Source organism: Salvelinus alpinus, chromosome 12 (genome assembly GCF_045679555.1).
Source record: "Salvelinus alpinus chromosome 12, SLU_Salpinus.1, whole genome shotgun sequence".
Lineage (NCBI taxonomy): Eukaryota > Metazoa > Chordata > Actinopteri > Salmoniformes > Salmonidae > Salvelinus > Salvelinus alpinus.
The window spans coordinates 8242371-8386549 of NC_092097.1; the positions used below are offsets into that span (position 1 = coordinate 8242371).

Below are 144179 nucleotides of genomic sequence, written 5' to 3' on the forward strand. Positions count from 1 at the left end.
TGTAATGCTTTTTAAAATAATAGAATGAATACATTATAAAAAAAATTGATATGTTCATTATGGCATTATATTATAGTAGAGCAGGTAAATAGTTTTATATCCAGAGCTGTACGTCTATTATGATAACATAACTAATTGTCACGCCCTGACCTTAGAGATCCCTATTATTCTCTATGTTTGGTTAGGTCAGGGTGAGTCGGGTGGGAAAGTCTATGTTTTCTATTTCTTTGTTTTGGCCGAGTCTGGTTCCCAATCAGAGGCAGCTGTCTATCGTTGTCTCTGATTGGGGATCATATATAAGTTGTCATTTTCCGTTTGGGTTTTGTGGGATCTTGTTTTCTGTTTAGTGTTTCTGCCTGACAGAGCTGTGCACTTTTGTTTTCACGTTTATCATTTTGTTTGAGTGTTTTTTGAAATAAAAGAATCATGAACACTTTCCACGCTGCGCTTTGGTCCACTCTTCCTACCACAAACGAGAGCCGTAACACTAATGCTGAAGAAGGTTTAGGATTGCAACACAATTCCCTCAATAATGTTTAACTATTAAATGGTCCTTATATTTGAGCTCGAGCACACTTCAATTAATAATTAAACCCAATTGCCCCTCTCCTGGACTGTCACCTTGACACGGTTTAGAGGCTTGCATACTACCATGACCCTGAGCGCTGAGCCGGAGGGGTTTAAACTCCTGGCAGGTGCAACCAAGCTGGCCAGGTCGAAGGGTCCATGGTCCTCCATGTTGGTGGTTGGGCGTGGGGCTAGCTACCCCACCCTGGAAAAACAGAAATATTGACGAATGGAAACCAAATAAATTACCCCAAAGCAGGACATTTTCTTGGACACATGTTACTGTTGAAGGGAGAAGCTAACAGTGAAAGACATTTTTTACTGATGATGATACTGAACATCTGGATGAGCGTCTAATTTTGAATATGGATGCTTCACGTTTAACCGCATTTATTGATGCCTCTTTTCAAAGAGACGCCAGTAATGGAACTTTTATGGATCTTGAGCATTTCCTCACCGTACGGCCTTCTGAACCTCGCCAAAAGTCAGATGCTATCAGCTCTACACTTGGTGGGTATGAATGGAGTGTGATTGGACGCATGAGGATGAAAAGACCCCAGTGTTCCGTTTTTTCTCAGAGCGTCTTGATACCAAACTCCCAAATCGTACAGGTTTGCCCAGCTTGGAGCATCATACCCCAAGAATCGAGGCTGTAATTGCTGCCAAAGATGCTTCTTTAGCGGCGGCAGGTAGCCTAGTGGTTAGAGCATTGGGCCAGTAACCGAAAGGTTGCTGGATGGAATCCCCGAGCTGACAAGGTAAAAATCTGCCATTCTGCCCCTGAACAAGGCAGTTAACCCACTGTTCCCCGGTAGGCCATCATTGTAAATAAGAATTTGTTCTTAACTGACTTGCCTAGTTAATAAAGGTTGCATTTAAATAAAATAATTCAACAAAGTACTGAGTAAAGGGTCTGAATACTTATTTAAATGTGATATTTCTGTTTTTCATTTTTATAAATTAGCAAAAAATTCTAAAAACCTGTTTTTGCTTTGTCATTATGGGGTATTGTGTGTAGATTGATGAGGGGAAATGTTTTTTTAATTCATTTTAGAATTAGGCTGCAACCTAACAAAATGTGAAAAAAGTCAAGGGGTCTGAATACTTTCCGATGGCACTGTGTATATGATGTTTGGCGATTAGTCTTGGCTCGGAGTCCGCGTTCCAATTCACCCCAATGGTGTTCAATGGAGTTGGCCAGTTAAGTTCTTCCCCACCAATCTCAAAAAGAAATGTGTACGGACCTCACTTTGTACACAGTGGCATTGTCATTCTGAAACAGGAAAGGGCCTTCCCCAAACTGTTGCCACAAAGTTGGAAGCACAGAATCGTCTAGAATGTCATTGTATGCTGTAACGTTAAGATTTCCCTTCACTGGAACTAAGGGGCCTAGCTCGAACCATGAAAAACAGCCCCAGACCATTATTCCTCCTGCACCAAACTTTACAGTTGGCACTATGCATTTGGGCAGGTAGCGTTCTCCTGGCATCCGCCAATCCCGGATTAGTCCGTCAGACTGCCAGATGGTGAAGCGTGATTCATCACTCCAGAGACCGCGTTTCCACTGCTCTAGTCCAATGGGGGCGAGCTTTACACCACTCCAGCCGACACTTGGCATTGCGAATGTGATCATAGGCTTGTGTGGCTGCTCGGCAATGAAAACCCATTTCATGAAGCTCCCGACGAACAATTATTGCGATGACGTTGCTTCCAGAGGCAGTTTAGAACTCGATAGTGAGTGCTGCAATTGAGGATTGACGTGCTACTTGCTTTAGCACTCGACAGTCCAGTTCTGTGAGCTTGTGTGGCCTACTACTTCGTGGCTGAGCCATTGTTGCGCCTAAACATTTCCACTTCACAATTCAGCACTTACAGTTGACCAGGGCAGCTCTAGCAGGGTAGAAATTTGATGAACTGTTGGAAAGGTGGCATCCTGTGACAGTGCCACATTGAAAGTCACTGAGCTCTTCGGGAAGGACATTCTTCTTCCAATGTTTGTCTATGGAGATTGCATGGCGGTGTGCTCGATTTTATACAACTGTCAACAACGGTGTTGCTGTAATAGCCGAATCCACTCATTTGAAGCGATGTTCACATATTTTTGTATTATACAGTGTATGTACATAGCTACCTCGATTACATAGCTACCTCGATTACCTCGTACCCCTTGAGTCAATACTGGTACTCCCTGTACATAGCCCTGTTATTTTTACTCATTATTGTTATCCACTGTGTAATTATTCTGCGTGTCACTATTTATATTTATATTTTATATTTTTTAAATCTTTATCTGTAACTCTGCATTGTTGGAAAAGGACCCATAAATAGTTATTACACTGTTAGTCTACAAGTGTTGTTTTACGAAGCATGAACAATTAGCATTTGATTTGCGATGTGTGTGGAGTGTGACAGCATGCTGTGTTCCTACACAGGATGTGATGAATTCAGATGAGTTACAACTATTTACAGACTTCAGCTTTAATAACGTCCCGTTCATGATATTGGTTCACCGTAAACAAAATAGCTCAGTGAGTCAATGGACAGGAAAGACATGAGGCAGACAGAAATACCAGGATCAGCCTCCATTGCAAGCAAAGTGGCAAACAAAAAGGCATATTCACATACCAAACACAACAGCAACAATACATGTCACAATGAATAGGATACACTACCCTGTAGCTCACTGTATCCACCACAAACACATGAATACAACAATGCTGTTCTGTTATCATAATGATTAGGCTACTGACCATAAACTTGAGTTGAACTGACCATTCTCCTTGCCTTATTGGTCATTATGGTCATTACAGCCAAACTATCCAGGGAAGGGAGAGCGTTATCAGTTGGGGGGGATGTAGTTGTTCAGGCCAGGGTATGGGTAGATTTGTCTGAGTGGCTTGGAACACCTGGCGCCGTCTCCACTGCTGGCCTTGTGGGCACACTCATCACTGTCTGTGTTGCAGGTGCCACAGTGGCAGCTGAGGGCCACGGGATAGGTGAAGAGAGGGTTGGCATGGAGCGGGCAGCCAGGTAGTATGACTGTTCGGTACTCCACCTGGTCATAGGTACAGCCTCTCTGGATAAGGAAACGCGGTCCGGCCAGCTCCTTCATGTTACTGTCCTGGTAATCACACGCACACAAACACACATGCTTAACATACACTAAGTGTACCAAACATTAGGAACACCTTCCTAATATTGAGTTGCACCCAATTTTTGCCTCAGAACAGCCATAATTCATTGGGGCATGGACTCTACAAAGTGTTGAAACTGTTCCACAGGAATGCTGGCCCATGTTAACTCCAATGCTTCCCACAGTTGTGTCAAGTTGGCTGGATGTCCTTTGGGTGGTGGACCATTCTTTATACACACTGTTGAGCGTGGAAAACACAGCAGCGTTGCAGTTCTTGACACACTCAAACCGGTGCGCCTGTTACCTACTAACATACCCCGTTCTAAGGCACTTAAATCTTTTGTCTTGCCCATTCACCCTCTGAATGGCACACTTACACAATCTCAATTGTCTCAAGGCTTAAAAGTCCTTCTTTAACCTGTCTCCTCCCGATCATCTACACTGATTGAAGTGTATTTAACAAGTGACATCAATAAGGGATCATAACTTTCACCTGGATTCGTGGAAAGAGCAGGTGTTCTTAATGTTTTGTGCACTCAGTGTACTGGAAATACAGTACATTACATACTGTACATGCGATGTAGGTCAAAGATGCCTCACGGTTGGCCTGCGATTGGAATTTGTTATAGTTGAAGTTTCAAGTTATACTTATATTTTAGCGTCTCTTCTGCAATGCAAAACGTGTGACAGGATATATAATGTATACATTGTATTTTGTATATTGACCTTGTCTCTATCTACTAGTCTGCTGCTATCATGGCCAGGTCGGTCTTATAAAATATTATGCAAAATCTCGATGAGATTACTCTGATAAAATAAAGGTAAAACATTAAATGTTTTATGGGGGGATAAAAGTTTATAAGTGAGTGAATTTTACAGATGCATTAAAGAACTAAGAATGTCTGGTTGAGGCTATAGGCTACTTACCCTTGAGTAGCAGAAGCCCATGCAAATGGTCGTATTGATGGCCACGCAGAAGTCACATTCACGTCTCTCCTCATACAGAGTGTAGTCCGTTGGCACACACATGGGCACAGCTTGGCTGAAGAGCAGGCAAAGGAGACCACACATGGCCACGGACAATTCCATTTGGCAAACAGCGAAGATGTCCCGTCACACAATCAAGAACCTGCATAGAAGTAGAGCAAATGGCAAGAATAAAATATGAACAAATCTAAAGTTTTTTAGTTGGAAATATGAACAAATTGAGGTTGATGCATTTGAGAAGCCATTTTAATAAAACACAACTCAGTCATGCACCAATAGCATGACAAAGAAGCTGTACCAGTGTTCCTGTCAGGTCAGCTCTGCTCACTCACCTGGTAGAGCTGGGCACCTGCAGGTCTGATGATGCTGTCTGATGGAGCCTGATGGTTTTTATACAGTCATCCTAATCCACCTTGATCCTACTGGACCATTATCTCCCATCTCTGACAGTGTGGACGTAGGAATCTCCTGGCCCATTATGAGGATGACATGCATTAATAAAAGGCATCCTCTGTAACTACAAACTTCCATTACCAGTACAGCAATGTATGGGGTTAACCTGTAATAACCTCATAATAACCCTGCTCTTTGGCAGTATGTAATGCAGTATGTGGCAATTCCACTTGGTGGCACAATAGAAAACTAAGTGGTAAATTCAGAGATTGGTCCGGTCCAGTAACAACCCTGTGTCCAACTCCTAGATGAGCAACTCCTAGAAGTGTCTGCTAAATAACAAAAATGTAAATGTTCTTCAAATCTAGGAACAGGATCTGCTAAGCATATAGGGCCTACAACAGCGTTCGCCAACTGGCGGCCCGCGGGCCTAATTTGGCTCGTGGGTGGTTTTATTTGGCCCCCCAAGTTTACTGAGCCCAAAAAAGATATAATAATATATATATATATAAAAATGTGTTTAATTTTCATTGTTGAATGTAAAAACACCAGGAAATCAGTGTTTTTAATTTGGGAAATCTGTTCACAAGTATTTCCACGCATAATAGAGAGAAACGTCCATCGCTGAAGAAAAAATCTGCCCGCGGCTGAATCTACTTGCTGATCCCTGGCCTACAATATGGTTAAAATCACAGGGCAAAGTGGAGATGCAACCATAAGCTTACATATCCAATTCTTTCAGATCTACATGTTCCTATAGATCATTTGCCTAGGGGTCAGGGGTTAGAGGTCATTTCTGGACATAGGCCTACTTTTGTTGTTTTGTTACACTCTCAATTGGTTGGAAAAATTTGTGAAAGTGTGTTTAAAAATATCAAGCTTTGCAAGCCATCATGGGTTCTGAAATATGGTCAAAGTTCATACAATGCCATAAAGATGTGTAACATCCTGAAATACCTTGTCTATTAAACTCTGATGAGCTCTATAACAAAGTCATATAGTATTCCATGTAGGCCTATAACTGCAACCTACCCCCATTTAACTATTTGCTGTTACATAAGACGTTTTTTTGTTTTTACATCACCTATAAGTTTGGGTTTTGTAAGGAATTTGATACTTCCTCTTTAGGTCGCTGTGGTGAAGTGAGCGTGAGGCTCCTCTCACCACGCATGTGCTTATCAAGGCCTTCAGCCACCAGAGCCATGGCCTTTTCACCCCACTACCATCTAGAAGGCGGAGACAGTACAGGTGCATCAAAGCTGGGACCGAGAGACTGGTAAACAGTTTCTATCTCCAGGCCATCAGACTGTTAAATAGTCACCAGTAGCCGGCCTTCGCCCAGTACCCACCCCTGAACCTTAGCCACTGGTCTAGCCGGCTACCACCAGGACTCTAGTCAGCACCTTAGATACTGCTGCCCTATGTACACTGCCTTCAGAAAGCATTCACACCCCTTGATTTTGTTCCACATTTGGTTGTGTTAGAACCTGAATTTAAAATGGATTAAAATTAGATTTTTTTGTCACTGGCCTACACACAATACCACATAATGTCAAAGTGGACTTGTGTTCTTAGAATATTTTACAGGCCAAAATAAGTTCAGGAGTAAAAATGTGCTTAACAAGTCACAGAATAACTTATGTGAACTCACTATGTGTGAGATAATTTAGCATGATTTTTTGAATCATCGCTGTATCCCACACATATAATTGTCTCTAAGGTCCCTATTGGTAGATGGGTAAAAAATATATCTTTGAACATGGTGAAGTTATTAATGACACTTTGACTGGCGTATCAATACACCTAGTCACTACAAAGATATAGGAGTCCTTCCTAACTCAGTTGCCGGAGAGGAAGGAAACCGCTTAGGGATTTCACCGTGAGGCCAATGGTGACTTTAAAACAATTACTGAGTTTAATGGCTGCGATTAGGATAAAACTGAGGATGGATCAACAACATTGTAATTGCACAATACTAACATAAATTACAGAGTGAAAAGAAGGAAGCTTGTACAGAAAATTTTAATATTCCAAAACATACATCCTGTTTGCAACAAAGCACTAAAGTAATACTGCAAAAAATGTGGCAAAGCAATTAACTTTTTGTCCTGAATACAAAGTGTTATGTTTGGGGCAAATCCAATACAATGTCACTCCCTGATCTGTTTCACCTGTCTTTGTGATTGTCTCCACCCACCTCCAGGCGTCTCCTGTTTTCTCCATTAGTCCCCGGAATATTTATACCTCTGTTTTCTGTCTTTCTGTGCCAGTTTGTCTTGTTTTGCCAAGTCAACCGGCGTTTCTCCTAGCTCCTATTTTTCACCAGTCTCTGTTTTTTCTTAGCCCTCCTCGTTTTAACCCTTGCCTGCCCTGATGCCGAATCTGCCTGCCTGACCACTCTGCCTGTTCTGACCTCGAGCCTGCCTATCCCCTGGTACTGTTTGGACTCTGACCTGGTTTATGAACTCTCGCCTGTCCCTGGCCTGCCTTTTGCCTAGCCCTTTGGGTATAATAAATATCGGAGCTCAACCATCTGCTTCCTACATTTGGGTCTTGCCTTTTGCCCTTATATTCAACACATCACTGAGTACCACTCTCCATATTTTCAAGCATATTGATGGCAGCGTCATGTAATGGGTATGCTTTTAGTCAGGAATGGGGAGTTTTTCAGGATAAAAAGGATATAAAATGGAGCTAAGCACAGGCAAAATCCTAGAGGAAAACCTGTTTCAGTCTGCTTTCCACCTGACACTGGGAGATTAATTCACCTTTCAGCAGGACAATAACCTAAAACACAAGTACAAATCTACACTGGAGTTTCTTACCAAGAAGACAGTGCTAAATTACAGTTTAGATTGAAATCTACTTGGAAATCTATGGCAAGACCTGAAAATGGTTCTCTAGCAATGATCAACTACCCAATCTGACAGAGCTTGAAGACTTTTTTAAACAATAATGGGCAAATGTTGCACAATCTAGGTGTGGAAAGCTCTTAGAGACTTACCCAGAAAGACTCAAAGCTGTAATCGCTTCCAAAGGTGCTTCTATAAAGTATTGACTCAGGGGTGTGAATACTTATGTAAATAGAATATTTCTATATTTCATTTTCAAACTATTTGCAAAAATCACTCAAAACATGTTTTCACTTTGTCAATGTGGGTTATTTTGTGTAGACTATATTTTTGATCCATTTTGAATTCAGGCTGTAACACAACAAAATGTGGACTAAGTCAAGGGGTATGAATACTTTATGAAGGCACTGTACATAGAGTCCTTGAACACTGGTCAATTTAATAATGTTTACATACTGTTTTAGTCCCACTTTATATGTGTATAGTGTATTGTAGTCATGGCTCATCCAATATAACTACTGCTGTAAACATGTTTTCTATTCATATGCTGTCCATACTATCTATACACACCATTATTTGAATATACACTATATATACAAAAGTATGTGGACACCCCTTCAAATGAGTGGATTCTGCTATTTTAGCCACACCCATTGCTGACAGAAGTATACAATTGAGCACACAGCCATGCAATCTCCATTGACAAACATTGGCAGTAGAATGGTCTTACTGAAGAATTAAGTAACTTTCAACATGGCGCCGTCATGGGATGCCACCTTTCCAACAAGTCAGTCTGTCAAATTTCTGCCCTGCTAGAGCTGCCCTGGATAACTGTAATTTCTGTTATTGTGAAGTGGAAAGTCTAGGAGCAACAACGTCTCAACCGCAAAGTGGTAGGCCATACAAGCACACAGAAAGGGACTGCCAAGTGCTGAAACACGTAACGTGTAAAAATCGTCTGTCCTCGTTTGCAATATTCACTACCGAGTTCCAAACTGCCTCTGGAAGCAATGTCAGCACAAGAACTGTTAATCGGGAGCGTCGTTAAATGGGTTTTAATGCCCGAGCAGCCGCACAAAAGCCTAAGATCACCATGCTCAATGCCAAGCGTTGGCTGGAGTGATGAATCACGCTTCACGATCTAACAGTCCGACGGACAAATCTGGGTTTGGCGGATGCCAGGGGAAAGCTACCTGCCCGAATACATAGTGCCAACTGTAAAGTTTGGTGGATGAATAATGGTCTGGGGCTGTTTTTCATGGTTTGGGCTAGGCCCCTTAGTTCCAGTGAAGGGAAATCTTAACGCTTCAGCATACAATGATATTCTAGACGATTCTGTGCTTCCAAGTTTGTGGCAACAGTTTGGGGAAGGCCCTTTCCTGTTTCAGCATGACAATGCTCATGCACAAAGCAAGGTCCATACAGAAATGTTTTGTCAAGATCGGTGTGGAAGAACTTGACTGTCCTGCACAGAGCCCTGATCGCAACCCCATCAAAAACCATTGGGATAAATTGGAACACCCACTGCGAGGCAGGCCTAATCGCGCAACATCAGTGCACGACCTCACTAATGCTCTTGTGGCTGAATGGAAGCAAGTCCCCACAGCAATGTTGCAACATCTTTTGGAAAGCCTTCCTAGGCTGTTATAGCAGCAAAGGGGGAACCAACTCCATATTAAGGCCCATGATTTTGGAATGAGATTTTTGACGAGCAGGTGTCCACATACTTTTGGTCATGTATATATATTTATATTCCGAACTCTGACGTTGCTCTTTCTGATACATCTTAATTTATTAGTTATTTGCATGGACTCTAAATACTTTTTTTTCTCTGCCCTCGATAGATTTAGTAACGCTAATTCTGTCTATAATAGAAGGGGGAAAACTCCAATAACTTTTGAATGGACTGTGAAAGAGACATGAGGTCTTCTTTGAGGAGTGTCTACACAATTAAAATATATATTATTTTACCCATTGGTCAAAATAAGATGTTTTGAGTGGACACCGTACATGGAGTAATGGAAACATTTTGCAGCTAATGCCCATTTCCCTCAATTTTACACATGTTCATTTCTTATGAAACCAGGATACGAATCCTGACCGAATAAAAAATGTCATAATAATACTTAAAAAAATATTAAGACAGGACCCACGGTCCATCTGGGTCCGGATTCGGCCACGGTCTGCCTATTGAGTGTGTCTGGTGTAGAGCTTGTTCTGTGACACAGGCTATCACAGCCTGACCGGATGACATTCAACTAATTGAAACACTAGTGGCAATGAAAACATAACAGAACAAATTATTCAGTGTTCCTCAGCAGTGGGCTCAAAGCCAATGAATGTTCAGTTCCTGGTTACAGTACATATTCTTGTCAACAAGTACTGAGAACAGGGACTTGAAATCTGAAAGCTATCAGGCTATGGCAGGTTTATTTTCATCTGAAATCTCATATTATACCCCACAATCTTAAACAAACTTAACGCAATTGTAAAATCAACGTGCTTGATTGGCATATAGTAAGCCCTCGATACAACTTGTTTATGAGGTACTGCCTTCCAGGAAATGTAATAATCTACTGCATTGATGGGAACAGATAACCAACGGAAGGCACACAATGCAGAAATTGCTCAGCCATTTCCTGGATTCTAAAATTATAATTTGCCTAATTTCAGTGTATGTGACAAAATAAGCAAGAGAATCATTGTACCATCTAAACTGCTGTGAAATATATTTTCCCTATCCCAATTTTTTTTATTTTCAGTTGTTTGAAGATGGTTAACACCACTAAAAATTGCAAAAACTAAACTTAACCCTCCTGTTGTGTTCCGGTCGAATTGGACCAATTTACAAGTTTTCTCTGTGAAAAATGTAGTTAATTTAATCTGATTGTCATAAGTTTCCATAACTTAGTCCACCAAGGGCATCTGAACACACAAATTACATTTTGATGATTTTCATTCAATTTTGGGTGTTTTATTTAACTTTTGTACACCTCTGGTGTTTCTGTTAAAAAATGATCCGTCTTTAGAAATTAATGGGTGAGACTACAATTAGTCTATAAAATTGAGTTCAGGTCGGTAGCCCAAAAAGTTACATATTGCAGTTTAAGTGTTTTAATTTGATGTTCATGATTGTATAGAGAATTATCCCTGTATCTCATGGTCATGTAAGGTTGTAACTGAGTCCTTGAGTGATTCAGTATCCTTATTTTCCCCAAAACCTGGACATTCTTCTATTTCAAAAAGTAGACACACATCAGCTGGACACACTTCTTTTCCCAGACCCCCACACGCACGCACGCACGCACACACACACACACACACACACACACACACACACACACACACACACACACACACACACACACACACACACACACACACACACACACACACACACACACACACACACACACACACACACTCTTGTGTCTGCCCGAAGAAAAAGAAGAATGTGCTCCTGATGACAACTCTGCACAGGGATGCCGCTGTGAGTATCAGGGAGGACAAGAAGCCCAACGCTGTCCTGGATTACAACAGAGGGGGAGTTAACAACCTTGATAAGGTATGTTCTTTTTTATCTTTCAAGTTTCATGCACTTTTTTTTTCTATGACCAGATTGTTTTACCTGCACCATAAAAATAAGATGTTGTTATTTGTGGAAATGCTCATTGAATTTGTGAACAAAATGGAGTCAACTCTATTTCAATGTTTTTGTTATTGTTAGTAATACTGTTATTGTTACTGTTGTTCTTTAATGTGTTCAGACATAAATTTTGTAATATGGTAAAGTTTTCATGTGTAGTTTTGGGCCTATGTCCTTTCTTTACTAATAAAATCATACCGGTCTGTTTTGACCAGGAACACAACAGATGTTATTTTGGGCCTACTATTTAAAAATTTGAAATGGTTTCAAAACAAATGTCCTTGTTAAACTTTGACACAAGATAGTCTGTGATAAATAGCACAATATGTTTCATCTGAGTATTTGTTATAGTCAAAATAATCGATACATTATGCTTTTTTTACTCAAAAACAAGTTGTTTGCGCTCAGGTCAATGAGGCCTACAGGCCATAAATAGCAAATAGAAGCTCAAAACTTGTAATGTTCACAATAACTTAAGTTGATAAAAAGATCTAACATGACATTAGGTGATAATATGTGTATTATTATGGATTTATAATCAGCTATAATGGGGGGGTAATTTTGGACCGAGAACACAGAATTAATTAACATGAAACGAACACAACAGGAGGGTTAAGAAGGGGAAGCATAGAAAAAATGCACATAGAACAGATATACCGCTTCTTAGACTTGCTTTCATTGAGAATGACAGATCTATAACTCACATTTCTATGTGAATTTGGTCGGTAGCCCAAAAAGTTACATATTGCAGTTTAAGTGTTTTAATTTGATGTTCATGATTGTATAGAGGATTATCCCTGTATCTCATGGTCATGTAAGGTTGTAACTGAGTCCTTGAGTGATTCAGTATCCTTATTTTCCCCCCAAACTGGACATTGTCTTCTATTTCAAAAAGTGCTCGCATCTAAAATAATTTTTCCAATATAGTGACTCATGCAATGGGATGGAATGACTCATCAATGGCTGATCAAGGACTGCATGTGTTGTTCTATCTCACAGCTGACTTTGCTTGTCTGGAAAGTCTAATCAGTGAAGTTTTAATGTCATGTTCACTAGTACAGGGTTGTACTGCATTGTAACTGACTTCCTTGCAAGCTCTAAACCCAACACTGCAGTAATCAATATAATTGTAGTACTAAAAATAACATAAGGTAGAACAAAAACACACGAAAATGATACAACATATAATAAAAAAGTTTGGTCTTAGAGTCCATAAATACTGCAGGAGTTCTTGCTGCGGATCCCATGCTTCGACAGTTACAACAGTGTCAGGCTGACAATGCATGGTGTTTTACCTCAATAATAAAACCAACAGTATATTTCTATTGAATGGTAGAGCAGCCGGCAGGCCAAACACACTTTATGAAATCAGATATAAAGATCATTCCATTTTACAATCTTAGAAGGCTGTATCTGAATTCTGTATCTGTTGTCCTTGGGTGATGATTAATTAAAGTTGTATTTATGGTTAACCAGCACCAATAGTGTGTTCTTCCATGCTTTTGTCAGGACAAGGGGAGCACACATGGAAGTCTTGCTAAACTGGAGGATGCTTTGCTAGTAGTTTTCAGCGTTGTTCAACCTCAACAAGTAAGGAAGACTTATCACATAGGAATATTGGACATTAGTTCTTGGGATTCTAGGATGTTTGTCGAAGGACATTTCTTTCCATTGTGGATGTCTATTGTAAGTGTCAAATAACTGCAATAATTTCACCACTTAAATCTGTATTGATACTGAGGTGCATATCTAGTTGACTGAGAATTTATGTGCTATTGGTTCGTTCTCTTGGAAGACTGAAGAATGGTTGGCCTCAATTTTAGTAAAAGTGTTTTATTTTGACATTCTTGATAAAAAATAAAATAAGAATTCTACTTTGTGAAAGTTAAATAATTCTGTAATTCATATAACATTCATTTGATCGAATTTTAAATAGGAAAAATTGTGTGCATTGGAAAGAAAGGAAATTAAATATTAGCAACATTGCCTTACAATCAACCTGTAAGATCTAAGTTACGAGCAGTGGGTGAAGGTGTTTAGATAGTAAAGGTGAGATAAGTGTTGGTCCCTGCCTGAGAGATCTCTTCTGGGCTCATTAACCATGACGATGGGCACAGGGGGCCCCGTGGCCTCGTTCTCGGTGTGGGACTATGTGGTGTTTGTGGGCACAGTCCTGGGGGCGGCTGGCATTGGCCTGTTCCAAGCCATCCGGGGCCGCAAGAACAACAACAGCGGCGAGTTCCTGCTGGGGGGCCGTCAGATGACAGCGGTGCCCGTTGCCATGTCCCTCACTGCCAGCTTCATGTCTGGCATCACCGTGATCGGCACGCCAGTCGAAGCCTATCGGTTTGGGACGGACTACTGGATCTTTGCCATCTCCTATGCCATCATGTCCATCATCACCGCCGAGATTTTTGTCCCTCTCTTCTACCGCCTGGGCATCACCAGCACCTATGAGGTAAGGAGATATACCAGACAGTGTCAGACCCACCTGGGTCAAATACATTGTACTTTTGTGACTATTCCACTGGGTCTATTGTACCAGTCAAACAGCAAGTGCAATCAACGTGGATGGAGATACAGTGAAGAGGAATAGGGGAGCTTGGGTAAGAGGTTGGGTGTAGGAATTAAGATGAATCAGCAGGGAGAGGTGTAGATGAGAGGGTGTGCTCTAACATGTCTATCCGTTGTAATTTATCTAATGCTTCATCACTGATCCATGAAAGCAATCTAATCCAGGAGGGGTGTCTTCCTGTTACATCTGTTACATTTAGCATCTATGAGGACTAAATATGTGACTAATTGCATTAAAAGTCCATACAATTATTTCCTTTGTTTTGACAAAGAAACCATTGGTGTCTTAATCAAAATAATGTTGAGGCTTTAGACTTGCAGATAATAATGATGATTCTAATTTGCGAAGCGCTTTTCTCAGACCCAAGGTGCAAACATTTTATAATAAATAATAATAAAAACAATCCAGAACATAGAACACAGACAACAATCAAAGCTATATACATGTGTCGCCATATCCAGAGGACACAATAACAGAATTAGCTGAGGTCCTTGACAGCATTTCTGAACAGCACAGTCTTGAGCTATGCCTTAAAGTAGGAACGAGACTCTGCAGCCCTAACAGTGTCTGAAAGCCCTGTCCCCCATAGTTTGTACTCTGCTGCGGGGGTGCTGAAGGTAGATGGACCTGGAGGAGCGAGAGGTGCATGTGGGGCAGGAGGGTAGAATGAGGTACAAGAGATACTTGGGTCCAGAGTTGTGGATAGCTTGGTAGGTGTGAACCAGGATATACTTATGAAAAGTCTATGCATCTTTCATTATCATCACTTCTTGATTACCCAGATAACAATTCTAGGGAGAAAGAACATTTTTGTAATGTTACCCGTAATGTTTGAGTGTCCAGTTTTCCATTAGTTAGGGGAACAATCTATGTTAACAAAGACCTTCTGAGAACCCTTTTAGCAGATTTTTATGTCAGAGTTAGGAGAAACATTCCCTTAATTTGAAACAGAACATACTCAGAACATGGTTACCATGTTCCCAGAATATACAATATTAATGTTCTAGAAACATTTCATGGGGCGTTGCAATAAAATTAATGTGTTCAGTTTTCTGAGGGTTAGTGACCTAGTGAGACACTTACGGGAACGTTCTCAAACAATTTGGGAACATGTTGTTGTTAGCTGGGTAGGAACAAATATTTACAAGTGTAAAAAGCCAATGAAATCAGGTCAGGTTTGACTAAAATTGTTATTTTCTCTGCAGTATCTGGAGATGCGCTTTAATAAGTTGATTCGGGTGATCGGGACATCCATGTACATCACACAAACGGTAAATATTCAGTTAACATCATGAAGATGGGATGAAAGGACAGGCAATACTTCCCTAAGGATTTGGTGGAAACAATAATATCTGTAATATTTTAACGACAAAAAATGGCCCTTCTTTTTTCCATTGCCTGTTTTTCTGAAGCCATCTGGCCATCTCAGGTAAACATTCCACCTTTATGAATGTGCATCAAGTATATGTTTACATCAATCAACTAATTGCTGTGTTTCTTTCAGGCCCTGTACACTGGTATGGTCATCTATGCGCCTGCTCTCGCACTCAATCAAAGTAAGTCATATGCAAAGTACCTCTGTAATGTCCCTTATCCTAACCACAATAATATTATATGTGCGTTGATCGAGGGTCTGACTGATTATACATCTTTAGCTAATTAAATTGGTCTATGATCTGATGATTGTGTTGTCTAATTGTTAATGAATTGATGCTATCAGCAGCTCAAAAGAGAACATGCAGATATTGTTAGGTTAAGTGATATCATACACGATTCATATGTATATAGTTTAATCTCAAGGAAACAGTTGAAGAGTATTATTTAGACAAGTCATGTAAACGGGTCTGTACCTCTGGGTGTTTCAGTCACAGGGCGGAACTTCTGTGTGTTTCAGTCACAGGGATGAACCTCTGGGGAGTGCTGGTGGCCACTGGGGTGGTGTGCATCCTCTACTGTACCCTGGTCAGTGGCTCATCTCACACACTCCCAATCAGCAATCAACACCTTCCTGCTGTGACAATACACATGACCAAGGCCAGGAGTTTTTCCTGACACCCATGACATGACCATGCAGGGAAAACTCTGTGCCCCAGTTATGGGCAATTACTAGGGTCCAGGAAACACAACAGAACCTACGCATGAACATACCTCTTTTGTGTACATGAGGTTACGGCATACTGTACATTCCTTCCCCTGACTCCATGTTGTATTATGGTTCTCAGGGAGGTCTGAAAGCGGTGATATGGACAGACGTGTTTCAGATGGTGATCATGTTAGCAGGTTTCGTGGCTGTCATCGCCAGGGGGGCTGTCATCCAGGGGGGCCTGGGGAAGATCTGGGACGACTGCTACCAGGGAGGCAGGCTCAGCGCGTTTGAGTAAGTATAATGTCCACAAATGTCAGGCAGGGATTGAATAGCTACAATGATACAAATGAATTACCAGCACCATACTGTGCTACTCCTCATAGTTTCCTGAGCGTTTTCAATTTTATACCTTCTAATGCAGTTTTGATCCAGACCCTTTGAAGCGTCACACGTTCTGGACGATCGTGGTTGGTGGCAGTGTAATGTGGGTGTCCATTTACTCCATCAACCAGTCACAGGTGCAGCGTTACATCTCTTGCAAAACCCTAACCCAAGCCAAACTGTAAGGTGCACTCCTACTTTCCACAATTTAGAACAATCATACAGGAAAAGCTGTGAAAGAAGAATAGCAATATGAGTGTTTGTTCCATGTTTGCTTTCTTTATAACCCTCAGGTCACTGTATGGGAATATAATTGGTCTCTGGTTGACTGTGAGCTTAGCAGTGTTCTCCGGCCTCACCATGTACTCCATTTACAAAGACTGTGATCCATTCACTAACGGTGATGTAGGGGCTGTTGATCAGGTAAGTAAGTGTAAGACAGCTATGGTTAATATAGGCATGGACGGTATATAAATTGCTGCACTAATATTAAGTAAGTCTCAAGGTTCTGCCCGCCTGAGTTAGAATATCTCATGATAAATTGTAGACCATACTTTTTACCAATTTTTTGTGGCTGTCTATTTACCACCACAAACCGATGCTGGCACTAAGACCGTCCTCAACAAGCTGTAAGTCCATAAGCCAACAAGAAAATGCTCTTCCAGAGGTGGAGCTCCTAGTGGCTGGTGATTTCAATGCAGAAAAACTGCAAAAATGTTCTACCAGCATGTCAACTGTGCGACTATAGGGGGAAAAACCCTCTAGATGATCTTTATTCACACAGACATGCATACAAAGCTCTCCTTTGTATGCATGTCCCGTCCCCCCCCCCCCCCCCATTTAGTAAATCTGACGATAACTCTGTCCTCCAGATTCCTGCTTACAAGCAAAGACTCAAACAGGAAGTACCAGTGACACGCTTAATTCGGAAGTGGTCAGATTAAGCAGATGTTAAATTACACGACTCTTTTGCTAGCACAGACTGGAATATGTTCCGCGATTCATCCGATGGCATTGAGGAGTTTACCACATTAGTCACTGGCTTCATTACTAAGTGCATCGACAACGTCTTCCCCACAGTGACCGTACATACATATCCCAACCAGAAGCCATGGACTACAGGCAATATCCGCACTGAGATAAAGGCTAGAGCTGCCGCTTGAAAGGAGCGGGACACTAACTCGGACGCTTATAAGAAATCCTGCTACGCCCTCCAAGGAACCATCAAACAGGCAAAGCGTCAATACAGGACTAAGAACAAATCCTACTACACCGGCTCTGATGCTCGTCGGATATGGCAGGGCTTGCAAACTATCACAGATTATAAAGGGAAACATAGCCACGAGCTGCAAAGTGACATGGGCCTACCAAATGAGGGAAATGCCTTCTATGCTCGCTTCGAGGCAAACAACACTGAACCATGCGTGAGAGCACCAGCTGTTCCGGAAGACTGTGTGATCACTCTCTCCGTAGCCGATGTGAGTAAGACTTTTAAACAGATTAACATTCAAAATACGGCAGGGCCAGACGGATAACCAGGACACGTAATCAGAGCATGCGCTGACCAGTTGCGTGATGTCTTCACTGACATTTTCAACCTCTCTCTGACCCAGTTTGTAATACCTACATGTTTCTAGCAGACCACCATAGTCCCTGTGCTTAAGAACGCCAAGGTAACACATCTAAATGACTATCGCCCCTTAGCACACACATCTGTAGCCATGAAATGCTTTGAAAGGCTGGCTTTGAAATGACTCACATCAACACCATCACCCAGACACCTTGGACCCTCCAATTCGCATACTTACCCAACAGATCCAAAGATGACTCAATCTCTATTGCACTCCACACTGCCGTTTCACACTTGGGCAAAATAACACCTATGGGAGAATGCTGTTCATTGACTACAGCTCAGCGTTCAACACCCTAGTACCCTCAAAGCTCATCACTAAGCTAAGGTCCCTGGGACTGAACACCTCCCTCAGCAACTGGATCCTGAACTTCCTGATGGGCTGTCCCCAGGTGGTGAGAGTAGGCAACAACATATCCACCACGCTGACCCTCAACACGGGGGCCCCTCAGGGGTGCGTGCTTAGTCCCCTTCTGTACTCCCTGTTCAACCACGACTGCGTGGCTTTGCATGACTGTAACACCAACATTAAGTTTGTCGATGACACAACGGTGGTGGGCCTGATAGCCAACGATGAGGAGACAGCCTATAGAGATGAGGTTAGATATGTGGCAGTGTGGTGCCAGGACAACAACCTCTCCCTCAACGTCAGCAAGACAAAAAAGCTGATTGTGGACGACAGAGAAAGGAGGGCCCAAGCACGCCCCCATTCACATCTACGGGGCTGTTGTGGAGCATGTCAGAGCTTTAAGTTCCTCAGTCTATCATGGTCCAAACACACCAACGCAGTCTTGAAGAGGGCATGGCAATGCCTCTTCCCCGTCGGGAGGCTGAAAAGATTTGGCATGGGCCCTCAGATCCTCAAAAAGTTAAAAGGCTGCACCATCGAGAGCATCTTGACTGGCTGCATTTATAAAGGCACAAGGCGAGACCCAGATGCAGACACAGGAGGCAGCCCTTCCAAAAGGCCATGTACCAACTCCTCATGTCTCCTAATGGTGGCCCCCTGCGGGGAGACAGCGTGGCAGAGCTGGTCCAAGTTTGCTGGGTCTGTCATGGCCAGTTCGTACTGTCAAGGCACAAGGCAAGACCCAGATGCAGACACAGGAGGCAGATGGTTGGAGTCTTACAATGTTTAATAATCCAAAGGGGTAGGCAAGAGAATGGTCGTGGACAGGCAAAAAGGTCAAAACCAGATCAGAGTCCAGGAGGTACCGAGTGACAGATAGGCTCGTGGTCAAGGCAGGCAGAATGGTCAGGCAGGCGGGTACAGAGTCCAGAAACAGGCAAGGGTCAAAACCGGGAGGACTAGAAAAAGGAGAATAGCAAAAAGGAGTTGGAAAAAACACGCTGGTTACCTTGACTAAACATACAAGACGACCTGGCACAGAGAGACAGGAAACACAGGGATAAATACACTGAGTAAAATAAGCGACACCTGGAGGAGGTGGAGACAATCACAGGAACAGGTGAAACAGATCAGGGCGTGACAGCATCACCACTTCGTATGGCACTACATAGGGTAGTGCCTATGGCCCAGTATATCACTGGGGCCGAGCTCCCTGTCATCTAGGACCTTTATACCAGACGGTTTCAGAGGATGGCCCAAAAAATTGTCCAAGACTCCAGCCACCCAAGCCCCAGACTGCTCTCTCTGACACTGAGCAAATCTACCCCAAGCCATAAGACTAAACAAGACTGCTAAATAGATAATCAAATGGCTACCCTTTTGACCCTCTCTTTCACTGACTCTATGCATGCACACTGGACTCTACCCACACTCACACATATTTCCACTGACACCCCAACACACACACACACACATTCACACTCACCCCATACGCAGCTGCTAGTCACTTTACCCCTACCTATATGTACAGTACACAACTACCTCAAACCCCTGCACATCGACTCAGTACTGGTACTCCCTGTATATATGCATGTTATTTTCTACTCCCTATATAAAGCCATGTTATTTTCTACTCCCTATATAAAGCAGTTATTTTCTACTCCCTATATAAAGCACTGTTATTTTCTACTCCCTATATATAGCAATGTTATTTTCTACTCCCTATATATAGCCATGTTATTCACTGTGTCACACATTTTTTTTCTTCTTATCTTTAACTTGTTGGAAAAGGACCCATAAGTAAACCTTTCATTGTTAGTCTACACCTGTTGTCCACAAAGCATGTGACAAATAAAATGTGGTTTGATTTGAATTTGATTTGACTACGGCAGTGTTATCAAATGTTGAAACTGACCGGTGTGTGTGTGTGTGTGTGTGTGTGTAAACAAGCTGCTTCCTTACCTGGTGATGGACACTCTGGCAGCCTATCCTGGAGTCCCTGGATTGTTTGTGTCTGCAGCATACAGTGGTACCCTAAGGTGAGAATACTCCAAGGGGAACTCAAATAGAGAAGGTTTGGTCACACAAATGTTCTAGGTGGAAAAGGTCTAGATGGATATTTAAATTAATTGGCATAGTAGCAAAACCCCACCTCACGACCCCCTACCCCGTCCTGGGTCCAAACACAAGCGGTACTCCACTACAAACCTATCAATGAATGTGTTTAACTATGAATTCCCTGCAGACAAAGGACATTCTTTCTCTTCTCCTCATCTATTGTCATTGTGTCTGTTTCAGTACTGTGTCCTCCAGCATCAATGCGCTGGTGGCTGTCACTGTGGAGGACTTCGTCAGGCCAGTGTGCAAAAACCTGACAGAGAAACAGGTGTCCTGGATCAACATGGGCCTCAGTGAGTTTCACACAAAACAATAACCATCTGACAAAATGTCATGACCGCCACAGCCCTATGTAAGACGAACAAAATGATATGTGGGTTCATTCAAATAATACTGTGATACAAATATAGAAGGTCAGTTAGAATTTTTCTTTAGTATGTACATTATATGCTGTTACTTTACATGTAAATATATTCTTAATCATCATATGTTCATGGGATATTTAATTATCTTTGGACATATTCCAGGTGTTTTCTTCGGGTTTTTGTGCATTGGGATGGCTGCAATAGCTTCCCTGATGGGAAGCATTTTGCAGGTAGGAAAACAATCAGATGTGGCTCTGTAGCACCACCTGCTGTCTGGTAGTCATCCCCTCCACTTTATGTTTATAACAGTTATCTCTTTTCAGGCAGCACTGTCCATATTTGGAATGATAAGTGGACCTCTTCTTGGACTTTACGTACTAGGCATGTTCTGGCGCACAGCCAACTCAACAGTAGGCATCCCCAATCTTATTCATATCAATGTCATCATTCATACGCAAAGACTGATTAACTCATTACTCAAAGAGAAATGAACATCTGTAAACACTATAAAAGTCCTGACATACAAATCAATATTTTGTTATTAAATACAACAATGTTAAAGGTTAGGCAACATACAAATGTATATAAGGTATCTCTATAGGTAAGACAGTACTGAGACTGCTTCCTTATGCCTTGCAGGGGGGACTCACAGGACTGATTGTGGGCCTTGTTATTACCCTGTGGGTAGGGATTGGAGCGCAGATATACCCACCCTTAGCTGATAAGACCAACCCCCTGCCAATCAGTGTGGCAGGCTGTAACCGCACACAGGACCTGAACTACACCACCCTGACCCCATGGACCAGTGCAGTAACACTGACCCCTCTGCCTGAGTGAGTTACTCACAGTCACTTTAGAAGCACCGTCTCCAAAGTCACCCTATTCCCCATATAGTGTACAACCTTTGACCAGTCCTATGGTGCTTATAGCTATGGTTTAGCAGCCTTGTTAAACCAGCCTGATCTTGCCAGCTTACATTCTGTTTCACTGGAAGGAAACATAAAGTTGCTCAGGTATAACTCTTTCTCTTGTAGTTACAGTGACCGGCCAGCTCTGGCAGACTCATGGTACTCCCTGTCCTACTTGTACTTCTGTCTCCTGGGCTCTGTGGTGACTGTGATCGTGGGCCTGGTGGTAAGCGCTATCACAGGTGAGGACACCTCCTTTAGCGCTAACCCTAACAGCATAGTGCATGTATTGAGTTATGTTTGACATCATGACCTGACGAGGAGTTTGGTTTCGGTAAAACTCTGGGCCCTAAGTATAATGACTTAGGCTCGTTCAAATTGATATTGTATGCATTTACTTATTAAGCCAGACATCTCCCTGTGTTGTGTCTTTCCAGGTGGCTGCAAGCAGGAGAATCTACGCTTGGATCTCTTTGTAAGGAGAAGTGATCTATTCTGCGCTGGCTGTGGCAAGGACTCAGAGGTAAAGCCTCTTCCTCCAACCCTCTCTCTCTCATACTGTAGACCTACATCTGTATTGAATGTTCTGTGGCTGTGTCTATCTGTGTGTGTGTTAACTGGCTCCTGGTGTGGTCTTCGTGTGTCTTCCACAGGCATTAGACTCTGAGATTAATGAAAAGGCTGGATCAGAGCTGAAGAATGGACCAAACAACACTGGATTCAAAGACTCTCAGTTTAACATTGTGGAGAAGGATGTGGAGAAGGTCACTAAAATGTGATGCTGCCACCAAGCTAAATGCACCCTGTCAACTGGAGTGCTCCAAGAGAACGATTTGTCCGCTCACATTTCCATTCTAGTTTTATTGTAAGGAAATGCATTGCTAAGAAAAGGAAGCCCAAGTGTGTAATTACGCAGATGAAGTCTCTAATCAGCAAATGTGTGTGAAGAACAAGAACAAAGGACTAGCATTACTAACCTCATATTCAACAGGGTCAATATGAACCGTGGGTCCGACAAAACATACATGTTATTTTCAATTTATTGCTGTCGAGAGTTGTAATAGTAGAGAATGCACAAGGCACCAATTCAAAATGTGTTAGTGTACGGGCAGTTTTCCTCTTGCTATGTCACTCACTGACAGACTTTAAAGAGCTATTTATAACCTGTCAAAAATGTCCAGTTGATCAACTAGGTAGCCTATGGTAGCTAGGTAGGTATGTTAGGCTAACCAACTATCTAAATCTTGTAGTTATCATGGCCAGATTAATTGACCAGGGGCCTCCACCCCAAAGCGACCTCCTTTGTTTTTGTTGAGTCACTAAAGTATCATGTGAACACACATATGACATGGCAAAATGTCTATAATTGGAGGAAATTAGCTTTAAAACTGCAACAACAACTAAAATAAATCGCCAACAAGAGGGGGGTGAACAGTTTGGGGTCGATGGGTTGTGAGGTGGAGGTTTATGACTTTTCAACATTGTGTTAAGATTATAGATAAAATAGGTTTAATTAAAAATACATAAATTAAAATGTACATCTAACCTACTTGTCACTACAAACAATGGTCTTGTAATATGAGCACATGCAGTTGATATGTAATCATGTTTATTTTGTGTTTTACAGCCCTTTAGGCTGACACAATATATTTGACTGGATATTCATTTTGTGGCCATAAAGATTGTGCTGACATGTATACCGAGTTAGCTTGCTGTGATTGTCCTTTTTGGGATTTCTTTCATTGTCAAGTTGTTTTCACAAACATGCTTGGTTCAGGGCAATGAGCTAGACACAAATGCATGCTTCTTTCTAAACAGGTTAGGAGCGCAACAGTTATACTGTATCTTGTATGCATCACATGCATCTTTACCGAGGTGACCATATTCATTATCAACTGTACACTACTAACATACTACTTCAATTTTGTTTTCCTGGGGCAAATACCCAGGGTCACATACAGTTAACATGCAGTAGACAAAGCGATTTGTGCAGCCTACCATACACAAACATCCAAAAAAAGGTAGAGAAATCACATCCTTCCATTCTTGCCTCTCCGGAACACTGGTTTAAATAATAACTTAAAGATAACGTATCTGCAAAAAGTTCTGATTTGTTGACTGTAAGCCTACATGTAAAGAGTTTGTCTGACTAATGACCAGGTCTCCTTGCCAACCAGCAGACAATAAAGGAAGTGAACACAGAAGAGGACCGCCCACTTCACATTTCACTGGGCCATGAAAGCAAGCCTTCTGCTCTCTGCGGTCTGTAGGGAGTGGATAACAAAGCAATAAACCAAGTTCCTGGTTTCACTCTCATGGGTGCTGGCTGTGTAAGGTGAGCTAAAACTATTTTCTGAATGTTGACTGTGAAAATAAAATGGTATGGGTATAGGGAAGGCCAGAAACACAGTCGAAAGATAGCATGTTAATTAAACACCATATGTGCTTAATATTTCAGTTGCCCTCTACTTAGTTTCAGAAGGCAGGTGCATTGGTATTGTTCCGGTTCCAACCACATTTTGTCGTGTACACATACTGTATTTTGCAGATGTTCTCGCAGGTGCAGCGAAATGCTTATGTTTCTAGCTTCGACAGTGCAGTAATACATAACACTAATTTAAATGAAGAAATATCAGAATGAGCAATGTCAGAGACCGGAATATATATATATATACACTACTGTTTATAATATATATACACTACCGTTCAAAAGTTTGGGGTCACTAAGAAATGACCTTGTTTTATAAAGAAAAGCTCATTTTTTGTCCATTAAAATAACATAAAATTGATCAGAAATACAGTATAGACATTGTTAATGTTGTAAATGACTATTGTAGCAGGAAACAGCTGATTTCTAATGGAATATCTACATAGGCGTACAGAGGCCCATTATCAGCAACCATCCCTCCTGTGTTCCAATGACAGATGCCTCACAAGTCATCAACTGGCAGCTTCATTAAATAGTACCCGCAAAACACCAGTCTCAACGTCAACAGTGAAGAGACAATTCCAGGATGCTGGCCTTCTAGGCAGAGTTGCAAAGAAAAAGCCATATCTCTGTCCAGTGTCTGTGTTATTTTGCCCATTTTATTCTTTTCTTTTTATTGGCCAATCTGAGATATGTCTTTTTCTTTACATCTCTGCCTAGAAGGCCAGCATCCCGGAGTCGCCTCTTCACTGTTGATGTTGAGACTGGTATATATATATATATATATATACTGTATGTATATAATGGTGTGTATGGGCAGTATATGAATAGGAAAGGTGTGTGCATCAGTAGTTATATAGGATGAGCCTTGACTGGAATACAGTATATACATATGAAGTAGGTAAAACGGTATGTAGACATTATTAAAGTACCCAGTGTTCAATGACTATGTACGTAGGGCAACAGTCTCGAAGGAGAAGGGTTGGTGGTAGCCAGCTAGTAACAGTGACTAAGTTCAGGGCAGGGTACTGGGCAGAGGCCGGCTAGTGGTGATAGAAGCTGTTTTTTAGTCTCTATGTCCCAGCTTTGATGCACCTGTACTGTCTCCGTCTTCTAGATGGTAGGGTTTTTTGATACTGTAGGCTCTCGTTTAGTTATTATGATGTTAATTCTTTAGTGAGCTGAAAGAGGTGCGATTCTGCCTACCTCGGTCAAATACACATGTGCTGTAACATTTTGCTAATACAAAGGCTACTATACACAGCAGGCCTACCCGAATACAATGACAAAACATGCGTCGTGATCAACGTTTCCTCTAAACGACGTGCGTGCAGTTACCCGTGACTGCTACGCAGCTCCCCTGTGACTACTGCGCAGAAGAAATACTCTCATCAGTCCACCGAGAGAAGAACGAGATTGAACTTCGCTCAACTTTCTAGAGTTTTCCATGTTAGTTAACACTATCAGCGTTTGCGTTACTGTGGAAATTGTGATCGAATCAACGCAATATTAGCCACTTTCAATGCAACATACCGAAACAAAACGAACAATGCAAGAGATTACATTGTAGGCAGAACGCATCAGAGTAGGATTCTATTGCATTGACAGGCATGGTCTCATCCCGTAAACTATACAGACCGGTGCGGCATAACCAATCAGAGCTGTACTAAGCCTATATGCAAATAGACCATTGTCATAAATGGATCCATGCTATTTGTTTTGATCTGGACTTTACAGCTGTGGTCGTGAGTAGATGTGCTTCTTTTGCGATTAAAGCAAGAGCTGCATGTGGCCACCTGTGCACATTTTGTTCATATCCTTTGCTAGTTTGTTATTAGCCCAGTTATAGATCATTTGTAGTCAGCAATAGGGGAGTGATTGCTTCCTACAAGATCCCAACATGTGTACCTTTTTAGACATTTTTGAAAAGCGAGTCAGGTAAAGAGCTTTTTTTATGTGTTAAAGGGGCAGTGTTGTATTTTGAGACAGGCTTGAATAAGCTAAGTAGCCAGTAGGCAGATGGTAGGATAATTTGTCTGATTCTCTGTAATAATGGTATGGGAATAATAATGCATTTTATTTTGTAAAGTGGTTTCTTGCATCAAACAACCCCATTGTCAGTCACCTCCTTATCTGAAGGACAAGTGGATAAACAGGTTAATGTCAAGCCCTGCTTGTTTTGTTTTTTCAAAAGTCTCATGTAGACCTACATTGAAAACCACACATTGGCTGCTACTGTAGGCTGAATGATAGAACAGCTATTTACATGTTAAAATGTTATGGGATGCATTTTGTCCATTGTTTTTGATGGTAGGTCACTCTGGTAGGCCTACATTATGATCAAATAGCCACAGTAGCCTATTTGGCCACTGTTTAAACTGTAACTTAAAGCGGGTACAGCCTCAGTGGTCACAGTAATCTCGCTCTGGAAGTTGCACAGAATTTTCACAACATTCAAGTTTGCGCTCAGCAGACCAGAAATTTGCTCAGTGCCAAAAACATTTTTAAGAGAACATTGGTTGTGACTCATATGTATGTTATCCTTTGGGACTGTGAAAAAAATAGGACAAGTACAGGCTTGTGTTGTTTCTATATAAGAACACACAGCCTGAGGGACTTTAAGATATGGTTGGTCAACACTGTATACACAGCTGGTTAAAAAAAAAATGGGATCCTTATAATACATGTTTTTATTATGTTGTTCACTATAGGACCAAAGAGAACATGATGGCCATTGATCACAGACTTTCTCTACCCCTGGCAAGTTTTATTTTGGCCATTTCCTTGACTACAACTACAACTCTGACAAGCTCTTCTGAGAGAGGAAATAATGCCACTGCCACCACAGAGACAATGGCTCCAAACCAGACCTACACCACTGCCATGCCAACTCCTTCAAATGTCACCGTTGACGGTGCTCTCTCTACTACAAGTTACCATAACTCAAGTCAGAACAGCACTGGAACAACAACTCACAGTGCCGTGCAGGACAACTCAACAACCACAACAGCACCGGCTGAGAGCTCAAACCCAACCACTGAGTCAACACCATCAGCTTTGGCCCCTACAGCTAATGCTACATCTGCAGCCGTTACAGTCCCGGGTATAGTCCCCTCCACTCCACCAACCACGCAAGCAGCCAAGAGCACTGAAAACCAAAGCAGTACATCAAATATCCCGCCACAACAATCGACTAAGAATCTTCCTCAAACCACCAATGCCGCCACGTCGATGACAACAGCAACACATAATGTGACACAAGGTAACTGCCGCTGGTTGATATGTCTGTCTTTAAAGATGATGATTTATTATGCAACACAAATGTAAGTGAATTTCAATTATTCACATCTTTCCTGGTTTATTCAACAGGTTTTGGACTAGACAATTCAGAAAAAGGCATGACGGTCTTCTTCAGTGTTGTGCTCGGGGTGTTTGTTCTGGGAATATTCATGTACACGTTGAATAGATGGAACCAGATGAGGCAATACTCACATCGGCCTCTCTATAACAACTCTGAGGGCGAAGGTAAGAGAATTCATATATCATGTTCTCATAAAACCTTTTGTCAATATCTCAAATGTATTTTGTCACTGTCACTAAGATGTAGACACATTGACAGTGCACGCAGGCTCCAATTGAATATTATATTAATTTCATTCTCGCGTAAAACATAAATATATATTGTATTATAGCTGACACATTTGTGCTACTGTGGTGAATGGTACATTAGTTCTCACGACTCTACTCAATGCATTTTCAGTGGGTGGATCCCTGGCAGCAGACGACACACTCGTAATTTCAGGAGGACTCTACGATGGTTCACAAATCTACAATCCAACTATGACAACTACTGATATGACGGAGGATGAGTTCAATTTGGATAACCGTCTACATGTGTCCCAGCCATCACAGTTCCGCCTGGAGTTCTTAACTGAAGAACGAGAGAGCTCCCCAGGCTATGAGGCCTCGACCTTTCATACTTTTCAGCCAATTGATGATGATTATTAATGTCAAATCTAGCTTCTTTTTTTTTAAACATCACTTTAACAGTTGCATTGTTTATACAGTTGAAGTCGGAGGTTTACATACACTTAGGTTGGAGTCATTAAAACTCGTTTTTCAACCACTCCACAAATTTCTTGTTAACTATAGTTTTGGCAAGTCGGTTAGGACATCTACTTTGTGCATGACGCAAGTCATTTTTCCAACAATTGTTTACAGACAGATTATTTCACTATTCACTGTATCACAATTCCAGTGGGTCAAAAGTTTACATACAGTAAGTTGACTGTGCCTTTAAACAGCTTGGAAAATTCCAGAAAATTATGTCATGGCTTTAGAAGCTTCTGATAGGCTAATTGACATCATTTGAGTCAATTGGAGGTGTACCTGCGGATGTATTTCAAGGCCTACCTTCAAAATCGTTGCCTCTTTGCTTGACATAATGGGAAATTTAAAAGAAATCAGCCAAGACCTCAATTGTAGATCTCCACAAGTCTGGTTCATCCTTGGGAGCAATTTCCAAACGCCTGAAGGTACCACGTTCATCTGTTCAAACAATAGTACGCAAGTATAAACACCATGGGACCACACAGCCGTCATACCGCTCAAGAAGGAGACGTGTTCTGTCTCCTAGAGATGAACGTACTTTGGTGCGAAAAGTGCAAATCAATTCCAGAACAACAGCAAAGGACCTTGAGAAGATGCTGTAGGAAACAGGCACAAAAGTATCTATATCCACAGTAAAAAGAGTCCTATATCAACATAACCTGAAAGGCCACTCAGCAAGGAAGAAGCCACTGCTCCGAAACCAAACGCAATAAACAAACAAAACAAAATAACAAAAATAGAAATGTTTGGCCATAAAGACCATCATTATGTTTGGAGGAAAAAGGGGGACGCTTGCAAGCCGACGAACACCATCCCAACCGTGAAGCACGGGGGTGGCAGCATCATGTTGTAGGGGTGCTTTGCTGCAGGAGGGACTGGTACACTTCACAAAATAGATGGCATCATGAGGGAGGAAATTTATGTGGATATATTGAAGCAACATCTCAAGACATCAGTCAGGAAGTTAAAGCTTGGTCGCAAATGGGTCTTCCAAATGGACAATGACCCCAAGCATACTTCCAAAGTTGTGGAAACATGGCTTAAGGACAACAAAGTCAAGGTATTGGAGTGGCCATCACAAAGCCCTGACCTCAATCGTATAGAACATTTGTGGGCAGAACTGAAAAAGTGTGTGTGAGCAAGGAGGCCTACAAACCTGACTCGGTTACACTAGCTCTGTCAGGAGGAATGGGCCAAAATTCACCCAACTTATTGTGGGAAGCTTGTGGAAGGCTACCCGAAACGTTTGGCCGAAGTTAAACAATTTAAAGGCAATGCTACCAAATACTAATTGAGTGTATGTAAACTTCTGACCCACTGGGAATGTGATGAAATAAATAAATGCTGAAATAAATCCTTCTCTCTACTATTATTCTGACATTTCACATTCTTAAAATAAAGTGGTGGTCCTAAGTGACCTAAGACGGGGACTTTTTACTCGGATTAAATGTCAGGAATTGTGAAAAACTGAGTTTAAATGTATTTGGCTAAGGTGTACGTAAACGTCCGACTTCAACTGTATAATTTTTTTAAATGTATATTATTTAGATTTTTTCTTCTTAGTACTTTTTTCACCCTACCATTCCATCCCTAATTGGATTCAGCTAATGGACAACAATACTTATACCGCTACTTACAGTTATATCGCTCTATGATACCTGTAGTTAAATAATTATACATGTATTCTTAACTTCCTCTTTCTTCAAGTGTTGGATTTTCACCCACAGCGGCCAATCCATTATTCATTCTGATCTTAACTCCAACCCTCCGATGTCCACAGATTAACCCATCTTTCCCAGTGTAATGCCATTGTTCTATTTCCTTTTACAATACATCCCTTCATTTTACTATGATGTCTTACGAAGGTCCTGAACTTCCCTAATTGTAAGATTTCTACCGATATTGCCCTAAAAATGTATACTTTACCTAGGCGTATAATGATATTTCGCATTGACTGATTGTGGTTTTTCACATCCCCTAACAAGATCCCCTAATTAAGACTGAACAACCATTCCTGGACCTGACTCCAAAATCGAGCCACCAATGGACTGTACCATGAAATATGTTCTATTGATTCTGTTTCCTCATGACAGTCTGCACAAGGCTGACTGTTCAATGCCCAATATACTGAGCATTCATTTTGTAGCAAGTATTTTATATTATAGCTTAAATTTAAAAGAATTGATTGAAGTGTCAAGTCATAGACCCGATGCCAAGGTAATGAGACATCAAAAGCCTGTTGTCAACTGACTTGAATTTTATACGTATTTCTGTCAAACACTTTGACTGATAAATTTTTTGATTTAGACTACTCATTTTAAGCCATTTATGATTTTTAATGGGTGGCAGACAGATTCATTCTTTAATTTCTTCAAAAAGTAATGGTCTCTTCCAATTTTGTGGCAGTGCTGCAATGAGTTGGTTATAATTTTGGATTGAGCATATACCTCCATACACTGTTGTTAGTATGCTTGTTTGACATAAGTTTACAATCTTTTTCATGATTTTTTCTGTATAAGTAAATTGGAGTTTAGCCATATTATTTGCTGTAAAATTAGATCTTCCTTTTCTGGAGAATGAAATTGAAATTGTAGCCAACTCTGTAAAAAGGAGGATACTTGAAACGGATTGTACACTAAGTGTACAAAACATTAGGAACATTTGCTTTCTCCTTGACATAGACTGACCAGGTGAATCCAGGTTAAAGTTATGATCCCTTATTAATGTCACCTGTTAAATCCACTTCAATCAGTGTAGATAAACGTGAGGGCACTGGTTAAAGAAGGATTGTTCAGACTTGACACAATTGAGACATGGATTGTGTATGTGTGCCATTTAGAGGGTGAATGGGCAAGACAACAGATTTAAATGCCTTTGAACGGAGTATGGTAGTAGGTGCTAGGCCAACTAGTTCGAGTGTGTCAAGAACTGCAACGCTGCTGGGTTTTTCATGATCAACAGTTTCCCGTGTGTAACAAGAATGGTCCACAACCCAAAGGACATCTATCCAAGTTGACACAACTGTTGGAAGCATTGGAGTAAACATGGGCCAGCATCCCTATGGAATGCTTTTGACCACCTTGTAGAGTCCATGCCCCGACGAATTGAGACTGTTCTTAGGACAAAAGGGGTGAAACTCAATATTATGAAGGTGTTCCTTATGTTTTCTACACTCAGTGTATATACAGTGCATTTGGAAAGTATTCAGACTCCTTCACTTTTTACACATTTTGTTACGTTACAGCCTAAAATCGATTAAATATGTTTTTTTCCTCATCAATCTACACACCATACCCCATAATGACAAAGTGAAAAAAGGTTTTTAGAAATGTTTGCAAATGTTTTCAAAATAAAAAACAGAAATACCTTAAGTATTCAGCCTCTTTGCTACGAGCCTCAAAATTGAGCTCAGGTGCATCCTGTTTCCATTCATCATCCTTGAGATGTTTCTACAACTTGACTGGAGTCCACCTGTGGTATGTGAAATTGATTGGACATGATTTGGAAAGGCACAAACCTGTCTATTTTAGGTCCCACAGTTGACAGTGCATGCAAGAGCAAAAACCAAGCCATGATGTCGAAATGAATTGTCCGTCGAGCCCCTAGACAGGATTGTGTCCAGGCACAGATCTGCAGCATTGAAGGTGCCCAAGAACACAGTGGCCTCCATCATTTTTAAATGGAAGAAGTTTGGAACCACCAAGGCTCTTCCTAGAGCTGGCCGCCTGGCAAAACTAAGCAATCAGGGGAGAAGGGCCTAGAAGGACAACCATCTATGCAGCACTTCACCAATCAGGCCAATTATTGGCCAGACGGAAGCCACGCCTCACTAAAAGGCACATGACAGCACGCTTTGAGTTTGCCAAAAAGCACCTAAAGGACTCTCAGACTATGAGAAATAAGATTATCTGGTCAGATGAAACCAAGATTGAACTCTTAGGCCTGAATGCAAGCGTCATGTCTGGAGGAAACCAGCCACCGCTCATCACCTGACCAATACTATCCCTACGGTGAAGCATGGTGGTGGCAGCATCATGCTGTGGGGATATTTTTCAGCAGCAGGGAGACTAGTCAGGTTCGAGGGAAAGATGAACAAATGAATGATGGCCTCCACAATCACCCGACCTCAACCCAAATGAGATGGTTTGGGATGAGTTGGACCATAGAATGAAAGAAAAGCAGCAAACAAGTGCTCAGCATGTGTGGTAACTCCTTCAAGACTGTTGGAAAAGCTGTCATCAAGGCAAAGGGTGGCTACTTCGAAGAATCTCAAATATAAAATATATTTTGAATTGTTTAACACTTTTTTGGTTACTACATGATTCCATATGTGGTATTTCAGTGTTGATGTCTTCAATGTTATTCTACAACTTAGAAAATTGTAAAAAAAGAAAAACCCTTGAATGAGTAAGTATGTCCAAACTTTTGACTGGTACAGTATATAATAACAAAAATATATGTGGGGGATTAGAAATGATGTAGACAATTACATTGATGGAAGCCACAATCTATCTGCAATATTAAAGTTGATCTACCCCCTACATTTTTTAAATAAATTGGCACCTCAGGGGTTTGTGGTATATGGCCAAGGGCTGTTTCCAGGCACACCTCATTGTGTTGTGCATAAGAACAGCCCTTAGCCGTGGTATATTGGCAGTGGTGTAAAGTAAAGATACTTGAAAGTGCTACTTAAGTCGTTTTTGGGGGGTATCTGTACTTTACTTTTCATATTTTTGACTACATTACATTACCAAAAAAAGTATGTACTTTTTACTTTATATATTACCCTGACACCCAAAAGTACATTTTGAATGCTTAGCAGGACAGGAAAATGGTTTAAATCACACACTTATCAAGAGAACATCCATGGTCATCCCTACTGCCTCTGACACTGGTGAGTGTTGGAGTGGCGATCCAGAAAAAGTTAAATAAAAATGGTGCCATCTGGTTTGCTTAATTTATTTCATTTAACTAGGCAAGTTAGGGGCAGAACAACAGATTTTTACCTTGTCAGCTTGGGGATTTGATCTAGCAACCTTTCAGTTACTGGTCCAACACTCTAACCACTACCTGTCACCCCAGGAATCTGAAATGATTTATACTTTTACTTTTGATACTTATGTATATTTTAGCAATTACATTTACTTTTGATACTTAAGTATATATAAAAAAATATATATATATTTTTAAAGTGGGATTTTAGTGGGTGACTCACTTTTACTTGAGTCATTTTCTATTAAGATTTCTTTGATTTTGTTTAAGTATAACAATTGGGTACTTTTTCCACCACCATATATTTACCATATACCACACCCCCTCGGGCCGTATTGCTTAATTATTCTATACATACAGCAATACGTGTTCAATTCATACAGACCTTAAGTTGTGCTACAATAATAGTTGCCTCTGAGGATTCATTCTGCATCTACTCCAGAATAGTCTTCTCATGTTGCAGCTGATTGAAACTTGCTGATACCTCCTCATACTTCACCCTGGGGAAGAATTCACATTCAGCATTATTTAAATGGAGACATGGAGGAAAACTGTCCCTCAGGTTATTGTATAAGTGATATTTGAACATCAAAGGACTCACTCATGCTGTGCAATATCTGTCGTGAGATTCTTTTTCACATTCAGCATTTTTAAAAATATAATCTTTACATATGATCTTTACCAGTTCATCTTCAAGGATTCGTAGCAGGCTGTCTTCATTTTCTTTCTGTTCTTTGATCTCTCTTCGAAGAAAAAAAACAGATATGTTATCTCTGGCTGCATACAAGATAAAAACAAATGTCAATGTGTGAGAAGTAAAGCAATTGTACACAAGAGGGCGTGATTACTTTTTTTAGCACGGCTGTGCTGCGGTCGTAGGTACGAGGCGAAGGCGAGCAATAGTCTCTTTTGTCAAGGTCCTCTGTGACTGAAGTAAGCATCAGTTCAATGTGTTTTGCCATGGTAAGCAAGTCAAACTTAAAGGTAATATATGTGTATTACCAATCTGACTATTTGGGTTCACCAAACATGAAAATAGGCACTTTCTATATGTCCCACCTATGTATCTCAACTGTTAATGTTTGAAATTCCTGGGCTGTGGCCTGAATCTCTATATGCATGTTTGCTTGTTGATCTTTTATTTTGTTCGAGTTCTTCCAAGGCTGAGTATTTCTTGGCAATGACCTTTGCATTCTCCTATTTGTTGAGCTCTAATGCTGTCGCAATAGCTTTTCTGCTTTCCTAAAGAGATATTGAACGTAACAATGCATGTTTCCCATTGTCTCATTACGTAGCCACATAAAGCTAAATAACATTATAGAATGTAAAATGACCAACATATGCCCCATTGGAATAGGCATGATGAATTACATAACCTGTGTTTTGAATATTCTCTTCATCAGCATATTGAAGTAATAAACAACATACTAACCTTGCAGTCTTGATTGAGCTGTTCTGCACTTTGCAGACGTTCTAACAGGGATTCCTGTTCTTGTTTGAAACATCGCAGGGCTTCCTGATGTTGCTCTGTCCAAAGAAATACGATGCTCTTGTCATAAATCATGATTTTATACAGGAGTAAAGCAGTTACAGTATGATGCAGCTTCCGTGCTTAAAGTTTCACTTCCAGTAAAATGCATGAAATGGATATAAAAGTTCACTAAGACCTACGGGATGAGTTTTTACTGGGTAATGTAAGTATGTGCACGAGAACGAAACACCACATCCATCATTTTAGTCCCGTGTGAATCTGACATGTCAGTAATGTTTACGTGGCAGGAGAGCAACACTTCCAGCCTGATTAACCTACTGTTTTTCTGCATACTCCAAGGGCTGCTGACACTTCTAGTCCCAATTGACATCCCTGTGTTTTCCATGACATTACAGAGTTTGACAGTTTGATAAGAGAACATATAACTGATTTGATCAATTGATGTTTAAAACACAGTGCTGCACATATACATTATTTTATATGAATGGCCTGCATTTATCAACTTTTATATTGCATACTTTGTTTATACGTTTTGTGCCAGTGAATCAAAGTTGAACATCGTCAAATGCATCAGCTTAATTAGGCCTAAATGTGCAATAAAAAAGTATTGTGGCTATAGAATTATTTAATGAAACCCTGTCTGGTGATATAGTAGGCAAAAGATTCCTAGATCGCAAAGCAGGGCATCCCTGATTCCCCACTGTGCTAAACTTTTTGGGAAATGGCCAATACACTTTCTCTTCCATTAACGCATCTCAAGTGTAAATAAGCTTGCTGTTCAGCAGCTCAAATCAGCGGGATGGGGGCATTTTTTATTAGAAGGGACGTCTACCGTGGATAGCTAAATTAATTATTATGTTCACACTTCCTCAATTGAAATATTATGGGGACACCTATGAATTTGGCTGCCAAGCACAAGTTAACAGTGTAGCCTACACTCTAAAAAAGTGCTGGTTGACCCAACTGCTTGGTTGCAGGCGTTGGGTCACTTAGTTGGGTTGTTTTTATTCTCTATAAAAACTGCTGAGTTATTGATGTTGGGTTATTGAGGTATGAATCCAGTGGGTCAGATCAGAAGACTGGTGGCGTAGTTTAGTAAGGTTGTGGCATTCAGCTAGTTCTTTTTAGCCACTCATTCGAGTAAATGTCATTCCTGTTCATCTGTTCTGTTGCATAGATATCACATGTTAAGGTTGAACATTGACATGTTGTAGCTTTAATGACATTTACAGAAGTGTATAAGGTTCCTCAAAGCCTACGGTGCCTTCGGAAACTATTCAGACCCCTTGACCTTTCCACATTTTGTTACGTTACAGCCTTATTCTTAAATGGATTAAATAAAAAACATTCCTCAGCAATCAACACATAATACCCATAATGACAAAGCCAAAACTGTTTTTTAGAAATTTTTGCAGAAGTACCTTAGTATTCAGACCCTTTGCTATGAGACTCGAAATTGAGCTTACATGCATCTTGTTTCCATTGATCATTCTTGAGATGTTTCTACAACTTGATTGAAGTCTACCTGTGGTAAATTCAACTGGACATGATTTGGAAAGGCACACACCTGTCTATAAAAGGTTCCACAGTTGAAAGTGCATTTCAGAGCAAAAACCAAGCCATGAGGTCAAAGGAATTGTCCGTAGTGCTCCGAGACAGGATTGTGTCGAGGCACAGATCTGGGGAAGTGTACCAAAATATTTCTGCAGCATTGAATGTCCCCAAGAACACAGTGGCCTCCATAATTCTTAAATGGAAGAAGTTTGGAACATTCAAGATTCTTCCTAGAGCTGGCCGCCTGGCCAAACTGAGCAATCGGGGGAGAAGGGCCTTGATCAGGGATGTGACCAAGAACCTGATGGTCACTCTGACAGAGCTCTAGAGTTCCTCTATGGAGATGGGAGAACCTTCCAGAAGCATAAAAATCTCTGCAGCACTCCACCAATCAGGCCTTTATGGTAGAGTGGCCAGACGGAAGCCACTCCTCAGCAAAAGGAACATGACAGCCCGATTGGAGTTTTGCCAAAAGGCACCTTAAGACTCCGAGACCATGAGAAACAAGATTCTCTGGTATGATGAAACCAAGATTGAACTCTTTGGCCTGAATGCCAAGTGTCACATCTGGAGGAAACCTGGCACCATCCCTACGGTGAAGCATGGTTGTGGCAGCTTCATGCCTTGGGGAAATGTTTCAGCAGCAGGGACTGGGAGACTAGTCAGGATCAAAGCAAAGATGAACGGAGCAAAGTACAGAGAGATCCTTGACGAAAACCTGCTCCAGAGCGTGCAGGACCTCAGACTGGGGGCGAATGTTCAACCTTCGAACAGGACAACGACCCTAAGCACAAAGCCAAGACAACGCAGGAGTGGCTTCAGGACAAGTCTCTGAATGTCTTTGAGTGGCCCAGCCAGAGCCTGGACTTGAACCCGATCAAAAATCTCTGAAGAGACCTGAAAATAGCTGTGCTATGTAATAAATAAACTAGCTATGTAATAAATAAACTAAATACTATAGAAGAATGTGTAAAAAAAAGAGTAAAATTTGTGTTTGCAGTATGAACAGAAATTACATGTATTCTCATAGGTGGCCAATAAAGTTCACCAGCTTGTAGTCCTAAAACCCGGAAATGAGTTACCTCTGGTTCATTCAGCCATCCCTATGGGGAAAATGAGGGTTTTGTGATGAACACCAACAATAAGGTATGAGGTTAACACAGGCTTAGTAGATCTTATACATTTTGTTCTATGAGATAATACCAGTCAGTTAACATGCCTTTTATGAATTATGAAGCCTTTATGTGATTTATGTACTTTTTTTAAATTACATAAATACTTCAAAATTCACAAAAAATGACATTAGCTGATGAAGATTATCTCAAAGACCAAAACATATAAGATCTCCTAAACCTGTGTTTAGAACTGTTATGCAGATGAATGAGGACCCAAAAGCGACGTAATAGTAACAGAGTCTTTATTCCAGTATAAAACAAATAATGATACTCCTGGATATAAATCAATGGAAATCCAAAACAGGAAACTGAAATCCTCTCGTCAATAGAGAGGAACGACTGGAGACGCGACCACAGACTGCAGGTCGCTTCAGGAAGGCACAGGCCGTAGCTGACATAGACACCTGCTCACACGCAGCATCTGAAGAAGGCAAAAGAACACGACAGGGCGGAACAAGACACAGGAACTGCAAACATCCAACAAGAATCCGACAAGGACAGGAGCGGAAAACAGAGGGAGAAATAGGGACTCTAATCAGAGGGCAAAATAGGGGACAGGTGTGAAAGAGTAAATGAGGTCGTAGGGAGAATGAGAAACAGCTGGGAGCATGAACGGAACGATAGAGAGAGAGAAAGAGAAAGAACCTAATAAGACCAGCAGAGGGAAGCACAGGGACAAGACATGATCAAAGACAAAACATGACAGTACCCCCCCACTCACCGAGCGCCTCCTGGCGCACTCGAGGAGGAACCCTGGCGGCAACGAAGGAAATCATCGATCAACGAACGGTCCAGCACGTCCCGAGATGGAACCCAACTCCTCTCCTCAGGACCGTAACCCTCCCAATCCACTAAGTACTGGTGACCACGTCCCCGAGAACGCATGTCCATGATCTTCCGTACCTTGTAAATAGGAGCGCCCTCGACAAGGACGGGGGGGGGGAGGGAAGACGAACGGGGGCGCGAAGAAAAGGCTTGACACAGGAGACATGGAAGACAGGGTGGACGCGACGAAGATGTTGCGGAAGAAGCAGTCGCACAGCGACAGGATTGACGACCTGAGAGACACGGAACGGACCAATGAACCGCGGAGTCAACTTGCGAGAAGCTGTCGTAAGGGGAAGGTTACGAGTGGAAAGCCACACTCTCTGACCGCGACAATACCTAGGACTCTTAATCCTACGCTTATTGGCGGCTCTCACAGTCTGCGCCCTGTAACGGCAAAGTGCAGACCTGACCCTCCTCCAGGTGCGCTCACAACGTTGGACAAAAGCCTGAGCGGAGGGAACGCTGGACTCGGCGAGCTGGGACGAAAACAGAGGAGGCTGGTAGCCAAGACTACTCTGAAACGGGGACAGCCCGGTAGCAGACGAAGGAAGCGAGTTGTGAGCGTACTCAGCCCAGGGGAGCTGTTCTGCCCAAGACGCAGGGTTTCGAAACGAAAGGCTGCGTAAAATGCGACCAATCGACTGATTGGCCCTTTCTGCTTGACCGTTAGACTGGGGATGAAACCCGGAAGAGAGACTGACGGAAGCACCAATCAAACGACAGAACTCCCTCCAAAACTGTGACGTGAATTGCGGACCTCTGTCTGAAACGGCGTCTAACGGGAGGCCATGAATTCTGAACACATTCTCAATGATGATTTGTGCCGTCTCCTTAGCGGAAGGAAGCTTAGCGAGGGGAATGAAATGTGCCGCCTTAGAGAACCTATCGATAACCGTAAGAATCACAGTCTTCCCCGCAGACGAAGGCAGACCGGTAATAAAGTCTAAGGCGATGTGAGACCATGGTCGAGAAGGAATGGGAAGCGGTCTGAGACGACCGGCAGGAGGAGAGTTACCTGACTTAGTCTGCGCGCAGTCCGAACAAGCAGCCACGAAACGACGCGTGTCCCGCTCCTGAGTAGGCCACCAAAACCGCTGGCGAATAGAAGCAAGCGTACCCCGAACGCCGGGGTGGCCAGCTAACTTGGCAGAGTGAGCCCACTGAAGAACAGCCAGACGAGTAGAGACAGGAACGAACAGAAGGTTACTAGGACAAGCGCGCGGCGACGCAGTGTGAGTGAGTGCTTGCTTTACCTGTCTCTCAATTCCCCAGACAGTCAACCCGACAACACGCCCTTCAGGGAGAATCCCCTCGGGGTCGGTAGAAGCCACAGAAGAACTAAAGAGACGGGATAAGGCATCAGGCTTGGTGTTCTTATTTCCCGGACGATAGGAAATCACGAACTCGAAACGATCGAAAAACAACGCCCAACGAGCTTGACGTGCATTAAGTCGTTTGGCCGAACGGATGTACTCAAGGTTCTTATGGTCAGTCCAAACGACAAAAGGGACGGTCGCCCCCTCCAACCACTGTCGCCATTCGCCTATGGCTAAGCGGATGGCGAGCAGTTCGCGGTTACCCACATCATAGTTGCGTTCCGATGGCGACAGGCGATGAGAAAAGTAAGCGCAAGGATGGACCTTATCGTCAGACTGGAAGCGCTGAGACAGAATGGCTCCCACGCCCACCTCTGAAGCGTCAACCTCGACAATGAATTGTTTAGTGACGTCAGGAGTAACAAGGATAGGAGCGGATGTAAAACGCTTCTTGAGGAGATCAAAAGCTCCCTGGGCGGAACCGGACCACTTAAAGCAAGTCTTGACAGAAGTCAGAGCGGTGAGAGGGGCAGCCACTTGACCGAAATTACGAATGAAACGCCGATAGAAATTAGCGAAACCGAGAAAACGCTGCAACTCGACACGTGACTTAGGGACGGGCCAATCGCTGACAGCCTGGACCTTAGCGGGATCCATCTGAATGCCTTCAGCGGAAATAACAGAACCGAGAAAAGTGACAGAGGAGACATGAAAGGCGCACTTCTCAGCCTTCACGTAGAGACAATTCTCTAAAAGGCGCTGGAGTACACGTCGAACGTCCTGAACATGAATCTCGAGTGACGGTGAAAAAATCAGAATATCGTCAAGGTAAACGAAAACAAAAATGTTCAGCATGTCTCTCAGTACATCATTAACTAATGCCTGAAAGACAGCTGGAGCATTAGCGAGACCGAACGGCAGAACCCGGTATTCAAAATGCCCTAACGGAGTGTTAAACGCCGTTTTCCACTCGTCCCCCTCTCTGATGCGTACGAGATGGTAAGCGTTACGAAGGTCCAACTTAGTAAAGCACCTGGCTCCCTGCAAAATCTCGAAGGCTGACGACATAAGGGGAAGCGGATAACGATTCTTAACCGTTATGTCATTCAGCCCTCGATAATCCACGCAGGGGCGCAGAGTACCGTCCTTCTTCTTAACAAAGAAAAATCCCGCTCCGGCGGGAGAGGAAGAAGGCACCACGGTACCGGCGTCGAGAGAAACAGACAGATAATCCTCGAGAGCCTTACGTTCGGGAGCCGACAGAGAGTATAGTCTACCCCGAGGGGGAGTGGTCCCCGGAAGGAGATCAATACAACAATCATACGACCGGTGAGGAGGAAGGGAGCTGGCTCTGGACCGACTGAAGACCGTGCGCAGATCATGATATTCCTCCGGCACTCCTGTCAAATCACCAGGTTCCTCCTGAGTAGAGGGGACAGAAGACACAGGAGGGATAGCAGACATTAAACACTTCACATGACAAGAAACGTTCCAAGATAGAATAGAATTACTAGACCAATTAATAGAAGGATTATGACATACTAGCCAGGGATGACCCAAAACAACAGGTGTAAAAGGTGAACGAAAAATCAAAAAGGAAATGGTCTCACTGTGGTTACCAGATACTGTGAGGGTTAAAGGTAGTGTCTCACATCTGATACTGGGGAGAAGACTACCATCTAAGGCGAACATGGGCGTGGGCTTCCCTAACTGTCTGAGAGGAATGTCATGTTTCCGAGCCCATGCTTCGTCCATAAAACAACCCTCAGCCCCTGAGTCTATCAAGGCACTGCAGGAAGCAGCCGAACCGGTCCAGCGTAGATGGACCGACAAGGTAGTACAGGATCTTGATGGAGAGACCTGAGTAGTAGCGCTCACCAGTAGCCCTCCGCTTACTGATGAGCTCTGGCTTTTACTGGACATGACATGACAAAATGTCCAGCAGAACCGCAATAGAGGCAAAGGCGGTTGGTGATTCTCCGTTCCCTCTCCTTAGTCGAGATGCGAATACCTCCCAGCTGCATGGGCTCAGTCTCTGAGCCGGTGGGAGGAGATGGTTGAGATGCGGAGAGGGGAAGCACCGTTAACGCGAGCTCTCTTCCACGAGCTCGATGACGAAGATCTATCCGTCGTTCTATGCGGATGGCGAGTGCAATCAAAGAGTCCACGCTGGAAGGAACCTCCCGGGAGAGAATCTCATCCTTAACCTCAGCGTGAAGTCCCTCCAGAAAACGAGCGAGCAACGCCGGCTCGTTCCAGTCACTGGAGGCAGCAAGAGTGCGAAACTCTATAGAGTAATCCGTTATGGATCGATCACCTTGACATAGGGAAGCCAGGGCCCTGGAAGCCTCCTTCCCAAAAACTGAACGATCAAAAACCCGTATCATCTCCTCTTTAAAGTTCTGATAATCGTTAGAACACTCAGCCCTTGCCTCCCAGATAGCTGTGCCCCACTCCCGAGCCCGACCAGTAAGGAGTGATATGACGTAAGCGATCCGAGCTCTCTCTCTTGAGTACGTGTTGGGCTGGAGAGAGAACACAATATCACACTGGGTGAGAAAGGAGCGACACTCAGTGGGCTGCCCAGAGTAACATGGTGGGTTATTAACCCTAGGTTCCGGAGACTCGGAAGACCAGGAAGTAGCTGGTGGCACGAGACGAAGACTCTGAAACTGTCCAGAGAGATCGGAGACCTGAGCGGCCAGGGTCTCAACGGCATGACGAGCAGCAAACAATTCCTGCTCGTGTCTGCCGAGCATAGCTCCCTGGAACTCGACGGCAGTGTTGAGAGAATCCGTAGTCGCTGGGTCCATTCTTGGTCGGATTCTTCTGTTATGCAGATGAATGAGGACCCAAAAGCGACGTAATAGTAACAGAGTCTTTATTCCAGTATAAAACAAATAATGATACTCCTGGATATAAATCAATGGAAATCCAAAACAGGAAACTGAAATCCTCTCGTCAATAGAGAGGAACGACTGGAGACGCGACCACAGACTGCAGGTCGCTTCAGGAAGGCACAGGCCGTAGCTGACATAGACACCTGCTCACACGCAGCATCTGAAGAAGGCAAAAGAACACGACAGGGCGGAACAAGACACAGGAACTGCAAACATCCAACAAGAATCCGACAAGGACAGGAGCGGAAAACAGAGGGAGAAATAGGGACTCTAATCAGAGGGCAAAATAGGGGACAGGTGTGAAAGAGTAAATGAGGTCGTAGGGAGAATGAGAAACAGCTGGGAGCATGAACGGAACGATAGAGAGAGAGAAAGAGAAAGAACCTAATAAGACCAGCAGAGGGAAGCACAGGGACAAGACATGATCAAAGACAAAACATGACAAGAACAAACCTTATTTTTGGTGTTTATCCCCAAAACCATTTTTTTCCCTAAATGCTTTGTCCAAAAAGATGCTAATACTATTTCTCTCTATAAGAACTAGCTGAAAGCCATGCCCCTAATAAGCAACGTCTCCTGAAAATAATCGAAGGATTACAATTTAAAAAAGACCCAGGTGCTAGGTCAACCCAGCATGAGAGTAAAAATACACAACTGATGGTTAAATTAACCCATGTTTAGGTAATCCCAACAACCCAATTTGTTGGGTTATTCACGCAACCCACCTGGCTGGGTCAAAATAATCATGAATGTGTTTTGTCCATTTTATAACCAGCGCTGGGTTACCAAATAACCCAAATTGGGTTGTTTTTAGCCCATAATCTTTTCGAGTGTATTATTGTCTAGACACGACGTTGAAATATCTTCAAGCCTAGAATAAAAACCTCCAGGCTTCTGTCAATAGAGTCAATTGAATGAAAAAAATAATAATTATAGAATAAACTAATCCTGTGCAAAACGTCCTCTGAAATAACGCACATGATGGGATAATAATTGCATAACCAACGTCTCTAGTACAGGGTTCATACATTACTTTCCCATGATTTCTCCATGACTTTGAACCAAATTTCCATTAACAATAATTGCCGGCGTCTCTATGCACGTATAAAAAAGTATCGACACTGGGAGGCTCCTCTCTGATCCCTGTCTTTTTACAAGGAACTCAACCCCTCAACCAATACCTGTTAGGAAACTGCATAAAACCTTCAGTCTGGAGCGCTACTGGGTGTGCAGGCTTTTGATCCAGCCCTGCTCAAGCAGATCAGAGTCAGTTTATCAAGGTCCGGTTGAGCAGCTCATTTGTAAAATGTGGTTTGTTAGAGGGGGACTGGAATAAAAGCCTCCACAAACAGTACACTCTTAGAAAGAAAGGTGCTATATAGAACCATATAGGTTTCTTTGGTTTGTCCCCATAGGTGAACCCTAAAACCCTTTATGTAGGGTTCTTCATAGAACCCCCTGTATATGCTTCTACCTAAAACCCTCTATGAAGGGTTTTAACAAGAAGCATTTTATCATATAAATGTTCTTCCTGGAACCCTCTATGAATGTTTCCAAAAGCCTTATTTGCCTTTAGAATTAAATAATTTATGACAATACATTATACAGTATACTGTGTAAACTGAACCCCCTCGGGGGGTAAGACTTTTTTTTCTAGAAGGGATACAGCTTTTGTCCCCTCAAAAAGAAGTTGGCGCAAGGTTAAGGATAATTAACGTAGTAGGTTAGGAGAACTAGGTTAAGGTAGGGAAAAGGGTTAGGATTAGCCAAAATGCCACTTTTCACATCAGTTTGAAGAAAGCTGCATCCCATTTAGACATGACTGCTTAAGACCTAGGCCTAATCAATGAAGAAAATCAATTAAATGTCATTTTCTTCAAGTGCCAATCTTACTTGCTGCCTCTTGTAATGTTAACCGTTTTCAACTCTTTTTGGTTTCATAGAGGTGGAGCAGGATTTCCTGAAGTTATTTTTCTTTGCCCTTCCTTTTCATCTGAAGTATCACATCCTGTAAGATATATTTTCAGTTTGCATATAACATATGCAAAGTAAAATACTGTTCATGTTGTTTGTGACAACAAGAGGTTTCCAAATATGTGTGTTTTGGGATAGAGAGGGTTCCCATTAACCTACTCATGTTGATTGAGTGCAGTTATTGAACTAGCTCTTCTTGTTCCATGCTGAATTCTTTCTCAAACTTCTCCTTTTAGATCCTCAAATTCTTGAAAACCCTCTTTGACTGTTTAAAATGTTCACATCAGATGAGGTATTAATCTCTTTTCATTTACTGTGTACAGTGCCTAGTGTTATGTTCACAACAATAAGTGCATTGAGGATTATATATTTCAAGTGTTCATACCTGTCAGCATTTCATGGCAGTCACTTTCTGCTTGAAGACCTAGACTCTCAAAGGCAGCATTAATCTATTATAACAATGACATAATGTAACTGACGCCAAACATTCTTTATTCATGAAGTTAACAAATAATTATTTGAATTACAAAAACAAGTGATGGGCTTCCTCTCTTAGAAAGTCAACTAAGAGAACATATGTTGGTTTGAGGACAAAGTAGACCACAAAATGTCAGAATTTCGCATTCAGGTACTGGCATGTACACTTAGCCTGAATAGACTGCATGTTTTACTCGCACAGATGGATTTTCTCTTCTGACCTTTTAAAACATATCCTTCAGTATATTACATGAGTTCCTTGTTGCATTGATTCTGTTCGAGAAATAAACATGACAGATGATATACTCTAGTCACTGTATCCTGTTATAATCAAATACTGATCTGATGCACTAATACGAGGCTTTCATTTCCGAACTGAAACATAAAGGAAAGGAAAAATAGGATAACAATAATAGTACCGCTTTTTTTTATTTTTTAAAGGACTATACCCAATGGGCACACACTGTTGAATCAACATTGTTTCCACGTCGTCTCAATGACATTACGTTGAACCAATGTGGAATAGACGTTGAGTTAATGTCCGTGCCCGGTAAGATTTTACTCTGTCGTTTCAACATAGGCCTATGCCTGAACATTTACCGGTACATACCTGCAATTATTGAATGGCTAAGCGTTGAGAATCAATTGTTTTCTTGCAGCTTCCTATCTTTTTGCACAGCCTCTGAATCCACCTTGACTTTCTGACATTTTACGTTCTGGACTTTGAATACGGCTGACTGGGTTTGCAATTGGTCTAGGAACAAGATTCAGAAATAACATGTCAGAACTCAGCATAATCTATGCATAATCACATTTATTTAAAATGAATGCTCCTGATATTTGAGATACATTGAATTGAGGCTCATTTGATCACACTTGACTAATAGTGGCTTGCTGGTCAGTTGAAAAATCAATGGTGGCATGCCAATGTTCATGTGACCATCGTGGTTTACAGAAGCAAATGTTTGGAACATGTTAATGGTTTTCTAAAGAACCATTGGCCATCACACCCCTCTTTTGATTGATACTCATTGGGGTAATAACAACAGGTGAACGTAAAGGGTAACTTAAGGAAATCAAGGGCAAGGCAAAACAAACATCTGCCTCGGCTCTCTATAGAAGTGTTATTCCACCATTTCCCACCCCAATATCACCAGATCCATGTCATATCACACACTATTATGTTTTTATCTGTGTTCACACCAAACTAAGTTTACTCATGTCTTCATTTTTCATTGGTGGCACAACTTTTATCTTGAATACATCTTTGGAGGGGTGAGCAAATATATGAAGAAAGAATTCTACCTCGAGATGCATGTGTAACTCATTTTGCACTAAACTGTAGAGGCCGGTTTGGCCTAATGTTAAACCTATTTCCTTAACTAAAAAGCACCTTCAATGGAGTATCTGGGTCTGATAAACCAGCCCTAAATGTTTAAAGGTTTTTGCCCTAGCACTACACAGCTGATTCAAATAATCAAGCAAAGCTTAAAGATGAGTTGGTTATTTTAATAAAAATAATTCAAAATAAAGTTAAATGTATTTGTCACATACGGCAAATACAATAGGTGTAGACCTTACATTGAAATGCTTACTTACGAGTCCTTAATAAGGATCCGCCCCTTTTTTTAAATTTTCGCCTAAAATGATATACCAAAATCTAACTGCCTGTAAACTCAGGCCCTGAAGCAAGGATATGCATAGTCTTGGTACCATTTGAAAGGAAACACTTTGAAGTTTGTGGAAATGTGAAAGGAATGTAGGAGAATATAACACAATTGATCTGGTAAAAGATAATACAAAGAAAACCAATCGTTCTTTTGTATTTTCCTTGTACCATCATCTTTGAAATGAAAGAGAAAGGCCATAATATATTATTCCAGCCCAGGTGCCATTTAGATGGCAGCAGTGTATGTGCAAAGTTTTAGACTGATCCAATGAACCATTGGATATCTGTTCAAAATGTTGTATCAAGACTGCCCAAATGTGCCTAATTTGTTTATTAATAACTTTTCATGTACAAAATTGTGCACTCTCCTCAAACAATAGCATGGTATTCATTCACTGTAATAGCTACTGTAAATTGGACAGTGCAGTTACATTAACAAGAATTTAAGCTTTCTACCAATATCAGATATGTCTATGTCCTGGGAAATGTTCTTGTTACTTACAACCTCATGCTAATCGCATTAGCCTATGTTAACTCAATCGTCCCGTGGACGGGACACCGATCTTAACCAACAATGCAGAGTTTTCAAAAAGTAAACAAGAAAAATGTGCTAAATAAACAAAAGGAAAAATTCTAACACAATAAAATAACAAAAACGAGGGGTACCGGTACCTAGCCAATGTGCAGGGGTATCGGTTAGTCGAGGTAGTTGAAGAAATACATGTATGTATATATAGGTAGGGGTAAAGTGACTAGGCATAGACAATAAATAGAGTAGCAGCAGCGTATGTGAAGAGTGTGTGTGTGTGTGTGTGTGTGTGTGTGTGTGTGTGTGTGTGTGTGTGTGTGTGTGTGTGTGTGTGTGTGTGTGTGTGTGTGTGTGTGTGTGTGTGTGTGTGTGTGTGTGTGTGTGTGTGTGTGTGTGTGTGTGTGTGTGTGTGTGTGTGTGTGTGTGTGGAGTCAATATGCATGTGTGTGAGTGTGCGTGTGTGCGTGTGTGTTTGTGTTGGAGTGTCAGTCTAGTCTAGAGTCCAGTGAGTGTACATCGATCCTGTGCAAGAGAGTCAGTGCAAAAAGTAAGAATAAAATAAGGGGCTCAGTGCAAATAGTCCGGTTAGACATTTGATTAACTGTTCAGCAGTCTTATAGCTTGGGGGTAGATGCTGCTAAGGAGCTTTTGGTCCCAATCTTGGCTCTCCGGTACCGCTTGCCATGCGATACCGGAGAGAACAGTCTATGACTTGGGAAGCTGGAGTCTTTGACAATTTTTAGGGCCTTCCTCTGATCGCCTGGCATAGAGGTTCTGGATGACAGGAAGCTGGATAGATGCCGAGAAGTTGCCATACCAAGTGTTGATAAAGCCAGTCAGGATGCTCTCGATGGTGCAACTGTAGATCTTTTTGAGGATCAGTGGGCCCTTGCCAAAACTTTTTAACCTCCTGAGGGTGAATAGGTGTTGCCGTGCCCTCTTCACGACTGTCTTCGTGTGTTTGGACCATGATAGGCCCTTAGTGATGTGGACACCAAGGAAATTGACCTGCTCCACTATAGCTCTGTTGATCTGAATGGAGGCGTGCGCGGCACTCCTTTTCCTGTAGCCCACGATCAGCTTCTTTATCTTGCTCACATTGTTGGCCTGGCACCGCACTGCCAGATCTCTGACCTCCTCCCTGTAGGCTTTCTCATCATCGTCGGTGATCAGCCGACCACCGTCGTGTCGTCTGCAAACTTAATGACGGTGTTGGCGTTGTGCATGGCCATGCAATCGTGGGTGAACAGGGAGCACAGGAGGGGACTAAGCACGCACCTTTGAGGGGCCCTTGTGTTATTGGTCAGTGTGGCAGATATGTTGTTGCCTACGCTCACCACCTAGGGGCATTCTGACAGGATAACCAGGGTCCAGTTGCAGAAGGAGGTGTTCAGTCCCAGGGACATTAGCTTCATGATGAGCTTGGAGGGCACAATGGTGTTGAACGCTGAGCTGTAGTCAATTAACAGCATTCTCACATAGGTGTGTGTTCCTTTTGTCCAGGTGGGAAAGGGCAGTGTGGAGTGCAATAGATATTGCGTCATCTGTGGATCTGTTGGGGAGGTATGCGAATTCGAGTCAGTCTAAGGTTTCTGGGATGATGGTGTTGATGTGTTAACCTTTTTTAAGGTCTTACTCACGTAGACTATGGTGAATATGATCACACAGTTGTCCGGAACAGCTGGTGCTCTCATGCATGCTTCAGTGTTGCTTGCTTCGAAGCGAGCATAGAAGGCATTTAGCTCATCTGGTAAGCTTGCTTCACTGAGCATCTCACGACTGAGTTTCCCTTTGCAATCCGTGATAGTTTGCAAGCCCTGCCACATCCGACGAGCATCAGAGCTAGTGTAATAGGATTCGATCTTAGTCCTGTATTGACGTTTTGCCTGTTAGATGGTTTGTTAGAGGGCGTAGCGGGATTTCTTATAAGTGTCCAGATTAAGCTGGTGACTAATGTGGTATACTCCTCATTGCCGTTGGATGAATCCGGGAACATATTCCAGTCTGTACTAGCGAAACAGTCCTGTAGATTAGCATCTGTTTCAGTGGACCACTTCCGTATTGAGTGCATCACTGATACTTCCTGTTTGAGTTTTTGCTGTTAAGCAGGAATCAGGAGGATAGAGTTGTGGTCAGATTTGCTAAATGGAGGGAGAGGGAGAGCTTTGTACAGTATATGTTTCTGTGTGTGGAGTAAAGATTATCCAGAATTTTCCCCCCTCTTGTTGCATGTGCTGGTAGAAATGAGGTAAAATGGATTTCAGTTTTCCTGAAATAAAGTCCCCGGCCACTCGGAGTGCTGCCTCTGGATGAGCATTTTCTTGTTTGCTTAGGGCCTTATACAGCTCGTTCAGTGCAATCTTAGTGCCACCATCGGTTTGATGTGGTAAATAGACAGCTACGAAGAATATGGATTAAAACTCTCTTGGTAAATAGTGTGATCTACAATCAATAGGTACTCTAACTCAGGCGAGCAAAACCTAGAGACCTCCTTAATATTAAAGATTGCGCACCAGCTGTTGTTGACAAAAGAGACACACACCACCCCCCCTGATCTTACCGGAAGCTGCTTTTCTGTCTTGCCGATATACAGAAAACCCAGCTAACTGTATATTATCCATGTCCTTGTTCTGCCACGACTCGGTGAAACATAGGATATTACAGTTTTGAATTTCTTGTTGCTTGGATAGTCTCAAACGGAGCTCATCCAGTTTATTCTCCAGTGATTGCATGTTCGCCAATAAAACGGAAGGTAAAGGTGGATTATCCTTTCGCTGACGCAGTCTCGCTAGGCATCCGAGTAGTGGAGTTCTAGGGCAAAAACCAAAATGTGCACCCAGGGTGACAGCAAATTGGTAACGTTCTTTGACAACAGCACATAATTGACAGAGTTAGTAAATTAGCAAGCAAGGGCCTTTGGCTATAGCCATTTTCTTTCTCCAGAAAACATTAGTACGCAAACTGAAATTTTGGTACAGTACGTTAGTTAGCTAATAATGTCTGCTAGGCTGGGGTTGGAGACACATTTACAAAAAAACTAATATTTTGCAATAAAATATTTAGATAATTAGCTAAATAATTAACATCGTGAAATATTATGTTAGCTAGTAGCTAGCTCCCTACCTGGAGGTGAAGACAGACAGACAACATTTTTAAAAATTGAAATTCAATGGCTGAGCTGAGAGCTCAACAGGCAGACAGGACAGATATGTTTTTCCAATGAGTGAGCAGAATGTAATGATTTCTTCACTTTAAAAACCTAAAAAACTTCTAAACGTTATTCAATCCTAAACTAAATTGTAACAATTCTAAGATATTGATGTGATAGTTCTCTGCAGTTCTTGCTTATGTGCTGTGCTGTTAGCTAAAAGCTTTACATATAACAGTTAGGGTACATTCAGCTGCAAGCATTGTAGCTGCAGGGGCAGAAACTTATTTTTGTATTTAGCGTGTGAGGAATGTAAACTACATGGCTGAAAGTATGTGGACACCTGCTCTTCGAACATCTCATTCCAAAAACATGGGCATTAATATGGAGTTGTCCCCCCTTTGCTGTTATAACAGCCTCCACTCTTCTGGGATGGCTTTCTGCTAGATGTTGGAACATTGATGCAGGGACTTTCTTCCATTCAGCCAGAAGCACTGATGTTGGGCGACTAGGCCTGGCTTGCAATCCGCGTTCCAATTCATCCCAAAGGTGTTCGATGGGGTTGAGGTCAGGGCTCTGTCGAGGCCAGTCAAGTTCTTCCACACCAATCTCGACAAACCATTTCTGTATGGACCTTGCTTTGTGCACTGGGGTATTGTCATGCTGAAACAGGAAAGGGCCTTCCCAAAACTGTTGCCACAAAGTTAGAAGCACAGAATCGTCTAGAACGTCATTGTATGCTATAGCATTAAGATTTCCCTTCACAGGAACTAAGGGGTCTAGCCCAAACCATGAAAAACAACCCCAGACCATTATTCCTCCTCCACCAAACTTTACAGTTGGCACTATGCATTGGGGCAGGTAGCATGGCATCCGCATGGCATCCGCCAAACCCATATTTGTCCATCGAACTGCCAGATCGTGAAGCGTGATTCATCACTCAGCGAACGCACTTCCACTGCTCCAGAGCCCAATGGCAGCGAGCTTTACACCACTCCAGCCTACGCTTGGCACTGCGTATGGTGATCTTAGGCTTGTGTGCAGCTGCTCAGCCATGGAAACCAATTTCCTGAACCTCCCGACTAACAGGTATTGTGCTGACATTGCTTCCAGAGGCAGTTTGGAACTCAGTAGAGAGTGTTGCAACCAAGGTCCCATTCAGTTGGCGCCCCCCCTTGGTTTGTGCTGTGGTGGAGACCTTTGTGGGTTATACTCGGCCTTGTCTCCGGATTGTAATGTTGGTGGTTGAGGATTTCCCTCTAGTGGTGCGGGGGCTGTGCTTTGGCAAAGTGGGTGGGGTTATATCCTTCCTGTTTGGCCCTGTCCGGGGGTTTCTTCGGATGGGGCCACAGTGTCTCCTGACCGCTCCTGTCTCAGCCTCCAGTATTTATGCTGCAGTAGTTTATGTGTCGGGGGGCTAGGGTCAGTTGGTTACCTGGAGTACTTCTCCTGTCTTATCCAGTGTCCTGTGTGAATTTAAGTATGCTCTCTCTAATTCTTTCGTTCTCTCTTTCTCTCTGAGAACCTGAGCCCTAGGACCATATGTCAGGACTACCGGGCATGATGACACCTTGCTGTCCCCAGTCCGCCTGGCCTTGCTGCTATTCCAGTTTCAACTGTTCTGCCTGCGGTTACGGAACCCCTACCTGTCCCAGACCTGCTGTTTTCAACTCTTAATGATCGGCTATGAAAAGCCAACTGAGATTTATTCCTGATTATTATTTGACCATGCTTGTCATTTATGAACATTTTGAAAATCTTGGCGCTCTCTAATTTTCTCCTTCTCTCTTTCTTTCTCTCGGAGGACCTGAGCCCTAGGACCATACGTCGGGACTACCGGCCGTGGTGACTCCTTGCTGTCCCCAGTCCGCCTGGCCTTGCTGCTATTCCAGTTTCAACTGTTCTGCCTGCGGTTATGGAACCCCTACCTGTCCCAGACCTGCTGTTTTCAACTCTTAATGATCGGCTATGAAAAGCCAACTGAGATTTATTCCTGATTATTATTTGACCATGCTTGTCATTTATGAACATTTTGAAAATCTTGGCTCTCTCTAATTTTCTCCTTCTCTCTTTCTTTCTCTCGGAGGACCTGGGCCCTAGGACCATGCGTCGGGACTGCCGCCCGTGGTGACTCCTTGCTGTCCCCAGTCCGCCTGGCCTTGCTGCTATTCCAGTTTCAGCTGTTCTGCCTGCGGTTATGGAACCGCCACCTGTCCCAGACCTGTTGTTTTTCAACTCTTGATGATCGGCTATGAAAAGCCAACTGAAAATTATTCATGATTATTATTTGACCATGCTTGTCACTTATGAACATTTTTGAACATCTTGGCATAGTTCTGTTATAATCTCCACCCGGCACAGCCAGAAGAGGACTGGCCACCCCTCATAGCCTGGTTCCTCTCTAGGTTTCTTCCTAGGTTTTGGCCTTTCTAGGGAGTTTTTCCTAGCCACCGTGCTTCTACACCTGCATTACTAGCTGTTTGGGGTTTTAGGCTGGGTGTCTGTACAGCACTTCGAGATATTAGCTGATGTACGAAGGGCTATATAAAATAAAATTGAATTGAATTGAATTGAATTCAGTGAGCTTGTATGGCCTACCACTTCATGGCTGAGCCGTTGTTGCTCCTAGACATTTCCACTTCACAATAACAGCACTTACAGTTGACCGGGGCAGCTCTAGCAGGGCAGAAATTTGACGAACTGACTTGTTGGAAAGGTGGCATCCTATGACGGTGCCATGTTGAAAGTCACTGAGCTCTTCAGTATGTGCCATTCTATTGTCTGTGGAGATTGCATGGCTGTGTGCTCAAATTTATATAGCTGTTAGCAACGGGTGTGGCTGATATAGCAGAATCCACTAATTTGAAGGGTCCACATGTTAACGGGGAAATTGAAAGTTCCATCACACCATAGTTATATATTTATTTTCTTAATATATGGCTCGGCATTATACTAATCGATGGAAACATTGTAGCCTCGGTTAGCCAATTCATTCAAGCAATCCAATAACTGTGAATGGGGATATTTTGTTTTATAATTAGGCTGCAATAAATAAATACAGACCTGATCCAGATAAAATGACAGCTTGTGTTCAGTTGTTTTATTTGTTTGTTATTACATTTTCTTTCTCTTGAATTATATGTCTTTAATTATATCATAATATCTCTCCTTGCTATATGAACACAATATCCCGTATCTGGGGTTTTTTTTGTGGAAAAAAAAACAACAACATAAAAGTGTTACAAAACCATTCACATCATCCATGTATGAAACACATGATTGAAAGTGTGTCTTTGTGTAATTATGTCAAAATACCTCCTTCCAAGTCCCTTGAGCATATGAAAATGAGGAGGATGACTAAAACATATTGTCTGTTCCCTCATGGATCAGACTACCGTCACAGGACAACAAATAATTCATATCAATTTTCATTGGATCAAACAATTGATTCCTGCGTTAACAATGACAGGTCTTTGATCTCATCAAGTACATCAGTTTAACCTCAAGGTGGTTATGTCTGAAAGTTTTTTTTAAATGACTTGAAAAATAAGTAAAACTCTAGCAGTGGAGTGATATACTATGTCATTTTGCAATATAACGCGCCATTTCTTCCAGGATAAGGATAAACCTTCAGGACTTAAGAACCAATTGATGCTATATATGCAATGTGGTCGGAGACTCCGTATGGCGGGTGTGAGGAAATAGCGGGGCCTCCGGAGGCATGCAGAGGGCAAATTGAGCCCTGTACCTCCCAAATTTTGTAACATTGCGGAGACTCTGCACAGACATGATTGGTTGACGGTAATTGGGGGGCGGGAAGTCCTGTATAAACACAAACTCACTTCCTTGACAACTTCCTTCACACCAGCTCTGCTCAACAGCTCTGCGCTGCTCCATATCACTGTAAATGCTGCACAGCCAATGCAGACTGCAGATTGACCATGTAAGGGTCTTTAACTGTCATTAATGTAAGAGTCAATACTGCCACCTAGTGGAAAGAAATAGATAATGGGTTAAGACGAATGATGTATTGAATTGAATTGTATATAAACCCTGGGTTGAGGATGCTATGTATTGGCCGTTGTGAGGCTTTGAAGCCACAGGTCCGCCATTTTTACACTCCCCGGTAGGAGCAGTCCTCCATGGGAATGAATGGAATTCCACAGTGTTTCAAGGACAAAATTACATATATTTAGGTATTTATTTGCATAGCTCACAAATATCATTTCAAAGTATGCATTAAGGAGGCAAAAACGAATGTAGACATTAACAAATGCATTTCTATAGCTTCCATTCCATTTTTTGCCAAGATGGAGGCACGGTGGCCTCAACACAGCACCCCATATCAGTCATCTCTTGAACATACACTATATATACAAAAGTATGTGAACACACCTTCAAATTAGTGAATTCGGCTATTTCAGCCACACCCGTTGCTGACAGGTGTATAAAATCGAGCACACAGCCATGCAATCTCCATAGAGAAACATTGGCAGTAGAATGGCCGTAAAAATCATCTGTCCTCGGTTGCAACACTCACTACTGAGTTCCAAACTGCCTCTGGAAGTAACGTCAGCACAAGAACTGTTCGTCAAGGGAGCTTCATGAAATAGGTTTCCATGGCTGAGCACCCACACACAAGATCACCATGCGCAATGCCAAGCGTCAGCTGGAGTGGTGTAAAGCTCGCTGCCATTTGACTCTAGAGCAGTGGAAACGCGGTCTCTGGAGTGATGAATCACACTTCACCATCTGGCAGTCTGACGGACGAATCTGGGTTTGGAGGATGCCAGGAGAACGATACCTGCCCCAATGCATAGTGCAACCTGTAAAGTTCGGTGGTGGAGGAATAATGGTCTGGGGCTATTTTTCATGGTTCAGGCTAGGTCCCTTAGTTCCTGTGAAGGGAAATCTTAACGCTACAGCATACAATGACATTCTAGACGATTCTGTGCTTCTAACTTTGTGGCAACAGTTTGGGGAAGGCCCTTTCCTGTTTCAGCATGACAATGCCCCAGTGCACAAAGCGAGGTCCATACAAAAATATTTTGTCCAGATCGGTGTGGAAGAACTTGACTGACCTGCACAGAGCCCTGACCTCAACCTCATCGAACACCTTTGTGTTGAATTGGAATGCCTAACTGCGAGTCAGGCCTAATCACCCAACAGTAGTGTCCAACCTCACTAATGCTCTTGTGGCTGAATGGAAGCAAGTCCCCACAGCAATGTTCCAACATCTAGTGCAAAGCATTCCCATAATAGTGCAGGCTGTTATGGCAGCAAAGGGGGGAACCAACTTCATATTAATGCCCATGATTTTGGAATGAGATGTTCGACGAGCAGGTGTCCAAATACTTTTGGTCATGAAGTGTAGAAATCATTTGTTAAAGCAGGAGTAATTGCTGTTAAGTTGTATTGAATAACATTGTGAATACATGTCATATCAAGAGACTACACCTGATTATTCATGTAACTCACTAACAGTGTTACTTTAATTAAGACCAGGTTTTTAGAAATGCTTTCAGAGAGAAAGAAACCTGACATGACAGTGTGAACAAAATATTATACTGATTTATTGAAGCTTCTAAAAGTTCTATAGCCATTCCCTTTTTTCACAGAATATTAAATTGCAGCTATATAAAGTGCAATTATGAAATTCCAAACACAGTATAAACAAATGACCTGTATGTAATCATATTCAAAAATATATCACCACACTTATGCAGAAAATGGACCATCTGGCGGCAGTACATTTCAGTAGAGATTGCATGCCTATATCATACATAAGTGTGTCTTGCTCCAGTCATATTATACGAAAAATACATTATTCAATGACAGAAGCGGAAATGGGGCTGAGAATTATCTTTACATGAAATCTGCTATATGGCAAGGACTTGAACTGAATGAATTTGAAGTCTACTTTATCTAATTGACTGTATTGCGATGACATCAAATTCACACATTCACATGGTAATGAGAGTTAGACTGTGTCTTCTGCAGTTTTTGCCTCATCAAATGCTCTCAACCTGTTGTTGCTGGCTTCTTTGGCAGCAATGTCCTTGTTGGACTCTTCTTCTTTTTCCTCCAGATTAGCCTTCCTTTCCTCCTCCTTTTTCTCTTTGTGCAACAACCGGTAGTTGATACCCATCCCCACAAACAGGAACACACTGGCAATAATAAGGATCACCCCACAGCTCTGGTAGGTGTATCGGTAGTCATTGTAAATGTCTTTGAATTTACCTGTGGAAAAACAAAAGATTCATTCTAAATTGTATCATAAGTTAATAGTCTTTACTTTATATAGAAACAAGGTGCGTAACGAAACTACAAATACGTGTGCACATACTCACCTAGCAAAGGGGGTCCTAACAAGACAGGCCCACACTCCACGATGGTGACCAGTCCCACTGCACTGGAGAAGCGCTGTGTTCCCACCAGGTCCATGAGTGTCTCAAACAGTACCGCACTCAGCCAGCCGAAGGCAAAGCCAAAGAAGATGGCGTAGATAACAAAGCCTGTGTAGTCCACGGAGATGGGCGCCAGGACGTGGCACACGCCATTCAACAGCACAGAGCAGGCAAAGAAGTACTGCACCCTGGGTCGTATCCACTTGGTATTGGCCACAATGCCCATAGAGGGCCGGGCCACCATGTCCACAAAGGCCAGGACAGACAGCAGGAAGGCTGCTTTCTCTTTGGGGATGTCCCTGCTCTTGGCGAAGTTACTAAGGAACACCAGTGGGGAGAAGAGGCCAAAGAACATGATGACGTTACCCATGAGATAGAGCACGAAGCCCCGGTGTTTGAACAGCGAGAGGTCAATAAAACTGTTGCACTTCTGCCCACACGTCATACTTTCTTTGGCAACATCTTCACTTTTCAAGGAAGACTGTGGTTTTGGTTCGATGGGTCTCATGAGAGAGCCAGCCACGCAGCAGTTGAACAGCAGGCCTCCCAGGATGAGGAAGCTGCCCCTCCAGCCAAACTGGTCAAAGAGCCAACTGTTGAGAGGGGCCAGGGTGGACAGGAACACCGGGCTACCTGCCATGGCGATTCCATTGGCGATGGGCCGCTTATGGTAGAAGTACTTCCCAATCATAGTAAGGGCCGGGTTCAGATTGAATGCCAGTCCCAAGCCTGTTGAAATAAATTTATAACAGTTCAAAAAATATTTATGTTTCGTGAATTCCCATTGGTTTTAGTCTAGACACAGGATACTAGAGTGGTGATAGAGTTCCTAAAGAGTTCCCTAGAGGGCGATAAAGGTCCTTAACATAAAAAACAAATTGTGATCATAAATGAAAGAGGCCTACCTCTGACAAACGTTGAAACAGTACTCATACTTAAGTAAAAGTAAAGATAACTTAACCTCGGATCTGACCCTTTTTTCAATTTTCACCTAAAATGACATGCCCATATCTAACTGCCTGTAGCTCAGGACATGCATATTCTTGATACCATTTGAAAGAAAACACATTGAAGTTTGTGGAAATGTGAAATTAATGTAGGAGAATATAACACATTAGATCTGGTAAAAGATAATACAAAGAAAAAAACATGAGTTTTTTTGTATTTTTTGTACCATCATCTTTGAAATGAAAGAGAAAGGCCATAATGTATTATTCCAGGCCAGGCGCAATTTAGACTTTGAGCACTAGATGGCAGCAGTGTATGTGCAACGTTTTAGATTGATCCAATGAACCTTTGAATATCTGTTCAAAATGTTGTATCAAGACCACCCAAATGTGCCTAATTGGTTTATTCATGCATTTTCAAGTTCATAATTTTGCACTCTCCTCAAGCAATAACATAGTATTCTTTCACTGTAATAGCTACTGTAAATTGGACAGTGCAGTTAGATGTATCTAGAAAGCTTTCTGCCAATATCAAATATGTCTATGCCCTGGATTTTTTGGTTTTGTTTCAATCTCATGCTAATCACATTAGCTCAACCGTCCCGTGGGGATGGGGGGGGGGGGGACCGATCCTGTAGATGTTAGAAAATTACTCACGTACAAGTGACCCAGCAAAACACAACTTGAGTAAAAGACTCAAATATCTGGTTTTAAATGTACTTAAGTACGGTGGTGGAAAAAGTACTCAATTGTCATAAAAGTAAAACGTAAAAGGAAATGCTTATACATCAAGTTCCTTATATTACGCAAACTAGACCGCACAATTTTTTCTTTCTTTTTTCTTTCTTTTATTTACGGACAGCCAGTGGCACACTCCAACACTCAGACATAAAAAAGTATTTATGTTTAGTGAGTCCGCCAGATCAGAAGCAGTAGGGATTACAACGCGTTATATTGATATTTGTGTGAATTGGACCATATTGTTGTCCTGCCTGAGCAAGTATTTTTGGGTGTGAGGGAAAATGTTTGGGAGTAAAAAGTACATATTGTCTTTAGGAATGTAGTTGTCAAAAATATAAATAGTAAAGTACAGATACCCCACAAATCTACCTAAGTAGTACTTCAAAGTATTTTTCTTAGTTACTTTAGATCACTGACCTCCGACCACTCCCACACAGAAGTACAGTCCTTCCACTGAGTTGCAGAAGGAGGCAGAAATCAGTCCACACCCAGACAGGAATCCTCCACACATCATGACTGGACGACTCCCATACTTATTAACCAGAATACTGCTGATAGGACCTGAGACAAACACACACGTCACAAATTACAAATGCAATACCAAACAGTCAAGATGGTTCACGTGTTGGGAAAAGTCACATTAGGCAACTATGCCCAAGCAAAACTGACTATACCATTATGACTATTGAAATAAAAATTTGACAACCTCTATAGGATGGCAGAATCACATTTTGAATCCCTTTCTCTTTATTAACATGGTTTTAAATATGTTCATAGGGAAGATTCCTTTCTTTATTCAAAACGTGAAAAAGGGAAATAGTGTATAATAAGAAAATCCAGACAATTTGAGAGAGATGTTATATTTGACCACTAGAGTTCCCCAAAGCCACAGTTCTGAGAAACACCGGTGCAGCCAGAGAATCAACACAACTTGTGCAATGATTTCTCTCACTGCAGCACTGCAGCAATTTCTCTGGTCTAGCAACTGTTCGCAATGCAATCTCACACAAAACAAGACAATCACAATGAAATGATGAGGTGTCGCTACGGTTTGTGTATTCCTAACATATGTGCAATGACAAAAGAAGAAGTCTCTAAAGATCACTTCAAGACAAGGCTACTGTAAAATCCTGCTTCATTCTGCTCTGTGGGTGATAGCGTGTGTGCAGGATGATGTGTGTGTGTGTAAGAGAGAGGTTTTGTTTAGAAAAAGAAAGTACTTGGACACAGGATACAATTAGGACTGAAACCATAAAGTACATTGCATTTTATGTCCACTGTCTCCAAGCAGCATACTTAGCACAACATAAAAACAGTAGAGTAGGCTACACTTAATGCATGCTTCCCAGCCAAAACAGTTTGTGCATATATTATGCTCACATTTGGTGATGTTTTCGTTCGTTTTGGACTTTGGTAAGGGTTTTGTTGGCTGTTCGGGAACACAATTGTTTTTCTAAAGGCCAGTCGAAGTTCGGGAGCCAAAGTCTACACCCCTTCATCGGTGACTGGTCAACATTAGGGGTTCTTCAATAACGTCTTTGTTGTCATTCAACGAGAGACAACTAGTTTTCATGAAAAATACTGCATCAAACATCATGTTAGTCATTTAGCAGACGCTCTTATCCAGAGCGACTTACAGTAGTACTAATGAGTGCATACATTTATCGTACTTTTTCGTACTGTTCCCAAGTGGGAATCAAACCAACAACCATGATGTTGCAAGAGCTATGCTCTACCTACATCTTAATTAGATGTAAAAATGCGCAACTAAGATCTCCTTGGCAAAAAAACGTAAAAATGTATGACAGATTTCTTGAGTTATCTTCGATTAATTGTGACTATTTTGAGGACTGGCTATCGCGTCTCAAAATGGACAAACAGTACTATTGCCGATTTCTTCATTTTTTTTTCCAGCAAAGGTCTTTTAAGGGGATATGCGAGCACACTTTTCGGTTCGCCTAGCCGACATCAGCTAGCCACCAGCCGCACTGAAGCATGGTGACTCCTTTAGGCAGACTCATTCCCTATGGGTATCCTACCATAAGTCCCATGTGATAGTAAATACTATCCCTTCATTTTGAAAGATGGGAACAATACACTGAAAGGGAAATTACCTTTGTCCCACCCATTGTACCACCGATGTCTGAATATACAGTTTATTGTCAAATGATGTGACTTGATAAACATACTCCACATTTTTCTAATCAATGATGGCCTCAGGTTCACCCCACAGTCTACTCCTACAGTACATGCCCTATTATCTTCCCTACTGGAAACATCGGAGGCTGTTCAGGATATCATCATTTTGTTATTGTCTTGGACTGCAACATACTCATTCCATTAAGGTGTGGCTGAATCTGAGGTTTTAGCAACACCAAATTCAAGGTAACTACGGATTATAAACTGAGCCTAACCACAGCTAGCTCACTACACTATGTGAACATATGCCTACTCTCTGTCTGCATGCCCACCCTCTGTCTGGCTTACAACAACAGGGCCTAAATGGGAGCGAAGATCGACGTGGAAGATGCTTCAGCCTCCCTGCCAAATCTCGGCACCACTGAAGGAACCTAAATAGAATGTGACAGTTTTTATTTAGAGGTTGTCCAGACTCATTTGCCAGCTCGGAACACGACAAAGGCTTCTTAGATTCTAATGCAGGCGAGGCTAAACTCCAACAAAGAGCCTGTCCCCTACCTTTACAAAGATGAGCTGGTGAGGGGGGGGAAAGTCTGAGGTAGCTTATTACCAAACCTGACAATGTAAGACATTATGAGAAGGATAGGTAAGGGGACAAGAGGACTACGTCCCATTATTCAGTGACTGTATTGATTTTCCATAACATGATTTTTTTCATAGCCTTCATGGATGACACACAAATACTATTCAATACATTGTTATGGCAACTTACAGTTAAATAGGGCAAGCAACACAAGCCATTTTCTGTTGCGCAAGAACGCCTACATATCAAAAATGTTACATGTATGGATTGCCACTGTGCTGCTGCTTGGTCTTTGGGAGTCTAGGCAGGTTACTGATAAGTACTTCAAGACAACAGTAAAAAAAGGTAATTCTAAAGACAATTGATTCCAATGACTCATTGAACTACAATCTAGAAGAACACATATTGTGTGCTGTGTACCGTTGGCCATCACCCCCATTTTAAGGCTTGCCAGGACTGGGTCGGAGACGTCATTAGGGTCTGAGTCTGACAGGGCCTGTGTATTCTGGTCCTGTAGAGGGGTTAGAGGTAAGCCCACACAGTAATGTGTTCCTCATCATGCACAGGCAGTGATGTGTCCAGAACCTAGCTAACAGGCAACCTAGTCAGAGCTCAGAGAGGGAGAACTGGAATCTACTGGGAACCATCTGAGACAATCTTACTGCATGACCCGGTGACCTGGCTTTCTCCCATGCAGCTCCTGAATGTGTGCCTGAGCTAGGTGTTATCTTTTGAAGGAATGTACTGCTGAACAATAAATAGCAGTGATTCACTGATCTGGTGGGGGGCAGCCACGGCAGCTTTGTACTTCAGTAGGTTAATGACTGCTTATCCGTCTGAGTGGACTAAACTTACACACATGATGCCGGTCGCTTATATACTAAATTAGGAATATGGTTCCGAAATCATTCAAGAATTCATAAAGTGCTGCTATTGCTGAAGCTTGACTTACTATACTGTGTATATAGTTTGTGCTACTACACGTGAAACATACCGGCACTAATCCTCTCATGAGTTCAGTGTTTTGGTAATTACTCGTACAGTTGTATTTCTTACACATTATTGTAAACAGGCACTACTACTAAGCCGGCTGAAAACGCTGGCAATTTGTGCAGTTAATAACAATGCTTAGTAACTTTTATGAGACAACACCGCGCCAGTTTATTACGTTCATCTCCCCTCCTGGAGAGAAAACAGACAATGCCGACAACAAAGCTTTGTTGTCTGACGCCAGACCTCGTCTTGAGGGACAAGGAGCATGAGAAGGAGAGTCCCTCTGATTACTGTTCTGTGTGTGTGTGTTGAATGTCATGCAGATGAAAAGAGGTGTATCACCGGTTCACTGGGCAGACCTGTTTAACATCACCCAGCATTTGATTCACCCCAGTCCCCGCTGGTACAGGAAGCCAGACCAACCGACACACTCACATTGGTCTGCCTGACTTTCATGTTGGCCATTTCATCTCCTCAGCCTCAGATGTCACCTGGGACAACATTGACGTGATCAGAGCAGTAACAAGCACACTGGAAAGAGAGGAACCACATCCACAGAGACTCAGGAGACAGATACCGTTGCACTGTTAAAGACGATGCTTCTGAAGAGTAAAAGCATTCCCATTTCGTTTAATTTCAAAGACAGTGGTTTGATTCAGGCCTCGCCGTCTCGTTTTGGACAATACACTTCATCTTGATGTGGTGCCCAGTGACCTCACTCCACATAGTCAATGAGTGGGAAACTATAGGAGCTCTGTGTGACTGAAGAAAAGAAGGTGCATGAACGGTCCACTGAGCAAAAGGTAGAGTGTATTCTTCAATCGCATTCGCACTGAAAGGTATACCGAGAATACGGAGGCCTAACATAGGCTTCCAGATCCATTCATGTCAAAAGGAGCAGTCAGAGCATGAAGGGTGACGGTAGACATTTTCTAAGCTGTTCTCGTATCTATCATTCACATTTTTTTTTGCATCAAATGAAACATCTAAAAGAAGGCCAAGTTGAAGTTTCAAAAGTCTCAAACGTCATCTTGAGAGCTGTAGGAGGATATGGTGCGACACGATTTGGGACACGTGCTTAATGATCTACAGTAGTTAAAAGGGTGTCAGTAGCACTTTAAAAGGGATCTTCACCATTCCCTTCATGGGATTACCAAGCTTTAGTTGGACACTATTGAGGTGTTCAGCAGCTGTTATTACTGATGACAATATCAATGTAGCTAATGTGCTCTTAGGCAGCGGTTACACGCTGCCAACAACAGGTCTGGGTTGAAGTAGCGTTTGTTTCCTATAAAATATTTTAGCTGTGCTTGATTGAGTTTGCCTGGTGCAATGGAACCAATTAAATGGTCTCTTGGTCCGTTCCCTGCCAAGGCTCAATCAAAAGCTCAATGCATTGGAAAGAAAGCAAATACCCTTTGAACCCAGGTCTGTTACACAATGCTCCACTACTCACTCTGGCTGTGCATCTTACAGCTCACTTCTGCTACACACTATCTCATCACACTAGCTCTCCCTACTGGGAAATTAACACATTCCGTTTGCAATTCTAATATGTTCCATGGCATGTAAAATTTGTAATGTATTTAGGAACAGAAAATACACTCCATTCTTGCTTTTCAGGCGTTTGTGAAAGCAAAGATGGTTGGAGTACACTTTGAACATGTTAGAATTTAATTTGTGTGAAAAAATATGTTATTGTGTTATTACTGTATATCGGAAAACGTTCTTAACATGTACATTTCTGGGAGTGGTGTACTATTCCATCTTCCAGCTCACCTCCAGCGTACATGACCGCCAGCATGATGGAGGAGATCCAGGACACCTGGCTGCTGGAGCAGTTGAATATCACCTCAATCTCCTTGAAGAAGACGGTGATGGACTTGGGAAAGGCAAAGGAGAAGCCGATGGAGATGAAGGCTCCCACCACCACCGCCCAGCCCCAGCCCCCCTCTGGAGGGGTGTACCCCTGGGGTCCTCCGGTTGTAGGCGGCATGGCTGCTGCTCACCAAGCTCCTCTGCACAGGACCCTACACAGCAATGGGCACCTGTTGGAGAAAGACGAATAAAGTTTTCAGAAACATATCATCATTTAAACAAAGCTAGAACTGTATGTTTTTTTTTTATGAATCAAACTATGTTTAACAATGTTTCACGAAGTGAACATGAACATTAATCACAAAAGTAAATATGTATGTTCAAGGAAGGCTTTTTCTTTACTGTTAAGGTCAGATCAATTAAAATATAATTTCATTTGTCACATGCTTTGGAAAGAACAGGTGTAGACTAAAGGTGAAATGCTTACTTACGGGCCCTTCTCAACAATGCAGAGAGAAAGAAAATAGAGAAATAATAGAAAAGTAAAAAACATGTCAATTTCTTTTGGCCCGTGCTGATGACATCTATATAGGTCCACTAATTCAGGACTAGTAAATGCCCAGTCCACTACTTTTGTGATAAAAAAAAAACTACATGTATTTGAGTGTTTACTAGCATTTGTAACGTGAGTCTGATAATTATCTGTACAAAACAGTTAATCTGATAATAGTTGTGGAATATAAACAATTCTTGCTTGGTCTAACTGAAATGGTCTATTCATTTATTTTCCATAGATGCTTTTATTCAGAGCAGCTTACCATAGTGAGTGTGTCACAATGGCGTGTATAAGTGGCAGAGGAAGTCAGGCGCAGGAGAGTCAAATAGAGTGTAGAATGGAGTACTTTAATTAAAGTCCCAGTAATCTGCTCCATAACACTCACGGAAAAAATATAAAACAAATCTGGGTACGAAGACCCGTCGCACACCTATACACAATCAACATAACACTTGACAACGAACAATCTCTGACAAACACATGAAGGGAAACAGAGGGTTAAATACACAACAGGTAATGAATGGGATTGACAACAGGTGTGTGGGAAGACAAGACAAAACCAATGGAAAATGAAAAATGGATCGATGATGGCTAGAAGACCGGTGAAGTCGACCGCCGAACACCGCCCGGACAAGGAGAGGCAACGACTTCGGCAGAAGTCGTGACATTACCCCCCCCTGACGCGCGGCTCCAGCAGCGCGTCGACACCGGCCTCGGGGACGACCCGGAGGGCGAGGTGCAGGGCGATCCGGATGGAGGCGGTGGAATTCTTTTAACATGGAAGGATCTAAAACGTCCTCCACCGGAACCCAGCATCTCTCCTCCGGCCCGTACCCCTCCCAGTCCACGAGGTACTGAAGGCCCCTCGCCCGACGTCTCGAATCCAAAATGGATCGAATAGCGTACGCCGGGACCCCCTCGATGTCTAGAGGAGGCGGAGGAACTTCACGCACTTCAGCCTCCTGGAGCGGGCCAGCCACCACCGGCCTGAGGAGAGACACATGGAACGAGGGGTTAATACGGTAATTAGTGGGCAGTTGTAATCTATAACATACCTCGTTCACTCTCCTCAGGACTTTAAACGGCCCCACAAACCGCGGACACAGCTTCCGGCAGAGCAGGCGGAGGGGCAGGTTTCGGGTCGAGAGCCAGACCCTGTCCCCTGGTGCGAACACCGGGGCCTCACTGCGGCGACGGTCTGCGCCAATTTTCTGGCGCCTTATGGCACGCTGAAGGTGGACGTGGGCTGCCTCCCAAGTTTCCTCAGCGTGCCGAAACCAATTGTCCACCGCAGGAGCTTCGGTCTGACTCTGATGCCAAGGAGCCAGAACCGGCTGATACCCTAATACACATTGAAAAGGGGTAAGGTTAGTGGAGGAGTGACGTAGCGAGTTCTGGGCTATCTCTGCCCAGGGCACGAACTTCGCCCACTCCCCTGGCCGGTCCTGGCAATAGGACCGCAGAAACCTGCCCACATCCTGGTTAACTCTCTCCACCTGCCCATTACTCTCGGGGTGAAAACCTGAGGTAAGACTAACCGAGATCCCCAGACGTTCCATGAACGCCTTCCAGACCCTTGACGTGAACTGGGGACCCCGATCAGACACTATATCCTCAGGCACCCCATAATGCCGGAAAACATGTGTAAACAGAGCCTCCGCAGTTTGTAAGGCCGTAGGGAGACCGGGCAAAGGGAGAAGACGACAGGACTTAGAGAACCGATCCACAACGACCAGGATCGTGGTGTAACCCTGTGAAGGTGGAAGATCAGTCACAAAATCCACTGACAGGTGCGACCACGGCCGTTGAGGAACGGGTAAAGGTAAAAGCTTACCTCTAGGCAGGTGTCTAGGAGCCTTGCACTGGGCGCACACCGAACAGGAGGAAACATAAATCCTCACGTCCTTAGCTAAAGTGGGCCACCAGTACCTTCCATCAAGACAGCGCATCGTCCGACCTATCCCAGGATGACCAGAGGAGGGTGATGTGTGAGCCCAATAGATCAATCGGTCGCGGACAGCAGACGGAACGTACAGACGACCAGCTGGACACTCAGGAGGAGAGGGCTCTGCACGTGACGCCCGCTCAATGTCCGCGTCCAGCTCCCACACTACTGGCGCCACCAAACACGACTCTGGGAGTATGGGAGTGGGATCCATGGGTCGCTCCTCTGTGTCATACAGCCGAGACAATGCGTCTGCCTTGACGTTCTGGGAGCCTGGTCTGTAAGTAAGCGTAAACACAAAACGAGTGAAAAACATGGCCCACCTTGCCTGGCGAGGATTTAGTCTCTTCGCCTGCCGGATGTACTCCAGATTGCGGTGGTCAGTCCAGATGAGAAAAGGGTGATTAGCCCCCTCAAGCCAATGCCTCCACACCTTCAAGGCTTTTACGACAGCTAACAGCTCTCGGTCCCCCACATCATAGTTACGCTCCGCCGGGCTGAGCTTCTTCGAAAAGAAAGCACAGGGGCGAAGCTTCGGTGGCACACCCGAACGCTGAGAGAGCACTGCTCCTATCCCAGCTTCGGATGCGTCCACCTCTACTATGAATGGCAAAGAGGGATCCGGATGAGCCAACACAGGCGCCGAGGTAAACAGAGCCTTCAGTTTACCAAAAGCCCTATTCGCCTCGGCCGACCACTGCAAGCGCACCGGTCCCCCCTTTAGCAGTGAGGTAATGGGAGCTGCAACCTGACCAAAACCCCGGATAAATCTCCGGTAGTAATTGGCAAACCCTAAAAAACGCTGCACCTCCTTTACCGTGGTTGGAGTCGGCCAATTACGCACGGCTGTAATGCGGTCGCTCTCCATTTCCACTCCTGAAGTGGAAATCTGATGCCCTAGGAAGGAGATGGATTGTTGGAAGAACAAGCATTTCTCAGCCTTGACATATAAATCATGCTCCAACAGGCGACCAAGCACCCTGCGCACCAAGGACACATGCTCAGCGCGTGTAGCAGAGTATATCAAAATATCATCAATATACACCACTACACCCTGCCCGTTCAGGTCCCTGAAGATCTCATCTACAAACGATTGGAAGACTGATGGAGCATTCATCAACCCATATGGCATGACCAGGTACTCATAATGACCTGAGGTGGTGCTAAATGCCGTCTTCCACTCATCACCCCTCCTAATACGCACCAGATTGTACGCACTCCTGAGATCCAATTTTGTGAAGAAGCGGGCCCCGCGCATTGACTCCATTACTGTATTGATCAAAGGTAGCGGGTAACTATATTTTACCGTGATTTTATTAAGGTCTCGATAATCAATGCACGGGCGTAAACCGCCATCCTTCTTCTTCACAAAAAAGAAACTCGAAGAGGCGGGTGAAATGGATGGCTTAATGAACCCCTGACGCAGGGATTCAGAGATATAATTATCCATAGCCACTGTCTCCGCTTGCGACAGAGGATACACATGACTCCTGGGATATGCAGCGTCTACCAGGAGATCTATCGCACAATCCCCCTGTCGATGGGGTGGTAATTGAGTCGCCTTCTTTTTACAGAAGGCGAGTGCCAAATCGGCATATTCTGAGGGAATGCGCACGGTGGAAACCTGGTCTGGACTTTCCACCGTAGTAGCACCAACGGAAACCCCTACACACCTACCTGAGCACTCTCGCGACCACCCCGTGAGAGCCCTCTGTGGCCAAGAAACAGTGGGGTTATGAGTAGTTAACCAGGGTAGGCCTAACACCACAGAATACGCAGGGGAATCAATAAGGAAAAGACTAATCTTCTCCTTGTGACCCTCCTGCGTTATCATAGACAAAGGTGCGGTGACCTCCCTGATAAACCCTGACCCTATTGGTCGACTATCTAAGGCATGAATAGGGAAAGGCATATCCACAGAAACAACAGGAATCCCTAAACTATGAGCAAAATTTTTATTAATGAAATTCCCAGCCGCGCCTGAATCTACTAGCGCCTTATACTGGGAATGCAGGGAAAAATCCGGAAAGGTGACAGAGACAAACATAAGTGCAGCAGAGGGCTCTGGATGAGTATGGTGCCTACTCACCTGGGGTGATGCCAGAGTGCCCTGCCTGCCTTCTCTATTCCCAGAGGAACCAACCCGGCACCGATCAGCAGTGTGATCTCTGCGATCATAGATGGTGCTCGAGCGGGTACCCCCTCCGGTCTCCCTGCGCACCATCCCTCCCAATTCCATAGGTTCGGGAGAGAGAGTGCGGGAGGATGGAACAACCAGACCCCGATCTAGACGTCCCCGAGTAGCCAGCATGTTGTCCAGCCTGATGGACATATCCACCAGTTGGTCGAAGTTGAGGGTGGTGTCTCTACAGGCCAGCTCCCGACGGACGTCCTCGCGTAGACTACAACGGTAGTGGTCGATCAGGGCCCTGTCGCTCCATCCAGCGCCGGCAGCCAAAGTCCTAAACTCCAACGCGAACTCCTGAGCACTCCTCTTCCCCTGCCTCAGATGATAGAGGAGCTCACCTGCTGCTCTGCCTTCGGATGGGTGGTCGAATACCTTCCGGAAATGGCAGATGAGCTCCTCAAAATGGTCCAACACCTTATCCTCTCCACACACAGCGTTGGCCCACTCCAGGGCTTTCCCGGTAAGGCATGAGACGAGGGCGAAGCTTTTCTCACGGTCTGATGGTACTGGAGAGACCGTGGCCAGATACAAGTTCAGTTTTAGGAGAAAACCCTGGCAGCTGGCAGTATCTCCATTGTATCCCGTGGGTAGGGATAACTGGATCCTGTTCTGTTCCGGAGGATAAAAAACGTTCAAAGGAATTCCAGGTGGTGGTGGAGGTACTGGACAAGCTCCCTGTCTCTCCCAGCGGTCCATACTCTGGACAATGCGATCCATGGCAGCGCACAGACTGTCAATCTCCGCCGCGTGTTCCAGGACGCGTTCCTCAACCTCCATTAGCGAAGTGCCTCCTCCTGCTGACTTCATTTTTTATGGTCAGAGATTCTGTCACAATGGCGTGTATAAGTGGCAGAGGAAGTCAGCCGCAGGAGAGTCAAATAGAGTGTAGAATGGAGTACTTTAATTAAAGTCCCAGTAATCTGCTCCATAACACTCACGGAAAAAATATAAAACAAATCTGGGTACGAAGACCCGTCGCACACCTATACACAATCAACACAACACTTGACAACGAACAATCTCTGACAAACACATGAAGGGAAACAGAGGGTTAAATACACAACAGGTAATGAATGGGATTGACAACAGGTGTGTGGGAAGACAAGACAAAACCAATGGAAAATGAAAAATGGATCGATGATGGCTAGAAGACCGGTGAAGTCGACCGCCGAACACCGCCCGGACAAGGAGAGGCAACGACTTCGGCAGAAGTCGTGACAGAGTGCTTACATGTTCATACTTTTTTGTACTGGTCCCTCATGGGAATTGAACCCACAACCATAGCATTGCAAGCAGAATGCTCTACCAACTGAGCCACATCCTCACATCACAGCATTACAAACCACTTGATGTCTCAATTACTGTATTGTAACAACTCTTACAATTCCAACTATTGAATCCCGCAGGATATGGTTCTTAATTATACAACTACCTTTTTTTTTGCCAAAGTGGAGATGATTTTTTAGGCCCTACTTTTGGGAGAAAAAATGTTTTATTCCAAAAAGTATATATTTTTTATTCAGATTTTTCAGGGGGTCCTGCAGCACCGTCAGCACCCCTACTTCCCGCGGCTATGTTTGGTAGATATCACAGGTGTGTCATGGTAATTTGCTTCAGTGAATTAATGTTAATTAATGTTAATGTTGCAACAAGAACTAAATATCAAACAGCGAGAGGGGTAAGGCATGCATAAAAATGTCCTGTTAACATCAATGGCTTGATCGTGTAAATGTTGACTTAAACGGGCAATCAGCAGTTGCTTATTCACGTACAAACGCTTCATGAGCTTAGTTCAACTGTCGTACCTCATCAGAGCCCAAAATATACGCTTGTTTTACTCCGACGTTTGTAAACAAAGTCAATCTAAATGAACAGGCTCCACTGCCTGTTTGTTTACATTTTGGTAAGAAGCCTCAAAACATGGTTAAAACGAAACGATCATTTTGAAATCATGGATGGTCAGTCCTTGCATCCATAGTTCCGTCTATGAATTTGATAGAGGTTACATTTCTCCAGCCACACCCTTCAGCTTCTTACCAAAACAGGGTTTTAGGGAGTTCGCTTTGTTATTGGTTTAACTGCTGATTGCCCCTTTAAATAGTTCCAACTTTAGGCCATGATTATTTCTTAGCAGTGTATGAAACGCAGAATCCATGACTTCATCCTCCGTATTTCACAAGTAAATGGATGAATTTGATTTGCCAAAAAGATGCATCCTAAAAAGCCCAATATTGACTGTGTGGGTGCCATTTCTGGAGCTGCTTTTTACACCTTCTGTAATTCCAGCCGTCCATTATACTCCCACGGCTCCTCAATTCTGAGCTGATGATTACAGGCCCATCTCCAGAGTCACATGGCTTATTGTATTGTTTACACTGGGGAGCCCATCCACGGTGCAAATTGATCAAACCATGAATATATGTTATATTTAGCTTCCTCCAAATCTAAGGGCTATGCTTTCATAAAGAGGGTAATGATTTAGAGCTTCTGCATGTTCTGTGGATAGGACTCTTGATCTAAACAAAGTGATGGCCCTCTGTGGTGGTGAAAACAATATAGGATTAGCAGTTTGTGTATTGTACAGTGGTGCCTCAGCATGTACTGTATCTTTCCAGGGTTTTGAGAAATTGCGACGACAAGCTGAGAGTTGAGCTGGGGTGATATGATTGCATTGATTAAATACTGAAGTCTGGAGGAAAGTGGGGTGTTTTTTTTTCAAAAGCCCATTATTTCTTCCTAACACTGTCCAGACAGAGCTTTGATGCAAAGGTAATGTAATGAGTCAATGACCTACAGTGGGCTTATGTATGACAGCCTCTGAGTTTCTCGTTTGAACACAAACCTTTTTCAGGATGGACTATGTGTTATACAGAAAACCCATTAATATTGGCTACAACATATTGCATGTTGCACAGTGTAACAGGAATTTCCAGGTAAACAAAAAGGAGAGCGGTCGTTGATAATATCAATCAAAGAACTGTCTGTTTTATTACAATTTGCAGCATGGGATTTTAAGGGGGATACCTAGTCAGTTGTACAACTGAATGCATTCAACTGAAAAGGCTGCCATTGGAGTCTCTTAAAGTCATTCACCGTGCCATGCTGGTTTACAATGTTCCTTTGTTAGCGGAGAGAGAGAGAAAGGAAAAATAAGACGGTGTTTCCTATTAACTTCAACTAAACCAGGCCATGCAGTGGTATTGCACAGGGGTTTGCACATATCCAAAGTGCACTTATCAGGAGTGGACTGCACTGTTAATAAATAGGTGTGAGCATGCAATGTACGGGGTGTCCTCTTACAGCCGTCACTTCCTGCCCTGGGAACAAAGGTCAGCAAAAAATATATGTCTCTGTCTGAAAATAGTCTTTACACTTTCAACAGGCAGTCTCTTCTCAATCCTTACATGTTTGTGCTAGAGCACAGGGCACACACGCCGTGTACACTTTGTACATTCTGTGCATGGGGTCAAGGAGTTCGTCGAGTCCCACACGGACAACATTGTGTAATGATATTCTGTTTCAATTTATGAATGGAGGAGAAAATCAGGACAAAGACAATAATGTATATTAACGATTTATAAACACATCAAGGTTATAAATAATGAAATAAACAAGGGTGGCAATTTCCTCCACTCAAGAAGACTGAAAACTTTGCAGACTCTGGAGTTGAAAACTCAATTTGATCCTGCTTTCTAGGTTTACCATGTGCAGCCAGCATGCATGGAGGATGAAATATGAGTCAGGGGAACAGGGGGAATGGAGAATGGCCCCCTCATTGGCTAAAGTTCTGTAATAAGCAGCCAAAGTGGGAGGCCTGACAGTGCCACTTGAGATGGAATATGCTGCTTCAAATGTGCCAGCGGCACATGTGCTCGGCGCTAGAGGATATTAGCTGTGCCACAACAAGGTCTATGTCTTATCTTATACAAGGTTCAATCCCTAGCAGACATCTTGTCGCTTCATAGAGGCACACAAGCCCGGTGATCAGAAGCCCCAGGACTTTAAGCGAACATGGCCCCCCAAATGGATGTGTGACTAACAGAAACTAATGTGGATCAGGTCAGGACAAAAGTTGGGTTGTTGGACCAATATGCTCTTCTAAAGCCTACGATATAAGCAGTGGAATTTAGGTGTAGAAGGCTTGTTAGGAATGAGTTGGAGAGTTCAGGTCCTGGCCTATGGTTTTGTAGTAGGTGATCCCCATTGATTTCCATTGCAGCCATGCCTCAAACATCCTCCTCAATACCATAATGACCCCAAAGTGAGCCATCATGATCATGGCCATCTGTCAATGCTTTTCAGGGCATGAACAGTGAAAGAAATTGCCATGATTTTTTTCCTCCCCCGTCACTCACATAACAACCTGACATACTGTATGTGTCACATCAAACGTATAAGTGAGATGCCCCTTTCTTTTCCCACGTCTACAAATCGACATCTCAGAGCTAATGCAGATGGATGTATGGGTTGCATCTTACCTTGCCAGCAGCTCTTTCTAAATCCAGATGAGCTCTGCAGGCTGAGATGGGGAGCTCTCACTGAGGCACTTCAGCGCAGGACAGACTGCATACTATACTATATCCTAAGTGGATCTGTGGAAGAAGCAGAGACCTCTGCAGAAGTCTGGTCCAGAAAGTCTGAGAGACAGTCCCAAACTATAATTAATACTTCAGAGTCAGCATAAGGGCTAGCCTGTGAAGTGGAAGTGAAGTGGACAAAAGTTTAGTTCATTCAGTGGCCAGATCAAGCTGGGCCGGCCAAGGCACTAGAGTGCTAATGGGTGAGGTCAGTCCAGCCAGCCTCTTATTGGTTGTTTGAAGATTAGAGCCATGCCCCTGAAATGTTTTCCCCTCCTCCTTGTCATGTGTCTCCACTCCAGCCCACACCAACTGTAGTACTGACCCTACAGGAGACATCAAACAGTGGGATACACACTAAAGTCTGGGCTTAAAAATCAAATTAAATGTATTGGTCACATACATATATTTAAACAGATGTTATTGCAGTTGTAGCAAAATGCTTGTGTTCCTAGCTCCAACAGTGCAACAGTTTCTAACAATTCACAACAATACACACACATCTAAAAGTATAAGAATGGAATTAAGAAATATATAAATATTAGGAGGATCAATGTCGGATAGGCATGAACTAAATACAGAATAGAATACAGTATATACAGTGGGGAGAACAAGTATTTGATACACTGCCGATTTTGCAGGTTTTCCTACTTACAAAGCATGTAGAGGTCTGTAATTTTTATAATAGGTACACTTCAACTGTGAGAGACGGAATCTAAAACAAAAATCCAGAAAATCACATTGTATGATTTTTAAGTAATTAATTTGCATTTTATTGCATGACATAAGTATTTGATCACCTACCAACCAGTAAGAATTCCGGCTCTCACAGACCTGTTAGTTTTTCTTTAAGAAGCCCTCCTGTTCTCCACTCATTACCTGTATTAACTGCACCTGTTTGAACTCGTTACCTGTATAAAAGACACCTGTCCACAACCTCAATCAAACAGACTCCAACCTCTCCACAATGGCCAAGACCAGAGAGCTGTGTAAGGATATCAGGGTTAAATTGTAGACCTGCACAAGGCTGGGATGGGCTACAGGACAATAGGCAAGCAGCTTGGTGAGAAGGCAACAACTGTTGGCGCAATTATTAGAAAATGGAAGAAGTTCAAGATGATGGTCAATCACCCTCGGTCTGGGGCTCCATGCAAGATCTCACCTCGTGGGGCATCAATGATCATGAGGAAGGTGAGGGATCAGCCAGAACTACACGGCAGGACCTGGTCAATGACCTGAAGAGAGCTGGGACCACAGTCTCAAAGAAAACCATTAGTAACACACTACGCCGTCATGGATTAAAATCCTGCAGCGCACGCAAGGTCCCCCTGCTCAAGCCAGCGCATGTCCAGGCCCGTCTGAAGTTTGCCAATGACCATCTGGATGATCCAGAGGAGGAATGGGAGAAGGTCATGTGGTCTGTTGAGACAAAAATAGAGCTTTTTGGTCTAAACTCCACTCGCCGTGTTTGGAGGAAGAAGAAGGATGAGTACAACCCCAAGAACACCATCCCAACCGTGAAGCATGGAGGTGGAAACATCATTCTTTGGGGATGCTTTTCTGTAAAGGGGACAGGACGACTGCACCGTATTGAGGGGAGGATGGATGGGGCCATGTATCGCGAGATCTTGGCCAACAACCTCCTTCCCTCAGTAAGAGCATTGAAGATGGGTCGTGGCTGGGTCTTCCAGCATGACAACGACCCAAAACACACAGCCAGGGCAACTAAGGAGTGGCTCCATAAGAAGCATCTCAAGGTCCTGGAGTGGCCTAGCCAGTCTCCAGACCTGAACCCAATAGAAAATCTTTGGAGGGAGCTGAAAGTCCGTATTGCCCAGCGACAGCCCCGAAACCTGAAGGATCTGGAGAAGGTCTGTATGGAGGAGTGGGCCAAAGCCCTGCTGCAGTGTGTGCAAACCTGGTCAAGAACTACAGGAAACGTATGATCTCTGTAATTGCAAACAAAGGTTTCTGTACCAAATATTAAGTTCTGCTTTTCTGATGTATCAAATACTTATGTCATGCAATAAAATGCAAATTAATTACTTAAAAATCATACAATGTGATTTTCTGGATTTTTGTTTTAGATTCCGTCTCTCACAGTTGAAGTGTACCTATGATAAAAATTACAGACCTCTACATGCTTTGTAAGTAGGAAAACCTGCAAAATCGGCAGTGTATCAAATACTTGTTCTCCCCACTGTACATATGAGATGAGTAAAGCAGTATGTAAACATCATTAGTGGTCAGTGATTCCACGTCTATCTATATAGGGCAGCAGCCTCTAAGGTGCAGTGTTGAGTAGCCGGGTGGTAGCCGGCTAGTGATGGCGCTTTAACAGTCTGATGGCCTTAAGATAGAAGCTGTTTTTCAGTCTCTCAGTCCCAGCTTTGATGCATCTGTACTGACCTCGCCTTCTGGATGATAGAGGGACGAACAGGCCGTCGCTAGGGTGGCTGAGCTCCTTGATGATCTTTTTGCATTCCTGTGACATAGGGTGCTGTAGGTGTCCTGGAGGGCAGGCAGTGTGTCCCCGGTGATGCATTGGGCAGACCGTACCACACTCTGAAGAGCCCTGCGGTTGCGGGCGGTGCAGTTGGCCGTACCAGGCGGTCATACAGCCCGACAAGATGCTCTCAAATGTGCAAGATGCTCTCAATTTTTTTTCTGCCTCCTGAGGTTGAAGAGGCGCTGTTGCGCCTTCTTCACCACACAGACTGTGTGGGTGGAACAATTCAGATTGTCAGTGATGTGTACGCCGAGGAACTTGAAGCTTTCCACCTTCTCCACTGCGGTCCCGTCAATGTGGATAGGGGCATGCTCCCTCTGCTGTTTCCTGAAGTCCACGATCAGCTCCACCGTTTTCTTGATGTTAAGGGAGAGGTTATTTCCTGGCAGCACTCCACCAGGGCCCTCACCTCCCTGTAGGCTGTTTCGTCATTGTTGGTAATCAGGCCTACTACTGTAGTGTCGTCTGCAAACTTGATGATTGAGTTGGAGGTGTGCATGGCTACACAGTCATGGGTGAATAGGGAGTACAGGAGGGGCTGAGCACTTACCCTTGTGGGGCCCCTGTGTTGAGGATCAGCTAAGTGGAGGTGTTGTTTCCTACCTTCACCACCTGGGGGCGGCCAGTCAGGAAGTCCAGGACCCAGTTGCACAGCGCGGGGTTCAGACCCAGGGCACAGAGCTTAATGATAGGTTGGAGGGTACTAGCCAAGCTATAGTCAAGGAACAGCATTCTGGCATAGGTATTCCTCTTGTCCAGATGGGATAGGGCAGTGTGCAGTGTGATGGCGATTGCATTATCTTTGGATCTATTGGGCGGTAAGCAAACTGAAGTGGGTCTAGAGTCAGGTAAGGTAGAGGTGACATGATCTTTAACAACGGGGCAATAGTAATTTAGTTCAGTTACCTTTGCTTTCTTGGGTACAGGAACAATGGAGGACATCTTGAAGCAAGTGGGGACAGCAGACTGGGATAGGGAGAGAATGAATATGTCCATAAACACTCCAGTCAGCTGGTCTGCGCATGCTTAAGAGATAACATTGTTGTTGACCATTGATTTCATTCATCATTTCATGTGGAGGAATGGAACTGTTTTTCTGGCTGATTTGTGCTTACAGTGAATGTATTTTTGTATTTTAATATATATACACAGTTGAAGTCGGAAGTTTACATACAGCCAAATACATTTAAACTCAGTTTTTCACAATTCCTGACATTTAATCCTAGTAAAAATTCCCTGTCTTAGGTCAGTTAGGATGACCACTTTATTTTAAGAATGTGAAATGTCAGAATAAAAGTTGAGAGAATTATTTACTTCAGCTTTTTTTTCTTTCATCACATTCCCAGTGGGTCAGAAGTTTACATACACTCAATTCGTATTTGGTAGCGTTGCCTTTAAATTGTTTAACTTGGGTAAAACGTTTCGGGAGCCTTCCACAAGCTTCCCACAATAAGTTGGGTGAAAGTTGGCCCATTCCTTCTGACAGAGCTGGTGTAACTGAGTCAGGTTTGTAGGTCTCCTTGCTCGCACACACTTTTTCAGGTCTGCCCACAAATTTTCTATAGGATTGAGGCTTTGTGATGGCCACTCCAATACCTTGACTTTGTTGTCCTTAAGCCATTTATATACACTGTCACACCCTGACCTTAGAGAGCCTTTTTTATTCTCTATTTGGTTAGGTCAGGGTGTGACTTGGGTGGGCAAATCTATGTTTCTATTTCTTTGTTGGCCTAGTATGGTTCCCAATCAGAGGCAGCTGTTTATCGTTGTCTCTGATTGGGGATCATACTTAGGCAGCCCTTTTTCCCACCTTAGATTGTGGGATCTTGTTTTTTTGTAGTGCTTGTGAGCACTCCAGTCGTTACGTCTCGTTTGCTGTTTATTGTTTTTTGTTGGTGAGTTTCATTCAAATAAACATGTGGAACTCTATGCACGCTGCGCCTTGGTCCGCTCATTTCAACGAACGTGACATATACACACATATACAGTATATATATATAAAACTCAGCAATAAAAGGAACATCCTCTCACTGTCAACTGCGTTTATTTTCAGCAAACTTAACCTATGTAAATATTTGTATGAACATAGCAAGATTCAACAACTGAGACATAAACTGACATAACAAGAGACATAAACAAGTTCCACAGACATTTGACTAACAGAAATGGAATAATGTGTCCATGAACAAATGGGGGGGTCAAAGGGGGGGGTCTCTTTAGTGTCCTAAGTTTTCATAACTGTGACCTTAATTGCCTACCGCCTGTAAGCTGTTAGTGTCTTAACGACCGTTCCACAGGTGCATGCTCATTAATTATTTATGGTTCATTTAACAAGCATGGGAAACAGTGTTTAAACCCTTTACAATGAAGATCTGTGAAGTTATTTGGATTTTTACGAATTATCTTTGGAAGACAGGGTCCTGAGAAAGGGACGTTTCTTTTTTTGCTGAGTTTACATATATACCGTGTATATTTATATTGTATTATACAGGGCATATTGGAAAAGAGACCTAGGCCTATATATGTTTTCCCTGTTAAATTAAAGGTTAAATAAAAATAAATATATAGGATATCGAGATTCAGAGCAGTCAGACAACTTTCTCCCTCACAAGCAACTTGTATTGCTCACTTCTGGCCTCATAGAAAATGTTGGCAGAAATCATTCTGATCACTTCAGAGATTAGCTTTAGGCGAGGCCTTAGTCCAACTCCCTCAGGTGTTATTTTGTTTTCTATGATCAGGGCCTGGGAAAGGAAACATCTCCGAGCACTGCAGGAGGTTAAACAAACACAGAGCACTACTGTATTGTAATCAGCACTGATTGCTTGTAGGAAACCACCAAGTGACATCATAGCACTGACGGCTATTGAACAGCAACCTTTGGTCCTAGGTTTATTTCGTTGTCCCTCCCCTCATTAGAATCGAATGAGGACTTCTGAGGCATTCCATAGGGAGGATGGAGGATGTGACTGTCTGCTCCACCCACTACACAACAGTTGCACAACTACCAGCCAGGTTATCAGCTATATGACATGTTCACCAAAAAATATGTCCTCCTATACATTTCAGTGAACGGTAGTTTTGCATATCATGGCTTTGGGGCAATTCTTTCTACTAAATCATTCAGGTAATACCGGATTGCATAATTAATCCTTCCCATAACCTTTTTCTTCACTTCCAATCAGGGCCATTTCTTCCTATCTGCTCTGCTCTCTTTTTGAAAATAAATATTTTACCATTGCCAATGTGGTATAATAGATTAAACCACCACATCATCACAGGGTGCTCTCCTCTTGCTCGCTCTCTGAGAAGATACATTGTTTCAGGCTGTTATCATGCATGCAGCACCTGTTGTACGTGCAGTGTGGATCACAATGAGCCATGCCTTGTTGGCCCTGCTTATCAGTCTAATCATACAATCACAATATCCACCACTAACCTGTACCCCTGCACACTGACTTGGTACCGGTGCCCCCTGTATATAGCCTCGTTACTGTTATTCTTATTATGTTACTTTTTATTCTTATATTTTACTTTAGTCTATTTGGTAAATATTTTCTTAACTGTTCTTGAACTGCACTGTTGGTTAAGGACTTGTAAGTAAGCATTGTATTCGGCGCATGTGACAAATAGAGTTGGATTTGATTTAGTCAGCTACCGGCTCCCACTGACCACATTAAATCACGTTTATTTGTTAAGCCCTTTTTACATCAGCAGATGTTTCAAAGTGCTCATTCAGAAACCCATCCTAAAACCCCAAACAGCAAGCAATGCAAATGTACTGTAGAGGCACGGTGGCTAGGAGAAACTCATGAACCTAAGATGAAATCGAGAGAGGAACCAGGCTCTGAGTGGTGGCCAGTCCTCTTCTGGTTGTGCCTGGGTGGAGATTAAAAGAGTACATGTGAGTGTAAAACTCTCCAATCTAATCATTATAATCATAGTCTGTCCAATCAAAGGTGGATCTACACTCAGAGACCATGACATCATCCCTTCCCAGTTCAAGACGCAGTTGGCTATGTAGTATTTTTCCTTGCCAAAGCAGTTAATATTTTTTTCATTTTATCTTTATTTAACTAGGCAAGTCAGTTAAGAACAAATTCTTATTTATAATGATGGCCTACCCCGGCCAAACCTTAACACAGACGACTCTGGGCCAGTTGCGCGCCGCCCTATGGGACTCCCATTCACGGCCAGTTGTGATACAGCCTGGAATCGAACCAAGGTCTGTAGTGACGTCTCAGGATACTCGGGAGCCCACCGAGTGATTATTAATTAATAGGAATAAAGAAGTTGACTACTAAATTTCACCTGGCTGCGGTAATCAAGGCTGTATTGTTTTTTTATCTCTAACAACAGGCAGTATCTAATAGTATCTGGCAAAGGGGAGTTGTATACAGACAACCCAAATTGACAAAGAAGCAGTACTCATACAAAATATACAAGCAGAAACTGGGAGGTTCCTATATGAGGGGTATCTTTACAATTCCACCGTAAAACATGAGAATATATTGAATGTAGTATATAGACTCTGGATCACATTTAGTGGGGTGTTCCTTATGTTAAAAAGTGCATTAGTCTACTCGGGCAGTGTTTCCCAAGCCTGGTCCTCGAGTACCCCCAACAGTACATATGTTAATTGTAGCACTGGGCAAGGACACCTGATTCAACTTGTCAACTGATCGTCAAGCCCTCAATGAGTTGAATGAGGTGTGTTGGTCCAGGGCTTCAAAGAAAATGTGTACTGTTGGAGGTACTCGAGGACCAGGGTTGGGAAACACTGTTAGGGGTGTTCCTTACTAAATTGTGTTCCTTACACCTGATTCTAGAGTGTTTGTTGCGAAGTTCATTACTTTTAGAGGGGTGTTCCTTAACTTACGAAGTGCATTACTTTTCAACTTTCGATCGCAATCCACGATCTTCCACAATACTGTACATTTGAAATTGCCCCATAATTATTTAAGTAGGCTTGCTGTACATTTTAGTGGGATGCTTCTTATGTTCTAAAGTGCATTACCCTTAGAGGGGTGTTATTAAATCTTCCTCTTTCCAAAAATGTCAGTACTTGACATCCTGAAATGCAGACTATTCATTCTAGCCCAGACCTGGCTCTCTAATTGATGTGTGTGAGAGAAGGAATTAGGACCCTCTACCAAACACTAATAATAGTGCACATGGTTTTATCTGTAGGATTACATCTGATTAACACAGCTATGTGAAAATAAGACCCTGCATTAGCCATTGACTTCCCAGGTCTGGATTTGCTAAGTTTCCCTATAGAATGATAAGCTTTATGATAATAGGCTCTGGGGTTATTACCACTGCATGTCACGGCCGTTTAAAGGAGAGGACCAAGGTGCAGCGTGGTGGGCGTACATTTTCTTTATTCATTCAAAATGACGCCAAACAAAACAATAAACATTACAAAAACAAACCGTGAAGCTCAAAGGCTATGTGCCCTAAAACAAAGTCAACTTCCCACAAAAACAGGTGTGAAAAAAGGCTACCTAAGTATGGTTCCCAATCAGAGACAACGATAGACAGCTGTCCCTGATTGAGAACCATACCCGGCCAAAACATAGAAATAGAAAATCATAGAAACACAAAACATAGAATGCCCACCCCAACTCACGCCCTGACCAAACCAAAATAGAGACATAAAAAGGATCTCTAAGGTCAGGGCGTGACACTGCAGTTGACTTACTCCACCATCCTGCTGCTGCACTAAATGATTAAAAGTGATTGTTGATTAAAAAGCCTCTGTCTGAACCACGGTGACAGGTCTCGCTAAACATTTCAGTCCCTGGACAGGAGCATGACCACCCGTAGTGCAGCTATGGAGCAAAGATGATAACACTTAATGATATTTCATGAATAACCATGCAACAAGCGGGACTTGTTTACTATAGCAGTTACTGCTTGTCGAACATCTCATTACCAAATCATGGGCATTAATATGGAGTTGGTCAACCCTTTGCTGCTATAACAGCCTCCACTTTTCAGTTGGTGTTGGATCTTGGAACATTGCTGCAGGGACTTGCTTCCGTTCAGCAACAAGCATTAGTGAGGTCGGGCACTGATATTGAGCGATTAGGCCTGGCTCGCAGTCAGCGTTCCAATTCATCCTGTCACGCCCTGATCTGTTTCACCTGTCCTTGTGCTTGTCTCTAACCCATCCAGGTGTCGCCCATCTTCCCCATTATCCCCTGTGTACTTACACCTGTGTTTTCTGTTTGTCTGTTGCCAGTTCGTCTTGTTTGTCAAGCTTACTAGCGTTTGTCCTGTCAGCTCCTGGTTTTTCCCAGCCTCTCTTTTGATGTCCTCCGTGACATGTTGAACTGGTTCATCTTCGTCTTCGTCTACATTGATGACATCCTCGTCTTCTCCCACTCCCCTCAAGAATACGTGCTCCATGTCTGGCAGGTCCTTCAACGCCATTTGGAGAATCAGCTGTTTGTAAAGGCAGAGAAATGCGAGTTCCATCGCTCCACCATCCCCTTTCTGGGTTACATCATCTCTGTGGGAGTGTCCAGGTGGATCCCGGGAAGGTGAGAGCAGTGATGGATTAGCCTCAGCCTACGTCCAGGGTACAGCTGCAACGTTTCCTGGGGTTCGCCAACTTCTATCGCCGCTTTATCCGGGGTTACAGCGCATTGGCTTCCCCACTCTCAGCACTCACCGCGCCCAAGGTTCCGTTCATGTGGTCCCCAGCTGCTGACTGGGCGTTCCCGGGACCTCATAACGCTTCACCACAGCTTCCATCCTGGTTCATCCTGACCCATCTCGTCAGTTCGAGGTGGAGGCCCATGTTTCGGGTGTTGGAGTGGGGGCTGTCCTGTACCAGCGTTCTGCCTTCGACCTCAAGTTACATTCCTGACCCTTCTTCTCCCATCGCCTCAATGCCACAGAAAGGAACTACGATGTGGGGAATCGTGAGCTTCTCGTGGTGAAGATCATGATGGAGGCACTGGCTGGAGGGGGCGGAACATCCATTCATCACGTGGACTCACCACAAGAACCTGGAGTATCTCCGCACCGCCAAGTGCCTCAACTCCAGCAAGCCAGATGGGCCCTGCTGTTCACACGGTTCAACTTCTCCCTCTCATACCAGCCGGGATCCAAGAATGTCAAGCCAGATGTACTATCACGCCGCTAAAGGCCCAGGACTACTACCCCCGGAACCCGAGACCATCCTTCCCACTTCATGCCTGGCGATGGCACTCAGCTGGGGAATAGGAAAGCAGGTCCGTGAGGCATAGCGTTCACAGCGGGAACCCTGGGGGTGCCCTGATAACCGGATGTTTGTTCCTGACGCAGTCCTCTCTGCGGTCCTGGAGTGGGCCCACTCCTCCAGGCTTGCCTGCCACCCGTCGAACCCTGGCTTTTGTGCGACAGCGCTTTTGGTGGCCTACTATGGTTGCTGACGTGTCCGCATTCGTCGCCGCTTGCACGGTGTGTGCACAGAACAAGACTCCTCGGTAAGCTCGGGCTGGTCTCCTCCAACCACTGCCTGTCCCCCACCGTCCATGGTCTCACATATCCCTGGACTTTGTCATGTGTCTTCCCCCATCTGATGGCAACACTGCCATCCTGACCATGGTGGATCGGTTTCCAAAGCCGCCCACTTCATTCCTCTCCCCAAACTACCCTCTGCCAAAGAGATGGCCCAACTCATGGGGCAGCATGTCTTCCGGATCCATGGTCTGCCCGTGGACATGGTCTCCGACCGGGGTCCTCAGTTCTCGTCCCAGTTCCGGAAGGCGTTCTGCACCCTCATTGGGTTGTCGGCCAGCCTGTCCTCCGGGTTCCACCCCCAGTCCAACGGCCAGTCAGAGCGAGCCAACCAGGACCTCGAAACTACCCTGCGCTGCCTGGTCTCCGCCAACCCCACCACCTGGAGTCAGTAGCTTGTGTGGGTCGACCTATGCCCACAACACCCTTCCCTGCTCTGCCATGGGCCTATCTCCCATCGAGTGTTCCCTGGGGTATCAGCCCCCACTCTTCCCTGAGCAGGAAGAGGTTGGCATACCTTCTGCCCAGTTTTTGTTCGTCGCTGTTGTCGTACCTGGAGTAGAGTCCGGTCGGCCCTCAAGACCACTTCCATATATCATTAGCCCCTCTATTGTCCACCCTCTGTTGCCCCGTACCCTTCATATCCATCCTACATTCCATGTGTCTAGAATTAAGCCTGTGTCTCAAAGCCCTTTGTCTTCTATTTCCAGGCCCACCCCTCCCCCCGGGTCATCGATGGCCAGCCAGCGTATATGGTGAGATGCCTCCTGAGGGTTCGACCACGGGGCAGGGATTTCCAGTACCTGGTTGACTGGGAGGGTTATGGCTTGCAGGAGAGATGCTGGGTTCCCGCTAGAGACATCCTGGACCCAGCCCTCATCGCCGACTTCCACCGCCGGTAAACCGGTCAACCAGGTAGGATGCCAGGTGGTGCCCCTGGAGGGGGGGTACTGTCACACCCTGATCTGTTTCACTTGTCTTTGTGATTGTCTCCACCCCCCTCCAGGTGTCACCAATCTTCCCCATTATCCCCTGTGTATTTATACCTTTGTTCTGTTTGTCAAGCCAACCAGCATTTGTGTCAGCTCCTGCTTTTTCCCCTAGTCTTTCTTTTCTCGTCCTCCTTGTTTTTGACCCTTGCCTGTCCTGACCCTGTACCCACCCACCTGACCACTCTGTACCCACCCGCCTTGATACCTGATAAGAATGCAATCTAATTTTATTGGTCACATACACATGGTTAGCAGATGTTAATGCAAGTGTAGCGAAATGCTTGTGCTTCTAGTTCCGACAATGCAGTAATATCTAACAAATTCACAACTAACTTTATACACACAAATGTAAAGGGCTGAATATGTATATATATGGATGAGCGATTGCTGTGCAGCATAGGTAAGATGCAGTAGATGGTATAGAATACAGTATTATAATATGAGTAATGTAGGAAATGTAAACCTTACTAAAGTGGTGTTATTTAAAGTGACTAGTGATAACTTCTCTGTCGGCGCCATCTTACACACACGGTGGCATCCTATGACGGTGCCACGTTGAAAGTCAAAGAGCTCTAAAGTAAGGCAACATTCTACTGCCAATGTTTGGCTGTGGAGATGGCATGGCTGTGTGCTCAATTTTATACACTTGTCAGCAATGGGTGTGGCTGAAATCTACTAAATTGAAGGGGTGTCCACATACTTGTGTATATAGTGCATGTCCATAATCTTTCAAAATGCTAAAATCCACCTGGATCCACCTAAAATCCAGTATGTCTAAATGTTGAAATCAGGTGTGAACCAGAACTGTAAATGGTTTTGCAGCAGTAAATTATATTATCATTCAACAAACGCAAAGCAGGATAAGATCAGTGGAGGACACAAAGTTCAGAGGTTTGATATGACAAGGCAATCCCCAAAAATGTGTAACATGTTCCTGAGGGGTTATCTAGAACATAATTAGCAACACTCTTCAATGTATAGTATCAGTCAAAGGTTTGGGCACACCTATTCATTCTACGTTGTATAATAATAGTGGAGAGATCAAAACTATGAAATCACACATACGGAATCATGTAGTAACCAAAAAAATGATAAACAAATCAAAATATATTTGAGATTCTTCAAATAGCTACCCTTTTCCTAGATGATAGCTTTGCACACTCTTGGCATTCTCTCAACCAGCTTCACCTGGAATGCTTTTCCAACATTCTTGAAGTAGTTCCCACATATGCTGAGCACTTGTTGGCTGCTTTTCCTTCACTCTGCAGTCCAACTCATCCCAAACCATCTCAATTGGATTGTGGAGGCCAGGTCATCTGATGCAGCACGCCATCACTCTCCTTCTTGGTCAAATAGCCCTTACACAGCCTGGAGGTGTGTTCGGTCATTGTCCTGTTGAAAAACAAATGATAGTCCCACTAAGCGCAAACCAGATGGTATGACGTATTAATGCAGAATGCTGTGGTAGCTGGTTAAGTGTGCCTTGAATTCTAAATAAATCATTGACAGTGTCACCAGCAAAGCACCATCACACCTCCTCCGTGCTTCAGTGGGAACCACACATGCGGGAATCATCCGTTCACCTACTCTGCGTCTCACAAAGACACGGCGGTTGGAACCAAAAACCTCAAATTTGGACTCAGACGAAAGGACACATTTCCACCGGTCTAATGCCCATTGCTCGGGTTTTTTGGCCCAAGCAAGTCTCTTCTTATTATTGGTGTCCTTTATTAGTGGTTTATTTGCAGCAATTCAACCATGAAGGCCTGATTCACGCAGTCTCCTCTGAACAGTTGATGTTGAGATGTGTCTGTTACTTGAACTCTGAAGCATTTATTTGGGCTTCAATCTGAGGTGCAGTTAACTTTAATGAACTTATCCTATGCAGCAGAGGTAACTCTGGGGTTTCCTTTCCTGTGGCGGTCCTCATGAGAGCCAGTTTCATCATAGCGCTTGATGGTTTTTGCGACTGCACTTGAAGAAACGTTTATAGTTCTTGACATTTTCCGGATTGACTGACCTTCATGTCTTAAATTAACCTTAATTTAACTGTCATTTTCCCTTGCTTATTTGAGCAGTTCTTGCCATAATATGGACGGTCTTTTACCAAATAGGGCTATCTTTTGTATACCACCCCTACCTTGTCACAACATAACCGATTGGCTCAAATGCATTAAGGAAAGAAATTCCACAAATTAACTTTTGTCAAGGCACACCTGTTAATTGAAATGCATTCCAGGTGACTCATGAAGCTGATTGAGAGAATGCCAAGAGTATGGAAATTTGTCAAAGGCAAAGGGCGGCTAATTTGAAGAATCTTGAAAAAGGAAGAAAGGCGCACACTCGGAGCTCAGATGGAAAATTTTAACCAAATAACCAACGTTTTGACAGACAATCTGTCTTCATCAGGGTATACTTTGAAGAATCTCAAATATAAAATATATTTTGATTTAACACTGTTTACTACATGATTCCATGTGTTATTTCATAGCTTTGATGCCTACACTATTGTCACAAGCCGGCTCATAGCCTGTGACAAAAATGAGGGGACACAAACAGGTATAGGCCAATTAAAAGTGTTCTTTATTATAAACAAACTATTAACTTTAAACTAAGAAAAAGGAATGAGGTGTGGAAGTATCATAATGTAAGGTGTATGTAAAGTGCATGGATGCGTGAATCTGTGTGTGTGAATATGACTGAGTGAAAACTATGCAAAACTACAAAGGAACAAACAAATCATGAGCATACCTGGAGGAGCAGAGAGAGAGAGAGAGAAGTGATTAGTGACAGCTTTATACCCTGAGCCCAGGTGGCTCCAATCACTAACGACCCTCCTCTGCCTGCAGGAGGAACCGCCCCCTACACTGCAGAGGAGGAGCCGTGACACCCCCCTCCTTAAAATGAGGGTCCCACCCTCAACCCAACTTCCTCCAACATATTCAAAATAATTCAAATTTCCCCAAAAACAAAAAAAAACAATCCCGGCTCCTAGCAGTAGCCCCGTGTCCCCCAGCCGACTGTCCGTCCCTCAAACTCGGCAGCCCTGGTACCTGGGGAGCAATTTAAGAGGAAAGAGGCACAGACAGCCCGTAGGGGTCAACAGAGAAAAGGTACAAGCTAGGTTCTCTTGCGACTACAGGGGGTGCTGTTTTCTCATTAGCATAATTGCATTACAGATTAAACGGCTTCCTACTAAATTCTTGCTCGTACAATATGCATATTATTACTATTATTGGATAGAAAACAGTCTCCAGTTTCTATAGGCGTTGGAATTTTGTCTCTGAGTGGAACAGAACTAATTCTACATCAATTTCCCTGACATGGAGTCAGATTTCACACATTTTGGCCCCTGATCTGGAGTCAGTTTAAAGGCCACTGTTATTGCTATGAGGATACGGACACTGCTTACGTCTTCCCCTGGATGTCAGTACGTGATGACGATTTGAATGGAGTCGATTGCGCATTCAGGGGCTGCATAAAAGAGCAAATACCGGAAGCAGCATCCCTTTGCTGCCTGCGTCTTGCGCACGGAGGACGTCGGACTCGCCTCCTTCCAAGCGTTTGTTTAGCCAGTAACATTTCTCTGGTCATGTTTTTACTCGTTAGAGGTGTTAAAAACATCATAAGGTAGTTAATTTAAACCGTTTTATAGCAATTTATATCCGTTTAGTGCGATTGACCCATTTATTTCTGAGGCACTTTGAACAGCTGGGAACGTTTACAGTTCATGCCGAACGCAGTGTGCATTTCCACATGGCAAGAGGACAGCTTTCGACCAAAAGACGATTAAACCCAAGAAAGGATTCTTTGCCCAAGATTCTGATGGAAGAACAGCTCACAGTAAGAACAATTTATGATGATAAATCATGTTTCTGTCGATAAATGTTAAACGTTTATGTCGCCATCTTGTTTGCTATAGCTTCGCTTGGCGCAACCTGTATTGAAAAGTAAGGATAATTTTAGAAATGTAAATCAGCGATTGCATTAAGAACTAATTTGTCTTTCGATTCCTGTCAACCCTGTATTTTTTAGTCAAGTATATGATTAGCTTTCAATTAAACTAGATCACTCTGAAAGATGACGTCAGACATTTTGAGGCTTGATTTCCTAGTATTTTCATTGTGTAACCACGGTTTTGTATGGCTAAATATGCACATTTTCGAACAAACTGTATATGTATGTTGTAAAATGATGTTACAGGAGTGTCATCGGAAGAATTCTGAGAAGGTTAGTGAAAAAATTAATATATTTTGGCGGTGATTACGTTATAGCTCTCTTTGGCTTGAATCGATGCTCTGGTAACGTTTTCACATGTGGTATGCTAACTTATCGATTTATTGTGTTTGCTGTAAAACGCTTAGAAAATCTGAAATATTGTCTGGAATCACAAGATCTGGGTCTTTCCATTGCTATGCTTTGTCTATTCTTATGAAATGTTTTATTAAGAGTAAATTGGTCATACACGTTGCTCTCTATAGTAATTCTAGTCGTCTTGTGATGGTCGGTGCAATTGTAAACTGTGATTTCTACCTGAAATATGCACTTTTTTCTAACAAAACCTATCCTATACCATAAATATGTTATCAGACTGTCATCTGAAGAGTTTTTTTATTGGTTATTGGCTATCAATATCTTAGTTTAGCCGAATTGGTGATAGCTACTGGTGGAGAGAAAAAATGGTGGACAAAGAAATTGTGTATTTTGCTAACGTGTTTAGCTAATAGATTTACATATTTTGTCTTCCCTGTAAAACATTTTAAAAATCTGAAATGGTGGCTTTATTCACAAGATCTGTATCTTTCATCTGGTGTCTTGGACTTGTGATTTAGTGATATTTAGATGCTACTATCTACTTGTGAAGCTATGCTAGCTATGCTAATCAGTGTGTGGGGGGGTGGGGGGTGATCCCGGACCCGGGGTAGAGGCTCGTTAGAGGTTAAAGGAGCACGGGACAGAGCATCAGCAATGATATTATGGTGATGGAGTGTCAGAAAACAAAATAGGGTAGTTTCTAATAGGGTAGTTTCTAATAAGAGCTACCAATTCATCACGTTTCTCAGAGTCTAAATGGTCTACCAAAACCCCAAGGTTTTGCAAAGTCTGGGAGTTTTTCAACCGACCTTGTAAGACCTCATCCGAAACTTTAACTTCCTCCTCTTCTCCCCCCTCCACCAAATTAAAGCCATAAGATGCAGTGACTGGAGCAGCAGTTAACGCTGACCTCACCGCTGGAGTGCCTTCAACTGTGATCAACTTCAACTGTAGATCACGGGAGTGATAAGATTTTAACAAGTTCACATGGCATAATTTAGAGGACTTCCTATGACTAGGGGTTTCAATAAGATAGTTCAAATCTGACACTTTACGCAACACAGTGAAAGGACCACAGTATTTTGCCTGAAAAGGTGAACTTACAAGAGGCAGAAGAGCAAGTACACGATCACCGGGACTAAACTCACGCAGCTCAGCCTGTCCGTCATATTTCAGTTTCATTTTCCGTTGAGAACATTTTAGTTTCTCTTTCGCTAGTTCACCAGCCCTATACAACTTCAACCTAAAACCATTTACATAGTCAATAAGATGCCGAGGTGGTTCCTCAGGCAAACAACCATCCTGCAACACTGCTAAAGGTCCACGCACCTTATGACCAAACACTAAGTCATTTGGGCTAAACCCTGTGCTTTCCTGCACTACTTCACAAGCAGCTAGTAACAGCCAAGGTTACCCCTCCTCCCAATCTGCAGACAGTTCTGTACAGTATGCACGAAGCAAAGATTTTAATGTTTGATGAAAACGTTCCAAAGCTCCCTGGCTCTGGGCATGGAACGCAGTAGACTTGTTGTGTTTGATTTTAAGCTGTTTGAGAACCTGAGCAAATAAATGGGAGGTAAAGTTAGACCCCTGATCTGACTGGATGGTTTTTGGAATCCCAAATGTTGAAATAAATTGAGTTAACGCTTTAACTACTGATTTTGAAGTTATGGTACGCAAGGAAAAAGCTGCCGGATATCTGGTTGCTTGACACAACAGTTAATAAGTAGCTATGACCTGACTTGGACCTTGGTAATGGCCCAACACAATCGATAATAAGATGCTCAAAAGGTTGCCCTACGGCTGGTATTGGATACAACGGTGCAGGCTTTACAACCTGATTTGGCTTGCTTGTGCGCTGACACGTATCACAAGTTTTAATAAACTGAGCTACATCCCGCTTTAAACGTGGCCAGAAAATAACGAAGTATGCGATCATAAGTTTTACGAACACCCATATGACCTGCCACATCACCATGTGAAGTTTGCAACACTTTCTTTCGCAAACTAGTAGGTACAACTATTTGAAAGACTGGTTCTCCTAAACCCTGATCATAGTGTGGAACCCATTTCCTGACCAACAGCCCATCAAGAAGAAAATAACACTGAGCACTATTCCTCACCACTGAATCAGGAACCACTTTATCAAACAGATCAGCTAAAGTAGTATCGGCCTTTTGCTCAGTCATCAATGAATCTCTAGAACTAGTCAACTGTTCTGTCTGGAGTTTGACTGGCAACTCAAGACTTTCTGGCTTACTCTCAATCTCCTTAAGAGAGGCTGCGCGGGTAACCGCACAGACTGGAAATATCTCAGGAGACACACAATTTTGATCCGGAGATTCCCTTGCAGGTGACACTGAAGGTTGCTTCTTACAGATGTTTAGTTTGCCATCTGCCCACACCTTACTACCTGCCAAGTCATTCCCCAAAATCATGTGGACTCCCTCTACTGGCAACTGGGGTCTAACCCCAACATCTACATCACCCTCTACTAGACCACATTTTAGGGTAACTTCATGTAAAGGACAAGAGAATGGAACTAAACCCATACCACATACCATTACACAACGGCCAGTATCAGACTCTTTAGAGAACGGCAAAACAGATTCCAGAATAAAAGAATCTAAAGCTCCAGTGTCTCTTAGGATCTTGATTTTAACATTATGGTTGCCATCTACCAGGGACACTACACCATCTGAAATAAAGGCTGAAAAATCACAACGGGAAGACTGAGAATCAAACTCAACTAGTGGCTGAAACAGCTCACCCTGGTGGTCAGAGGCTGTAACAGGACTTGCCATCACAGCAGGTTTAACTTGACCTGTCTGTTTTGATTTAAGCAGAGGACAATTTTTCTTCCAATGTCCTTCAACTAAACAGTAGCGACAGGTATTAGCATTAACCGGTGCTTTAAGTCCTCCAGACCCAAACGTCTGCTGAGGCCTTTGGAAAGAAGCCCCCAAAAAAGGTGACTTACTATTCCTAGGAGTAAAGTTAGTTTTATGGTACATGTCACTGTTTGACTCAATGGCTTTTATGTGTTAGCCTGTACTCATCTGCAAGGATTGCTGCATCACTTGGAGACTTAACTTTACGTTCATTCATATATGTAGCAACCTGGTCAGACACAGAATTTTTGAACTGTTCTAACAATCAAATTAGACAGACCCTCAAAAGTACTAACTTCAGAAGCTGTACACCAACGATTAAACGCAGAAGTCAAATCACGAACAAACTCAGAATAGGTTTGTGAATCTAACTTTTTCCTGTAACGAAAACGTTGACGATATGCCTCTGGCACAAACTCGTAGACCTTCAGAACTGCTGATTTAACTTTAGCAAAAACTTTACTGTCAGTTACACTCAGTGCTGCAAAAGCCTCACGTGCTTTACCTGTAAGTACACATTGCAACAACATAGTCATGTCCAGTCATGTCCAAATTTGACCAAGCTCTAACTTCCGCAATACGCTCAAATAAAGTAAAGTATGTGTCTGGATCTGACTCATCAAATTTAGGCAACAAACAAAGATTCTGTGAAACATCAAACTGTGGTAGTCTTTCTCAATCGCTCTCTCCAACTGCATTTGCAACAGTTCCCTCTGCTGCTCAAAAGTTAAAGGACTAGACTGAAAACTTGCACCCTCACTACTAGTATACTGACCGTCAAAAACACCCATTTCCCTAAGACCCTGCTTTAATCTAGTTAACGATCTCTTGAATTTTTTTATCAACAATCTCAATCTGATAATGTTCAGCAATTTCAATTAACTGCTCCTTAGTACACAACTCTAAGGCTACCTCTGAAGGAGCTTGAACAAACTACGCAAAATGGAAGACATTTTACTCAACCAATAATACTCTTACAAATGCTCAAAAAAACACACAACTCACCTGCTGTCAGTCTGGGTTCAAGGACAGGAGCCACACCCCACTATCCTCCAAAAACTACTAACTAACTGGCCCTGGTCTTCGTGCAGTCACATGTGGTGGGGTTTTATGCACACAAAACCAGTGGAGTGGAAAAGACAACCAGAAACTGGCGGCCCTCCCATAACCACGGAGGTGCTCCCGAGCCGATGTAGGGGAAAAGGGAAAGGGATGCTCTACCCACGTTCACTGCCACCTAAAACAAAAACACCACAAGCCTCCTATTGATACTCGCTGATATGCCTGAACAGGAGAGGACCCCCACCTGAACAAAACCCAGAAAAACACAGAGTGAATTGCTTAGCTACCAAGCTAACTGAACCAAAAGAACACATGGCTCTCAACGCTCTCTTCAACAAAATTGGCCCAACCAAAACTTACCCTCAAACAAAAACATTTGGCAAACTAAACTAAACTAACCCAAGTTAACTACTATCCCGGACGAGTCCCCACTTGTCACAAGCCGGCTCATAGCCTGTGACAAAAATGAGGGGACACAAACAGGTATAGGCCAATTAAAAGTGTTCTTTATTATAAACAAACTATTAACTTTAAACTAAGAAAAAGGAATGAGGTGTGGAAGTATCATAATGTAAGGTGTATGTAAAGTGCATGGATGCGTGAATCTGTGTGTGTGAATATGACTGAGTGAAAACTATGCAAAACTACAAAGGAACAAACAAATCATGAGCATACCTGGAGGAGCAGAGAGAGAGAGAGAGAAAAGTGATTAGTGACAGCTTTATACCCTGAGCCCAGGTGGCTCCAATCACTAACGACCCTCCTCTGCCTGCAGGAGGAACCGCCCCCTGCACTGCAGAGGAGGAGCCGTGACACTATTATTCTACAATGTAGAAAATAGTTCAAATAAAGAAGAACCCTGGAATGAGGTGGTGTGTCAACTTTTGACTGGTACTGTAGGTTGACGATTAATCCTATTTTTTGGGATGAACTTATCAAAATAGGTTTTATACATGTTTTCAGATTTTCACAGACCTTCACGCCACATAGCTGCGACTTTCCAAATGAAATATCAGCTGCAATTATTTTCCAGCGAGGGCTTCTCAGGCGATAGAGGAGTAGATCCTGTCTCTCTCTACCCTCAAAAGCCAATTAACCCACTGACAAATCGTGAGACATATTTTCTACTTTACAAAACTGAACACGTAGTCTTGTTACACCCCCCTCACTCTCCCTGCCTCCTTCTGTGTTTGTGCTTTTATTTGCAGATTGGGGACAGGTGGAGCTGATTGGCTCGTTAAAGTTGCACCTGGGTTTGGGATCAACTAGAATATAAAAGTTCCTGGTGCCCCGTCCAGGCTCTCTCTCTTCACAAGCACAATTTTTTTTGTGATCTGGTTGATTATGGTTTTTGATTAGATGCACCCTTCAACACTTACACACATTTTACCTTCATCCATGCATTTCCATTACCCCCCTCACATGCCTACTTTCACACTTCACAGGTTAGTTTTCCTTTGTAGTTTTATACTTGTTAGTTATTTAATACATATTTTTGCTCCTTAACTGCCAACGTGTGGACTCCCTTGCTTGTCACCATCTAAGAGCCAGGTTGTGACAGCCTACACAACACTTCAGTATACAGTATCTCATACATTAATTCGGTCACACTTTTGTAGCTGAGAATTTTTCTGCACTGCAGGAAATGCAGATGAGCTTTGTAATTAACATAAATTTACTGAAAACCAACACTAACACATGGTTATATAAACAGTACTGCACTTTTCATGTAGCTTACTTTTGGCCAGATAATAGTCTAACCATCGATCAAGCAACATTATGGAGTAAACGTTCAAATCCTGTTGCTACAAGATGATTTTGCTGTGACAATATAGGTGAAATTAAGATCCTAAATCTGTATGATACATGATGGGTGAAAATGTGTTATACACACTCAGACACGCATAAGGAGTATGAGATCTTCCACAAAGCTTTTCTCGACCAGGGTTGCAGGTTAGTCACTAGGAGGCATTCCTCATTGTGGAGCAATACGGGACATGTAATGGCGCATCTCCATTGCAGGGCCATGCTGTGCTGTGAATCTCATGGTTCCTATTTCATTTCCATTGGCCCATGGCCCACTTTATTCTTGGAACCAAGCAGCCTTGTTTCAAATCTGGTACTGACCTTGAACCAAGTAGCCCGGTGCATGGGTTAACAAACTATGTCATAGTGTTGCGTATGTTGTTAATACTCAAGCACGAGTATTAACAATATAAGAGAAGGTACATCTGACTATGAACAGTACAGATACAGTGCATTCGGAAAGTATTCAGACCCCTTGACTTTTTTCACATTTTGTTATGTTACAGTCTTATTCTAAAATAGATTACATTTCTTTTTTTCCTCATCCATCTACACACAATGCCGTATAATGACAAATTGAAAACAGGTTTTCAGATTTTTTTTTTAAAAACAGATACCTTATTTACATACAGTGAGGGGAAAAAGTATTTGATCCCCTGCTGATTTTGTACGTTTGCCCACTGACAAAGTAATTATCAGTCTATAATTTTAATGGTAGGTTTATTTGAACAGTGAGAGACAGAATAACAACAAAAATTACCAGAAAAATGCATGTCAAAAATGTTATAAATTGATTTGCATTTTAATGAGGGAAATAAGTATTTGACCCCTTCTCAATCAAAAAGATTTCTGGCTCCCAGGTGTCTTTCATACAGGTAACGAACGGAGATTAGGAGCACACTCTTAAAGGGAGTGCTCCTAATCTCAGTTTCTTACCTGTATAAAAGATACCTGTCCACAGAAGCAATCAATCAATCAGATTCCAAACTCTCCACCATGGCCAAGACCAAAGAGCTCTCCAAGGATGTCAGGGACAAGATTGTAGACCTACACAAGGCTGGAATGGGCTACAAGACCATCGCCAAGCAGCTTGGTGAGAAGGTGACAACAGTTTCTGTGATTATTCGCAAATGGAAGAAACACAAAAGAACTGTCAATCTCCCTCAGCCTGGGGCTCCATGCAAGATCTCACCTCGTGGAGTTGCAATGATCATGAGAACGGTGAGGAATCAGCCCAGAACTACACAGGAGGATCTTGTCAATGATCTCAAGGCAGCTGGGACCATAGTCATCAAGAAAACAATTGGTAACACACTATGCCGTGAAGGACTGAAATCCTGCAGCGCCCGCAAGGTCCCCCTGCTCAAGAAAGCACATATACATGCCCGTCTGAAGTTTGCCAATGAACACCTGAATGATTCAGAGGACAACTGGGTGAACGTGTTGTGGTCAGATGAGACCAAAATGGAGTTCTTTGGCATCAACCCAACTTGCCATGTTTGGAGGAGGAGGAATGCTGCCTATGACCCCAAGAAACCATCCCCACCGTCAAACATGGAGGTGGAAACATTATGCTTTGGTGGTGTTTTTCTGCTAAAGGGACAGGACAACTTCACCGCATCAAAGGGACGATGGACGGGGCCATGTACCGTCAAATCTTGGGTGAAAACCTCCTTCCCTCAGCCAGGGTATTGAAAATGGGTCGTGGATGGGTATTCCAGCATGACAATGACCCAAAACACACGGCCAAGGCAACAAAGGAGTGGCTCAAGAAGAAGCACATTAAGGTCCTGGAGTGGCCTAGCCAGTCTCCAGACCTTAATCCCATAGAAAATCTGTGGAGGGAGCTGAAGGTTCGAGTTGCCAAACGTCAGCCTCGAAGAAGATCTGCAAAGAGGAGTGGGACAAAATCCCTCCTGAGATGTGTGCAAACCTGGTGGCCAACTACAAGAAACGTCTGACCTCTGTGATTGCCAACAAGGGTTTTGCCACCAAGTACTAAGTCATGTTTTGCAGAGGGGTCAAATACTTATTTCCCTCATTAAAATGCAAATCAATTCATAACATTTTTGACATGCGTTTTTCTGGATTTTTTTGTTGATATTCTGTCTCTCACTGTTCAAATAAACCTACCATTAAAATTATAGACTGATCATTTCTTTGTCAGTGGGCAAACGTACAAAATCAGCAGGGGATCAAATACTTTTTTCCCTCACTGTAAGTATTCAGAACCTTTGCTATGATCCTCGAAATTGAGATGCATCCTGTTTCCATTGATCATCCTTGATTTTCTACAACTTAATTGGAGTCCACCTGTGGAAAATGTAATTGATTGAACATGATTTGGAAAGTCATACACCTGTCTATATAAGGTCCCACAGTTGACAGTACATGTCAGAGTAAAAACCAAGCCACGAGGTCGAAAGGAATTGTCCGTAGAGCTCAAAGGCAGGATTGTGTCAAGGCACAGATCTGGGGAAGGGTACCAAAACATTTCTGCAGCATTGAAGGTCCCCAAGAATACAGTGCCTTCCATCAGTCTTAAATGGAAGAAGTTTGGAACCACCAAGACTCTTCCTAGAGCTGGCCGCCTGGCCAAACTGAGCAATTGGGGGAGAAGGGCCTTGGTCAGGGAAGTGACCAAGAACCTGATGGTCACTCAGACAGAGCTCCAGGGTAACTCTGTGGAAATGGGAGAACCTTCCAGAAGGACAACCATATCTGCAGCACTCCACCAATCAGGCCTTTATGGTAGAGTGGCCAGCCGGAAGCAACTCCTCAGTAAAAGGCGCATGAAAGCCCGCTTGGAGTTTGCCAAAATGCACCTAAAGACTCTCAGACCATGAAAAACAAAATTCTCTGGTCTGAAGATTTAACTCTTTGTCCTAAATGCCAAGCATCATGTCTGGAGGAAACCTGGCACCATCCCTATGGTGGAGCGTAGTGGTGGCAGCATCATGCTGTGGGGATGTTTTTCACTAGCATGGACTGGGAGACTAGTCAGGATTGAAGGAAAGATGCAATGTACAGAGATATCCTTGATGAAAACCCGCTCAGGAACTCATACTGGGGCAAAGGTTCACCTAATAACTTAACAGGGGTAGGCAACACCAGCCCTCGGGCGCCTGCTTGGTGTCACACTTTTTCTCCATTCGTAGCAAACACAGCTGATTAATCAAACTGAATCCTAAACAGAAGATCATGATTAGTTGATTATTGGAGTCAGGTATGTTAGCTGGGGCTGAGGCAAAACTGTGACACCAATCAGGCCCCTGAGGACTTGAATTGCCCAACCATGTAACAGGACAACGACCCTAAGCACACAGCCAAGACAATGCAGGAGTGGCTATGGGACAAGTCTGAATATCCTTGAGTGGCCCAGCCAGAGCCCGGACTTGAACCCGATTGAACATCTCTGGAGAGACCTGAAAATAGCTGTACAGCAACACTCCCTATGAGATGTCTGTAACTGCTGTTCCATGTGGGGTTAAGGTATCACGTGGACAGTGTGATTAAAGCAGAGCCACTACCATTTCTGCATTTCGCTTTGTACTTATTGTGCGCAGGTTATTTTTACCCACTTTATTAACATAATTATTTCACTCGATTGTGATTTAGACAGATTTTTACTTCATGGGGACTTCACCTTGCGATGATTTCCCTCTTACATTATCCTATTTAAAATTGAAGCTTTGACAGAATAAACAACCCCACATTAGTTTACTTTCACCAACACTCGCCAACTTTTAACCAATGTCGCCAACCTTTTGGTACCAGGAGTTGGGTTCTGATAGCGTTGTTAGGGTATTGAAGTGCATAATTACGGTAGTGGTGAAGAGTGCTGCAGGGCCAGAGAGATCTGACGATGGATGGTTCCAGGGGTTTTGAGAGCGGAAAGTGAGGCCTGCCTGGGGTTGCTGTGGAGGTTCAGTAACCAGACTGCCGGGATCCAGTGAGCTCCATGGACCATCATAGATCATCACAGACCAACACGGAGGACTATATGCCATCATCTCCATCCATCCAGCAACTTTCATAGACTGTTTCTACTCTACAGTATATCCTTAAACTGAGTTTGAGTACATATTTTACATTATGTCAGAGCCAGCAGGTTATGGTAACACCACCCCTGGTGGTGAGGGTAACCCTGTAGTTGACTTACAGCCACAGATTGCAGAGCTATATAGGAAACATGATGAAGCAATGGCAACTATTGCCGCTCTGGGTAATGGTCAACAAGGTCATATGTGTATGTACCTAGAGAGCATCTTTAAAGATGGTTGGTCAGTTGACGAGTTCATTGACGAAGTTGAACGTGTAATTTGAGCCAGAGATCAGAGTACTGATGAAAAGGTAGATTTCATACTGTCTCTGAGGGGTCAGCCTTAGAGGAAGTGCGGTTACGCATGGGTGGGGAGTCAAAGCAGCCCAGTGACCTGTTCTCGTATCTAAGGGGGCTAATATAGAGAAGTGTAGTGCATCTTAGCTGTTACACACCTTCTATGGCCTGCATCAGAGCGAGGGAGAGGATTTTTGTGATTTCTCGCAGATACTTAGCTCTGTACTGAAACAAGAACAAGACTCTGTTTCCGAGGATAAAATATCAGAAACCAGTTCCTTGAGGGCGTCATAGATCCTGCTCTCAAGAGAGAGCTGCGGAAGTTAGTCAGGAAGAGGACTCAGTCTACTCTGTTTGATGTACGTGAGGAAGCCATCACCTGCTCACTGGAGGACCAGCCCTGTAACACTAAAGTTGTCAAGAGCAGGAAAGTGCTGTGTAATACGAGAGGGAGGGATTCTCAGTGTTCTGACCTTAACCAGCTGTCTCTTTGGAAGATGTTCTTAAAGTGGTGGCCGAGCATTGTAATGTCATTGGGGAGCTAATAAATGCAATCCAAGGTCTTGCTCTGAACAAGGAGAAGAATGGTAATGACACAGGTGGGACACCTAGAGCCAAACCGAAGTTTACTGTGCACAAAGAAGAGCATGTCAGTAATCAAACGGTTCCAAGAGCCGGACTATTTCGGGGAAGATCTGTAGGCTTACGCAACAGTACTTGTAGTTGTGGCAGGTGTCTTGGGCATGCAGTTGGCAAATGTCCAGTTGTAGATCTCCCGATTGAGGGGTGGGGGGTTGCTGCAAACGGTTTGCTATATACCGGGAGCCAAGTCAGTACTTTCACTGAGTCATGAATAAAAAATAAAAACCTTTACCATTACAAATGTAGACATAAAGGACAGAGAAAAGCAGTCACCTGATATCATTTGGAATGATTTTACCACATACATTGGGGGAATGATAATCTCATACACCACAAAAGTTAGAAATTAAAGTTAAAGAAAAAGGCAATAAAAAATCTTTAGACAGTTAATTCAGTTATATTAAAACCAGGAAACTGCTGATTCCACTGCTGATTACAGACCCACAAGTTTCATAAATTGTGACAATAAAATAATAAAACATCTCATAAGCAATAGCATGCCAAAAGTCTTTACCAGACTTGATACATATCAATCAAACAGGCTTTGTTAAAAATAGACACTTACAAACAAATAAAATATGTTTCAGTTTAATACAATATGCTGAAAAACAATATATAGATTTATCAATAATTGCTGCTGATGCCGAAAAAGCTTATGACCGTCTTGAATGTATAAAAGTACAAAAGTTATGAGCGAAGTTAGAAAGTTGGCTGTCAGAAGTATTACAATGTAAATATACTTTGAATCCGTCTGTATATATATACATGAGATGTAATAAAGCTCAGGAAAATAGTTTTGTTATTATGGACACATATTTAATGGCCATGGACAAGTGGTGCACGTTCTGCCTTGAACCTGCATTCAAGGACCTGTGCCAGGGATTCTAATCAGAACAAAGAGACAATTGTGCAAAAGCATTAGCTACCCAAAATATTTGTTTTTCAATGTGTTTATTTGTAACAGCTAAAAATAAAAGTGATTAATTGAATAAAAACAATTACAGATTATGGAATTAACCCATGTGACAATCTACGTAACATAATAAAAAATCCCGATTCAAATCCATCAGTGTTTGTCAGACTAAGAGACATCCTGAAAATCGATCTTCTCACGATAACGTCCTTAGCGTCCGAACAGTTTGGCCTACAAAACTAATATGACCACTCTATGGAAAGATGAGACTCACAGCCACAGTTGTCACAACACTAGTCTGAAGTTAACACATACAAATGAATGGAAGTATGGAGGTAGTTTTGTGCCAACAAAAATAAGGGGTTAACTTCTTAAGCCTAGGCGTCCTGCTAGCGGGACAACTTCCGGTGAGACAGGAGGGCGTGCAAATCAAATAAATAATCATAAAAATTATGAATATTAAACATTTAGGTACATACAAGTGTTTTATATCGGTTGAAAGCTTACATTCTTGTTAATCTAACTGCACTGTCCGATTTACAAATTCACAAATAGCGATTAAATATTCACTTACTTTTTGAAAATCTTCCTCCGATTTGTCATCCAAAGGGTCCCAGCTATAACATGTAGTGTCGTTTTGTTAGATAAAGTACTTCTTTATATCCCAAAAAGTCTATTTAGTTGGTGCCATCGATTTGAGTAATCCACTCGTTCAACATGCAAAGAAAGGAGTCCAAAAATGTACCCCTTAACTTTGTTTCAACAAGTCAAAATACATTTCTATTTATTCCTCAGATACCCTAAAATGTAATCAAACTATAGTATTTCTTACGGAAAGAAGTATGTTCAATAGGAAACCGATTTTAGCAGGTGCATCTTGTCTTCTTGGCGCGCGAGCAAACACGGATTTCCAAGCTGGTGTCCTTGTACTAAAACTGTTATTTCTTATTCGTTATTCAAGTTACAAGCCTGAAACTTTGAACATAGACTGCTGACACACAGTGAAAGCCATAGGAATTGCATCCTGGGAGGTAGAATTGAGTATGCCCTAATACTGGAAGAGCATGGTCTCTGGTTGGTTTTTCTTTGGATTTTCTCCTACCATATCTATTGTGTTATATTTTATTGTAACGTCAAAGTGGTTTCTTTCCAATGGTACCAATTATATGCATATCCTGGCTTCGGAGCCTGAGTAACAGGCAGTTTACTTTGGGAACGTCATTCAGACAGGAAGTGGAGAAAAAAGAGGCCTTGCCTAATTTAAAAGGACCAAAGAAAAGTTTGGCCATGGGAAGAAGTCTAAGCAACCTGAGGAAACAACAAACACCGGTCGGGGAATAGAGCAGTCATAAGTGAGTTTCTTTCTATCAGACTGATTACACTTCAAGGAGCAATCCATAATCCAAACATTAACAAAAGGATAGCCCTGCCTCACAAAACTTAGGCATTTGGTTGGCATCACTCTAATATTAGGTGTGAAACCGCTCTCTCAAATTCAAATGCAGATTGCATTATTGGCATACAATTGGTAGATATTGCCAAAGGAGTATAGTGATACAGCATTTCAGTAAATACAGTATGAGGATAATGAAATACAGTTCATTTCAATATTAATAATAACAGTACATACTGCTGTTGTATTGTGTGTTCTTTGGTCGATACGTTTAAATAAATACAAATAAGATTATAAAAAACATTATTTTTGAAAGAATGGCTAATAAATAAACATAAAAATGTACATGGATTATGGTTACACTATCTATTACTTGTACAATGACTTGCAAAAGTATTCATCCCCCTTTTTGTTTTCCTATTTTGTTGCATTACAACCTGTAATTTAAATAGATTTTTATTTGGATGTCATGTAATGGACATACAGAAAATAGACCAAATTGGTGAAGTGAAATGAAAAAAATTACATGTTTCAAATTTTTTTAAACAAAATATTACGGAAAAGTGGTCAGTGCATATGTATTCCCCCCATTGCTATGAAGCCCCTAAATAAGATCTGGTGCAACCAATTACCTTCAGAAGTGACATAATTAGATAGTTACGCACGCTCAAGTCTTCCGATTTTTAAATTGTTTTTAATTTAAAAACATTTTTATTTTATTTTGCCTCTCAAATTGGTAGGCATGTTGTGTAAATCAAACGATACAAACCACCCATAAATCTATTTCAGTTCCAGGTTGTAAGGCAACAAAATATTGAAAAATGCGAAGGGGGGTGAATACTTTCGCAAGCCACTGTAAGTTAAATACAATGTAAATACTTCAGAGAATTGATGGTAATGGAATGTCCCTCAAGCTATGGCAATCATACAGTATACTGGCAGTAATATTTGCCATTTCTTCCTTACCCAGTATAATTCCCAGCCTTATGTCATTAGTAAATGCACAGAAGTAGGGAATTGATTGGGATATTTTCTTGAAAAAATATTATTTTGTATTATTTCTCACATTAGTGGGAAAAAGTGCATTCGTCTCTACCTCCCCTGCTGTGCAGCGACCACAAAGACACTCCTCTTTCGGGATCCATGTCTTTTTGTGTCTCCCTTTTTCTATAGCCAATTGGTTGTCGCTGAGCCTGTATTTGGTCAGGATCTGTCTCTGTTTTGTATCTCTGGTAGAGTAGAGATATTCTGCCAATTGGTATTCACTTTTGAGGGCCAAATAGCAATTTAGTTTATTCTGCATTTTTGTTTCATTTTCCCAATTTGTCAAATAGGAGGTTTTCATTTGTGTAACAATTTGATTGATTTCCCTGTGTGTTTGGATAATAAGGTTGTTCAGTGTTTCTAATTAACAGCTAACATAGGGGACTCTTTTCAGGGTTCAGCTCTTGGGTTTCCACTGCTTTGAATTGTAAGGATGTTTTGGGGCTTAATTTGAAATGGTGCAAAAATTTTAGTGTCCTTATATTTATATTTACAATTAAAGGGAATCTTCCGAGTTCTGCTCTGCATGTATTATTTGGTCATTTCTTTTGGATATAACATAGCATATTCTGTATTTAGATTTTCTATTTGTTTTTTCTCCCAAAGCTTGTAATCATAATTACAGGTTGGACCCCAAACCTCAGTTCCACATAGTGCAATTGGTAAAATTTAAATGTTATATATTTTCTTTTATCATTTTCTTTTTAACCTCTCTGGGATCGTTCGGAACGCTAGCGTCCCATCTCGCCAACAGCCAGTGAAATTGCAGGGCGCCAAATTCAAAACAACAGAAATCTCATAATTAAAATTCCTCAAACATACAACTATTTTACACCATTTTAAAGATACACTTCTCGTTAATCCAAGCACAGTGTCCGATTTCAAAAAGGCTTTACAGCGAAAGCACCACAAACGATTATGTTAGGTCACCGCCAAATCACAGAAAAACACAGCCATTTTTCCAGCCAAAGAGTAGAGTCACAAAAAGCAGAAATAGAGAAAATTAATCACTAACCTTTGATGATCTTCATCAGATGACACTCATAGAACTTCATGTTACACAATACATGTATGTTTTGTTCGGTAAAGTTCATATTTATATCCAAAAACCTCAGTTTACATTGGTGCCATGTTCAGAAATGACTCCAAAACATCCGGAGAAATTGCAGAGAGCCACATCAAATAACAGAAATACTCATCATAAACGTTGATGAAAGATTTATGTTTTACATAGAATTATAGATACACTTGTTCTTAATGCAACCGCTGTGTCAGATTCCAAAAAAGCTTTACGGCAAAAGCACAATATTCAATAATCTGAGCACAACGTTCAGCCACAAAAGCAAGCCATACAGTTACCCGCCAAATTGTGGCGTCAACAAAAGTCAGAAATAGCATTATAAATCTTCACATACCTTTGCTGATCTTCATCGGAATGCACTCCCAGGACTCCCACTTCCACAATAAATATTTGTTTTGTTTGATTACGTCCATATTTGTCCAAATACCTCCGTTTTGTTCGCGCGTGTAGTTCACTATTCCAAAGGCACAATGCGCGAGCGCAAAATCCAGACTAAAAGTCAAGAGTTCATTACAGTTTGTAGAAACATGTCAAACGATGTTTACAATCAATCCTTGGGGTCTTTTTATAATAAATCTTCAATAATATTCCAACCGGACAATAGCGTATTCATTACAGAGGAAAAAGAAGGAACGGCGCGCCGGCGTGACCACGCAGTAAACAACTCATTGGCCAGAGCTTAGTCCACTTGTTGAAACAGCTCTTATTCGACCCCCTTCCACAATAGAAGCCCCAAACAACTTTCTAAAGACTGTTGACATCTGATGGAAGCCTTGGGAAGTGCAATCTGGCCCCATAGACACAGCATATTGGATAGGCAATCACTTAAATGAAACTACAAACCTCAGATTTCCCACTTCCTGGTTGGATTTGTCTCAGGTTTTCACCTGCCATATGAGATACTCACAGACATTATTTTAACAGTTTTGGAAACTTTAGAGTTTTCTATCCAAATCTACTACTTATATGCATATCATAGCTTCTGGGCCTGGGTAACAAGCAGTTTACTCTGGGCACCTTATTCATCCAAGCTACTCAATACTGCCCCCCTTTCCCAAGGACGTTTTAATGGAGTAAAATGCTTTGCAGGCTTTTCTGATGAACGTGGTGGTTCATTGGTGTGTGTAATATGTGTATGTGGTCTTTCATTCTGTGTTTGGATAGAAAGCCAATTAGTTTTTGCTGAGAGCGTTATGTTGTGCGAGGAAGGTCTGTATTTGGTCATTGAGAATACAGCAGAACAGTTTCCCCTTGGAGACATATATTCCCCTATCATTATTGGAGTCTAGTTTGTCACATTTTTATATGGGGGTTATGAGCCCCTGGTTCCAAATATCAGGTAAGCAAGCCACTCTCTAACACGAGGTTGAATAGTTTTAATAAGGTGTCCTGCAGCTCAGGATTACTGGGTTTAAGCATTTAATTCCTGATGCTGTCAGGGCCACATGCCTTTCCAGGTTTAAGGCTTTGTATTTTATTTTAAAGTTCAGCCTGTGTAATTTGGTAGTCAATTGGGTTCTGGTTGTTTTTATATGTGGGTTCTAGGGAGCTGAGTTTGTCTTGTTTAAGTAAAGTCTTCTAATGGAATTATTATTCAAAATTATCTTTCCAAATGTCATTCCTCAGTTTTCCATTTAGACCATTCCATTTCTCCCAGAACTGATTTCCATCAATCAAATCTTCAATCTCTTTCAGAGTGTTATCAAAATGCTTCCGTTTCTTCCATCTTAGGTTTGGTGTTGTCATGCCCTGACCTTAGAGATCCTTTTTATGTCTCTATTTTGGTTTGGTCAGGGCGTGAGTTGGGGTGGGCATTTTATGTCTTGCATTCTACGTTCTTTTTTCTATGCTTTCTATCCCGGAGTCGGCTCTTCACTGTTAAAGTTGAGACTGGTGTTTTGCGGGTACTATTTAATGAAGCTGCCAGTTGAGGACTTGTGAGGCATCTGTTTCTCAAACTAGACACTCCAATGTACTTGTCCTCATGCTTAGTTGTGCACCGGGGCCTCCCACTCCTCCAATTCTGGTTGGGGACAATTTGAGCTGTTCTGTGAAGGGAGTAGTACACAGCGTCGTACGAGATCTTCAGTTTCTTCAATTTCTCACATGGAATAGCCTTCATTTCTCAGAACAAGAATTGACTGACGAGTTTCAGAAGAAAGTCCTTTGTTTCTGGCCCTTTTGATTCTGTAATCGAACCCACAAATGCTGATGCTCCAGATACTCAACTAGTCAAAAGAAGGCCAGTTTTATTGCTTCTTTAATCAGAACAACAGTTTTCAGCTGTGCTAACATAACTACAAAAGGGTTTTCTAATGATCAACTAGCCTTTTAACCCTTTCATGCGTGAGTTCCAAATATCTGTAACGGTCGCCCCAGCGTGAGTTGTTTTATGCACGTGATGTTAGAACGTTCTCTCCAATTCCAGAATGTGATTGTTATGTAACAGTACATTTAATCTGCGCTGCCCTCAAACCAAAGCACGCCGCCTGTTTTATTTGTCAATTTTAAATTATTTTCTAAACAGTTTTTTATTTTATAATAACAGTTTGAAATGAGGTGTGTTCCGCCTCATTCATTCACATAAAAGTAGTCATTTTTACTTTTGCGGACCAATTAATTTTTTTTACATTTCTGACCCGGACAAAATTCCCCAAACACTTCTCAATTGTTTGTGCAGTTCAAGTCTGCAGACATTTACTCATCTGCCGTCCTGCATACACGTGTTCATATTTTCCACCTGTCGCCTGCATCGCAATCAAAGTTGTTTTCGTTACCAATAATAACTTTGGAAATGTGTGCGTTTCTATCAAAGTGCCTTATTACGTTATAATAGTTTCTGCATGTCGTGTTATGTCGTTTCTACTGTAGCATCATGTTTTTGTGTATATTCATTATAACCGCGGACACGCGATGTAACGTTACTCATTTCATAACATGTATGGTGATATACCCAATGCTTAGGTATCTAGCTACAGTCTTATTAGCTCTGGAAAACAATGCTAATTGCGTCACGGATGTATTAGCATGTGTTGTATGTTGAAGCTACCCTGGCCTTTTGACTCCCAAGTGGCACAGCGTCTCAGTGCTAGAGGCGTCACTACAGACACCCATCTTCAAATCCAGACTGCGTTTCTATCAAAGTAAGTGCCTAATTACGTTATAATAGTTTCTGTGTCGTGTTATACCGTTTCTACTGTAGCTCACTGTGTGTATGGAGCATAATATATTTGTGTATATTCCTTATAACCGCGGACACGCTAGGTAACGTTACTCATGTTACTCACCTTTTATGGTGTTATATTCAATCGTGCTTATGTAGCTAGTTACATTATTCTATTAGCTCTGTAAAACAATGCTAAATGCGTCAGAAGTATTGGCATGTTGTATTTTGACGCTACCCTGGAAAAATATCTTATACCACTTGGTCGTTTTCTGAGTTCATTCCACAAAGCTGTTTATCATGTCGGCCTTATCCACTGCCCCCATTTTGAGGTAATAGTCAAGCACGCAGTCTGGTTTGATGTTTCTCTGTCTGGTTTGTTTCTCTCTCCCGTCAGGTGGTTCACCTTCCCTGTGGCCGACATGGTTGCTGTATGGACAGTGGAGAGGACATGGACGTCTCGTTTGTCATGGCACTTTACTGCCAGCTGTTGACATCTCTTGTTTTGTATAACGGGTCATTTAGGATGGCAGTAGCGTTGATGATGAAATGCAGTCATAGCAGCAGAACTAGAAAGCAGTCTTGGGAAAAGAGGGTGGCAAAGAAGGGAGTTGCAAACATAGCATCTCTGCTCCAGTATTCTCTTAGGGAGTTCTTCTTTACTGTCACCAGGAATGTATACATTTCACTAATTGTGGTTGTCCCCCCACTCCTGGTGTAACAGTATAACTTTACGTCCGTCCCCTCGCCCATACCCGGGCGCGAACCAGGGACCCTCTGCACACATCAACACCACGAAGCATCGTTACCCATCGCTCCACAAAAGCCGCGGCCCTTGCTGTGCAAGGGGAACCACTACTTCAAGGTTTCAGAGCAAGTGACGTAACTGATTGAAACGCTATTAGCGCGTACCCGCTAACTAGCTAGCCATTTCACATCCGTTACACTGGCTCTCTCTTATCCTGTAGCTCCAAGGCATAGCGATTGGTCTCTACTATGTCTCCCACTAGCTCCTCTGTCAGAAACAACTTGAAGCACTCTGCCTCAGATGGAAATGGCAAGGGGCGTTGCACTCCAGACTGGGACTCAACACAATCAGCAGGGCCAGGAGGGGTGAAATGGCTGGCAGCCTTCCAGCTACCACAGAACTCCTGTACTTCATCCACTGTCAGTCTGCCACCATCACCACCAGCATCTTCTAATGGAACTGGGACTTTGTCAGTGGACAAGGGGTCCTCAGATTCAGGGTTCTCAATGGCTACAAGGTTGGGGGGCAGCTCCTCACTGTCAGAATCTGATTCCTGACTTTCAGACTCAAAATCTCCAGAATTTCCACATTTGTGAGTTGTCTCCTTTTGAAAGTTATTGCTAATGCTACAGCTTAGCTCACTATCTACATACATAAACAACAACACTGAATGGTTTAGAGTGAGAGGGTACGTGGTTGACTGCCGGCACGCGCCACTTGTCTCAATAAATCACTATCAGAAAATGTTTTGTGTGGCAATTATTTGTGTATTTACTGATTTATTCACATGTTTTCAATTCTATGTGACAAATCATGCATTCCGATTCTTGCACAGATTGTAATGGGCACATATTATGTGTTTAAAATACTTTTTTGAAGGTTGTACTGATTATGATGAGCTAAGCTAATTCCAGCTGTGTAGCCATGTTTGTTGACATACAATGCATTCTGGGTTTCACGTAATCGTCTGTTTGACCAAAGATGTTATAACAAAATGAGGTGAGTAAGAGTTCACTCATTTTTTGAGGACTTCCGGAAATGAAGGGTGGGATGTGAACGACAGTGATTGACACACCCCTTCAACATGCATACTATAAACAGACCAAACTCATCTTGTCTTCTCTTATCTTCGGTTTCTGTGAGGAACAAATGCATGGCTGCGCGCTGAAACTAATCGTCGGATTACTTTCGATTTCTATAAAGTGTTTTACCTAATTATTTCGATCAATGGTGAGCTCACCCGTGATGTGATTAATTATACATAATAATTGCTATTAGCTAATTCATATTGTAGTTTATGTCAGCCGAGAGTTAGAAAATATTACTGCTTGGGTTGGGTCAATCTTTCCTCAGTTAGCGCTTGGACAAATGTAGCCTACATTTTTCCGGTTAGGATGATTGTGTTATGCTATATATACTTCTGTGAATATCTGAACATTGCATTCCAAAATAAACTGCTCACATTCTGGACAACTTTGTAAGGACTGTGTTTGTGTAAATAGTTTCTGAAAAAAGTGTGGCCAGCTCAAATGCTGATTGTTGCGTCATTCGAAACTGGCCGTTCTAAACGAGCGTTCTAAATGAGTGTTCTAATCACACGGGTGTGATCGTACGCTTCAGGGACCACTGTAGAACGATCACACCCGTGTGATGGTACGTGTGAAAGGGTTAAAATCATAAACTTGCCAAACATAACGATGGTCATTATGGCCAAACAGTTCTATTTTTGTTTCATCTGACCTGAGGACATTTCTCCAAAAAGAATGATCTTTGTCCCCATGTGCAGTTGCAAACCGTAGTCTGTTTCTTTTATGGCGGCTTTGGAGCAGTGGCTTCTTCTTTGCTGAGCGGCCTTTCAGGTCATGTCGATATAGGACTCATTTTGCTGTGGATATAGATACTTTTGTACCTGTTTCCTCCAGCATCTTCTCAAGGTCCTTTGCTGTTGTTCTGGGATTGATTTACACTTTTCGCACCAAAGTACGTTCATCTCTAGAAGCAGAACGTGTCTCCTTCCTGAGCGGTATGACGGCTGCGTGGTCCCATGGTGTTTATACTTCCGTACTATTGTTTGTACAGATGGACGTGGTACCTTCAGGCGTTTGGAAATTGCTCCCAAGGATGAACCAGACTTGTGGAGGTGTACCATTTTTTTTCTGAGGTCTTGGATGATTTATTTTGATATCGAGCAAAGAGGCACTGAGTTTGAAGGTAGGCCTTGAAATACATCCACAGGTACACCTCACATTTGTCAATTAGCCTATCAGAAGCTTCTAAAGCCATGACATAATTTTCTGGAATTTTCCAACTGTTTTTGAGGTATTGGTATGAGGTTCTTACTGTGGAATGCAGTGTTTGTTTCTCGCCAGACACAATAGGACCCAAAAAGTTGACTCAAGTTTGCCAAATGCACCTGGAAGCACCTGGATGACCATCAAGACTCTTGGAAGAATGTCCTATGGACAGATGAGTCAAAAGTGTTACTTTTTGGATGACATGGGTCTATTATGTCTGGCGAAAAGCAAACATGGCAAACCACAGTACGAACCTTATACCAACGATTAAGCATGGTGGTAGTAGTGTGATGGTTGAGCTGAAGCTGAAGGCAAAAGGAATGACTGTGGAGGACACAGCAAAGAAATACCCCTTCTGCAGGAAAACCTCTGGGGTAAGTTTAAAATAGCGTTTCAAAGCTGCAATCTGTTGGAATACATAAGACAATCGTTGGGGTACTTATTTTTGTTCAATAAGCTTCCTAGTGTCAGCACATTATACACTATTGGTCACGGTAGTTTGGTTGGGCAATACTTTGAGAACTCAAGATTTCAGCTTAAAACATGTCATTCATTTCAGGCATTAGTGAAGAATCGACATGATTTCTAAGGTTGTATTACGGTCTCTCTCGGTCTGTCTCGCTCTCTTTCTATAGTTGTATGAGGAGGTAGATCGCATCCACTCTACAGTAGGCAACATATGCCGTCGCTTCAATGAGTGCTTCACCAAAATTCTTCCAAAGGTGCTTGTTATGGCTGAAGGGAAATCCCAATTAGCAAAACTCTACATGGATGCAAGAGAAACACTCACTGAGGATCTACCTGGTACTTACAATAATCCATCACAATCATTATATATTGCCTATCCTGCACATTATCAGGGATTGTGGCTTTGGAAATGCATTCTTTGAAAGTTCATGTAAGATAAAAAGGAAAAAGCAGCATGTGCTTTCTGACTCTGGTATCTTGTTATTGATTCTCTCTCTCCTTAGGAACGTACTTCAGAGCTGGGCTTATTCTCCTTTCATCCATCTTTAAAGAGAAGGTGCACCATTATACAGTATGTATGCATCTAACATTTTAGGGACACACACCACTGATAATCACCTCACCATATCATCTCACCCACACAAATATACACACTTAACACTAGGGCTACCACACAATTTATAAAATGTATTCTAGCTAATTTACTCCCCCCCCATCTTTGTGTTTGTGTTTATTTTGTCGAGGGCAAGGCCCAGTAAGCCATATCCAGCCACACTGCTGGTAGACCATGAAGACTGGAAGACCGCATTCGCCAATAGAGGTGCCAGTGTGGTCAAGGTGGATGGTGTGGAGACACAGGCGTGGATGAGGGGGTGATTTCAGCCATCTGTGCGTATATTGTTTTCAACTTGGCATACCCGCCCCACCTGAATAACAAACAACTTTAACCAGAATCATCAACCTCCTGTATTAAATCAACCACCATGCCTCGTCCACACCAGTGCCCCAAGTGCCCTAGAATTTCAATCTGATTAAGTTGGTCCAGCACGTAGGATTTATTCATGCACATTAATCTAATTTCAGTATAACCTGTGGTCTTAAAACCTGTTTGGGATAGGGGGCAGCATTTTCACTTTTGGATGAAAAGCGTGCCCAGAGTAAACTGCCTCCTACTCAGTCCCAGATGCTAATATATGCATATTATTAGTAGTATTGGATGGAAAACACTCTGAAGTTTCTAAAACTGTTTGAATGATGTCTGTGAGTATAACAGAACTCATATGGCAGGCGAAAACCTGAGACAAATCTGAGGTTTATAGTTTTTGAAAGCTTGGCCAATCGAATACACAGTGTCTATGGGGTCATTGTGGACTTCCTAAGGCTTCAACTAGATGTCAACCGTCTTCAGAAACTTGTTTGAGGCTTCTACTGTAAAGGAGGGGCTCATAAGTGCTCTTTGAGTGAGTGGTCTGGCAGAGTGCCACAAACTCTGACGCTTGTTCACGTGAGTGGTAGCTCTCGTTCCATGGCTTTTCTACAGACAAAGGATTTCTCCGGTTGTAACATTATTGAAGATTTATGTTAAAAACATCCTAAAGATTGATTCTATACATCGTTTGAAATGTTTCTACGGTCTGTTACGGAACTTTTGGACTTTGTCTGGACGTAGTGCTCGCGCCTCAAGAAGATGGATTACTGGGCTGAACGCGCTGAAAACAAGGAGGAATTTGGACATAAATTATGAACTTTATCGAACATATCAAACATTTATTGTGGAACTAGGATTCCTGGGAGTGCATTCTGATTAAGATCATCAAAGGTAAGTGAATATTTATAATGCTATTTCTGACTAATGTTGACTCCAACATGGCGGATATCTTTTTGGCTGATTTTGTCGTCTGAGCTCTGTACTCAGATTACGGAAAAAGCACACCATGCAATAAAGTTTTTTTGAAATCTGACACCGCGGTTGCATTAAGGAGAAGTCTATCTTTAATTCTGTGTATAACACTTGTATCTTTTATCAATGTTTATTATGAGTATTTCTGTGAAATTATGTGACTCTCTGCAAAATCCCCGGATGTTTTGGAAGCAAAACATTACTGAACGTAACGCGCCAATGTAAACTGAGATTTTTGAATATAAATATGGGTAGATTAACAAGAAGTTTATCTTTCATTTGGTGTATTGCACTTGTTAATGTGTGAAAGTTATATATTTCAAATAAATATTTTTGAATTTCCCGCGCTGCCTTTTCAGCGGAATGTTGTCGAGGGGTGCCGCTAGCGGAACCCCTGGCCCTAAGAAGTGTTAATGACCCTAAATCAACTTTTTTCAAATATGAGTCTTTCAGACAATATGTTTGCCGAAAGCATAGACACTGTGTTTTACCCTCTGATGATACTGACGAAACAGGTTTTAAGTGACTATTGTGATGGGGTCTACTTTAAGGAGCCCCCAGTCTTTAAACCCTTCCAAATGCTTTATGACATTTTTCTAAGGATGAATTTGAAGTGCTGAGCCCTTCAGGCTCTAAGAGAAACTAACACAAGTTGTGTGCCTTTTACTGTACTATAGATAATATGGATGGAAGATATTGGTCTCAAATGGAGCATATTCATTTAGCTTTACTGGTGTTGTAACGTCTGGAGAGTGATGGGTGTGGAGTCAGACGCAGAGAGCAGAAGGTTGACGGGAAAAACGCTTTAATGTCCTTTCGCACAGTAACCAGTTACAAACATGGGTGAAGCCCAAAACACAGGCGCAACAAACCCAAAACCATAATTACCAAAAACCCGGACAGCGAAAACCCCAAAGAACACAAACACCACTAACGTAAAATAAAAACAAGCCCGCACAAACACCAGCGGGCTAAACGAACTTAAATAAACGAACTTAAATAACACCCATCCCAAAACCCCAACAAGGAACAGGTGAAAACAATTAGACAAAAACAAACGAAAAGGAAAAAGGGATCGGTGGCAGCTAGTAGACCGGCGACGACGACCGCCGAGCGCCACCTGAACAGGAAGGGGAGCCACCTTCGGTGGTATTCGTGACAGGTGTGTTATTCATATTTCTATTTTAGAATTACATTTTTTTACCTTTTATTTAACAAGGAAAGTCAGTTAAGAACAAATTCTTATTTACAATGATGCCTACCAAAAGGGAAAAGGCCTCCTGCGGGGACGGGGGCCTGGGATTTAAAAGATAAATACAATATAAATATAGGACAAAACACACATCACAACAAGAAAGACACAACACTACATAAAGAGAGACCTAAGACAACAGCATAACAGCAAAACATGACAACACAGCATGGTAGCAACACAACATGGTACACACATTATTGGGCAAAGTCAACAGCACAAAGGTCAAGAAGGTAGAGGCACCAATACATCATACAAAGCAGCCACAACTGTCAGTAAGAGTGTCCATGATTGAGTCTTTGAATGAAGAGATTGAGATAAAACTGTCCAGTTTGAGTGTTTGTTGCAGCTTGTTCCAGGGATGTGTGTGCTTTGGGTCCTTTAACCTGTTTGGGCTGCAGGGGCAGTATTGAGTAGCCTGGATAAAAGGTGCCCATTTCAAACGGCCTCGTACTCAATTCTTGCTCGTACAATATGCATATTATTATTACTATTGGATAGAAAACACTCTCTAGTTTCTAAAACCGTTTGAATTATATCTGTGAGTAAAACAGAACTCATTTTGCAGCAAACTTCCTGACAGGAAGTGGAAAATCTGAAATCGATGCTCTGTTCTAGGGCCTGCCTATAAATGTGCTTGATATTTATTAGTATACATGCACTTCATACGCCTTCCACTAGATGTCAACAGGCAGTGAGAGAAGAAATGGAGTGTATAACATGATCTGAGGTCGAATAAAAGGCATGACGTGACCCCAATTTCCTGTTTTCTGGAACGCGCGAGAAGGGACCTGGTATTGCCTTCTGTAAAGCTGTCGTTATAGACGACTAATATCTCCGGCTTTGATTTTATTTGATAAATGTGATAATATCATCGTAAAGTATGTTTTTTCAATATAGTTTTATTAGATTATTGAAATTTTTTCGGGACGTTAGGTGTGTTGCTTTGTCTGCGTTTGTTCACGAAGGAGAGCTTCGCGCCACTTTGCTAGCTTTCCGTGCTAATTGACTGGAAAAGAGGACATTCTAAAACCAAACAACGATTGTTCCCGACAAAGGACCCCTTGTACAACATTCTGATGGAAGATCATCAAAAGTAGGACCCATTTTATGATGCTATTTCATATATCTGTCGAACATGTGTACTAGTAGTTTGCGCCCAGATTTTGGGCACTCTCTCGCTATAACTAAGCTGGATGTCGTAATGAAGTTATTTTTAGAATTCTAACACGGCGATTGCATTAAGAACTAGTGTATCTATCATTTCCTATACAACATGTATTTTTTAGTAACGTTTATGAATAGTTATTTGGTCAGAATAGTTGAGTGTCATAAAAATATCCGCACATTCTGGGAAAAAGATGCTACGTTAGCACAATGTATAACCACTGATTTCAGCTCTAAATATGCACATTTTCGAACAAAACATAAGTGTATGTATAACCTGATGTTATAGGACTGTCATCTGATGAAGCTTATCAAGGTTAGTCAAAAATTATATATCTTTTGCTGGTTTGTTACGATCACTAACTTTTGCTGCTGGTAAATGGATTGTGTTTCTGGCTATTGTGGTAAGCTAATATAATGCTATATTGTGTTTTCGCTGTAAAACACTTAAGAAATCGGAAATATTGGCTGGAATCACAAGATGCTTGTCTTTCATTTGCTGTACACCATGTATTCAGAAATGTTTTATGATGAGTATTTAGGTATTTCACGTTGGTGTCTGTATTACTCTGGCTGCTTCGGTGCCATTTGTGATGGTAGCTGTGATGGTAGCTGCAATGTAAAACTGATTTATACCTCAAATATGCACATTTTTCGAACAAAACATAGATTTATTGTATAACATGTTATAAGACTGTCATCTGATGAAGTTGTTTCTTGGTTAGTTTGGTTGGTTCTTGGTTAGTTAGGTTGGTTTTGTGCATGCTACCTGTGCTGTGAAAAATGTCTGTCCTTTTTTGTATTTGGTGGTGAGCTAACATAAATATACGTGGTGTTTTCGCTGTAAAACATTTAAAAAATCGTGTTGGCTGGATTCACAAGATGTTTATCTTTCATTTGCTGTATTGGACTTGTTAATGTGTGAAAGTTAAATATTTCTACAAAATATCTTTTGAATTTCGCGCCCTGCACTTGAAGTGGCTGTTGTCATATTGTGCTCGGCTTCGGGCTTGCAGCCCAAAGAAGTTAACAGTGGGTCTTGCAATGGTTATACAGAAATGACCAGTTTACAGAAGAGTATAGAGTGCAGTGATGTGTACTATAAGGAGCATTGGTGGCAAATCTGATGGTCGAATGGTAAAGAACATCTAGCCGCTCAAGAGCACCCTTACCTGCCGATCTATAAATGATGTCTCCGTAATCTAGCATGGGTAGGATGGCCATCTGAATCAGGGTTAGTTTGGCAGCTGGGGTGAAAGAGGAGCGATTACGATAGAGGAAACCAAGTCTAGATTTAACTTAGCCTGCAGTTTTGATATGTGCTGAGAGAAGGACAGTGCACTGTCTAGCCAAACTCCCAAGTACTTGTATGAAGTGACTACCTCAAGCTCTAAACCCTCAGAGGTAGTAATACCACCTGTGGGAAGAGGGGCATTCATCTTACTAAACCACCCTTAAGGTTAAGGGTAGAGAAAGCTTGTTGGACAATAAGAAAGCTTGGTTGTAGAGCATTTAACACAAAATCCGGGGAGGAGCCAGCTGAGTATAAGACTGTATCATCTGCATATAAATGGATGAGAGAGCTTCCTACGGCCTGAGCTATGTTGTTGATGTAAATTGAGAAGAGCGCGGGGCCTAGGATTGAGCCTTGGTGTACTCCCTTGGTGACAGGCAGTGGCTGAGACAGCAGATTTTCTGACTTTATACACTGCACTCTTTGAGAGAGGTAGTTAGCAAACCAGACCAAAGACCCCTCAGACACCAATACTCCTTAGCCGGCCCACAAGAATAGAATGGTCTACCGTATCAAATCAATCAATCAATCAATCAATCGATCAATCAATCAATCAAATGTATTTATAAAGCCCTACTTACATCAGCTGATGTCACAAAGTGCTGTACAGAAACCCAGCCTAAAACCCCAAACAGCAAGCAATGCAGGTGTAGAAGCACGGTGGCTAGGAAAAACTCCCTAGAAAGGCCAGAACCTAGGAAGAAACCTAGAGAGAAGCCAGGCTATGAGGGGTGGCCAGTCCTCTTCTGGCTGTGCCGGGTGGAGATTATAACAGAACATGGCCAAATAATAATAATCACAGTGGTTGTCGAGGGTGCAACAGGTCAGCACCTCAGGAGTAAATTCAGTTGGTTTTTCATAACTGATCATTCAGAGTATCTCTACCACTCCTGCTGTCTCTAGAGAGTTGAAAACAGCAGGTCTGGGACAGGTAGCACGTTCGGTGAACAGGTCAGGGTTCCATAGCGGCAGGCAAAACAGTTGAAACTGGAGCAGCAGCACAACTTTCAGTGGTTTAGTTGCAATAGGGTCCAGTATGCAGCTTGAATGTTTAGAGGCCATGATTATTTTCATCAATGTGTCAAGAGATATAGTACTAAAAACTTGAGTGTCTCCCTTGATCCTAGGTCCTGGCAGAGTTGTGCAGACTCAGAACAACTGAGCTTAGGAGGAATACGCAGGAGTCCATAATTTGCTTTCTAATGATCATGATCTTTTCCTCAAAGAAGTTTATGAATTTATCACTGCTTAAGTGAAAGCCATCCTCTCTTGGGGAATGCTGCTTTTTAGTTAGCTTTGCGACAGTATCAGAAATACATTTTGGATTGTTCTTATTTTCCTCCATTAAGTTAGAAAAATAGGATGATCACGCAGCAGTGAGGGCTCTTCGATACTGCACGGTACTGTCTTTCCAAGCTAGTCGGAAGACTTTCAGTTTGGTGTAGCGCCATTTCCGTTCCAATTTTCTGGATGCTTGCTTCAGAGCTCGGGTATTTTCTGTATACCAGGGAGTTTCTTATGACAACTGATTTTTGTTTTTAGGGGTGCGACTGCATCTAGGGTATTGCGCAAGGTTAAATTGAGTTCCTCAGTTAGGTGGTTAACTGATTTGTGTACTCTGACATCCTTGGGTAGGCAGAGGGAGTCTGGAAGGGCATCAAGGAATCTTTGTGTTGTCCGAGAACTTATAGCACGACTTTTGATGATCCTTGGTTGGGGTCTAAGCAGACTATTTGTTGCGATTGCAAACGTAATAAAATGGTGTTCCGATAGTCCAGGATTATGAGGAAAAACATTAAGATCCACAACATTTATTCCACGGGACAAAACTAGGTCCAGAGTATGACTGTGGCAGTGAGTAGGTCCAGAGACATGTTGGACAAAACCCACTGAGTCGATGATGGCTCCGAAAGCCTTTTGGAGTGGGTCTGTGGACTTTTCCATGTGAATATTAAAGTCACCAAAAACGTGAATATTATCTGCCATGACTACAAGGTCCGATAGGAATTCAGGGAACTCAGTGAGGAACGCTGTATGGCCCAGGAGGCCTGTAAACAGTAGCTATAAAAAGTGATTGACTAGGCTGCAGATTTCATGACTAGAAGCTCAAACGACGAAAACGTTTTTTTTTTTTTGTAAATTGAAATTTGCTATCATAAATGTTAGCAACACCTCCGCCTTTGCGGGATGCACGGGGGATATGGTCACTAGTGTAACCAGGAGGTGAGGCCTCATTTAACACAGTAAATTCATCAGGATTAAGCCATGTTTCAGTCAGGCCAATCACATCAAGATTATGATCAGTGATTCGTTCATTGACTATAACTGCCTTGGAAGTGAGGGATCTAACATTAAGTAGCCTTATTTTGAGATGTGAGGTATCACAATCTCTTTCAATAATGGCAGGAATGGAGGAGGTCTTTATTCCAGTGAGATTGCTAAAGCCAACACTGCCATGTTTAGTTTTGCCCAACCTAGGTCGAGGCACAGGCACGGTCTCAGTGGGGATAGCTGAGCTGACTACACTGACTGTGCTAGTGGCAGACTCCACTAAGCTGGCAGACTGGCCTGCAACTTATCATTGTGGAGCTAGGGGAGTTAGAGCCCTGTCTATGTTCGTAGATAAGATGAGAGCACCCCTCCAGCTAGGATGGAATCCATCACTCCTCAACAGGCCAGGCTTGGTCCTGTTTGTGGGTGAGTCCCAGAAAGAGGGACATTTATCTACAAATTCTGTCTTTTGGGAGGGGCAAAAAACAGTTTTCAACCAGCGATTGAGTTGTGAGACTGCTGTAGAGCTCATCACTCCCCCTCCAGAGACAATTACTCGATGCCGACATCTTTCTAGCTGATTTACACGCTGAAGCTATGTTACGCTTGGTGACTTCTGACTGTTTCATCCTAACAGCGTTGGTGCCGACGTGGATAACAATATCCATATACTCTCTACACTCGCCAGTTTTAGCTTTAGCCAGCACCATCATCAGATTAGCCTTAACGTCGGTAGCCCTGCCCACTCGTAAACAGTGTATGATCGCTGGATGATTCGTTTTAAGTCTAATACTGCGGGTAATGAGGTCGCCAATGACTAGGGTTTTAAATTTGTCAGAGCTAATGGTGGGAGGCTTCGGCATCTCAGACCCCGTAACGGGAGGAGTAGAGACCAGAGAAGGCTCGGCCTCTGACTCTGACTCGCTGGTTAATGGGGAAAACCGGTTGAAAGTTTCTGTCGGCTGAATGAGTGACACCGGTTGAGCATTCCTACAGCATTTCCTTCCAGAAGCCATGAGAAAGTTGTCCAGCTGAGGGGTCTATGCGAGGGGATTTATACTACTATCTGTACTTACTGGCGGCACAGACGCTGTTTCATCCTTTCCTACACTTAAATGACCATTGCCTAACGATTGCGTCTGAAGCTGGGCTTGCATTACAGCTATCCTCGCCGTAAGGCGATTGTTCCTCTGTATATTATGAGTGCAGCGACTGCAATTAGAAGCCATCATGTTAATGTTACTATTTAGTTTCGGCGGTTGGAGGTTCTGACCAACCACGTCCAGATAAAGCGTTGAATGAAAAAAGTTGAGCGAGGGAAAAACAAAAAATATAAACGGTAATTAAAAAGTAAAAACCGTGAAGTTGGCAGGTAGCAAAGAAAGGTTAGCACCAAAACGCACAGCAGCACGTAAACAAGTCTACAAGTTGTGTCTGGAAATGATCTTTGAGAACAGTGAATCAAATGCTTTGGCCAAGTCAATAAAAATAACAGCACAATATCGCTTATAATCAAGGGCAATGGTTGCAGTGAAACATCCATTACCTGAGCGGAAACCAAACTGCATACCAGAGAGAATACTATAGACATCAAGAGAGTCAGTCAGATTATTGACAAGTTTTTACAACACTTTTGATAAACAGGGCGAAATAGAAATAGGCCTATAACAGTTAGGATCAGCTTGATCTCACCCTTCAAATAAAGGACTAACTGTGGCTGCCTTCCAAGCAATGGGAACCTCCCCAGAAAGGAGAGACAGGTTAAAATGGTTGGAGATAGGCTTTGCGATGATAGGGGCAACTTCTTAGGGCTAGGGTCCTTTTTTCAAAACGCCTGACTGACATGCCCAAAGTAAACTGCCTGTTGTTCAGGCCCTGATGCCAGGATATGCATATAATTGCTACCATTGGAAAGAAAACACTTTGAAGTTTGTAGAAATGTTAAAATAATGTAGGAGACTATAACACAATAGATATGGTAGGAGAAAATCCAAAGAAAAACCAACTGGACATTTTTGAGAGCCCATGTTCTTACAAAGGAAAGTATAGGGGCATTCTGAATTCCAGCTCCCACGATGCAATTCCTATGGCTTCCACAAGGTGTCAGCACTCTATGTTCAAGGTTTCAGGCTTGTAACTTCCAAAGCGAATGAGAAAGAACAGTTTTAGTACAGGGACACAGTCTTGGGGTCAATAGAAACGTATTTTGACTTGTTTTAACAAAGTTTAGCGGTAGATTTCCGGATTCCTTTCTCTGCATGTTGAACGAGTGGATTACTCAAATCGATGGTGCCAACTAAACTGACTTTTTGGGATATAAAGAAGATATTATCTAACAAAACGACACTATATGTTATAGCTGGAACCCTTCGGTTGACAAATCAGAGGAAGATTTTCAAAACGTAAGTGCATATTTAATCGCTTTTTGTGAATTTATGTGCCGGTGGAAAAATATTTCGATGTGGGGCGCCGTCCTCAAACAATTGGATGGCATGCTTTCGCTGTAATGGCTACTGTAAATCGGACAGTGCAGTTAGATTAACAAGAATTTAAGCTTTCAACCAATATAAGACACTTGTATCTACCTAAATGTTTAATATCCATAATATATATGATTATTTATTTGAATTGCACGCCCTCCAGTTTCACCGGAAGTTGTCCCACTAACGGGACGCCTAGCCCTAAGAATTATAAGAAAGGGTCTAAAATATCATCACCAGATATGTCTTTGGGGTCAAGTCTAAGGAGCTCCTTTAGCACCTTGGACTCAGTGACTGTCTGCAGGGGAATCTTTGTAGCGGGGCCGGGGAAAAAGAGGAAGAAGCATCTGGGAAAGTCGAAATTAGAAGGTGTGGGAGTTGAGGAAATGTCGAACGGGCAAGAAGGCATGGCAGTCAAATAGGAATCCTGACTTAATGAAGTGATGATTAAAGAGCTCAGCCATGTGCTTCTTGTCAGCAACAACCACATCATCAACATTAAGGGACATGGGCAGCTGTGAGGAGGAGGGTTTATTCTCCAGGTCTTTAACCGTTTTCCAGAACTTCTTGGGGTTAGACCCACAAAGAGAGAACTTCTCCTTAAAAGTAAGTAACTTTGGCCTTCCGGATAGCCTGAGTGCACTTATTTCTCAATTGCCTGAACGATAGCCAGTCAGCCTGAGTATCCATGTGCCGAGCCTTTCGCCAACTGCAATTCTTGAGCTGGAGTAACTCTGCAAGATCACGGTCGAACCATGGCCTGAACCTGTTTTCAATTCTCATTTTCTTTATGATTGTTAATACCACTGAAAATATCAAAAAAGAAGGTCCAAGCGTCTTTTACAGAGGGGATCAAGCTGATTCTATATCATTTTACAGAGGCCAGTTCATGAAGGAAGGTTTGCTCAGGCTTGCAGCAAGCGTCTATGACAAATCAGGATAGGTCTTTTCACTGAGCAGCCATTACGAACACAGGCTGTAAAACAGTGATCACTAAGGTCATTAAAGAAAACACCATTCTGATACCTATCAGGATTATTTGTGAGGATAACATCGAGGAGAGTAGCCTTTTCTGGGTGTTTGGAGTCATACCTTATGGGATTGGTGATAATCTGAGAAAGATTTAGGGAGTCCCATTGCTTTAGGACTTGGTCGGGTGGTTTAAGCATGTCCCAGTTTAGGTCACCTAGCAGGACAAATTCAGACTTAGTGTAAGGGGCCAGGAGAGAGCTTAGGGCAGGTAGGGTACAGGTCAGTGCTGATGGAGGACGATAGCACCCAGCAACAGTCAACAAAGAGCTATTTGAAAGTTTAATGCTTAAAACCAGCAAATCAAATTGTTTTGGGACAGACTTGGTAGAGACAACCGAGCACTGACGGTGATCATTGGTAAAGATCTTTAAAGCAATATGGTTGGGAAGTAATCTTGAAACCAATGCTACATGATCTTGAAGAGCTCTCAACCGATGGGTTCTCTGTACATGTTGGTGGAGCTGAGTACAAAGTTAATGCTGCGGTAGCAACCTTTTCTTGGTATAACCTTTCAGGTCACATGATTGGTGGGTTCAGCATGTCATTTAACTCTGGTTGCATTTGTAGGTATTGCATGGCAAATTATTCAGAAATGAAAGAAAAGTTCCAGGAGGACAATATTGTTATAAGAACATCTGAGGTTCATCAATATCACCTTGAACGTATCTAAAAAAAATCATGACAATATACAGGTTACTGAGTAGTTGTCCGTTGGATGAACTGCCACATTTTGACAACTTATTAGAGGGAGTAAATCCTTTAGTTTTGAGATTTGTTTTGAGTCATACAAGAGAGAGAGAACTGCAGAAAATGTCAGCAGGCCAAATGTCAAGGCAAACAAACTAGTACAGCTGTCTGTAAGAATTCTGCAAAAGTCAGGTATTGTTGGATCTGCATCTCAGAAGGGGTGTCTTTTTAGGTTGCTGCCTAAAAATAGTGGCATGTTTTCCTGTTATGGCAAAAGGTTGCAGATATTGTTATGGCTCTTAACGTAACTAAATGTAATCTGAAATGTTATCTGTGTAATCCCCAAATGTTATTATTGATCATCAGAGGGCCATAATCCATAACTGGTAATGCTGCATACTCCAAGAAAGGTTCAAATCTCACCTTTCTGGTAAAAATAGTTATAAATTGCTTTTGAGGACAGAAGTTCAAGTCCACAGTACAAAGATTATATAAATATGAAGATATGAAATATTTTAGATTATGTATTTCCTATTCAACAAAACTGTTTGAATAAGGCTTGAATGACCTACATTTTTTTCATATATAATATAATTTATATTTTAATTTTTCAATTTATAAAACGACTAACTGGGATCTTATAGTTGTTTTATGAATTTAATGACTTCTGATTGTATTCTGATGTTCATATACAGTGCCTTCAGAACGTATTTATACACCTTTGACTTATTCCACATTTTCTTGTGTTACAGCCTGAATTGAAAATGGATTAAATTGATTTTTGATTTCACCCAGCTATCCATAATGATTAGTGAAAGCATGTTTTTAGAAATGTTTGCAAATTTATTGAAAATGAAATAAATATCTAATTTACATAAGTATTTACACCCCTGAGCCAATACTTGGAGAAGCACCTTTGACAGCGATTACCGCCTTGAGTCTTTCTGGGTAAGACTCTAAGAGCTTTCCAGACCTGGATTGTGCAACCTTTGCCCATTATTGTTTGAAGCTCTGTCAAATTGGTTGTTGATCATTTCTAGACAATCTTTTTCAGGTCTTGCCATACATTTTGAAGTAGATTTAAGTCAAAACTGTAACTGGGCCACTCATGAACATTCACTGTCTTATTGGTAAGTAGCTGCATTCTGTTTCTTTATTAACCTGAAAATGATCCTGAAAACGATTAATGATTACAAGCATACCCATAACATGATCCAGCCACCACTATGCTTGAAAATATGTAGTGGACTCAGGAATGTGTTGTATTGGATTTGCCCCAAACATACGTATTCATACGTAAACACTACGTATTCAGGACAAATTGCTTTGCCACATTTGTTTTGCAGATTTACTTTAGTGCCTTGTTGCAAACAGGATGCATGTTTTGGAATATTTGTATTATGTACAGGCTTCCTTCTTGACACTTTCACTGTCAATTAGGTTATTATGATGGAGTAACTACAATGTTGTTGATCCATCTGCAGTTTTCTCCTATCACAGCCATTAAACTGAATTTGCCTCAGGGTGAAATTCCTGAGTGGCTTCCTTCCTCTCCGGCTACTGAGTTAGGAAGGATGCCTGCATCTTTGTAGTGACTTGTATTGGTACACTGCAAAGTGTAACAAATAACTTCAACATGCTCAAAGGGATATTCATGTGGAAAAATTCAAGGGGTGTGAGTACTTTCTGAAGGCCTAAAATAAATGCTGAAGAAAGATGTATTCCGCCTGTTTTTGTCTGAATAGAATAATGAACATTTTTGCCACTTAAAAGGCACAAATGGCCTTGTCACTTGGGTGGTACCCTACCCTATAAGTACAAATATGTACAATTTCAGAAGGTTGATTTTTGTACCAATTCACTAAATATTAAAAAGTCACAGATTTGTCACTCAAGGTACACAATCGGGTCTCAAAAGTCACAAACTACAAGTGTACAACTATCTACCCCTGACAAGGGGTACGATGGACATACCTTATAGGGTACCACCCCAGTGACAAGCGTTTGTACCTTTTTAAGGAACATTTTGGAACTTTTTTGAGTGTAGCCAATCCACAAAGGAAATTCCCTTAAAGGGGAAATCTGCAGTAGCTACATCCATTTTTTGACTTATAAATTAATGATATTATCGTGTGTGCTCCCTTTCCGGCCTCTAGGTCACCAGGCTGCTCGTTTATGGCGCACACCTGTCACCAGCGTTACGCGCATTTGCGCATTATGACACTCACCTGGACTCCATCACCTCCTTGATTACCTGCCCTATCTATATATGTCACTACCCTTGGTTCCTTCCCCAGGCGTCATTGTTTCTGTTTCAGTTTCATGTCTGTGCGTTGTTCGTGGTTCTTGTTTTGGATTATGTTGCGTTTTTTCATTAAAACACTCACTCCCTGCACTTGATTCCCGACTCTCAGCGCACATTGTTACAGATATGTACCCACTGATGCTTGAAGAATATAACTTGTAAATGCCTCATAACCTTAGTATCACCATCGTACCAAATCAGAACCCAAAATATAAGCTTGTTTTACTCCAATGTTTGTAAACAAACTAAATATAAACAAACACGGTATAGCCTTGAAACATGTTTAAAACTACAATTTGATATCATGGATGGTCAGTTCTTCTAACCATAGCTTGTCTTGGAATTTGAGAGTGGTTACATTTCTCCAGCCCCACCCCTCAGCATTGTCGTGAAACAGTGGCGGGGAGTACAGTTTGTTATTGTTTCAAATGCTGATTGCCTCTTTAAGGGAAACAAAGTTATCTGATTGGCACTTCAATGATAGGTGAGACTGCTTTCCGGCCAATCATAATTTTTATATGAGCCAGAGGGGAGAGGTTATTTTCCCTGTTCCTTCCTCTGTTCTAACACACTATTGGTCTTGGCTGACTGATGTCCAGCACTGATGACCAGGCTTTAATGTCTTAGGGTAACGATGGAACGTATTCATAAACGAGTTTTACCCCTATGAGTCCAATATAATTGGTGAAGAATTTAAACTGTGAGCTATCTAGTAGGTCATGCATTGAACAACAGAAAGCAGACATACTGTAGGCTATAATGAGCAGCATGCACTTGCAATGAATACATTTATAGACTTCCCTCAGTTTTGGTTGCCAATGGTAGGGGCATGACCCGAGAATTCCCTTTTGAAATAGTTATCAGAACTTCAAGGATGGGGCATTGATTCATAACATCTCTTCAATAAGTCTTCCAGCTAGAGACAAAGGCTAGATCCACATGCCCTTGTTGATGTAAGATGACAACATTTATGATTCCGATCCTAATTTACAAACAGTAGTCTACAGCATAACTCTTGCACATTGAGCCGGAGAGCTTTAGCTGGTATGAATGAGTTTTCACTTGTAAGGATCAAAGTAAGTCATGCAGTCATATGTGCTTTGTTTAAAGACGGTCATGAAAAGTAGACCGCTTCTCTTGAGCCCGAACCATAGCTCACCTCATCCCCATCTCTGGAAATAGACCCAAGGTACACAAATATACAGTAAGAAGCTTCCTTTCGCCATCAACACTCATTGACTTCTCATTGTGGGTATCACACACCCTGATATTGAAACAACTTCTAACAAACTTACATTGTGTGTGCAGTTTTTATTTTAGAATGTAAATCTTGTTGGGGCAAACCCCCCCCAAAATTGTTTTAGATGCATGCCAGCAAAGCCACTACACAACACAACACTAAACAATACATTAATTGGGCTATATCGGTCACAAACGGTGCCCACAAACTGTTAGGCCTACATAAAGCTGCCCCAACAGCAGAGTCCCAACACTTTACCATTGTTACACCTGGCTGTCAGCTGAGCCTTGTCTGGCATCGAAACAGTTCATTCAGCCTCATTTACTGCCTTTAAAAAAACCATAGCTGATATGGTTAACTTGCTTAAACAAATGTGTTTTCTACTGACCATTTGAGATGTACAAACTATGGCATAAGGGGACCAAGAGTGGATAAGAGGCAATCTGTAATTTTGATTAAGATATTAATGAGCGAGCTAGAACGAACGTAGTCAATATAACTATTTGTTCAGCATTTTTTAAATGTACAGCGACAGAATTCAGAACATGGGTCGTTCTTACAGTATTCTCCCTGTACACCAAGTCAGAACCATAGGATAAATAAAGGGGGCATATAAGCAGACAATGAAAGCTCTTACAATATTCGATGATGACATTTCTCTAAAACAGGCTATAGGCTACATGTGCACCACCAAGTGAGAACAGTAGGCTAAATTATGAGGGGAAAAGGGACCAAATTATTAGGGTGAGGCACATGGGCTACTAACATCTTACTACACAACATACACTTAGTATTATTTTCTTAGCTACAGTATACATATCTTCCTGGCATATTACATAATTTATTCAGCAGCATACAAGACATATTTGGACTCACCTTGTTGTGCTGTGCTCACTTGAACAGGAAGGTGGCGTCGCAGTCCTTCATGGGCAAATTTTGTCATCAAGCTTTCTCATCAAAGTCTGGCATTCTCTGGATTTATGGTGTTCTCAAGACAACTTGGAACTAAAAAAAACCAAGGTTGAATCATGACATTAGTGATCTTCAGGTCGGAGCTGTAGAAATTGGCTCGAGTTCGACTTGAAATTCCGAGTTGGATGACCGTTCAAAACGTATTTTCCCAGTCGGAGCAAATTGTTCCAGAGTTCCCAGTTGTCTTGAACTCACTGAAGTCTAAGATTTCCCAGTTCCGAGTTTCCAGTTGTTTTGAAAGCGGCAGAAGTCATGATGGATTGACAGCATGGCCAATGTTGAATGTTTATCATTTTAAGCTTTGAAAATAGACCCGTAAACCCAGCCTTGGACCACACATCCACTCCACTGAATAGCGGGATAGTGATTGCTTTGCAATGTTTGCAGTTAACCACTGATTCCTTCCAAACCACTCATTGTTGAATTTGCGATTTCCAACTTGCTGTGTAATGTTCATGTCCAATGGCCGATGAGCACCGATACCTTTTATCTAAAATTTCTCTTCATAATTCCTCTTCATATGACAAGGTTTGAAAAGGATTTGCCAGTAGATTGTCCACTTGATTCATGATGATGACTGCTAGCTTGCTAGTTAAGATTTTGAAAGTATGATGTTGACATGATCAGTCCAATCAAAGCTACAGTAGATATAATGTGATTTAAAGTCATTTTATCTGTGGCCAATGACCTTGAGCCTTCTTGGATGAGCAGTTATAATGTCATTCTATTGCAGCACCCAAGGGGCTTGAATTTTCTAGCTCTCCCCGTAGATTTTGCAGTGACGTAGTGTCCCCATGAGTGACAGAACACTGAGCCATTCACGGCGCAACTAGAGAACATTACCAACCTTTATGCTCTGTATTTTCCACTGGCTGCCCCACCACCACAGAAAGCACTGAGCTGGGCTGAAACGCCTACATTTTGGAGCTGCCTTACTCAAGAAAGCAAAAAAGAGACCATGTTTGTATACAGCTTTATTAATTCAATGTTATTTTATAGCTAAACAGGTGGTGCTCTGCCCTAAACAACACCTATTGCTGTACATGTATGACGTTGTGTTTGTATGGTATTGTGACATGTAGCTTCACCACAGGAGCTCCATTGTAAGCCAATGGGACCAATAGTGAGGTAGGAAGCAGGATGACACACCACTGTTAGTAGGTAGTGTATGAACTGTTTGTGTAAAGATACGGTCAGAGAGCACTTCGCAGAGCACGTGCTTGCAGAATGAGGGACCCTCCTATTTCTGATCCTTTTCATGTGAACAAATACAAGACTTGGCATCTGGTCGTTGACCAATAATGCCCTCAAGACTTAAACCAATACAGCAATTTAATTGGTTTATCTGATTCTGTTGATCTCTTGAGAGTTATCAAGATAGTAATTTGTTTTTTTAAATTCATAACCCTTTCAGGTACAATGTTGCTTTCAGCTGATAATCTAGTTATTTTTTCCTAGAGGATTGTTTGTGAAAGTGTCACGGATCCCTCCGGAACTTTCATCACGCACACCTGTCCCCTATTCCCACTGATTAGTATTTGCATATATGTGCCCTTTTGTTTCCATGGTCTTGTCGATTATTGTTACAATGTCCATTGGTGCGTGTGAGTACCTGTGCTGTGTGTTTTGAGCTTTCGTGCCCTTGTGGATTGCGCAGATGATTACGGGTCTCTTCCCGTGTGATAATCATTGTGCGCTAGTGTTATTTATTCGAGGTACTCCTCGCTCTTTTGTTTGGGTTTCAACCCTGTGTTTTTTGTTACGTGTTTGTTTGGTCTTCACCACCGTGCCTTAACACTGCACTTAATTTGGGTACTATGAAAAAAAATATTATGCATTCCTGCGCCTGTCTCCATTTATACCAACATGACAGAAAGTTTAAAAGGTTTTCAACTCATATATACAAATACAGTACGTATTTGTAAACCTTCCTAACAGTTCTGTAAAGTAACTAAGTAAAAATATATGGAAGTAGTACTTAAGTAGTTTTTTGGTATCTGTGCTTTACTTAGAAGTTTATATATATATTTGTACAACTTTTACTCCACTGTACCAGAGATACTGTATATAGATGGTCTCCGGCCTAACAATGTGAGTTGTTGTCCCAAATGGGGGAAGGCAGGTGTTCTGTTTATCGGTCTGCTTATCGCTGTATTCCTGCACAGAGTTTGACCCTCTCGCTTTGTCTCTTCCTCTCTGTCTGAACCAAAATCAACGAATGGTTGGAATGAACGCAATCCTGCATTAAATGGCGCTTTCTCAGTGACGGAGTTCTATTAATCTGAGCTGCGATACACCGGTCTAGCCTTTTGCTACAGCAGGAAAATAATCCTGTGGCAACAGGAAATGTGAATTAATGCATTTTTGTAGGGTTTGATACATTTTCCGTAAGGGAAAATCTGAAATTTCCAAGTGGAAATGACAAACTTCAGAAGCATTTTTAAACCTCATGTACTACAAGTTATGCACAATGTCTCCTGCAACAGGGTGATCAAATTAGGGAAGCCAGATCTCGGATATGGTCGTTGTTTTCTCCCGCCCAGCCCTTCCCAAACCTTTTGGTGGTTGTACTCATTAGTGTTGCTGAATTGTGGTTGGAGGAGAGGTGGACAGAGGGAGAAGTGGAGAGGGTGAGAGGAGTACAGGGGAAGATGAGAAGTAGAGGTGGCGAGAGGAGGGCAGAGCTGAGTTTTAGGCAGGCAGCAGGCAACAGAGTAGACAGCAGTATCGGGAGAACTGCTGCTGCTGCTACTCTGTCCAAGAACACACGCTGGAGAGCTGACCTTGAGGGGATTGGAGAAAATTGACAGGGGTAGAGCGGTTAGAACGGGCCAGCCATATATCAGGCAGGCAATTTGGAGCACTTTAGCCGATGGGGGCCAATTCCTACAGCAGCGCCATAGATCAGAGTTTTCAGGCCTGAACACGCGCTCAAAGGGATAGGTTACATTTCTGAATGACTGGGCCACCGATCAAATCCCAGCAAATCATTCACACACAACAAGTGCAGAGTAACCATCAGGATTTGTGATGCAATGAGAGAGCATCAGCTGATTTATGTACCTCTATTTGTAGCCTTGCTGTATCACCAGCTTTTGGTTTCAGTTCAGAACACGTTTTAAAGAGGCTCCATCAAAATGTCCGGTTCAATAATGTTGAGCATCAAGGACAATAAACGTGTTATGAACTGCAGGATACAGATGATGCCTCCCATGTACGTGATTGGAATATATAAATACCCACATTGATGAATACAACACAAACAAATTCAATTTTAAAACAAAAATAAAACGTTATTTTCCCAATTTTTTTGAAGAGGAGATAAACAATTCACATCACAATGTTGCTCTTTGCAGTTGTTGCGCTGGCTAAACGTTTGACAATTTAAAATTAAAAGCCTTTCTTCCCGACTGCTTGACCTTTTTCTATTACTGCTTCTATTTTGGATCTCAGTGTCTCACTGTACCTCTGAGACAGGCCAGATGGCTGGCCTATTGAGTGACAGAATCTCAGAGACAAGATCAGGGTCTCTGGCTCAGGCCCAACAACACCCAGTCTAGTCTGGTCTATGAGGTAATAGGCATAGGCCACATACATAACTAACTCCACCAAGGCATTGAATGTCCCCATCATGGTGTTACTTCCCAGTGTGCATGTGACACAACTCGAAAAGCATGCGGGGTAACATACAGTAAGGCACAATGTTATGGAAAGGTCACATAGAAATCTCTCTGTCATGTAGAGTAAGAAATCATGTCAGTTCTATACATGCAACGTCCAGAGCATTGCACCGTCCTGAATGTGACCCTGAAATATTCTAACAACAAAACGTGTCCATTGGTATCAAATAAAATAAAATACAATTTTATTTGTCACATGCGCTGAATACAACAGGTGCAGACCTTAAAATGAAATGCTTACTTACAAGCCCTTAACCAACAATGCAGTTTTAAGAAGAAAAAAAAAGAAAAAATAGAAAGAAATAAAAGTAACAAATAATTACAGAAAAATAACAATAGTGAGACTATATACAGGGGGTACTGGTACAAAGTCTATGTGCGGGGGCACCGGTTAGTCGAGGTAATTGAGGTAAAATATACAGTTGATGTAGGAAGATTACATACACTTACACTCGTTTTTCAACCACTCCACAAATTTCTTGTTAACAAACTATAGTTTTGGCAAGTCGGTTAGGACAACTACTTTGTGCATGACACAAGTAATTTTTCCAACAATTGTTTACAGACAGATAATTTCACTTATAATTCACTGTATCACTATTCCAGTGGGTCAGAAGTTTACATACATTAAGTTGACTCTGCCTTAAAACTTCTTATGGATAGGGGGCAGTATTCGGAAGTTTGGATTAATGAGGTGTCCAATGTAAACTGCCTGTTACTCAGGCCCAGAAGCTAGGATATGCGTATAATTGGAAGAATTGAATGGAAATTACTTTAAAATTCCAAAACTGTTAAAAGAATGTCTGTGAGTATAACAGAACTGATATAGCAGGTGAAAACCCGAGGAGAATCCATCCGGGACTTTTTCCTGAGCTCACCACTCTTTATAATGGCTGTCTATGGGAATAGGAATGGAATACCTCCCAGATTACAGTTCCTAGGGCTTCCAGTAGATGTCAACAGTCTTTAGAAAGAGTTTCAGGCTTGCTTTTTGAAAAATTTGCTAGAATTTTTTGTAAGTGGCTCCCATTTTGGCTGTAGTGTTGTGGTGAGCGTCAGTGAGGGCGCGCACTTCGTTATTTATCCCTGGTAATGAACATACTATTCTCCGTCTTAACATTTATAATTTATTTACATATTAGGGTACCTGAGGATTTAATTAGAAACGTTGTTTGACTTGTTTGGACGAAGGTTATTGGTAACTTTCGGGATTCATTTGTATGCATTTTGAACGAGGGAAACCGGTGGATTACTGAGTCAAGCACTCCAAACAAACAGACTTTTTTGGGATATAAAGAAGGACTTTATTGAACAAAAGGACCATTGTTATGTAGCTGGGACCCTTGTGATTGCAACCAGAGGAAGATCTTCAAAGGTAAGTGATTTATTTTATCGCTATTTCTGACTTTCATGATGCCTCTGCTTGGTTGGAAAATGTATGTAATGCTTTTGTATGCGGGGCGCTGTCCTCAGATAATCGCATGGTGTGCTTTCTCCATAAAGCCTTTTTGAAATCTGACAAAGCGGCTGGATTAACAAGACTTTAAGCTTTTAAACAATGTAAGATACTTGTATTTTCATGAATGTTTAATATTACGAATTTTATATTTTGAATTTCGCGCTCTGCAATTTCACCGGATGTTGCCGAGGTGGGGCGCTAGCGACACGCCTATCCCAAAGAGGTTTTAAACAGCTTGGAAAATTCCAGAAAATGATGTTATGGCTTTAGAAGCTTCTGATAGGCTAATTGACATCATTTGAGTCAATTGGTGGTGTACCTGTGGATGTATTTCAAGGCCTACCTTTAAACTCAGTGCCTCTTTGCTTGATATCATGGAAAATCTAAAGAAATCAGCCAAGACCTCAGAAAAAAATGGTAGAGTCTGGTTCATCCTTGGGAGCAATTTCCAAACGCCTGAAGGTACCACCTTTATCTGTACAAACAATAGTACGCAAGTATAAACACCATGGGACTAGGCAGCCATCATACCGCTCAGGAAGGAGGCGTGTTCTGTCTCCTAGAGATGAACGTACTTTGGTGCGAAAAGTGCAAATCAATCCCAGGACAACAGCAAAGGACCTTGTGAAGATGCTGGAGGAAACAGGTACTAAAGTATCTATATCCACAGTAAAATGAGTCCTATATCGACATGACCTGAAATGCCGCTCAGCAAGGAAGAAGCCACTGCTCCAAAACCGCCATAAAAAAGCCAGACTACGGTTTGCACATGGGGACAATGATCGTACTTTTTTTGCGATATTTCCTCTGGTCTGATGAAACGAAAATATAACTGTTTGTCCATAATGACCATTGTTTTGTTAGGGGGAAGCTTGCAAGCCGATGAACACCATCCCAACCGTGTAGCCCTGGGGTGGCAGAATCATGTTGTGGGGTGCTTTGCTGCAGGAGGGACTGGTGCACTTCACAAAATAGATGGCATCATGAGGGAGGAAAATGATGTGGATATATTGAAGCAACATCTCAAGACATCAGTCAGGAAGTTAAAGCTTGGTCCCGACCGTGTAGCCCTGGGGTGGCAGAATCATGTTGTGGGGTGCTTTGCTGCAGGAGGGACTGGTGCACTTCACAAAATAGATGGCATCATGAGGGAGGAAAATGATGTGGATATATTGAAGCAACATCTCAAGACATCAGTCAGGAAGTTAAAGCTTGGTCGCGACCGTGTAGCCCTGGGGTGGCAGCATCATGTTGTGGGGTGCTTTGCTGCAGGAGGGACTGGTGCACTTCACAAAATAGATGGCATCATGAGGGAGGAAAATTATGTTGATATATTGAAGCAACATCTCAAGACATCAGTCAGGAAGTTAAAACTTGGTCGCAAATGGGTCTTACAAATGGACAATGACCTCAAGCATTCTTCCAAAGTTGTGGCAAAATGGCTTAAGGACAACAAAGTCAAGGTATTGGAGTGGCCATCACAAAGCCCTGACCTCAATCCTATAGAAAATATGCGGGCAGGACTGAAAAAGCGTGTGCGAGCAAGGAGGCCTTCAAACCTGACTCAGGTACACCAACTCTCACAGGAGGAATGGGCCAAAATTCACCAAACTTATTGTGGGAAGCTTGTGGAAGGCTACCCGAAACATTTGACCGAAGTTAAACAATTTAAAGGCAATGCTACCAAATACTAATTGAGTGTATCTACACTTCTGACCCACTGGGAATGTGATGAAATAAATAAATGCTGAAATAAATAATTATCTCTACTATTATTCTGACATTTCACATTCTTAAAATAAAGTGGTGATTCTAACTGACCTAAGACAGGGAATTTTTACTAGGATTAAATATCAGTAATTGTGAAAAACTGAGTTTAAATGTATTTGGCTAAGGTGTATGTAAACTTCCGACTTCAACTGTAGGTGGGTGAGGGAAGTCTGGAGTGCAATTGAGATTGTGTCATCTATGGATCTGTTGGGGCGGTATGCAAATTGGGTCTAGGGTGTCTGAGATGATGGAGTTTATGTGTGCCATAACCAGCCTCTCAAAGCACTTCACAATGATGGTGGTCATCTTAAAACATGTAGGGATTACAGTCTGGGACAGGGAGAGTATGAAAATTACCATGAGAACGCGCACTGGAATAACGTCGGGCCTTACTAACGTCAGCCTCGGAGAGCAAGATCACCCAGTCCTCTAGGTCGGTGATGGCCATCATCATTCCCGGCACAATGTTGTTAGTGAAGCGTGCATAAAAGGCATTGAGTATGTCTGGTAGAGGAGCAATGTTGAGCAGGTCAGTACTGGACTGTAGCACCTACCACATGCAGCGGGTGTTGAACCCTGTGTAATAAGACCCTTATTCCTTTATTGTACTTTAACTTGTTTGATGACTCTGCCGAGGTCATAGTGGGTCTAGAGGTATGGTTTTCAATTCTTTACATTTTGTGAGAGTCTCCCCTTTCCATAGTGGGGTATATTAGTTTGTAGCTCAAGCGGTTCGGACGCTACAGACAGAAATTGGCACATCAGCGTTACCGACTTCAGATGAGTCCCATGACACTAGTGGGGTCGTAAAGCAAAACCTTTCGGACACTAGAGACGTATTCGTGAGAAGAACAATTTTCGGGATGTCTCGTGGACTGACAAACAACGGAAGTCCGACATAGGCAGATGTGGTGGATTGAGTGAAACCATTTTGCACTGCTATTTCTAGCTAAAACTGACGGGGATTTTTTTAAATGATTTGACTTAGATTGATACTCTTAAGGATGAAAGACCAATAAAGGCACTAGAATGCGCTGTCTTATGAATTGATTGAGCGAGCAGCAGTGCGCTTTACCAGGGACATCATGTGAGAGACACAGTTAAGATACGACCGATGCCCTAGCAACACAGGGATTCTACATTGTGACTTGTCGTCATAAAGTAGATATACTATGCAATATGTTATGTTCATTCGTATCTTATCTCGCACAGTCTTAATTTTCCGCATGACGAACTAGGGAAAATTGACTTAGAATTGCTCCATGCAAAGTAGTTGTATTTTCCATTTACATGGTCGGGAGCCTGTGTCGTCAAAGTGTGGCGCAGGTATGATTTTCAACAACGTTCCAACTCGCAACACAAGGGTCCTTGATCAGCCGTGCTGCAAATTCAGACTCCACAGTCATTAAATGGACTCGGAATTGCTTGGCTTCCACAGAGACTTGACAAATGCAATGTGTGCAACTGTGAATAATGCCAATGTGTGTCGGTTTCACTTGAAAAGCATTGAACCAGGATTTGTTAGCGAGAATACTGTATGTTTTATGATATTCTTGTTATGGTAACTACTGTCTTCCCATGGAACTATTAGCCATATCCCCCCAAATAAAATACAGGCATACTGTAATATACAGTACCCATGTCATAATCCACAAACAACCCATGGTTATACAAGCAAACATCCCTGGGAACATGAATATGTGATGTGACTTCCCAATGATTGTAATGTATAATGAAAGGGAAAGTAAAGAAAGGGTCTAAATGTATTCCAGCATCCACTCTAGGTGCTTTCTTTTCCCATGACAGGCTCTTTCTTTCTGCATCAGCTCAGCTAGATCCATCCTCATCACATTACTACGTCCATGGATGAAATAACCACTCTGAGAGAGGGGGGAGGGGCGGTAATAGAGAGATATGGGAGATACAGAGCGAGAGAGCGAATACACAAAGCTGTGATCGATCTGAGAGACAAGGCAAGAAAGGCCTTCTAAGCCATCAAAAGGAACATCAAATTTGACATACCAATTAGGATCTGGCTAAAAACACTTGAATCAGTTATAGAACCCATTGCCCTTTATGGTTGTGTTGTCTGGGGTCCGCTCACCAACCAAGAATTCACAAAATGGGACAAACACCAAATTGAGACTCTGCATGCAGAATTCTGCAAAAATATCCTCTGTGTACAATGTAAAATACCAAATAATGCATGCAGAGCAGAATTAGGCCGATACCTGCTAATTATCAAAGTCCAGAAAAGAGCTGTTCAATTCTACAACCACCTAAAAGGAAGCGATTCCCAAACCTTCCGTAACAAAGCCATCACCTACAGAGAGATGAACCTGGAGAAGAGTACCCTAAGCATATTGGTCCTGGGGCTCTGTTCACAAACACAAACAGACCCCACAGAGCCCCAGGAAAACAACACAATTAGACCCAACCAAATCATGAGAAAACGAAAAGATAATTACTTGACACATTAGAAAGAATTTACCAAAAAAACAGAGCAAACTAGAATGGTATTTGGCCCTAAACATAGAGTACACAGAGGCAGAATACCGTGACTGACCCACACTTAAGGAAAGCCTTGACTATGTACCAACTCAGTGAGCATAGCCTTGCTATTGAGAAAGGCCGCAGTAGGCAGACCTGGCTCTCAGGAGAAGACAGGCTATGTGCACACTGCCCACAAAATGTGGTGGAAACTGAGCTGCACTTCCTACCCTCCTGCCAAATGTATGACCATATTGCAGACACATATTTCCCTCAGAGTACACAGACCCACAACGACTTTGAAAACAAATCCAATTTTGATAAACTCTCATATCTATTGGGTATGCACCGTGTGTAATCACAGCAGCAAGATTTCTGACCTGTTGCCACAAGAAAAGGGCAACCAGTGAAGAACAAACACCATTGTAAATACAACCCATATTTATGTTTAATTATTTTCCCTTTGGTACTTTAACTATTTGCACATCGTTACAACCCTATATATAGACAAATGTATTTATTAGTTTGGAACTTTTGTGAGTGTAATGTTTACTGTTAATTTTTTAAATTGTTTATTTCACTTTTGTTTATTATCTTTTTCACTTGCTTTGCCAATGTAAACATATGTTTCCCATGCCAATAAAGCCCTTGAATTTAATTGAATTGAGAGAGGAGAAAGAGCAAGAGAGCAAAAGAACGAGAGAAAGGGGAGATGGAGAGACACAGCGAGAGGAGAGAGAGCAAAAGAGTGATGAGATAGCGAGAGAGAGAGAGAGAGACCTATTTCACTTGCTTTGGCAATGTAAACATATGTTTTCCATGCCAATAAAGCCATTTAAATTGAAAATGAATTGAGGTAGAGAGAGAGAGAGTAGAAAAAGAGAGCAAGAGAGAGGAAAGGGTGATACCTAGTCAGTTGTACAACTGAATGCCTTCAACTGAAATGTGTCTTCCCTATTTAGAGAGAGAGAGAGGAGGTAGAGAGAGACAGAGGAGATAGAGAGCGCTAGAAAGAGCTAGAGCGAGAGGGAAATCCAGGAAAAGAGAGCTGGATCACAATGATATTTGCATCTCTTACATCTGTTTCGATGACAGGGACCTATAATTTGTTTTTTGCTGCCTGCAGAGCATTCTATGTTAATTCCAACGCGCCATCGGGGGCTTTGTCAGATATGGTATTTATGTAGGTCTAGCCTGAACAGCTCCTAATGAATTATTAATTTGTGGCAGCACAGTTTTGGTGTCATTTACCCTGGCGTTTCACACTGTTTTTATTAAACACTCGGGCTGCTGCTGACTGACCAGTCAAGTTGCAGCTCCATGCAATATTCATCTGCAGAGATGAATGCGAACAACAGCTCATACCCTCCAGGATTTAGATGGAATGAACAAACACAGCAACATTAACAAAAACAAATCCTCTCCACTTGTAAAAACGCAGCATGCCTCATGCTTTTCCATCCCCTTGCATGGCGGATTTGTGGAAACCTTTCACCAGGAGGTCAACTGGCTTGAGAGGAGCTGCTCTCATGCCTCATAATGCCACTGTGCCCTCCAGGGGATGATAGGATGGGGGAGCAAAGGAAGACGGGGGGGTTGCATGTTGAAATTAAACTACAGAGGGGCCATGGGACCTCTCTGGCACTTTTAGCTCGTAAACACTTGAAGCCAGAGTAACTCCAGTGGGTGGCAGTTGGAGTTGATAGTTGTGCTGCTATATGTGTATTGCTTCTTAATTGATTTAAAACTGGTGCATGGAGGAGGACTGGCAGCCATTCACAATTTACTTGTCACTGGTCATTGGGAGCCCTTGCCTGGCCACACTCATTCAAATATAAACCATGTCAGTATTTCTTTGCCAAAAGTCCAAAGCAATAGCCAGAACTACAGAGACTAGACACTGAATAAAAGATGGGAGGAGTCGCTAGATAGACCCTAAACCATGTACTATAAATGGCTCCTGATGGACCTTGTCTGCAGTGTAAAGAGGTGATGAGACTCAGTGGCATGTATTCATGGATGCCAGGCTTCCCTTCTTCTGATGCTGTCTGGAACAAAAGAGTATGACATGTTGCCTCTGTAGCATTTGATTGATTAATGCCAGCAAGCACTTGGCCTCCCTTGACAAAAAAACAAAAAAACAATAGCCAATCACTATTTAGCTGAGCTCAACTGTGGGTTTTACTGGCGCAGCAAAATTCCCCCCAAGGGAGGCCAGTTTGACTTTACACCAATCAAATCACATCCAAACAAAACGTCATCATTGTCACACAAAGGTGTCTGTTTCTGGTCTGCTTGTGTTGACATCCCACACCAGCTAGCTTGTTAAATCAGCCCTTTCCCAAACCATGGATGGAGAAGTTGATTTGGACTTGTGGTTTTGACTTAATTTTCTGTACAGGCCAATGAATATGATTCTGATCTAACCATAAATTAATATATTGTGCCACTGGCCTGAGACGACTGAAGTTCAATATGTAGCCTAGATGTAGCCTTGTAGGCTCACGTTAACTAGCTAACTAACTTAGCTGGTTCATTTTTGCACAAGTGAAGAAGTTAGGCTAGCAAGCATTTTAACTAGGTAGCCTTTGAAAATAAAAAATAAAATCGTACTCTATAACAGAGCCATAGACCGTTTTGGCAACATGAAAGAGAGGAGGATGGCATTGGCGTTCAACTAGTCTACAAGTAGAGTAAGTCAACTTGTTGTTTTTTTACTTGTGCATGCATGCAAGCACACACACACACACACACACACACACACACACACACACACACACACACACACACACACACACACACACACACACACACACACACACACACACACACACACGCACACGCACAGAAAAGAGTATCATGGGCAGCCACACGATATTTAGCAACATTGATTGGACTAAATAGTTTTTGGTATCTTTATGTTTGTTTTCAGTGTACTTAACTAAGCATATCCACTGATTATACCAAACATTAAGAACACCTTCCCGATATTGAGTTGCACCCCTCCTTTTGCCCTCAGAACTGCCTCAATTCGCCTGGGCATGGGGAAGCTGGCCCATAATGACTCCAATGCTTCCCACACTTGTGTCAAGTTGACTGGATGTCCTTTTGGTGGTGGACCATTCTTGATACACACGGGAAACAGTTGAGCATGAAAAACCCAGCAGTGTGACAGATCTTGACACAAACCGGTGCGCCTGGAACCTACTACCATACCCCGTTCAAAGGCATTTACATTTTTTGTCTTGCCCATTCATCATCTGAATGACACACATACTGTACACAATCCATGTCTCAATTGTCTCTAGGTTTTAAAATCCTTCTTTTAAAAACTTCTTCAGGATCGGTGGTTCCCCAACGGGACGGTTGAGCTAACGTAGGCTAATGCGATTAGCATGAGGTTGTAAGTAACAAGAACATTTCCCAGAACATAGACATTTCTGATATTGGCAGAAAGCTTAAATTCTTGTTAATCTAACTGCACTGTCCAATTTATAGTAGCTGTTACTGTGAAATAATACCATGCTATTGTTTGAAGAGAGTGCACAGTTTTGATCTTGAAAAGTTATTAACAAACAAATTAGTCACATTTGGGCAGTCTTGATACAACATTTTGAACAGAAATGCATTGGTTCATTGGATCAGTAAAAAACTTTGCACACATATTGCTGCCATCTAGTGGCCAAAATCTAAATTGCACCTGGGCTGGAATAATACATTATGTCCTTTCTCTTTCATTTCAAAGATGATGGTACAAAAAAAAGTTGTTTTTTTCTTTGTATTATATTTTACCAGATCTAATGTGTTATATTCTCCTACATTTCTTTCACATTTCCACAAACTTCAAAGTATTTCCTTTCAAATGGTATCAATAATATGCATATCCTTGCTTCAGGGCCTGAGCTACAGGCAGTTAGATTTGGGTATATCATTTTAGGCGAAAATTTAAAAAAAGTGTCCTATCCTTAACCTGTCTCCTCCCCTTCATCTACACTGATTGAAGTGGATTTAACAGGTGACATCAATAAGGGATCATAGCTTTCACCAGGATTCACCTTGTCAGTCTATGTCATGGAAAGACTCAGTGTATAGCCTTGTTGATTTGATGATGTTTAAATGTTTAAGTTGAAATGGAATAGCGGAGGCAGTGCTCCTGTTGTCTTTGTGTTGACTTGAGGTAACTGTGGTTCTAAATCAAAGTTGTTTTTGTAAACTGTCATAAACATTAACTTGCTTGACCATGCTGCAGGTCATATACTGTAACTGTTTGTCATGTGCAATATTTGCTTTGTGGGCTTCACCAGACAGATGTTGCTCTCCGGTTTTGTGATGAAACAAACGTATGTGTAGTTGACTTTATCCCGTCACTGTTGTCTTTTTGTTGTCACGGCCTTATTGTATATCACGGTGGCGTATGAACCAATGGGTTATAGAGCAAACAATGCAAAAATCACAACATAGTTTGTAATATGGCTTTTTTTATTGGCTTCTCTTCCCCACTGATTTTAGCCAAGCACCACTACTGTTTGACAGTAGTTATTGTGCCAAAGAGAACACAGATAAAGATACCACACCATACCCCTGCAGCGATAGTATAATATTAAGCCTGAGCCAGCATAAATCTCAGTGTACCTGGGAGAAGACATGGAGCCGGATCCACAATCTGATGCTGATGCTGCTGCTTCGAAACTTAGCTAGGTAAACATGTTTTTTTGTCATCTCTATTACCTTCTGTACATCAAATCAAATCAAATCAAATTTTATTAGTCACATACACATGGTTAGCAGATGTTAATGCGAGTGTAGCGAAATGCTTGTGCTTCTAGTTCCGACAATGCAGTAATAACCAACAGTAATCTAACCTAACAATTCCACACTACTACCTTACACACACACAAGTGTAAGGGATAAAGAATATGTACATAAAGATATATGGATGAGTGGTGGTACAGAACGGCATGGCAGATGCAGTAGATGGTATAGAGTACGGTATATACATATGAGATGAGTACTGTAGGGTATGTAAACATAAAGTGGCATAGTTTAAAGTGGCTAGTGGTACATGTATTGCATAAAGATGGCAAGATGCAGTAGATGATATAGAGTACAGTATATATACATATGAGATGGGTAATGTAGGGTATGTAAACATTGTATTAAGTGGCATTGCTTAAAGTGGCTAGTGGTACATTTTTACATAATTTCCATCAATTCCCATTTTTAAAGTGGCTGGAGTTGAGTCAGTATGTTGGCAGCGGCCGCTAAATGTTAGTGGTGGCTGTTTAACAGTCTGATGGCCTTGAGATAGAAGCTGTTTTTCAGTCTCTCGGTCCCTGCTTTGATGCACCTGTACTGACCTCGCCTTCTGGATGATAGCGGGGTGAACAGGCAGTGGCTTGGGTGGTTGTTGTCCTTGATGATCTTTATGGCCTTCCTGTGACATCGGGTGGTGTAGGTGTCCTGATTGGAGAGACGTCGAGGGGTGGTTGTAATATGGCTTTTATATTGGGTTGGCTTGGCTTCCCGAGTGATTTTACCAACGCACCACTACTGATAAGACTAGCCCTAGAGCATAGGGGTGCTCAAACTTTTGGGCTTGGTGGGCCAAAATATAATCTTACTGGTGGGCCAAGGGCCAAATAAATAGGCATTATCCATTTAGAAATATAAAAAGGTAAACAATAGCTTTTAGGTTCTTGAAACAATCTTTTTTTTTATTTTAAGTAATTGTAAAATTCCACTTCAAACATGAATCAAATTGTACCCATATAACTTGGCCCCCCCAACCCTAATCCAGCTCTTAAATTAATGTTCTGCAGTTCTACACGTTTTGCCATGAAGTGGAGAAAATGTCGCTGTTGTAACCTTTTCCTGCAGTCAATAAACAAAAGTGCCCTCTTTGGCCTCATCTGTAGAATGTTAATAATATATTTTTTTATTTCATAAAGATCATTTCAAAAACCTGATGAAAATATGTCGTTTCTATGTCAAGCTGTTTTGTTATACAGTATTTATGTCTTCTATGATGTATATAAAGTGTAATATTGGGATGCAAACTCAAAATTTAATACATTTCAACTCTATATCGGTGTTTTTTAAGCCCATAACCATGTGTGTGAGGTGAATACTTTTGTTTCAAAGTAGACTTGTTTAAGACTACCAATAATCACTCTGCGTGACCCTGATTCAGTCCACCGTAGTAAAAGGTTAAAGCCTATTTTCTGCAATTCTACACATTTTTCCATGGGGCAGAGAGAAAATGTAGGCGTTTTAAAATGTATTTAATGCGATTCTGCTAATTTTGCCATTGGATGGAGATAAACATTTGCAGTTTTAATGTCAATTCCCTGCTGTTCTACACTGCCATGAGTTATGCCATGTTCTAATTATATCTGAACGAGAGTGACTAACAAAATAAATGTGGGTCTCCTGGGCACATGCCTTGGGTGCCCGGTCAGTAAGTCGGCCATGATTACTAGCTGGCTAGACGAACAATAACATTTTTGCTGACATGGACAGGAAAACTGCTGATGCACTACCAAATAAAAAATGTGCATGTTGTGTATTCTACTATAAGATCTGTAAAACAGTTGAGGCTGCTGAGGGGAGGACGACTCATAATAATGTCAGGAACAGAGTAGAAAGGAATGGCATCAAACACATGGAAACCACATTTGATGTATTTGACATCATTCCACCTATCCGCTCCAGCCATTACCACGAGCCAGTCCTCCCCAATTAACGTGCCACCAACCTCCTGTGCTCTAAACAGTAAGTTGAGACCCTGACTTTTTGTTGGCGGCCCTTTAGTAGTCTTTGCCGGGCAAAACCAAACATTGTTGTTGGCCACGTTTGGTCTGTGGGCCTCAGTTTGGTCGGCCAGGGCCATAGCGGGCAGTGTGTTGTCCCAGGGATGTAACGTGGAGGTGGGTTATGTCCCCAGATCTTGGCTGAGTGACCACAGTCTGTGTTTGTTTGTTTATTCAGAACACATTACACATTAGGGACAGCGAGGGATGGAATGGTGTAAACCAGGTTACTGTTCTGTGGGGTGAGAGCAGTCCAGGGAAATATAGAGTAGAGTGTTGGCACCTACCAATGATGCTGCAATAAACACCACTGTAGTGGGCAGTAATATTTGAAAGGTTTATATACAGTATATTATATATACATCACATGCAACTCATAATAAGACTAAGCAATTAGCCTATTAAAATGTTTATCTGACTCATAAAGATAATTAGCAATATGCATGAGACTATGGCTGAGTTACAGTAATAGGCAATGAAGAAATGTCTGAGAATGGAATTTTAAATACAAGTGTATGTAATGGCAGCCTTCCTTCTCTTCAAGAGAAGAGGAGGTGTAGCAGGGATCGGACCAACACGCAGCGTAGCCAGTGCTCAACATGTTTAATTAAATGATAAACAGAACACTTACAAATACAAAATAACAAAAAGTGGCAAACCGATACAGTCCTAGCTGGTGCAGAGAAAACACAGAGACAGGAAACAACCACCTACAATCCCCAAC

At 42.3% G+C, this 144179-nt stretch overlaps 4 protein-coding genes and 3 long non-coding RNA genes across 10 annotated transcripts; 4 read left to right on the top strand and 3 right to left on the bottom strand.

Annotated features, from left to right (window-relative positions):
- Positions 1-3029: 3029 nt before the first annotated feature.
- Positions 3030-5322, bottom strand: LOC139535215 (thyrotropin subunit beta). The gene is made up of 3 exons (XM_071334562.1): positions 5020-5322; positions 4628-4829; positions 3030-3688 (listed from the first exon to the last, which is right to left on the bottom strand). Exons 2-3 carry the CDS (start codon positions 4787-4789, stop codon positions 3407-3409), a joined length of 444 nt encoding a protein of 147 aa, XP_071190663.1. The 5' UTR covers positions 4790-4829; positions 5020-5322; the 3' UTR covers positions 3030-3406.
- An 8073-nt stretch (positions 5323-13395) lies between these two features.
- Positions 13396-35193, bottom strand: LOC139535432 (uncharacterized). Its single transcript, XR_011667128.1, has 4 exons — positions 34953-35193; positions 34203-34263; positions 33906-34020; positions 13396-14029 (listed from the first exon to the last, which is right to left on the bottom strand). It is a non-coding gene; the product is annotated as an uncharacterized lncRNA (long non-coding RNA).
- On the top strand, positions 13680-22778 carry LOC139535430 (sodium-coupled monocarboxylate transporter 1-like). The gene is made up of 15 exons (XM_071334831.1): positions 13680-14036; positions 15359-15424; positions 15658-15709; positions 16048-16115; positions 16376-16530; positions 16661-16801; positions 16914-17043; positions 20550-20638; positions 20898-21010; positions 21245-21312; positions 21406-21492; positions 21722-21915; positions 22117-22232; positions 22428-22513; positions 22644-22778. The coding sequence occupies exons 1-15, from the start codon at positions 13680-13682 to the stop codon at positions 22767-22769; spliced, it is 1848 nt and encodes a 615-aa protein (XP_071190932.1). The 3' UTR covers positions 22770-22778.
- On the top strand, positions 24202-31899 carry LOC139535429 (uncharacterized). Of its 3 annotated transcripts, none has more exons than XM_071334827.1 (4): positions 24202-24325; positions 27130-27680; positions 27788-27943; positions 28179-31899. In XM_071334827.1, exons 1-4 carry the CDS (start codon positions 24306-24308, stop codon positions 28424-28426), a joined length of 975 nt encoding a protein of 324 aa, XP_071190928.1. In that variant the 5' UTR covers positions 24202-24305; the 3' UTR covers positions 28427-31899. The 3 variants fall into 3 exon arrangements, with proteins under 3 accessions (XP_071190928.1, XP_071190931.1, XP_071190927.1); XM_071334830.1 differs by lacking the exon at positions 24202-24325 and adding an exon at positions 25808-25867; XM_071334826.1 differs by lacking the exon at positions 24202-24325 and adding an exon at positions 25902-26356.
- On the top strand, positions 35094-53665 carry LOC139535431 (uncharacterized). Of its 2 annotated transcripts, XR_011667127.1 has the most exons (3): positions 35094-35214; positions 44729-44795; positions 44996-53665. It is a non-coding gene; the product is annotated as an uncharacterized lncRNA (long non-coding RNA). The 2 variants fall into 2 exon arrangements; XR_011667126.1 differs by having other exon boundaries at positions 44729-53665.
- A 2470-nt stretch (positions 53666-56135) lies between these two features.
- On the bottom strand, positions 56136-73655 carry LOC139535428 (monocarboxylate transporter 1-like). Its single transcript, XM_071334825.1, has 5 exons — positions 73378-73655; positions 64172-64440; positions 59095-59238; positions 56933-57718; positions 56136-56822 (listed from the first exon to the last, which is right to left on the bottom strand). The coding sequence occupies exons 2-5, from the start codon at positions 64386-64388 to the stop codon at positions 56563-56565; spliced, it is 1407 nt and encodes a 468-aa protein (XP_071190926.1). The 5' UTR covers positions 64389-64440; positions 73378-73655; the 3' UTR covers positions 56136-56562.
- Positions 73656-106673: 33018 nt separating this feature from the next.
- On the top strand, positions 106674-108629 carry LOC139535433 (uncharacterized). Its single transcript, XR_011667129.1, has 2 exons — positions 106674-107117; positions 107535-108629. It is a non-coding gene; the product is annotated as an uncharacterized lncRNA (long non-coding RNA).
- The last annotated feature ends 35550 nt before the right edge of the window (positions 108630-144179 follow it).

What these genes read in the sequence shown, in the direction of transcription:
- LOC139535215 (XM_071334562.1), bottom strand. Translation starts at nt 4,789, where the DNA reads ATGGAATTGTCCGTGGCCATGTGTGGTCTCCTTTGCCTGCTCTTCAGC. An exon ending in TGGGCTTCTGCTACTCAAGG is followed by an intron (nt 3,689 to 4,627) that starts GTAAGTAGCCTA and finishes TGTGATTACCAG; the next exon opens with GACAGTAACATGAAGGAGCT.
- LOC139535430 (XM_071334831.1), top strand. Translation starts at nt 13,680, where the DNA reads ATGACGATGGGCACAGGGGGCCCCGTGGCCTCGTTCTCGGTGTGGGAC. An exon ending in GCATCACCAGCACCTATGAG is followed by an intron (nt 14,037 to 15,358) that starts GTAAGGAGATAT and finishes TTTTCTCTGCAG; the next exon opens with TATCTGGAGATGCGCTTTAA. An exon ending in GCATACAGTGGTACCCTAAG is followed by an intron (nt 20,639 to 20,897) that starts GTGAGAATACTC and finishes TGTCTGTTTCAG; the next exon opens with TACTGTGTCCTCCAGCATCA.
- LOC139535429 (XM_071334826.1), top strand. Translation starts at nt 26,319, where the DNA reads ATGTGTACCTTTTTAGACATTTTTGAAAAGCGAGTCAG. An exon ending in AACACATAATGTGACACAAG is followed by an intron (nt 27,681 to 27,787) that starts GTAACTGCCGCT and finishes TTTATTCAACAG; the next exon opens with GTTTTGGACTAGACAATTCA. An exon ending in TAACAACTCTGAGGGCGAAG is followed by an intron (nt 27,944 to 28,178) that starts GTAAGAGAATTC and finishes ATGCATTTTCAG; the next exon opens with TGGGTGGATCCCTGGCAGCA.
- LOC139535428 (XM_071334825.1), bottom strand. Translation starts at nt 64,388, where the DNA reads ATGCCGCCTACAACCGGAGGACCCCAGGGGTACACCCCTCCAGAGGGG. An exon ending in GGCGGTCATGTACGCTGGAG is followed by an intron (nt 59,239 to 64,171) that starts GTGAGCTGGAAG and finishes TGTTTGTCTCAG; the next exon opens with GTCCTATCAGCAGTATTCTG. An exon ending in CTGTGTGGGAGTGGTCGGAG is followed by an intron (nt 57,719 to 59,094) that starts GTCAGTGATCTA and finishes TTATTTCAACAG; the next exon opens with GCTTGGGACTGGCATTCAAT.